The sequence below is a fragment of the Delphinapterus leucas genome, chromosome 7 (genome assembly GCF_059928025.1).
Source record: "Delphinapterus leucas isolate spDelLeu-1000000601 "Yukka" chromosome 7, BTC_Dleu_Yukka2, whole genome shotgun sequence".
Classification (NCBI taxonomy): Eukaryota; Metazoa; Chordata; class Mammalia; order Artiodactyla; family Monodontidae; genus Delphinapterus; species Delphinapterus leucas.
This window is the reverse complement of record NC_143135.1, coordinates 10182574-10323593: the sequence shown is the minus strand read 5'-3', so window position 1 is coordinate 10323593 and position 141020 is coordinate 10182574. Positions and strand designations below refer to the sequence as shown.

General features: G+C 50.8%; 5 protein-coding genes across 9 annotated transcripts; 4 read left to right on the top strand and 1 right to left on the bottom strand.

Annotated features, from left to right (window-relative positions):
• The first annotated feature begins 44006 nt into the window (after window positions 1-44006).
• CD5 (CD5 molecule) lies at window positions 44007-65164 on the top strand. Of its 2 annotated transcripts, none has more exons than XM_022591853.2 (11): window positions 44007-44127; window positions 55131-55178; window positions 56932-57243; window positions 57719-57781; window positions 58028-58360; window positions 60372-60665; window positions 61323-61448; window positions 62156-62209; window positions 63129-63248; window positions 63781-63872; window positions 64695-65164. In XM_022591853.2, the coding sequence occupies exons 1-10, from the start codon at window positions 44076-44078 to the stop codon at window positions 63867-63869; spliced, it is 1491 nt and encodes a 496-aa protein (XP_022447561.1). In that variant the 5' UTR covers window positions 44007-44075; the 3' UTR covers window positions 63870-63872; window positions 64695-65164. The 2 variants fall into 2 exon arrangements, with proteins under 2 accessions (XP_022447561.1, XP_022447560.1); XM_022591852.2 differs by having other exon boundaries at window positions 44008-44127; window positions 64538-65164.
• A 4701-nt stretch (window positions 65165-69865) lies between these two features.
• On the bottom strand, window positions 69866-98447 carry VPS37C (VPS37C subunit of ESCRT-I). 2 transcript variants are annotated; one of them, XM_022591848.3, is made up of 6 exons: window positions 98356-98443; window positions 96996-97089; window positions 76915-77013; window positions 73696-73867; window positions 72869-72951; window positions 69866-72063 (listed from the first exon to the last, which is right to left on the bottom strand). In XM_022591848.3, the coding sequence occupies exons 3-6, from the start codon at window positions 77005-77007 to the stop codon at window positions 71374-71376; spliced, it is 1038 nt and encodes a 345-aa protein (XP_022447556.2). In that variant the 5' UTR covers window positions 77008-77013; window positions 96996-97089; window positions 98356-98443; the 3' UTR covers window positions 69866-71373. The 2 variants fall into 2 exon arrangements, with proteins under 2 accessions (XP_022447556.2, XP_022447557.2); XM_022591849.3 differs by lacking the exon at window positions 96996-97089 and having other exon boundaries at window positions 98356-98447.
• Window positions 98448-116031: 17584 nt separating this feature from the next.
• LOC111184099 (pregnancy-associated glycoprotein 2-like) lies at window positions 116032-125258 on the top strand. Of its 3 annotated transcripts, XM_089914733.1 has the most exons (10): window positions 116032-116132; window positions 117246-117396; window positions 118364-118481; window positions 118576-118694; window positions 119910-120103; window positions 121247-121363; window positions 122857-122998; window positions 123086-123201; window positions 124085-124105; window positions 124685-125258. In XM_089914733.1, the coding sequence occupies exons 1-10, from the start codon at window positions 116032-116034 to the stop codon at window positions 124782-124784; spliced, it is 1179 nt and encodes a 392-aa protein (XP_089770859.1). In that variant the 3' UTR covers window positions 124785-125258. The 3 variants fall into 3 exon arrangements, with proteins under 3 accessions (XP_089770859.1, XP_022447991.2, XP_089770858.1); XM_022592283.2 differs by lacking the exon at window positions 124085-124105 and having other exon boundaries at window positions 123086-123184; window positions 124632-125258; XM_089914732.1 differs by lacking the exon at window positions 124085-124105 and having other exon boundaries at window positions 117246-117400; window positions 118368-118481; window positions 123086-123184; window positions 124632-125258.
• A 5988-nt stretch (window positions 125259-131246) lies between these two features.
• LOC149748687 (pregnancy-associated glycoprotein 2-like) lies at window positions 131247-136361 on the top strand. Its single transcript, XM_089914734.1, has 6 exons — window positions 131247-131445; window positions 132558-132708; window positions 133677-133794; window positions 133889-134007; window positions 135199-135392; window positions 136215-136361. The coding sequence occupies exons 1-6, from the start codon at window positions 131345-131347 to the stop codon at window positions 136333-136335; spliced, it is 804 nt and encodes a 267-aa protein (XP_089770860.1). The 5' UTR covers window positions 131247-131344; the 3' UTR covers window positions 136336-136361.
• Window positions 136362-137783: 1422 nt separating this feature from the next.
• Window positions 137784-140742, top strand: LOC149748686 (pregnancy-associated glycoprotein 2-like). Its single transcript, XM_089914224.1, has 4 exons — window positions 137784-137925; window positions 138026-138271; window positions 138537-138544; window positions 139555-140742. The coding sequence occupies exons 1-4, from the start codon at window positions 137791-137793 to the stop codon at window positions 139736-139738; spliced, it is 573 nt and encodes a 190-aa protein (XP_089770350.1). The 5' UTR covers window positions 137784-137790; the 3' UTR covers window positions 139739-140742.
• The last annotated feature ends 278 nt before the right edge of the window (window positions 140743-141020 follow it).

The following is a 141020-nucleotide window of genomic DNA, read 5'->3' as shown; positions in this document are numbered from 1 at the left end:
CCTTTAATCTCTAAGTTACAATACTTGGTCTTTCCCTCAGATACTTCGGGATACCTTTGCACGGGGATGAAAAGACATCCGGAAGTACTGGGATGCCTTTGTAAAGGAAGGGATGCAAGAGGTCGTGAAGCCAATTTTAGATGATGCCCACAGCATCACAGAGCTTTGCACCGGCCTCCTGATTTAGCCTGACAGACCTCTAATAGCTCAAAGATGATTAATTAGTTTAGTAAAGATTTTTAAAAGACAGATGCCACATAGATGAGATTGGGATCAAATAGGCACTCTCCCATATTTGAATTGAAATGTAAATGGATAAATTGTTTTTAAAGCAATTGGGAAATATGTACCGAGGCTGCACCAATGCCTGTACTTTTTTGATCAGAAGATCCACATTTAGGAACTGCTAAGAATACAGTGTGGATGAGCATATATGTGCAGGGTTGTCCTTTACCATATGTGTTATGAAGAAAAACCAGAACTAGATGTCCAACATCTGGGAAAACCAGTGAGTAAATTCTGGTACGTAGATCAGATCGACTTTTATGCAGTTTTCAGAAATGATTCTTTTTATAAATCCCCACAAGATACACAGCAAGCAAACAACTGCCCGTGATACTCTGGACGGTAGGAGTGGATGGGATTTTCTTTTTTCCAACCAGTTTTAAAAAACCCTTTTCCGGGCTTCCCTGGTTGCGCAGTGGCTGGGAGTCCGCCTGCCAATGCGGGGGACGCAGGTTCGTGCCCCAGTCTGGGAGGATCCCACGTGCCGCGGTAGCAGCTGGGCCCGTGGGCCATGGCCGCTGGGCTTGCGTGTCCGGAGCCTGTGCTCCGCGGCGGGAGAGGCCACGGCGGTGAGAGGCCCGCGTACCGCAAAAAAAAAAACAACAAAAAAACAGTTTTCCAAGTTTTCTACCATGAGCATGTATTTCTTTGATAACTTTTAAAACCTATTTTATTTTTGGCAGCCTCGTGCAGCTTGAGGGATCTCAGTTCCCCGACCATGGATTGAACCTGGGCCACGGCAGTGAAAGCACCAAGTCCTAACCACTAGACCACCAGGGAATTCCCTAAAACCTATTTTAAATGAGCAATTGGAGCAGTTTTCAAAATTAGCATATCTTTTCTTATTATAGCAAAGTCACACTCATTGCAAGAAAAATCTAAATGCTGCACAAAACTTATAAAAGAAAGTAAAAATAATCTAAGATCCTACCACCTGGAGATAATCGACTCTTATATTTTGTTGTACAATAACACACACACACAGAATGCTGTCTTGCAAACTGCTTCTTTCACTCATTAATATGCCATAGACATCCTTACACATCAATAAAAATCCATCTACCTCATTCTTTTTTAGTGGTCTGCATTAAAATATTTCCACCCATACATCTGGCTATAAGGACGTACCATTATTTATTTAACCAATCCCCTACTGATGCATATCGAAGTGGTTTGCAGTATTTCACTAGGCAATTAACATATCCATGAGTGGGCTGGACTGGGGAGTCAGCCTCCAGGCTAGTAATCATATCTATGGTTGATCCACTATGTCCATCAGGGCCTCAGCTTGCCCCTTTGTAAGATGAGGACATGGGGGATGTCAGGTGAATTCTGGGATGCCTCCAGCTGCAGCATTCCGTGATTTCTTGAGGTGGCAGACGATTTTTCAAGAATAGGAAGTGTCTGGTGTAATTTAGAATAAATGGCACAGCTAAGAATATTGTTCCTCTCTCAAAAGATATAGTGAAAGCCCTCAAATACCCAAGTATAGGCTTAAATGGTACCTATATCCTGATCTGCACAGTGACTAGAAGGTGACTTCCAGCTCCACCTTGGGCTGTACACACATAGGAATGCAGCTCTGTCTTCAGCCAGGCCAGCATCACTGGGAGAGGTACAGCAGGCACCTGCCTTTCGCCCAGTCATCTAGTTCTCTTTTTCTACACACGACTCTCAGAGTCCTGCCCTTTATTCTGTTTTTTCTTGAACCTCAAACATGTTAGGATGTCTTGGGTTCCATGTTTGCTCTGCAGCAAATCTCTCAATAATCCACCTGCTAGCAGCACCATCCCCCAACCCCACAAACGCTCCTAAAATGGGCCTCTTCTTAACAAGAGCTTTTGATGTTGTGTAGCAAGTGGGTTTCAACTGAGCACACTAGCTCCCATCCAAGAGCATCACAAACAAACTTAGCTGAACAAAAGTATAATCCAAAAAGATACACGCACCCCTATGTTCACAGCAGCACTATTCACAATAGCCAAGACATGGAAGCAACCTAAATGCCCATCGACAGATGAATGGATGAAGAAGGTGTGGTACATATGTACAATGGAATATTACTCAGCCATAAAAAAGAATGAAACAATGCTATTTGTAGCAACATGAATGGATTTAGAGATTATCATACTAAGTGAAGTAAGTCAGACAGAGAAAGACAAATACCATATGATATCACTTACAAGTGGAATCTAAAATACGACACAAATGAACATATATACGAAACAGAGAACAGACTTGTGGTTGCCAAGGGGAGGGGGGTGGGGGAGGGAGGGATTGGAGGTCTGGGATTAGCAGGTGCAAACTATTATATATAGAATAGATAAACAACAAGGTCCTACTGTATAGCACAGGGAACTATATTCGATATCCTGTGATAAACCTAATGGAAAAGAATATTTTTAAATGTATATATATATATATATATATATATATATATATGTGAATCACTTTGCTGTACACCTGAAACTAACACAACATTGTAAATCAACTATACTCCAATAAAAATGTTAAGCACCTGAAATAAAATAAAATAAAATTGCCCTTGAAGGGCCGTCTCCTAGGATGAGAGCTCTTAAATGAGCAGCCTACCAGGCCCCAAGGTGATGGAGAGAAAGTCTGAGTTAAAAAGCAAAACAAAAGAAACAAAAACCCTCCCCCGCCTACAGTTCCCATGCTCCTGCCCAGGCACGAGCCAGAAATTCACCCCAGGTGCACATGTGCACCAGACTGTATAAAACATCACTTTCCTTCTGGTCATTAAGCTTCTGTGCTTGCTGCCTGTCCAACTGGCACCCCCTCCCCCGGGTCCTACTCCCAGGTAAGGCTCCAGGGAGCCCCTCGTCCCCCAGTGACACCTTCGCGACCTAGCTAGGCCCTGGGGACCACTCTCTGGCAAGCTCAGCTCAGCTGGGCAGGTAAGTGCTTCCAGTCCCCACCCCCCCCACCCCTACCCCCCCACCCCCCCCACCCCCGCCGCAGGCCCGGCCTCAATAGGAGCTGAGCGAGCTGCCTGCTCTTGAATCACGAGCCTGGTTTCAACTGACTTCACGGAAAACTACCTGCTTGTCTGCACGCACCCTTTCCTCTTTAAGTTTCAGCCAAAGCTGTCATTAGACCTGGCCTTGGCAAAGTGTGTGATGGTAAATTCTCCACACTGAGTGTCCATGTGGTTCAAATTAAGAGGAACCCCAATGCCCAGCCAAGCAGCACAAACCAAGGCTTCTAAAGAAACGCTCCTAAATACCGCGTGTACCAGCAACGTGTTTATTTTCTCATTCCACTGACGTGTACTGAGCGTGTACCTCTGACCTTGAGTTAGTTACTTCACCTGCCTCAGCGGCTCACTTCTTAACTGGTGGACTGGAGATAACCCTGGTACCCTCCCCACACAACGGAGTAGCTGTTTATTTCCCTTCTCTGCGTCTGTTTCCTCATCTCCCGGGGCTGCTGTGATTCAAAGTGAGCAAAGGCATGAAACGGGCTTAGAACAGTGTTTGCGCACTACAAATGCCCGCCACCAATAATGATCCAGTTACCAGCATCGTCCCCAACAAGTTATTGTGACCACAGGGTGATCTCTCTGGTCACTCCCGGCTCAGTGCCCAGCATATAGTAAGTGTCAATGAATCCTAGCTGTTGATGCTCTGTGGTTATTACTGCTTCGAACTTTTCAAAGGCGTTGACATCTATTTTTCACACACTCTCACAGCACATTCAGCTGAATTCTGTTTTCTTTGTACAACCAACCACCGCAGTTTCATCACTGTGGGAAGAAGATCTTTTCTAGTCTGTTTTATTTTGTAATGACACAATGCTTTGTGATGGAAAAATCATTCGTTTAGTTTGATTTTCTGTGTTGTCCTTTTTTAAATGACTTGACTGACTTTTTTTTTTTTTCCTGGGTTCCTCCAAGTTTTAAAACAGCACAAATGAAACACCCAGTGCAGGGGTCCTAGGCAGAGAGAAGCAGCCCGCTGCCCCAGCCTGTGTCACCCACAGACCGCTGTGCCCTGAGCCTGGCCCGCTCTGGTCCTGCTCCTTGTGGCCTCACTGGTTTCTGTCACCCTCGTGTCACATCCCAGGACTTTCCTGAGCTGCTCTCCCACCTCCCGGCCTATCGACATTTTTTTTTTTGGCTGCTTTGGGTCTTCCTTGCTGAACGCAGGCTTTCTCTAGTTGCGGCGAGCGGGGGTTACTCTTCGTTGCGGTGCGCGGGCTTCTCACTGCGGTGGCTTCTCTTGTTGCGGAGCACGGGCTCTAGGCGCGCGGGCTTCAGTAGTTGTGGCTCACAGGCTCAGTAGTTGTGGTGCAAGGCCTTAGTTGCTCCACGGTATGTGGGATCTTCCTGGACCAGGCTTGAACCCGTGTCCCCTGCACTGGCAGGTGGATTCTTAACCACTGCGCCACCAGGGAAGCCCCAGCCTATCGACTTTAATGGTTGCTTCATCTGAGTGGCTTTGGGGTCCTTCCCTTAGTCACACCTTATGTGACACATCTGTTTCCTATCCAATAGAAGAGTCCACAGAGGACATTTCTTTTTTCTTTTCTTTTTTTTTTTTTTGTGATACGCGGGCCTCTCACTGCTGTGGCCTCTCCCGTTGCAGAGCACAGGCTCCGGACGTGCAGGCTCAGTGGCCACAGCTCACGGGCCCAGCCGCTCTGCGGCATGTGGGATCTTCCCGGACCGGGGCACAAGCCCACGTCCCCTGCATCGGCAGGCGGACTCTCAACCACTGCGCCACCAGGGAAGCCCTCTTTTTTCTATTTTTTTATTGGCATATAGTTGCTTTACAATATTGTGTAGTTTCTAGTGTACGGCAAAGTGAATCAGTTATACGTATATATATGTCCCTTCTTTTTTGGATTTCCTTCTCATTTAGGTCACCACAGAGCATTGAGTAGAGTTTCCTGTGCTATACAGTATGTTCTCATTAGTTATCAATTTTATACCTAGTATCAATAGTGTATATATGTCAATCCCATTCTCCCAATTCATCCCACCCTACCCCCTTTCCCCCTTGGTATCCGTATATTTGTTCTCTACGTCTGTGTCTCTATTTCTGCTTTGTAAATAAGATCGTCTATACCAATTGTTTCAGGTTCCACATACATGTGTTAACATACGATATTTGTTTTTCTCTTTCTGACTTACTTCACTCTGTATGACAGTCTCTAGGCACAGAGGACATTTAAAAGCACACCTTTTTCTCCTTTAAATCGTGTCCTCAAAGTTAGTACATTTAAAACAAGAAATATAATCACATTTTTCTTGAGTTAAATTAAATATACAGTTGAAGGAGATTGAAGTATGCCAGAGTAGGCCACTTTGGCGTAAGGATTGTTTTGAGCTGAAAGCAATTAGCACTCTGCCTTCCTCTTTTCTACCTAAAAGCAGGGCATTCATTTCCCTTTGTAAAGATAACATAAATTCCCATTTGTACAGGTGTCTCTCTTTCCCATCCCCGGAAGAAGAGGATGACCCTGGTCACTGGAGATGACTCTTATCAATGGAGAAGGCACCAACCTGAGTCTGCATAACAAACTTACTAAATAACCTTTATCTTCCATTAGTTTCCTCCATATATGTACCTTCCCACAATTTACCTCAGTGGCCTTAGAAGCTCAGCCCCCTCCCTTCCTTTGTCTGGTTAGATCTCCACAATTTATCACCTTTTGTTAAAACGGTATCTAAGTTCCCAAATCTAACCCCTTCCTTGGGTTTTCACTTCTTTCCTGTGAAGAAATACACATGAAATAAACCTTTTCTCCTGTTAATCTGTCTTTTATCAGTTTGATTTGCAGGCCCCAGGTCCTGAACCTACAAAGATAAAGTTTGGGGTTTTTTTTTTAACCTCCCCTACATAGTCATATGTTGGCATTTTAGAAAATGCACAAACGTTAAAAAAATTTTTTTAACTGCCTATAAGCAAGCTCTCCACCCTGAAATAATCAATGCCCCCATTTCTACATCATTTTTTCAAGTCTTCCCATCCTCCTTCTGCATCGACATATACGATGTGTGTGTCTATAGAATAGGGAAGTGTGTGTCAATAAGGTAACGTAAAGAGCAGAGGAGGGGCTTCCCTGGCAGTCCAGTGGTTAAGACTTCGCCTTCTACTGCAGGGGGTGCCGGTTTGATCCCTGGTCGGGGAGCTAAGAGCCCATATGCCTCGTAGCCAAAAAACCAAAACATAAAACAGAAGCAATATTGTAACAAATTCAATGAAGACGTAAGAATGGTCCACATCAAAAAAAATCTTAAAAAAAAAAAAAAAAGAAAGAGCAGGGGAGCCAGAGATGCAGAGTTGCTGGTACTGCTCTGGCCACTTCACCTCCTATCCATGCAACCTTGGACCTATCATCCAACCTTCCTCAGCCTCATTTCCTCGTCTGTGAAATGGGGAGAAGAGGATCTGCCTCACAACGTTGTTGAGAGGTTCTGTAAGATGAGACACAGCAAGGGTTGTTCACAGCACCTGGCACACAGTGAGTGCCCATGAAAGGGGAGATATTTAAGGATAAATATTCATTTTAGTAAATAGATATTAGTAACTAATACTTTTGAAATTAAAATTATATTTATACATTATATAGTTAGTATTTTTATAAGTTAAAAGTACAAAGTTATAAATTACCACTTAAAATATATGATGGAGCTGTGATTACACCATAAATCCACACATCTAGCTTGAGTGTCACTTCACACCATATCAATAATATTTCCTGTCATTACAAACTCTTATAAGAGTTTTAAAGGCTGCATAAGACTCATTCCACTGTGTCTTTGATTTTTGACAGAAATGCTCATTTCAATGCTATAAAGGCACAGCCAGGAGAGGAGAATCAATATGGTTCCCCCTTCCAGCCCCTGTAAAGTCCATTTTCCACCCCGGCTCCCTTTGGCTGCATTAAAATCTCTATGAAAGTGCTTTCTGTGCATTTGGACCCTTGATTTATAATCACCAGCTAAAATGAATAAATCATCTCTGGAGGAAACTAAATAGCAAGCATTTCAACTCCAAGGGCTTGGACAGAACTATTTCTCTTCTCTTCCAGGCCCTACAGGCACCCACAGTTGTCAATTCCCAGGACCTTGGAAGGAGTCCAGAAAAATGAGAGGCCTGAGCAGGCCACACTGCCACCATTGCACCTCTTAGGCACGAGGCACAGGGTGCTTTCTCTTCCCCTAAGGATGCTGGAAGCACACTCAGCGGGAGGTGGGGCAGGAGTCCAGCCCCCATTCCACAGGTGTGAACACTGAGGTTCAGAAAAGTGAAGAACCTGGGCCAGGGTCACATGGATGGTGACAGAGCCAGGATCCCACCAGGTCTGGCCAAGTCCCAAGTTCTCCACCGACCCATGTTGTCCCCCAGAAGAGATGGGTGTTCTCCCAAGAGAGCAGCTTTGAGACAGGAGTTCAGCACAGCTGAGGCATGGAGGTGAGGGGTATGGGAACCCGTATCACACCCACACTTCCATTCCTAGCCAGGGTCCCCCCATGACACTGAAAAGCCCACTCACATACGCCAACGTGAACCCCACACTGGACCACACGTCACCCTGGGATGGCTGTGGGCCAGCCCTTGTTCCCACCCAACCCTGCCTCCCTGGAGCAGACCTTCTAAACCTGGGGGGACAAGGTAAGCCCAGCTTTTGCCCCTCCTCCCACCCCATGACCACAGGGACCTATGGGTGGTGGACCCACAGATGGAGACCCCTGCCTTGTCCCCATCTCCCCAGCCATGGCCTGATCCCTGGACCTTAGAGGGCTCCTGCCCTGAGGCCAGAGACCAGCCTAGGTAGATGTCCCAGCGTGATGCTATGAGCAGTCGGTCCTCAGGACGGCCAGAACTGTCTCCCCTAACTCCATGGCAAGAGAAAAGAAGACCAGAAAATGCCCTCTGTGTGCCCCGGAGCGGCTTGTTTCTGGGTCTAGTTTCTCAGCACCTGAGAGCTTTTAAAATTAACATCAAAGACTCACGGGTGGTGTTTCAGTGAACTCCCAGCTCTCCTAGCCGGGAATGCTGGGTCAAGCCCAAACCACACATCACTGTCCTTCCCGCTGCAGGAAATTAGCCCGTCTCTTAGGAGAGAGTGAGCCACTACTCAATTGAAATTGATTTCCAGGCCTCAGCAGCCACTGGAAGTTCTTCCCGCCGGGCTGGAAGTGGCTGGCTGATGGGAGGTGGCTGCCCTTCCCCAGGAATCCTAGAGGAGCAGAAGAAGGAGGGACTTTCAAAAGCAAATGGGAAAGCGGCTGCCGGGGCTTGTAGCTGAAACCGGTGGCTTTAAGGGAACCATAAGTGCGTTTGGAATTGGGCTGACGGGGCTCGAGTCTGCCTCTGACACCTCCTAGCAGGTTAACTGTAAGACATTTCAGCCGTAAATGAAGATGGCGATAACTCAGCACTCAGTGTCTTGAGCTGTAAGATGTCACAAGAACCTGGTGGCAAGACTGAAAACAAGCCAAACACTCATCGACTGGAGAATGGATAAACCAAAAGTGATAACTGCGTACAATGGAATACACAGTAAAAAAAAAAAAAATGAGGTACTGACACCTGCGATGATATGGATGAACCTCAAAGACATTCTGCCCAGCGAAAGAAGCCAGGCACAAAAGACCACATGTTATATGATTCCATTTATATTAAATACCCACAGAAGGCAAATCCACAGAGACAGAAAGTAGATCGGTGGCTGCCGAGAGCTGGGGTAGGAGTGGTTAGTGACTGCAAGCGGGCACGAGGGATCTTTCGGATGAAGGGAAGGTCATAAAATCTGATTGTGGTGACACAAACTTTGTAAATTTACTAAAGAGGATTCGATTGTACAATGAAAGTAAGTGAATGCTAGACTATGTGAATAATACTCCACTAAAGGCTTTTTTTAAACAGTACCCAGTGAAGAGTGTTAGTTCTAAGAATCAACTCAGATACTTTGTATGCAAAGTGTTTCGAAAATTGTAATGTGCTATGAGCTGCCAGTCCTAATTCTGAATAAGGGGACTGCAGAAGTGGATGTAACCACAGCAACAGACCTGGAATCAACTCTAGCCCCTACTACGTGGGCCTCTGCTCCTTCATCTCTAGAATGGAGATAGCAACAGTCTCACGGTGTGCAGATTGAGTTAAAGACGCGAGTCGCTTAGTACTCGAAAATGGCCATGTGCTCGGTAAACATATCTCTTAGTATCATCCTCATGCTCTATATTACCATCCCAGCAGCTCCGAGTAGGGCCCCAAGACCAAGAACAGGGCTGGAGACACATCCTGTTCATCACAGTGTCCCTTCTGCCGCTCACGGCCATCTGTCAGAATCCCCTGTGTTTAGACTTAGACTTGGTCGTTCATCCTGAACTTCCTCTCGTCCTCCACACCAACCCACAGCCGGTTCTGCCCACCGTAGAGCTGCTCCCTTTTCCCCAAGTACCGGCCATGATGTAGGGTCAGCCTGAAAGCCCACGCAAGGATGGGGGGGTGTCTGAGACGGGGCGAGGGGCAGGGGCCGGGGGCCAGCGCTGGGATCAGGGGAAGCCGCGGGCTGTGCCTGCCCAGAACCCAGGCAGGCACAGAGAAATGTAACCCTGACTGACACATACGGAGCCATGCATTGTCTCCCCACTTTACAGTCAAGGACACTGAGGCTCAAAGGGACAGAACACCTTGTCCCGCGTCTCACAGCTGTAAGTGGCAGAGCAGAGGTCAAACCTGGTCATTTACCCCAAAGCCCAAGTACAGGTGCTCAGAGGTGACGTGTTAAGTGAGGGGGTCAGGATAAATGACAGGTGGAAGGAACAGAGCTCTGGGCTATGCAAACCATCCAGCTCACACTTCCCCAGATGACACTTGAGAAAATGCAGATTCCTAGGTTCCCCCAGACCTACTGAAACCAGGAAATTGCATTTTAAAAAGCGTAGCAGGTAATTCTTAAGAAGTTTGAGAACCATCAGGCCCCAGCAATGCAGGGAAATAGAAATGCAACTAGAGCAAGATCCGGATATCAGACTAGATCATCGGTTTGCTCTGTCAAAAGTAAAAATGAAGAGGCGCCCCCAGCCTGGCGAGAGGGCTTCAGAGGAGCGTGGCTCGGATGCTACAATGTGCGTGGTCGAGCAGAAGCCTTGCACTGACTTCTCACGGGGCCCCACGCCTGCAGGCACACAGAGCCCCAAGGACAAACTGAGGCCTGGACAGGGGAAGTCACATGGCCGGTGGTGACAGAGCTGTCCTGCCAACCCAGAGCCGGAGACCCACACAAAGCCCATCACCACACCACTGCCTGCCAGCTCTGGTCAGCGAAGACCCCAGGTCAGCATCCTGAAGACCCCAAGGGTGTTTCTCCTCGTCCTGCCCTTGCTCTGTTACTCCCATGTGTGACCAGACCTATCCAAGGAATAAATGCCAAGGCGGCACACCTGATGCGACTCACTTGTCGGCAGGATGCGGTACTGTTGGACGGATTGATGGTTATGACCTTACGCCTACATGGCCCCTGATGGCTCACAAAGTGCTTTTCCAGCAACATCTGCGTTTGCTCACAAGAAGAATTAGTGCTCATGGTCACAAATGGGTCTGATCACAATTTGCAGGATGAGGGCTGAGCTCAGAGTGTGCTGAGTCCTGACGTCTGCGGCCACCCCAGGAATCCTGACTTAATCGGTCTGGGGTACAGCCTGGACAGAGGATTCTTTTAAGCTCCCCAGGGGATTCTAACGTGTGGCCAAGGTGGAGAGCCACTGGGCCCTAAAGGGAGCCGGGCTAGATTTCAGGTCCTGGCGCCTCTAAACCACAGCGTGGCTGTGCTCTGGGTGCTCTCCCTGGGTGGCGTGGACAGTGCCCACAAACCTGCGTGTCCCATGGGCCCCGTGGCCCCGGTAAGCTCGCCTGCTTTGCGCTTTCCTCTCCTTGCCCCTAGGCCTCTCTATGCCCTGACAGCCATGCACTTCTGGGAAAACACATCTTAGCCAAATGCCAAAGTGCACCCCAGCCAACCCGCCACCTCCCACTCAACTCCAAACCCACCTCCTCAGTGAGACAAGTGCAGAGTCACGAAGATCGCAGAGGGCCCCTCCCCACCCCCACCCATCCCACTGAGCTCCCACGCAGCCCGGGCACATGGCACCAGCACTCCTGGGCGTGTGGCCAGTCCGGGGCTTCAGGCCTCCAAACAGGTCAGTCCATGTCTCATGACCACCGGCCAGTGATTTTGGCTTCGAACTGCCTCAAATGTCTTAGACTGTGACAGTTTCCCCACAGGGGCCAAGGTTAGCCAGTTCCAAACACTCCTCATCCACCCCGTGGTAACTACCAATGTCGATGCAAGCTGTGTTCTAAGTGGTTTTCCCGCATCCTCTCAGTTAATCCTCAAACGTAGGCTGTGAGGTCGCTGTTATGATTACCTCCATTTCACAGATATGGAAACTGAGGCTCAGAGAGGTGAAGTAGCTTATGTGGGTAAGTGGCAGGCTCTGCATTGGAACTGGGGTCAGACAGACACCAGAGCCTGTGCTCTCCTTAAAAGCCACATCGCCTCACCACTCCCACTTGAGTGCCCTCGTTGCTGTCCTTCCGAGGACAGAGGAGAGAGACCCAATCAGGAACCAGAGCTGCTCGGCCATGTGCGAGCTGTGATGCCTCAGAAGGTCAGGGAAAAGGGCCAAGTCCAGAGCCCCCAGGGACCTTTTGCTAGTGTGGCCAGTGATTTATCCCTTGAGCCAGGACACTCTGGGAAGCAAAAGGAGCTATTAATACTGATGGTGGGACAGTCAGTGTAAGTGGGGACTGTCCCAAATGAGCAGGATTTACAGTCACCCAACACGGAGTCGAAGTTGGCTAAGCTTTCTGAACCTCAACCTCCACATATTTAAAGTGTGGATGCCATACTTTGAGGACCCACTAGAATAGTTTGTGTGACCACACACTTCATAAACTCTGAAACCTTACATGCAAATGAAGGGCTTTTTGAAAAAATTTACAAGAACAGGGACTTCCCTGGCGGTGCAGTGGTTAGGACTCCGCACTTCCATCGCAGGGGGCTCGGGTTCGATCCCTGGCCGTTGGGGACCTACGATCCCGCGTGCCGCAAAGCAGGGCCAAAAAACAATTTACAAGGACAAACTCATGAATTAATTCATGGTCTAACTGGATGCTGGGAGGCCTCTGTCACCCAGAGCTTCAGCTCTCCTGCTGGTGCAATGAATTTCTGACCACATTTGAGGGGCAAACTGACAGCATGGAGCCAGATCTGCCCAGAATGGCAAATTTTGTTTTATCAGCACAGAGTTTTGAAGTTTCTGAATTTGAATGCCACAGCCCTGTCACTCCCTCTCGGCTTACCCCTGGCTTGATTCCCATGGCATAGCCACCTGCCTGGCTCCTTGGGCATCTGAGTTTGTAGCCCTAGGACTAGACACATTCAGAAGTCCCTTCTAGTCCTGCCATGTTCTAGGGTCTTCGTAGCCTGGCACTGCTGTATACCCGCACCGAAGCTAGACAGCTGGATTAGTTGTCCAGTATTAACCTGTTAGATAGGTAATGTTTATCAGTCAAAACACAAGACCATCTCCCCTCACACCACACCAAACGTTCAAGTCAATAGTCAACTGGGAAAAGCAGAGTCACAAACTCAAAGGGTCATCACATCTCAAGTGGGCATTTTGGTTTATCACCTGGTGAGCAGCAGCCAACCTCTTCAGGTTAACCTTGAACCTGACAATCAAGGAGGGGGGTGGGGGAGGGGGAGAGCGTCTACCTTCTGTGTGAGCCCCAGTCTCCTCTTCCGCAAACCCCAGAGAATAACATGCACTTGGCTGGACTGAGAGGCCTTGGTGACCCTGCTGGGCACAGAGCCCAGCACACTGACCCCTCCCAGTCACTTTCACTCTCACCGACACCCTCCTCTCCTGCTGCCGGCCCCAAGTAGAGTTCAAGTTCAGTCACTCTCCAGAAGGAGCAAATACTTGTCAGCAAATCTATCCTGGTCTTTCTTGCATGCAGCCTCTTGGAAAAGCAACATGATGGCAGTTAAAAGAGCACTGAATTTGGAGTTTCAGCAACTTGGATTTGAATCCTGGCTGTGCCTCTTAGTGCCATTGTGACCTTGAATGAGCTCCTTGACCTCTGGGTCTGTCTGTGCACCTGCTGAAAGGGATAATAATGACCCCTGTCCTGCCTGCCTCACAGGTGGTTGTCAGCTCCTTGAAACCCTACCTGTGAGATCTTGTAGAGGTCCGTGTATGTGTCAGCTGTCACTGTCAGCTGAGAAACTCCTTCACATTTACTACTCTCCCTGCCATCCAAGCTAATTCAAACGCACATCACATCGGACTACCCACAGTTTATTTTCTAGCAAGGACTACCCACAGTTATTATCTACACAGGTGTCATACCTTGGTCCCTAGGGTATGATTCTTTTTTTTTAATTAATTAATTAATTTATGGTTGCGTTGGGTCTTCATTGCTGCACACAGGCTTTCTCTAGTTGTCGCGAGCGGGGGCTACTCTTCATTGCAGTGCGAGGGCTTCTCATGGCGGTGGCTTCTCTTGTTGTGGAGCACAGGCTCTAGGCGCGCGGGCTTCAGTAGTTGTGGCACGTGGGCTCAGTAGTTGTGGCTCAAGGGCTCTAGAGCACAGGCTCAGTAGTTTCAGCGCATGGACTTACTTGCTCTGCGGCATGTGGGATCTTCCCGGACCAGGGCTCAAACTCCTGTCCCCTGCACTGGCAGGTGGATTCTTAACCACTGTGCCACCAGCGAAGTCCCCCTAGGATCTGATTCTTATCTGGGGTATTAAGTAAATAGTTTTCATAACAACTACAAACAAGATGAACAAGCCTGTCACTAGCTGGATCCCAGATGAAGCCAAGGTTCCAACTCTTAAGGCAATAGAGTCAGCTCTCGATTATTCATGATACATGGTCAGGGATGGATCTGGGTTTGGGGGCCTGAAGCTTATACAGTTTGGGGGCCCTCTTTAAAAATAATCTGACAGGGCTTCCCTGGTGGCGCAGTGGTTGAGAGTCTGCCTGCCGATGCAGGGGACACGGGTTCGTGCCCCCCGGTCCGGGAGGATCCCACATGCCGCGGAGCGGCTGGGCCCGTGAGCCACGGCCGCTGGGCCTGCGCATCCGGAGCCTGTGCTCCGCAACGGGAGAGGCCACAACAGTGAGAGGCCCGCGTACTGCAAAAAAAAAAAAAAAAAATGATGCGGGTAATTGATAACGATGAATGGAAAATAAATTTGAGGTGAGTTTCAGATTCACCCTATCCATGCCACACCTGACTCCCACCAGAACTCCTGAAAATCACAAACATTCAGCCAGGACCCCACACAAAAAGTCCCAGGTCATAACGCTATTCGAGTAATGGAAAATGAGAAAATGGAAAAAACCTCCATCATTCCCAGCAAACACTCGACTGTGCTCTCGCAAAGCTCCACCTTGCTCTCACTGAAGCAGCTTCCAGCAAGTGTCTGTTTGTACAACCAGCGAGAAACAGAACTCGTGAGCTGATCTGAATATCTTACCCACACTCGTTTGGTTCTCTTATGATGACAGGCAGCTCTGTTGAGTTTCACAGCATCCCCAAAACGTGCCAGAGTAGGTTGGTAAGACTCTCAGGGCTCAGAGTCTATCATCAATCACATCTTGGTTGTGACCACAGAGGGTTTTTGTGTTCTCTTTTTTTTTTAACACCAGCTCAAGGACAGAAGAATTAGTCACGTCTCAGAGGTTCAGGAACGCTACTGTATAGGACCCATAACATCACTATAAGGTCCCACAGCTCAGCCACCAACGTTGGGTGGAGCAAAAAAAAAAACTCCCAGGTACTTTACCAGACACAGACAGCAGCGTCCTGTTTGGGACACAGTCATTTGGTGTTCCAGTTTCTCAACCTGTAGTAAGAGTGTTTCATGCTTTTGAAACTGAAAGATGTATCCAAAAGATCTCTATGACACACCATGACTCACGCATCCCCCAACCCCCGCTCGGCTCTCGAGGGGCTCAGTTTCTTTCATTCACACCTGAAGTGAAAGGGGCTTGGTCAGTGTCTGTTAACTTCACTTCCTGTTTCCTTGCTTCCATCAGCCACCCAGAGGAGCTGCTGGGAGGGATGGATGCCACACTGAAGTGGGAGTCAGACAAGCCCACCTGCTGTGCCTCCAGAAGAAGCCAGCTTGAAATATCTAGTTGATCAGGCCTCCAGCCCCCCATTCATTCAAGGTCCATCTATTCAGCCAGATTCCATGGAGGCCTCTTCTGGGCCAGGTGCTGTTAGGAGTTGTGTCTGGAAAGAAAGACACAGCTCCTCCTCTCCAGGTGCTCAGTCAGTGGGAGACTGAGACGCTAACAGCCAATACAGTGAGTTGGGTGCTGGCATGGCGGGGGGAACGTGTGCTACAGGATCTGGCGGGGAGGGCGGATGGTCTGTCCTCGAGGAATATAGGAAGGCTTCTCAGAGGAGGTGACAACCAAGAGTAGAAGGATGATAATGATTATAAAGACGAAGTTAGCTAACACTGACTTAGCACCTATAATATGCCAAGCACTTTCTCACGCTTTACAACCATTCACCCATGTTACCTTCCCCATCACTCTTCAAGGTAGGTGACGTTATTATTTTCACCTTACGGAGGAGGGAACTGAGTCACTATGATGTTCCCTCGTCTGGCCCAAAGCCACACAGCTGGCATGATCACAGCATGAGGACAAGCTGATCTACGGAGACAACGTGTGGATCAGGACATGTGAAGCCACAGATACGAAAGACCGTGGCGTTTACGGAGAACTGCCAGTATCTCCTGAGCATAGAGCATAGGGCAAAGGTCACAACATGTGCGTATGTTTTGTTGTGGGAAAGGGTTTTTTTTTTTTTTTGTGGTACGTGGGCCTCTCACTGCTGTGGCCTCTCCCGCTGCGGAGCACAGGCTCCAGACGCGCAGGCTCAGCGGCCATGGCTCACGGGCCCAGCCGCTCCGCGGCATGTGGGATCCTCCCGGACCGGGGCACGAACCCGTGTCCCCTGCATCGGCAGGCGGACTCTCAACCACTGCGCCACCAGGGAAGCCCAGAAAGACTTTGTTAGTGGCCCACATGGTGCTTTTTAAAAAATATAAACCAACATTTGAAAATTGGGAGATTTCCTATTAAAACACAGATTAACCAGGTTGTGTTGGAAAATTAGGATCTGGGACCACAGAGCCGTGCTCTTCTATGGCAACAATCAGGGTTGCGATGGTTCTTTTTAGATGGGGAGTCGCCATGCCCCCCGTTTCCAGTTCACTGCAGCCCCCAGCACGCCAATGTCCCCCTAGTCTGGTCAGATTAGTTCACTGATAGCATCTGCCTGGTGTGTGTGAGGGGGAGTGTGTGGTGGGGGAGGGGCTAAAGAGCTTGGAGGAAAGGGCTTTAAGTGGGGGAGGGCAGTGGTGAAGGAAACGGATTTCTGTTTTACGGAGATCACTCTGGCAGCTGCCTGGAAGAAGGGTTGGATGGAGGTGGGAAGCTTATTAGGAAACACAGTACTGTCCAGGCAGGATCCAACTTGGGGGCTGGTTTTGCAGGGATTCTCTTCTCTGTTTTCTCCCTGGGGGATCAGAATATAAGTGTCACTTAGAAAGCAATAGGTTTTCATAGGGGGGCCCGAGGTCCACAGAGAAATTCCGAAGTAACTTAGAGACAAGTGGAAAAACCAGGAAGATGCTCTTGGGAGCTAACTTTCAGGCACTGCAGCTTTTAATAAGTTGATTCCATGTTGGGGCTGAAGCAAGCCAGTTGCAGAGGGCAGGTCCAGACCTAACTTCACTCCCAAGCCCCCAGACCTCCCCTGACTGCTATGTTGTCAGCTTGAAGCAGCACATAGGAAGGGTACTGTGAACAAGGCTGGGGGTGCCCAGAGGGAAGAACCCAAGTCATCTTCCACCAGGGAAGGAGATGGGACCGAGCCCCATGGAACTGCCGGGGAGAAAGTGGAGAAAAGCATCTCCACTTTACATGTGCCATGAATACATTCAACTCGGCGACAGTCAGTAGCCGGGGCAGCAGGCAAAGACATGCCGACAGAGCGGTCAGGTAAGAAGTAGAAAAGGTGCTTCTCTGGTGGCGCAGTGGTTGAGAGTCCACCTGCCGATGCAGGCGACGTGGGTTTGTGCTCCGGAGCGGCTGGGCCTGTGAGCCATGGCCGCTGAGCCTGCACGTCCGGAGCCTGTGCTCCACAACGGGAGAGGCCACAACAGTGAGAGGCCCGCGTACTGCAAAAAGAAAAGAAAAAAAGAAGTAGAAAAGGAATTCGAAAACTGGGGGATCAGTGAGGACACTTCACTTGGCCGTGGGAAAATCATGAGAGTTGGGGTCACACAGGACAATTCGAGCTATTCTTAGCTGTGTGTCACCGCATACATCGCTGAACTTCTCTGTATCTGTTTCCTCATCCTTAAAATGAGGATAATGACGCTTTTCAGGGTCTGGGAGAGCATGTGGTAAACTGTAATGTGACCTACAGACGTGAGGGATGTGTTGCTGTTGTGTTATTGTCATTGTTGTTACTTATTTTGAATCCAGGGCTGACCCCAACCCAAAAGGAGAAGTCAGCTCAAAGGGTCAAGCCTGCCATCTTTCTTTATCTCCCTTCCCGAAGTTCCCCAGCTCTGATGCTATCCCAAGGCCCTTTTTCGGGCTATAAAACCCACACTAAAGATTCAGAAAGATCCTTCTGCTTCCTTCTTTTAAAGGGTACCTCAAGGAATGACGCAGTAACAGTGGTTTTCAGGTCGCTCTTTCTAGAGCTCTCAAATTTTACCTAGTGAGCGTCTAGATTAAGTCAAGCCAAAGACCTGGACAAAGGAAAGAACAAAAAACAAACAAACAAACAAAACTCTCCAACATGCAAAAGTTTCCAAGTTTTCATACTGCTTGGTTATGTATAGACCAGAGTTAAACAGATTTCAATTCACACACCAGATCTAATGGTATGAAATGCTATTTATGCTAAGAATGAACCTAAGCTGCATTTGAACTAGGCAGAAACATATACTGTAATTGATTAGTGATGTCTGTTAGGGGCACAGGAATGGAATGGCTATATGTGTGTCACACATTTGCTACTAGTATAGGCAAAATATCTAGCTTCTTTTCATTTGGATTCACACAGATGTATAGGTGCAGCTTCTGTGTATGAAGGCAGAAGACCCAGGGCCTGTTGCAGGAGCCCTTCTCCTCACAAAGAGCCTGGTTTTAACATTCCCACCTAACGTGTACTCCATCCTCCCTCTCACTTTGTTCTCTATTGAAAGCACCCCGTCATTTTTATGTTTCCACTCAGGAAACAGCAAACACGGAACAGAAAAAAAATCAAGATCCCATTTGCCTTGATGGATTCATTTTGAGACTTCACTCAAGAGCTAGCTGCTTCCTGACTTCACATTTCACCATCAAAACGAGGGCCAGGGCAGGGCTGGGGGAGCAATCTTTCAGCAACATACCTGGCTGAGCAACAGCGTTCCACCTGGAGAAGCAATTCTGGGATGGCAGCTTTGAACCCCATCAGCCCATCCCAGCAGCCAACAGAGGAGGGAGATTCTGAAACATTCCCCCACCTGTCCCATCCTGTGGGCCGACACAGCCAGTTCTAACAGGGGACAGAAGCCCTAAGAGAACCAAAATGAGACAAAGCCTATCTGTACAGGTGAGGGAAGCAGGGCCCAGAGAGGGTAGTGATATGGCTGTGGCCACACACACAGAGTGTCCTCGCTCTGCCTTGGGCACTTCACCTCTGCACTGCTTCAGGCCACTTGATGTACAGATGTTTCTACTCATTTCCCCAAGGTGGGGGCCGAGGGGTCACATCAGGGGCTCAAGCAACCCCAGAACCAGATTGGAACAAGGTGGTGCTCTGCTATGGGCAGATGGGCCTGATGCAGGAGGGGACGCACCTCCACAGAGCAGGGAGGAGGGACAAGGACTGTGGACTCCAGGTCCTTGCCAGAGGTTTTCATGAATAACTACTTGGTCCCTGATAGACAATCCCAGCATGACTGAGATGCAGTCCACAAATGTGATGAGCACATCATGGCTCGAATCCAGCCCAGGGGAACTTGAACAATGGTTCATCCATTCATCGGACAAACTGTATGGCAAAGCTTATGCCAGGCTCTGTGGCTACAATGCTGGAAAAGACACGACATCTACATCTTCATGTTGCTTAGAGTAACATCATGAACACTGAAGAGATGCAGTATTCATACAATGGGATCCAACATAGCAATTAAAAAGTACAGACCAGGCTTCCCTGGTGGCGCAGTGGTTGAGAGTCCGCCTGCCGATGCAGGGGACGCAGGTTTGTGCCCCGGTCCGGGAGGATCCCACATGCCGCGGAGCGGCTGGGCCTGTGAGCCGTGGCCGCTGAGCCTGCGCGACCCGAGCCTGTGCTCCGCAGCGGAAGAGGCCACAGCAGTGAGAGGCCCGCATACCGCCAAAAAAAAAAAAAAAAAGCAGGGATGAATTTCACAGGTGTAACATTGAGTGAAAGAAGCCAGACACCAGAGAGCACATCCTCTGTGATTCCATTTATATGAAGCCCAAGAAGACGTAAAACTAATGGATCATGATAGAGTCAGAAAGGGGCTTAGCTCGTGGTGGGAGGAGGGGAGGTATGGATGGGTAGAGACACTAGGGAGCCTTCTGGGGGGAAGGAAATGTTCTATATCTTGAGGTGTTCTATATCTTGTGGTTTTGTGTGTGCGTGTGTGTGTTGCAACTCAAAAAAAGTTTGTGTGTGTGTTTTTTTGAAGTCATTAACACTGTCTATTTATACATGTTTCACAGCCAACCAAGGAAAAGGCTCAAAGACAGTTTTGCCTGAGCCTGAATCCTTCCTGTGAAGTGTGAGACTGGGGACTCTGCAAACCCATTTGTATTTCCTGCTAATCACAGCGGGCAGCCCTCCCGGCCAGCCTGGGCAACAGTGTCGGCAGAAATGCCCCTTCTCACCGCCCGTGCTTGGAGCCCGCAAAGGAATTGGCTGTTTCACATTCTGAGCTCGAACAGAGGACCAGCGGGGCGACCAGGGCCTTGGGGGGCCCAGATGGCACCCGCTGGGTGCAGAGACACACGAGTCTCGTATGGATGACAGGCCGGAGCCGGCCGTGGAGGCTCCAGGCTCCAGACTGACCTAGTTTCAAGCGAGCTGGGGTTGGCACCAAGCTTCCGAAGCTCTTTCCTCTGCTCAGTATGGGATGGAGGGAGCCCAAAATAGCAACCCCCTCTCACCACCCACACAGAGACAACAGGTGGCTGGAAAAGGAGGGGTGGGGGAGGGGAATGGCTGACAGGTGGAGAGGGGGGGACTCTGGATGGAACTGTCTGGCCCTTCTCTGGGGCACAACCAAGGGGCAGAGAAAGGCAGGGTAGTGACTTCACAGGACTCTGCTGCCACCGCCCACCATCACTCCCACGTCCACAGTGATGACTCCAGTATGTCCCCAGCCTGGACCTCTCTCCTGGGCCCAGACTCACATCTCCCACAGCCCATGGCCCCCTCGGCATCCCCACTGGAATATTCAATGGCATCTCAAGGGTGATACAGCCAAAAGCAAACAGCTGATTGGCTCCATCTCAGGACAAGGCCCCTCCACCCTTCCAAGTGCTCTGGCCAAAACCCCCCCGACCCCTCTTTCTTTCACGTCCCACCTGCAATCCATGCAATGCAAACCTTGCTGGTTCCACCTTCAACTTGTAGCCAGACTCTGACCACGAGCACCTCTGACCACTTCCACCACCTCCATAGCAGCCACGTGGTCTGAGCCACCATCATTTCTCACCTCCTGGCTGGTCTCCCTGCTTTCTGCCCTTGCTCCGTCCAGTGCATTCTCTGCACTGCACACAGAGCGAGAGCCTGTAAAAAGGACCTGGAGCCTCTCCAATTTCATATTTTACTGCTCTCCCCTGCTTGCCCTGCTTCTACCGCATTGGTCTTCCCGCCATCAAACACGCTGCACAGCTCCTGCCTCAGGGTCTTTGCACTGCCTGATCCACTGCCCGGAAAGCCCTTCTCCCAGATATCCACACGGCTCCTTCCTCACCTTAGGTGGAAACCTTACCTGACAACCCTATTTAAAATCGCCATTCCTAAGGACAGGGAACTCTCCTCAATATTCTGTAATAACCTATATGGGTAGAGAATCTGAAAAAGAATGAATATATGTATACGTGTAACTGAATCACTTTGCTGTACACCTGAAACTAACACAACATTGTAAGTCAACTCTACTCCAACAAAATTTTTTAAAATAAAAAGACAAAATCGCCATTCCTTATTCCCCTCCTTAGCATTTCTCACCATCTGACACACAATACGTTTTTACTTATTTATTTTGTTTGTTGTCTATCTCCCCAAATTAGAATGTTAGAAGCATGAGGGAAGGGGTGTTTTGGGTCTGTTTTGTTCACTGCTATATCCCCAACACCAAGAACAGTGTCTAGCTCATAGCAGGCATTTAATAAGTTGTTGAGGGCTTCCCTGGTGGCGCAGCGGTTGGGAGTCCGCCTGCCGATGCAGGGGACACGGGTTCGTGCCCCGGTCCGGGAGGATCCCACATGCCACGGAGCGGCTGGGCCCGTGAGCCATGGCCGCTGAGCCTGCGCGTCCGGAGCCTGTGCTCCGCAATGGGAGAGGCCACAACAGTGAGAGGCCCACGTACCGCAAAAAAAAAAAATAATAAGTTGTTGAATAAATGAATGGGTCCAGGCCCAGCAACCTCCCTCTGGGGCCACATCCTCGGCAGCAAAGCTCTTCCCCTGGCCCCTTAGTGCCCACACGCAGGGCAGGTGTGTCTCCAGCAGGTCCCTGTGTCGCCTCAGAGGTGGGGACAAGGAACCCCCTCCTTGGGTCACATGGCTTTCCCTTCCCCACCCCACCCCCGTTCAACCTCCACGACGCCCTTTGCCTCCTTGTGCCCCCTCATACCTATCCTGCCTTTTACAGTTTACAGAGTTTTGCCATCATGTCTCAGTTTAGCCTTCACACAAGCCCCGAGAAAGGTTTCAGCATCCTTGTCACCCAGTCTAAGGCCCAACGACACGTGTCAGAGAGGGAGGAGAACCCCCCCAACCTGACACCAGTCTTGGCCTATGCTGGGTTTTGCCATGTCTCTACCACCCGATCCCCCCAGAGCAGCACAGGGATGACATTGACCATGCTGGACAGAGGACAGGCAAACCAGCAAGGCTCTTGCCGCAGGGAAAGCGGGTCAACCAGAAACCAGCAGACTGGGGCTGGAAGGAGGATGAAGGGATTAGGGGCTCAAGTGAACCTGGGAAGACACCAGGGAATTGTTTTCCCCCTCAACCTAAAGCCGATACTGATCAAAACACAGGAAGCAACACCCTTGGTCGCTTAAATGTACATCCCTGTGACCACGTAATCCCCCGCCTAGAGATTCATTGCAAGGCAATCACAGAAGGCGTGCACCCGGTGACTGTCCAGAGATGTCCATCCCAGCAGTGCTGGCAATAGGAGAAAAATGGAAACCATCTGAGTGTCCACCAGCAGGGGAATGGGATGAGTAATCGTGACTTCCTCGAGAACAGTGAATGGGACCTACATCTCCTAACTCGGAGAGACAACCATGACGCTAAGCACAAAAGCATATGTTGCATGAGCCCATTCTTGTTTTTTTTAAAAGGTGTGTATATTTGCACAGGAAAGTGTCTAGAAAGATTCACATCAGGAACGTCAGCAGTGGTTGTCTCCAGTTAGAGAGCCTAGAGGTAAACTCTCTTTTTTATTCTTTTCTGTCTTCTACAAATAATTTGACAATTAGTATATATTGATATTCTTAGTTCATAAAACAGAAGGATTCACCCATTTTAGAAAAACGCATTAAAAACTCCAAAGGCTTCCCCAAGGGCCCAGCCCGCAGGCCCATCTCTGCAGCCAGACCTTGGCACCGCCCGAAGAGAGCCGTCTAAGCTGAGGCCCTGGCCCTCCGGCCCGGCCTCTCCTTTGTAGTGTCATCGGGTGTCTATGTGTGACCGAAGAGGGGGAAACAGAAAAGAACCACTTCCTGCAGAGCTGGTAGTGGTGGCTGCTCTGGGGGGGGGGGGAGGGTCGTCCACCCGAAGTGAGGACACTGAATGCAGCTCTGGGGGCCACCCTGATTCATGGGCCAGTGGGGCCATCAGTGACGCCCTCTGTGTGGCCTCGGTTGACCACAGGCAGACCAGGCCCTGTGTGGCCTCGGTTGACCACAGGCAGACCAGGCCCTAGGGGAGATACACCCAGCGGCACTCGGGGCCCTGCAGGGAGGCTCAGCCTCCCTCTGCACGGTCTGAGTATGGGAGTATGGTCTGAAGCAAGATTGAGCACAAGGCCACAGGAAATGGAACCCCCTGCTGGTCTCCATAGACACCCGCATGTCAGAGTATGTGATGGGACCCCTGTCCCTCTCCAAGGAACATGTGGGCTGGTCCCCAGCAGCCTGGGGGAAGCTTACCAAATCCCCCACTGCCCCCATTCGTGCAGGGAGGATTAGAATCACTGAAGTGACTGCCTTCTACCCATCTCTGTATGCAGGGTGCCCAGCACAGGCCCGGTGCTTCGTGCAGCCTCAATCAATGAAGGTATGAATGAATGAATGAACGATCCATCCACAAAGATGACCCACACCACTGCTTTGAAGATAAGCATCTCAGTTCATGAGTGTCTCAGGAGCTGGAAGTGCATCTATGACCTGAAGACAGAAGCTGTTTTTATTTTTATTTATTTATTTATGTATTTATTTATTGGCCACACCGTGCAGCATACGGGATCTTAGCTCCCAGACCAGGGATTGAACGTGCGCCCCCTGCCTTGGAAGCACGGAGTCTTAACCACAGGACGGCCAGGGAAGTCCCAGAAGCTGTTTTTAAAGAGAGAGAAGAAGGAAACAGCCAGACCTGGAGAGCACAGGCCCAGTTACAGGAACAGGCCAGAGGACCCCACCTACCCACACACAGTGGGAGGGGGAGTCGGCTTCTGGGAAGACGTGGGGCCTCACCTGGGGCAGTCCCAGAGGAGGGAGGTGATGGTGATGGGGCTAGGCCTCAGTTTCCTGCCTTCAGAGGGTGAGGGCCTGGCCACATGGGTTCGGGATAATTAGGCCCAAGTCTAATTCTCCTTAGGCGTCCACGTAACAGATGAAGACATGAGTAGGGGCTCCTCTGCTTAGACTGAGTGACCTGGGGGTGTTCAAGCTGTGGCCTTTGCCGCGGGCAGAAGGGGACACGGACTGACCACTGCTGGGTTTGCCCTGCACCGGGAATCAAAGAGGCAGATTCCAGAGGGCTTGGTGCTGGCAGGGAGATGGGCCACTTAGTGAACCAAAGCATTTTCCCAGTGTGAGCATGAGGCTGTTCCAACCTTCCCCAGCCTGACCTTCCACCGCCACACGGGGGCCTGATTGGGCCACTGCCCACTGTCACCCCTCAGCACACACACACCCTGACTGTGGTGACACTCAGGCCGGCAGGATGGACACACAAGAGCCATGTACCTGAACTACGGCCGAGATGCTAAGAACACAGACAAGCCAGTTCTGGCGGCTCCAGTCCCAGTGGGGGACTTAGATATCATTTGCTCGGCCCACCCTTTCTTCAGGCCCAGAGGGAGGAGACCTGCTCAAGTCAGAATCCGATCTGGGATCAGAAGCCAGGGCCTCAGACCCCCTGTGTACTGTACCATGGGGAGTTTTCTAGATAAAAGTCAGGGCTTCCCAAGAGGCCTGAATCAGCAGGATGTGGTATCGGCTCGCCCCATGGGGGCAATCCCCACGCCCCACTGCTCCATAGGCCCTCCAACCCCGCCTGGAGTTGGGGTGGGCAGGGTTGCAACTGACACCCCCGAGGAGAGTTTTCCCTCCAGAAACCCGAGGGAAATAGGATAAACCAAAAGGCACCCTCAGAGCCTTCTGAAGTTCTTCTGGCTCCAATTTACTGTGTGACTTCGGGCAAGTTCCTTTCCCTCTCTGGGGCTCATTTTCCTGGTCCACACGATAAAGAGTTTGGTCTCTGAGGTTCCATCTGACCCTAAGAGGCTGTGAATGTCCAAACCTGGACTCATTCTTACTGTGTCAGAGGGAATCACCTGTCACAAACTAGCTAGTTACTAAAAACAGGTACTCCAAAGGGTGGCGTGTTGTCTAAAAATTTAGATCCAGGTACCAATGGTCATTTTTTTCACCTGATATTTCACTGAAGAAAGTGAACAGTTGTGCCACCTGCAAAGCATTCCCAAACATGTTGTTGGCCGGGTGACAGCTGCAGCTCCCTCCATCTATTTATTTTTTTCTTATTCTTTTTTTTTTTCTTTTGCCATGTAGAGCGGCTTGCGGCATCTCAGCTACCCAGCCAGGGATTGAACCCAGGCCACGGTAGTGAAAGCCCAGAATCCTAACCACTAGACCACCAGGGAACTCCCTTTCTTTTTCTCTTTTATCTACTTTTGCCCGTGAAGTAGAAACACATTAATTGGACATTTGACCATAATGCCTTGCACATGCTGAATCTCCCCTTAGATGAGAAGCTCCTGGCAGATAGGGATTTTGCCTTCTATATTTTTGTGCCCTAGTGCCCAGCGTGGTGCTTTAGGCCCTATAATGACTATTACTGTTGCTGTTGTTGTAATTTTCAATTAGAGAGCCTGATAGGAATTTCACATCAAATCCAACCCCCTCTCTTTACAATTGGGGATACCGAGGCCCAAAGTAAATTTTATTTAGTCTAACACCAGATTGTAATCTTGTTAATTTTACTTCAAATCAATCCATATAAGTCATTGAAATTTAAATCTAATGGGATTTTTCAGGGGTGGGAGATTTGACAAATTTACTTGAACATGAGTGAGAATAACTAAGAAATGTTTGAGAAAGAAGGATAATGTCCTTCCACATATCGAGAATACAGTTAAGTCTACAGATTTACAGAAATTAAAACTGACTAGATTAACTAAGGGAAAAGAAGAGAGAATCCAGAGAAAGACCCAGATTTTTAACAAAATTCAATAATGTGGTGGTGTTTCTAATCCGTGGTGGGGACGTGGAGTTTTCAGATAATGGTGTTGAAGCAACTGCTCTCCTTTTGGAGAAAAAAGTTAAGAAATAAAAACTGTAAAGAAGATTTTAAATAACTGAAACAAGTCACATCTCACACCAGACTTAAAAACATACAGGTGGGTTAAAGAAGCCTGTTATAAAATAAAACAACAAAAATACTAGAAGAAACTATAGGGGAAAATTTCTGTAACCTCAATTTGGAAAAGGCCTAAGTATGATGTAAAACTAGTATCCATAAAAAGAAAGAAAAAGAATTTTGACTACCTAAAAATTTTAAACTTAAGAATAGTGAAAGATGCCATAAAAATAAATTGTTGCAAACAAAATGGCAGGCCGAGGCAAAACATTTGCAACACATGTAACAAACAAAGAATTAATATCCGTGATATATAAAGAGTTTCTATAAGTCAACCAGGAAGAGAAAGACAACCTAAAAGAAAAACCGGCAAAAAATATGAATAGATAATTAACCAATGAAGAAATACAAATATTCACAAAACATATGAAAAAAAATGTCAACTTCCCTGACAATTAAAGAAATAAAAATTTAAAACACAATTAGATATTTTATACCTATCATATTGGTAAAAGTTAAAACTATTGGTAACATCCAGCTTTGAGGAGGTGGGGGACAATCAAAGCATTCCTACCATGACAGTAATCACGTCCACTGGTTCAACTGTCTTAAAAGAACCACTTTGGCATCAGCAGTATCTTTCAAACTTTTAAATGTTCATACACGCAAAGCAACGCTACACCTGGAAAACCATCCTAAAAGACAGTAAACACACATGCCTAAAGACGTGTTTGCTGTGCTGTCCTTATTACAGAGGGAGCAGATTAAACATTGATGAAGAGAAGGATAAATCATGGCACACATATATTTTAGACAATTGGGCAGACATTAAAGACAATGACATAATCCACATATACTATCATGGAAAGTCACTCACAATTTATTGGGAGGTGAAAAAAGGGAAGCAATTATACGGTATATATGTATACAAGTATAATATCTCATTTTGTAAATAAATAAGTAAATACAGATTCAGACCAGCTCTGGAGAGGGACATCCAATGGGTGACCCACTGCAAGTCCCAGGGTGTCTTCCACCGGAGCAGCTCCAGAATAGCCCAGGTCAGAGGCAGTACCAGTCTCGACACCTAGGTATACGTCCTGGCTCTGCAACCTGATGGCCAAGAGACCTTAGTCAAGTCACTAATCTCTCTGTGCCTCGCATTTTGTGACCTGTAAAATACAGGCACTCGTAGTACCTATACTTCATATGACTGATACAAGCATTAAGTGAGTTAATACCTATAAATATTTAAAATTGTTCCTGGCACACAGCAAGCCCTCAATAAATGTTACCCTCCCTTAAAAAAAAAAAAAAAAAAAGATTAAGACCAAACTTTTAGCCACGATTACATCTGGTGGAGAATGATAGAGATGAAGGAATGTTGCTTTTTAAAAAGTTTATGTTGGTGCTCTTTGAATATGTTTCAATGTATAATATTGCACATATATACTGTGTTTGTGTGTGTAATTAACAACAAAACAATGTATCCCCACAGGCCTGCACACAAAGTCATTATTATTTTTATTTTAGAGATGAGAAAACTGCCCCAGGTTATATCACTTGAGACAGTCAAATGCTGTGAGCTGAGAAGGAAGTCTAGTCCCAGCTTGCCCGAACCGAAAGGCAGGTAGGACCCTTCCCCACCATGGTCCACCTGCCCTCAACCCAGAACTTGGCCATGTGAATTGCTGACTTGGCCAACGATGGCTTGGGAAGCTAGAAGTATCAAGTGATCATGCATTGTTCTTCAAGTGCTGTATTTAACATTTCTGATCATCAAAGTACTGTAGGCAACTGGGGAAGTATAGAAATGTTAAGAAGCAGGAAAAAAAAAAAGCCAACCACCAAGAGACAATTACTATTAATATTTTGGAATATTTCTTCCAACATTTTCACTGCATTTTTAAAACATAGTTGATATTACATTGTAAGTATGATTTTGTATCTTTCCTTGAAAATAACATTGTATCGGAGTCCTTTTCTTACGTTATTAAAATCTTTATAAACATCACAATTTAAAAATATATCAATGTTTTAAGTAGCGGCATTTTATGCTCTATTTAATTTCACCTGACTTACCCACTCTTCCCCACCCACCCACCTAATCTGCAGGTGTCCAACTGTCTCATCTGATAAAATGTATTGAGTACATATTCTACGCCAGGCACAGAGATGACTAAGACATGCTGCACCTCATACCACACAGCAAAATTAATTCTGGGTGGATTAAAGGGCTAAAGAAAAAAAAAAATCACAGAAAGACTTGAATAAAGTTGATAAGCATATTTATCAAACCTTGGTGAGGGGGAAGACTTTCTAAGCCTAAAGCTATGGGAGAAACCACAAAAGTAAAGATTATGAGATCTGGTGACCGAACATTTTGTTGCTCTGTAAACAATGAGAACAAAAAAATAAAGGTCAAATTGCAACCTGAGGAAAAGATCTGCAACAAATATGACAAAAGATTAATAGCCGTAATATATAAAGAGCTCATATAAATCAATACAAAACACCCACTGAGACTCCAATACATAATCAGGGAAACGCTTAGACTTGTGTTTTCCAATATGGGGGCCACCAGACACGTGTGGCTATTTAAATTTAGATTTGAATGAATTTAGATTTAAAGACAAATAAATAAATTCAATCTAAATTTAAATCAAGCCAAAAATTCTGTTTCTCACTCAAACTAGCCACATTTCAAGGGCTCAAGAGTCACATTTGGCTGATTGGAATCCCATTAAACAGTGTAGATACAGACCATTTCTATCATCACAAAAAGTTTGATTGGAGGGCTTCCCTGGTGGCGCAGTGGTTGAGAGTCCGCCTGCCGATGCAGTGGACACGGGTTCGTGCCCCGGTCCGGGAAGATCCCACATGCCACGGAGCGGTTGGGCCCGTGAGCCATGGCCGCTGAGCCTGCGCGTCCGGAGCCTGTGCTCCGCAACGGGAGAGGCCAGTTTGATTGGAAAGCGCTGAGACCCTCCACAAAAGAAGACATACAAGTGACTAACCAACACATTTTTAAATATTCAGCTTCATTAGGAATAAAGAGAATGCAGATTAAACCAGGGTAGCATTTTATATTCATCTAATTAGAAGGAAAGCAGAAGTTGCACATTGAAGAGTACAGAGTGACTGACCAATTGTAAAATAATTTGGCAACAGGAATTAAGAGCTGTAAAAACCCTTGGCCCAGTAATTCAGTTTTGGGAACAGACCCTAAAGAAATCATCAGAAATACAGAAAGAGTTTTACGCAGAAAGTTATCTATCCCTGAGTGATTTATATATTCAGAAAGAGAACCCAGCCTCCGGGAAGTGATTATACCCACTCTAACTGATAAACTATCAATAAAAATTATGTTTTTCCAAAAAGGTCTGCTTGGGAAATACCTATAAGATTAGATTTTTTTAAAAAATCTTTCAAAACTGACCGGTGAGGCTGACAGCAACTATAAAAATACAGGGCCTATACATGCACAGAGCGCGGTCAAATGTCTGAAATAAATATCACGGGAGTCTTCATATTTTTTATGCTGTTCGGCATTTCTGAATATTTAACAATGGTCGTTTGCTGTTTTTATACAGAGCTATAGAACTAGAAAAGTTATTAAAATTTCAGAGGAAGAGAGATAACCTAGTGATTAAGAGCACGGACCTTGGAGTCAAAGCGGGGCTATAGCTCTCTGACCGCAGACAAGGTCGTCTCAGTGTCCTCACATGTGAAGTTAACACCAGCCCTTCCTCATAAGGTGGTGAGAAAATTAAGCGAGATGTCGCCTGCAAAGAACTGGGCAAAGCCTGAGCACACGCAGACCATACACAAGAGCTACTGCTTTTATTAACATGGGAAATGCCTATTCACACTATCACGGGTCAGACCAAGACCTAGAGTCCTCTGTTTAATATGCTCTCAACTGTGGAAACATATGCTTTCAATATAGGCTTTTTTAGAAGTCCGAAAAGATAAAAAGAAGCTATTCCAAACTACAAGTGGTCACCTCGGGGAGATGGGATTACGAGTTTCCTTTCTTTGTTTAAAGAAGCAAGAAAATGACTTTCTGTGCTTTCCAAATTTTCTCCAGTGAGCACGCAGTCTTTACAATAATAAAAATGCTTTAAAAACAAAAAACAAAGCTGAAATAAATAAGCTTAACTGGGTGTGCTAAAGAGGTCAGGTTTAAGCCAGGCAGTCAGGGACACATAAGTGAAGCATTTAGCAGGGTGGCCAGAGCCAGATGGCACCACGGGGATCTCAGGGTGATGAGATTATGTGGTGATTTAAATTTTTTCTATATATTTTAGGTATCTTCCGATTTTTGTACAAAAGGTAGTAAACGAGTATTATTTTTTTCTAATCTAAAGGAGGGTAGTTAGGAAAAGAAAACTGAGCTCTCTGACCTTGGGTTGGGGAGGGAAACTGGGTCAGACAGAGACAAATACTAAGGGGTAGGGGCTGAGGGTTAGGAGGAGGGTGGCACAGCAACCACGGATGCCCAGAGAGGGGCACCGCACTGGGCCTGTGGCTGGGGGCTGGATGAAGAAGTCCTCCTTTCCCCTCACCCACCAGGGGACTCAGGCCAAGCACAGCTGCAAACACACCAGGGTAACAGCAGCAGGTTACCGGGACTGGAAAGCGGTCCCTTTTTGTTTTCTAAGTTTCCCATTAAATGCCTGTGAATTTTTTCACTATCACAGCAAATAGGAGAGGAGCTTGTGTTTCACAGTTCACGTAGCTGATAACCAATCTATCACATTTCTATCACTTAGAGATTTTTTTCCTCTGAAAACCTGGGAGTGGCCTTTCCCACCCTGTCCCCATGAGTCCCCCCAAAGTGGGGCCTCGTCATTCCAAGAGCTCCCAAACCCACAGGTCCCAGGCCACACACCTGGGGAACAAAAGAGAAACATTTAACATCGAAAAAGGGCCAGGATGTAAGGGGAAAAAAACACCTTCTCCTCACGTGAGGTTGGGCCATTCCTCTCTCCCAGGTCCAGCTCTGTTGTGTCTGATTCCCTCCCCTGATTTCCAAGCTCCCCGAATTCCCCAGGACCTCAGACAAAGCCTGAGAAGGCTCTTTGTCAACCAAAAGGAGGGGACCGCTGGGGCTCGGTGTCAGATCTGCTCAGGCCAGCACGTTTCTGAGGCTCTGAATTTAGAATTTTGCTTGAAATGAGTGGGCTGTCGACTAGAGTGTGAGAAGCCCGTGGTGATGCAGAGCGAAGCTGTGAAAATGCAGGGGCTCTGGGGTCTGCCAGCTTATCCGCCCCCGGGCAGCAGCCATAGAGTGGGGACAAGATCCTGGGCTTGCCATTTGTGGCAACATGGATGGACCTCAAGATGATCTCACACTAAGTGAAGTCAGACGGAGAAGGACCAATATCATATGATGCCCCTTACATGTGGACTCTAAAGTAGGACACAGGTGAACTTCTTTACAACACAGCAGCAGACTCAGACACAGAAAACACACTTACGGTTACCAAATGGGAAAGTGGGGGGAAGGAACACGTTAGGAGTTTGGGATTAGCAGATACACAGCACTATATATAAAATAGATAAACAACAAGGTCCTACTGTAGAGCACAGGGAGCTATATTCAATATCTCGTAATAAACTCTAATGAAAAAGAATATGAAGAACATATATATGTATGTTTGTATAACAGAATCTCTTTGCTGTACACCAGAAACTAACACAACCTTGCAAATTAACTGTACTTCAATTAAAAAAAAAAAAAAAAAAGATCCAGGGCTTGCAGGGTTGCAGAGCAGTCGATGGAATGGCTGATGACGCATGGAAAGTGCCAGTAAATAGGAACTCCCTCCAGCCCCGGTCTGTTGTTGCCATGGCAACAGGGAAGGCTGAGAGCTAGGGGAATAATGGGATGAAAAGGCCAGGGACCCGGAATGGAAGTCTCAGGCGCCTTTCCGCCCTGGCCTTGGGCCTGTTCCAGTCACTTGACCTGGGGGCCTCAGCCCACTTTTCTGTACAGTGGGGTCCGTGTCACCTCCAGCCCCAGCAGCCAGCACCATGCCAGGGGCTCCTCATGGAAGGAATCAGGAGCCCTGGGAAATGCAGGCAAGCTGTAATCTCTGGCAGAACAATTGATCACACACAGAGCCCAACAAAAAGCACAAAGCCCGGGTCCCCAGGCAGCGGTTTCCTGGTTTCCTCCGAGGGGAGAAGGTACATTCTCTGCAGCAAAGCCCAGCAAACCAACAAAACACGAGACCACGTTGCACGGCCTCGTCCTGCACCAGAGGTTCTGGGGCCTTCTGAGGTGCCGGTGAGGCACGGAGACTCAGACTAAAGGTATGTACCTTCTCCCCCAAAAAATGCACAAACGCGCACTCGTGACATCGGGCAGCTCGTGGAACCCTGAAGCGGAAACTGGACCCCAAGTTTGGACTGGGTCCCACCCCAGGCTCAGGGTGCACCTAGACAGCAGCCCTGGCCATGGGCAGCCCCTGGGGAAGCAGAAACCAGGCTGGAGGCCTAGCAGCCCCGGGGATTTGCCAGGCAGGTCCTCAGTTAGGCCCCAAAGGTGCCCCTTTCAGAATCTCTCACGACTGGGGCGTCAGTGGATAACAGGATCCCCCAAAAGCAGCTCTCTGAGTGCTGTGCAGCGTCCTCAGGCTGAAAGATCCCACCTCTGTGGGATGGCTCTGTGTCCTTATCATTCTGGACCTCAGATAGGCAGGGGAAGTCCCTCTGCTCCCTGACATCCCGGCCCCAGGATCAGTCCCCAGCCCCAGTACGCAGTCACCCTCTTCAGGGATCCAGGCACTGGAGGGACACCCCGTTGAGCAGAGGACCCCTCATGAGAAATCCTCATTCATGTTTTAAATCTCCTGTGCCCTCTCCAAATCTGTTACCAGGATTTGACCTGGAACCTCTCAGTTCAACCTGTGGCCATGGTAGCCATACCTTTAACAGAGCCTGCAGAGGAACGAGCTCTCAGGATTACCGAATTTTAGACTTTTAGCTTTTCTGTCCCACCTCCTTGTCAGAGAAGGAAAGTCGGAAGAGAGCTCAGAGGAGAAAAGAAGGTGGAGGGAGATGGGGCAGCTCACACCTCACTGCAGAGTGGAAACCAAGGAGGGCTTCCTGGGGGAGGAAGCCTTGGGCCAGGGCCTGGCTGAGGGTGAGAATGGGGGCAAGACCAGCTCCAGCTTCCTTCCGGTCCCCACACTCCTTCCCAAGCCCCACCCAGCCCTCACCCTGGGTGCATTGCCCCGGCATCACGTGGGCATCTGCCTCCCCAGTGTCTGTCTCATCAAGGGCCGGGGCCAGCCCTGCACACTGAGCAGACCAACCTCACAGGGACACCAAGGGCAGGCCCTGAGCGCAGTCCCCCTGAGGCAGGACCCGGCCCCCACAGACACACACAGCCCAGGCCAGCTGCTTCCCCACGGCCCCCTCCCTCTACCTGCACAAGTAGGGCATGGCTTACGGTCCTACTTTCCTGCTTGTAAAACCTGACAGAGCAGCCTTGTCGCAGACTCAATGGAACATCACAGTTTACATGCTGGTTCTGACAGTTGGATCCAGTGTCTCACAAACACCTTCCCTTCTGGAATGCTGGGGAGGGGAGTGTGTTGCTTGACCCTTCCCCAGGGCCACAGGCATCCTGTACCTCCCCTTCATCGGCAGAGTTGGGGGTAGGGGTCCTCCACGTCAGGCACTGTTCTCAGATCTGCCTGCTTTGCCTCATTTAATTCTCAGTCTAATGAGGCAGGAGCTGCTATCATTCCCATTGTACAGAGGTCACTCAGCTGGTGAGTGGCAGAATGGCTGAGCTTTCCAGATGATAAGAAGGGGCTCTAGAAGCCCCTCTCCCCACCATGTCCCCACCAGGGAGGCTGCCCTAGAATCAGTCTGTCTTGAGGTTCTCGGTGACCCTCATCCCCCAGCCTCCCCACCCAGACCTGTCCTGCAGACAGTGGATGCGGGGGCCATGGGCTCCCACCCGGCCTGACCTTTCTTGCTGTGGTTCCTGGCAAAGCCCCCTTACATCTCTGGGCTTTCATGTTCCTGTGTTTCAGGCCCCAAGGCCCCAGTGCACGCTCTAGGCCTACAAGCAGGCCTCCCCTGGTGGACAGGCCCAGTGTAGCAAGGAGGGGGCTATTCTCTTGGGCTGAGAGTCAAGAGCCCTGGGTCCCTGTTGGTTCCTTAATCTGCCAAGTGACTATGGGCGCGTCACTTCACCTCCCTGAAAAATGGGGCAAATGTCACCTGTGCTGCCTTGCTCCTTGGGCTGGTTATGAGATCGTCTGCAACAATGGATGTGAAAGTTCGACTCTGTGAGCAGTGACAGTCAGAAACCGTTATTGATCATCGCTCGGCGACCACAGTCCTCCCGTGGGGTGGGGCAGGGACCCTCCCCCTGTTTTTTCAAATGAAATAAAGTTGAGGCTCAAAGGAAGGCAGTTTCTCACTCCAAAAAGCCAGGGACTTGTTTTGGCTTTAACTCTTTCCCAGAAGGCAGCTGGAATCCCCAGGCTATCGAGGGTCTCCACGGCCTGGCTAGCTTCCTGGATTTACTAGGCAACTGGAAGGAGGTACAAATAGCCAAGGATTTAGTATCAGAAGAGCCGAGTTCAGATCCTGATTCTGTTTCTTTTTCACCCTGTGGTGTTGGAGTCACTTCCCTTAGCATTGGTTTCCTCATTTCTAGCATGGGGACAAGCCCCTGGCCACCCAATGGGGCTGTGAGATGCTGCAGGGAAAAGTGCTTTATAAAGTGCAATGCTGCAGGAGAAGCGGTAAGAGTGTCCAAACCACTGACCACCAGGCCACCTCAAGGCTGCTCTGCGATTAGGAAAGCACCTGCCTCTGTAATTGTGGGTTTGTGTGTTTCACACCCCTCCTCGGTCTCTAGCTCTTTAGAGAAAGTCCTGTCTACTCTTTTATGTGCAGGTATCTGTGGGTGGCAGCAGAGCTTCAGGGTAAAAAAAAGTGGACTTTGTACATTTTTTTCACAGTAGAATGGATGAATAGATTGCGTTATCATCACACAATGGAACCCTATACGGCAACAAAGAACAAACTCCTGCTGTACATGGTAACATGAATGGATCTCCCAAGCATAATGTTGAGTGAAAAAAGCCAGACACAGAAAAGTACAAACTGTGTGACACCGTTTAGATAAAGTTCAAGAACAGACAAAACCAATCTATGATGACAGCAGTCAGGATGGTGGATGCCTGGGTGGGGAGGGGTGGGTGACAACGGAAGCACAGGAGGGGGCCTTCTGGGTGCTGGTCAGGTTGTGTTTCTTGATCTGGGTGCTGGTGACATGGGTGTGTTCAGTTTGTGAAGTCGCTGAAGCTATGCATGTATATCTGCACTATTCTAGGCGTGTCCTATATTTAAATAGAACGTTTTGTAAATTAGGCATCTGAGTTCAAGTCCGAGCTCCACCACTTGTGTATCGTGATCTCAGGCTAATGAAACTCTCAGCTTCCGCTCTCTCCACTGAAAAATAGGGATTATAATGGTCTCTGTCTCTAATGGTCCCAAATGTCAACTATTTAAATTCCACCTTCTTGGGACTTCCCTGGCGATCCAGTGGTTAAGACTCCACGCTTCCACTGCAGGGGGCACGGGTTCGGTCCCTAGTTGGGGAACTAAGATCCCGCCTGCCTCATGGTGTGGCCAAAATAATAATAATAATAAATACATTAAATTCCACTTTCCTGATATTTACCTTATCGAAGGGCTAACTATTCATATTTTTCCCTGAAATCAACTCAGCAGTTTAAATAATCTAAAAATAACATTTGACATCACTCTCATAAGTCATGGGTTTGGTGTGCTAATTATTTGCTTTCTAGAATATTAAATTAATATAAATTAAAACAAACACATAGCTATTGAGATAAAGATGCTCATCGGTAAGCCACCTCAAATCATCCTCCATATCAGTGATGGTGGCATACTCAAGCTAAAAAAAAACAAGATAATGAGTACTCAGAACCCTTAGCACTGTGCAGGCCCTTGGTAAGTGGAAATCATTAACACCATTATCATCACCATCACCATTAGCACCACATACAGAGCCAATAAATACCTGCTTCCAGACCATCTCATAGGGTCAAACCAAGATGGCCCTGCCCTCAACAGAGCTTAAAGAATTAAGGACGTGGAACACATTCTGAAGTTTGGGGACTTGCTGGGATGCACATCCAGGTGAGGGCTCCATGTGGGTCTGGACCAGGTGGAGGCTCTGGGCTACACCTTCCTACCCTCCACCCCAGGCCAGAGCTGATCTCTCTCCAGATGCCTCTGCTAACCTGCCTCTTCCACCCTTCGGAGGCTAACTGCACCTGGGCCCATCCCCACATCTCTCAGGACTTGTTTCCTCATCTCTAAAACAGGACCAGTGGCCTCAGCTCTTCAGAACCTCCCACCAATGGGTCCAGATCACTAGACAAATGGAAGTCATCATTGGACAGCCCTGGACACTCAGTCAATCATCAAAAAGGGCATCTGCTGTCTTAGGGACTTCCCTGGTGGCGCAGTGGTTAAGAGTCCACCTGCCGATAAAGGGGACACGGGTTCGTGCCCCGGTCCGGGAAGATCCCACATGCCGCGGAGCGGCTGGGCCCGTGAGCCATGGCCGCTGAGCCTGCACGTCCGGACCCTGTGCTCCGCAGCGGAAGAGGCCACAACAGTGAGAGGCCCGCGTACCAAAAAAAAAAAAAAAAATGTGTCTTAGTATTATCTCGAATTTGCCCTCCGAGGTGTGCCTGGGCCCCTCCCTCACTGACCCGGAGTGCCCACTCACAGGATTAAAAAAACCCCGATCGTGAAAGTGGTTATAAACCATTTGGGTTGTGTTCCTTTTTAAGTAAATTCAGCCAGTCAGCACTCAGATTTACTAAAACTAGGCTGGGGTGGAGAGAACTAACTCCATGTTCTAAAAGGGCTTTTGGTATTTAGAATGGCCATAACCATTGATTCGAATAATTCTACTTAAAGGAAATAAAGACATGAAAAAAGGTGTGTGTGCAAAAATACTTATCACAGAGTTTTTTTGTTTGTTTTTTACGGTACGCGGGCCTCTCACTGTTGTGGCCTCTCCCGTTGCGGAGCACAGGCTCCGGACACGCAGGCTCGGCGGCCATGGCTCACGGGCCCAGCCGCTCCGCAGCATGTGGGATCTTCCCGGACCGGGGCACGAACCCGTGTCCCCTGCATCGGCAGGCGGACTCTCAACCACTGCACCACCAGGGAAGCCCCAGAGTTATTTTTAATAACAAAAAAAGGAGAGAGAAAGTAAACAACACAAATGTCCACTAATAGGAATTAGTTAAACAAACATCAGGACTTTTATATATTAGCTATGGCACAGCCATTTAAAAACCATGTTATATAAGTCTATGACCTGGGAAGACACCCAAGATATATTTTAAGAGAAAAAGCAGGTTACAAATATATGTATATATATATATATTTCTGTGTATATATGTATATGTATATATCTTTAGATATCTTATATATAGACATACATATCTTTAACATATATATAAAATATATATCATATATGATACTAATTTTGAAAGTATAATTATTATAATTATAAATAGAAAATGAATAAAAAAATATGCCCTAATATGTTAATGGTGGTCATGCTCTATGGTAAGATTGTGGGTGGTTTTACTTTTCTTTATACTCTATTATATTTGATTTTTCTCAATAAACATGCTTTTTTTATTATTAAGGAAAGTCATATAATAAAAATATGTCATATATAATTATACAAATAAATACATGGGACATTTTTCTTTAAAAGATCTTCTGCAGATCCCTTTTATGCTATTTTTAAATTTATCATAAATTCATGATATACATTCTTTGCGAAAATAAACTAAACAATACAGAGGTGCATAAAATAAAAACAGAAGCCCAACCCAACCTCACTCTTCCACCTCAACCAAAACTTGTCCCCCATAATTCATCTCTCTTATCATTATTTTGATGAATATTCAGCAAAACCTCCTTCTGTGAATGTAGAAACATTTTATCTGGCTATTCAATTCACTCATTTTTATTTTATGAAAAAAAGATTGCAATATACAAATTGTCCTGAAATGGTGTTTTTCACTAAGCGGAACAGGCATCTCTCCGAGCCGGTGCATTGTGATCTGTATCCTCTCTCTTGACTGTATCATATACCAGAGTAGAGTTGGGGTGAAACTGATCTGCCTTTTGCCCTGTCTTTCCATTTTTCATTATCCCTCAGTGGCCTAACACCCTTACATATATTGAATTGCACCCTGGGGAATATAGGAGAGCTCTCTAAAAGTAACACTGAGTAGGAGCTGTTTTTAAAAAAATGTGACTTTTGCCATTTTGTCCTAAACAAGGCTATGTCGATTTTTCAGGTTCTGGTGAATGGTATTCTTTAAGTAAGATCCTAAGCCAGAATGAGGAATCTCAGGGACCATCTCAGTGAGGAGACACTCAACCCCAGGCACAGAGCCAGTAAAGGGCTGAGACAGGACTGACACCCAGCTCCCCCAACTTCTAGACCCTTCTCACCTATAGTAACATGGTTATGGTGCAAACAGGACCCAGAAGCTTTTGCCCTCAGCCTGGAAAACCAATCCTATCACCAAAGCGGCAAACTCCTACTCATTCTTCAGGTCTCAACCTGTCACCCCCTCCAGGAAGACTTCCTTGACTTTCTCAGGGGTTGGATTGGACACATCTCCTCCTGCAAGCTTAGCCCTTCTTATGCACTGTCCAAGCTGCCTGTCGGGTGGCCTCCCCACTAGATTGGAAGCTCAGCTCTTGGAGGGGGATGGGGGGTGCTGGCCAGTCCATTTCATGTGCCCATGCTCAAAGCCTCCCTGTCATTCATTCATTCATTTGTTCAAGAAAGAGCTGTGTGCAGGTGCTGGGAGAGAAGGCTTGGGTTGGAGAACAAAGAAAAGAAACAGAAGCACTTCCAACAAGTGCTGGGACTTTAGAAATGCTGAATGTTGTCCTACCGGGCTGCAGACCCTGGCACCAGGAAGCTTACTACGCTGACAACCCACTATGTGCCTTTCCCACAGGGGTGCTCGGCCAGCAACACCCCTCCAGAGAGATTCTGCTCTGCCCATTTTACAGAAGGGATCTGAGGCTCTGAGGGAGGAGGCTGCGGCTGAGGGCACACAGCTGGGTCTATCCACCTCCTAGGCCCCCATCATCTCTATTATAACACAGCAAAACCCCTCAAAGGGTAGGGGAAGCACCAGCCTGATATAAGAGAGAGAGGCCATGCTGGGAAAGGGTCACCCACAGGCCAGGAGACCTGCGGGCTCAGTCCAAACCTCACTGTTGGTCAGCTGTGCACCTTGGGAAATTCACCTAACCTCTCTGATCCTCAGTTACTTCAACTGAAAAATGGGCTCGGTTAACACTTGTCCTACTCTGTCTACTAGGTGGCCTCATTTTCTCAATCAAAACTTATGCCCTGTGGTCGAACAAGTCCAATCTTACTTACAGGAGCAACAGAAGAGAAACTGTGAAGGCTGAGTCTTCGAGATGTGTGATTTGCACACGTGCCATGGGCTGTGGGATGTTTCTTGCACACCCACCATGGGGAGGCTAGCAGCAGGCCCAGTGGGGATGGGAGTGAAAAGGGCAGTTCAGTTCATTCAAGGGCATCTGCTGGGCCTCCAGGCACATGGTCCCCATGAGGAAATATGAATAGGCCCCGGGAGGCTTAAGTGAACGGGGCCTGAGCTAACCAGCCTCACACTTACCCAAGGGAGCAAGTGCACTAGGGTTTACAAGCCCTTCGTGTCATTATAATGGAACCTTCCAGAAGCCCTGCAATGCAGGGCTCATTCCCTACCCCCATCTTAGAGAAAGAAGATAATCAGTCAGAAAGGGGAAATGACTTGCCCAAGGTCACCCAACTAGTCAGAATGGAAAGTCGGCATCCGGGCCCCCAAACCCTATACTCTCCACCCTGAAATGATCATCATAACAACTCTGGTTCCCAGAGCCCTTACCAGGAGCCAGGACTGTGCTATGCTCTTTACACAGGTTAACATGCTTCACCTTCAAACTGTCCCATTTCACAAATGAGTTTAGGTAACTTGCTTGAGTCCTTGACTCAAGGTTTCACCACAGAGATGTGAGACCAGTGTCATCAGATAGCAAAACCCAGCTCCTGGGAGGGGCTGGGAAAGGTGGGGGGAGGGTGCCCGGACCTGTCCCTGCAGGCTGTACGGCCACCCTGGGTTCCAGGAAAGTGCACACACTGAGCCACCTTACAGAGCCAGCATGCCCCTACCCAGGGCAACCTCTGATTCTCTGCGCACGGCCCTTCCCCCAAAGCCCTGGCACTTGACATCTACTCACTCAAGAGAAAGAGTCAAACCCTCCAGGTCCCAGAACAGACAAATCCACCACCTCCAATTCAGATGGCGATGGCGCAGCCTCGGAAGGGGGTGTCCTAGAACAAGAGAACTGGTCTTGGGATCATCCAACCCCATGGTTTGCAGATAAGTCAGCTGAGGCTCTGAGCGGCCATATAAGGCAGAGGTGGGACCCCACCACCACATCTGCATGCCCCTCAGCTGCCCACCCAGATCCAGAATCAGATCTTACACCCCTTCCTTTTCCCCCCTCCCGGCCCCCCACTAATGATCTGATTGAGCTGGAGCAAAGCTGGGGGAGGGGTGCACCTCCTGAGGTGGGAGGTAGAGGAGAGCTGCTGCCAAGTCTGCTCCCCACCCGCGTGCCCCAGCCCCCTCCAGGCTTCCAAGTACAGGTTTGCTAGGATTTAGGTCACTGAGTCATTCAACAAACAAACATGTGCAGGGCTCTTCCCGCCCACTGCAGAGCAGAGACACCTCCTCTGGCCACCGGGCCATCCCGGGTCTTTGGGAACCACCCCACGGATTCATCCACTCATTCAACAAACACTGAGGACCTACTAGGCACCAGTCACATCTCACGACATCCTTCATCTCCTCCCGCTGCCCCTCCCTCCCCCCCAACTCTCAGCTCCTCCCCCTTCTCCACGTGTCCCCTGTGGCCCCTTTGCCCTGGCAGAGAGGGCAAATCCTGTGGGCGCTGGGGAGTCAGGGAGCCCAGAGGGGCCGAGGCAGCGCTGGACGACTGAGTGGCAGACACACGCAACCCCCGTGGTTACCTGGTGTGGGCCTGGGCAGCGCAGGCAGGCGCCTCTCCCGCGGAGGCCGACGAGGTACTGACACGGCCCTGGGTGGGGTGCTAACCCCCTCCCCACCCCCACCCTTGGCCTCCACCCCGGCCAGGCGGCCTGGAAAACCCAACCCCGGCTCAGCCGACTTCCTCTTGTGTCATGGAAAGTACAGGCGCTGGGGACAGGAAACTCCCGCCAGGGATCTGGGGTCTGAGTGGGAACAGTGGGCCTGGAGGCCTGGGAGGGGTGGAAGGAAGGCTCACCGGTGGTGGTGGTGGGGGCGGCAGGGGGCGGGGCTTGAGGAGGCAGAGGGGGGCGCCAACAGGACAGCGGCTGGGGAGGGAATGGACGCTTTAGGAGTGTCGGGATCCCTTCCACTGGGACGGGGGCAGGCAGCCACCCGAGGTCCTGAGCTGCTTTCAATTTTCCAAAAACTAACAGAAAAGAGTAAAAACCATACCCTTGTCTGTAACAAAGACCCTGAGATCAAATAAAAAGCCAGATTTTTTGTTCGCCTTCTTTGCTTTTAGTAAGTGAGGTTGGAGGGTAGTGGCAAGGGTTATGGAGCAAGAGACATGTGGGTTCAAATCTTAGTTTTAACCTCCTGAGGCCAAGTACCTTACTTTCTGAGCCTCAGTTTCCTCGTCTGTGAAATGGAAAACTCCACCCACTTCCCATGGTGGTTGGGAAGAGGCCACGCCCCCCAGCTTGGGTAGGTGCTCAATAAAAACCCCTTCTCCCTTCCCGGCTGCAGTTATGTAAACTGAGTGTGGTAACAGGGTCATGAAGGGCCATTTAATACACACCACTAGTGTGACCAATAAAAGCTTCCTAAACACAGGGTCTTTTTTTTTTTTTTTGGCTATGCCACGCGGTTTGCGGGATCTTAGTTCCCTGGCCAGGGATCGAACAGTGAAAGCACAGAGTCCTAACCACTGGACGGCCAGGGAATTCCCAACACCGAGTCTTTAAGAGAAAAATTATCCAGAGGGTCCTCGGAGTGTAAGCAGAGTGAGGACCACATGTCTCCATCTCTGCATCTCTGGTGCTTAGCATGGGGCAAAGGTTTGCTGGATGAACAACTGAAGGAAGGAATGAAAAGTCTGGGATTTCCAGTCACAGGATGGGAAGGATGGACGTGAGAGTGGGTGGGTTGGGAGGGTAAGGGGAGTGGGGGGAGTGGGAAGGCGTGGGGCCAGGAAGGGCTGGCTGAGGCCTCCATGTCACCTCTGGGGAGGGGAGGAAGCGCCTCCGAATCCTGTATGAGGTGGTGGGTGTGCCTCCCCAATCACACCTGTAACAGGGCTTGACCCCAGGCCTTGATCCTTTCCTTAGGGAATGGATTCAAGCACCCCAACACCCTCCCAGCCCCGTATTAGAGGAGACTGGGGAGTGTTGGATGCTGGGAGCTGAGTGGATGCTATTGGGTAGCTGCTGAGGCAACACGGGCCCAGGGAGGGAGACCCCCACCCCCCAGCCCTAGAGGGCCTCCAGCTGCTGGCGGAGGGGATGTGGAGATGGGGGGCGTGCAGCTGGGAGGCCTGGCTCAGACCCTTACCCCCCAACTCTTCATATTCGGCCACTGTCATGTCCCTGAGCCACTTCACCCCTGGCATGGCCCGGATTGCGAGAAGCCCCAAGGAGCCTGGGTCTGGGCTCCGTCTACCCTGGAGTGAGGGACCTGAGCCCAGGCCACAGAGAGGCTGAGCCTTTCCCTGGTCGGTCGCTGGCCTCCCCCATCTGCTTTGCAAAATGCCCAGCACCCCTCCTCTTCCTCAGCAGCCCGGGGTTTATTTCAGCAACATCGACACAGAGATCACGCCATCCACACTGAGCTCTCACATACACACCCTGATGCAAGCCCAGGGTCCATGGAGGAGCCCTCTCCTGTGTTTGCTCGTAAAATGCCACCTGCGGGGATTCACCTCCAACTCCTAGTTCATCCCGGTAGCAGAGATGGAGGGTTTGGTTTGGTTTTTCATCACTGAGTCTCTGCTGCAAGGACTGGGGCGGTGCCCGCCACCTCCCACCTCTCACTCATCACCTCAGCACAGCTCAGAGACTTCTCGGTGGGACGTGTCCCCCGTCTCTCCCAGCCCCCTCCCCCAGGCCTCCCTCCCCTTGGCCCGGCTCAGGGCTCCCCCAGGCCGCAGCCCTGTCCCAGCATGGCGGGGTCAGGGCACTGGCCCAGGCCTAGGCACCCCGGGCAGGAAGCTGGTAGAGATCAGGGCCGCCATTCGAACTGGGGCAGATGGTTTTACCCAGGAGGAAGTTGACAGTTTCAACTTCAAACACGATGACACAGGCCCCACACTGCCTGCTCCCCTGTCCCACCCCTGCATGAGCCTGCCCGCCCCTCCCCCTTCTCCCGGAGAGGCAGACACAGGGCCAGACACCCTCACCTACCGGGGCCGAGCTTGCTGAGGTTGAGGCAGAGGAGGCCGTGCCCATGGGGCCTCAACATCCACCGCTGGCCGCCCTGTACCTGCTAGGGCTGCTGGGTGAGTACCCCTTCTGGGGTGTCTTCTGGGGCACCTGGGCTCAGGGTACAGAGAAGAAGATGCCAGAGTCAGATCCCCTCAGTCTGACTCAGGCCCGCATGTCACCTCTCTGGAGCAGCATGGAGGGCTGGGGCCACCAGGATCCCTGTCTTCTCCCCCAGCCCCAGCTCGGCTCTTGGCCCTGCCTGTCCCACCCCCGGGGCCCCACCTCCGCTTCTCTCTTGCACTGTTGGGGACCTTACTGTCCCCTTCGAGGTGGAATCCATGCCAAGATCAGACCCTCAGCCTAGAAATCAAGTTGTCCAGCCCTCATTCAATGCCGGCTTCCCTCTGGTGCTACCCCACCCCCCACCCCATGAGTGTCCAGCCATTGCTTGGACGCCTCCAGGGACAGGAAACTGCCGTCTCCTGGGCAGTTCTGATGATGCTCTGGGCAGAGCGGGCCAGGGCAGGGTGGGAAGCGGATCACCGTCGAGCAGATGTCAAAGACGTACACCTTAGTCCTTAGTTACTGGTTTCATCCCAGAGGGGGTCTCAGCCAGGCCTACCAGCCAGGTGTGGGTCTACCGTCACCCCAGACCCAGAGGAGGGGCTTCGGAACACTTCCCCGGGGGCCACTGTAGAATTGACTTGGGGCCTCTGGAGAAGCTGTCTGGGGATAAGGTTAGGGGTGGGTGAGTCTGGGGCCTACTGTTTGCCGGAGGGGAGACGGTGGAAAGGGCAGTCCTCCATCCCTGAGGCCTTGGGACGCTAGTTCAGGACCGGAGCCCTGCTGCTGGGGTGTCACCGACACTGGCCAGTGGGGAGGGTCCTGAGCAAGCGGGAGGGGCAGGGGAGGGGAGGGTACTTCATGACCTGAGCCCTGGGGTCCAAGCCTGGCCGTGTATGACCTCAGATAGGTCCGAGCCTCTCGGGGCCTCCATCTCCTTATTTATAAAATGCAGGGGGGGGGGTGAACTGGGTAAGATCTGACCACTTCTCAAGGGTTTGGAAGGTGTGGCAGGGTGAGAGAGGTGACTGACTCGGGACGGGAACAGGTGAGAACAGGTGGCAGCTTGCGGCTTCCCAGTTTGGAGGGAAAGGACTTGGGGACATTGCCTGCCTAGTGGGGGGCCTCAGTCCCTCCTAGAAAACGGGTATGTAGGGGTGTGTGTGTGTGTGTGTGTGTGTGTATACGTGTGTGTGTTTTCATGGGTAAAAAATGTAGACTTGCCTTCTCCCGTGCATGTGGCGATGGCACATGTGCACACATGTTCTCATGGCTACTCTTCCATGGAGCTGCAGGAGGTACAAAGTACCTTCTGTCCCCAGGGCAGAGGCTGACGGATGGACCCCGCTGCTTACGGGACCCTCCTTGGCCCTGGAGACTCCAAGGACCAGGCCCCTAAGCTCCCCACCGACCCCTCACCTGTGGCCTCTGACCCCAGCAGGGCAGGAGTCTAGCCAAGCCCCCTGGGAGTGGGGGTGGAGTCCTGCTCTGCTGGCCTCCCTCGAACCCCATCAGGGGCGAGGCTCCTGGTAGGACTAGGCCTAATGGAGCCCAGAGTCAGGAAGCCGTAGAGGCAGTGCCTTCACCAGAGTGTGGGAACCATCTGGAAGCCCAGGAGCACAGGATTCCCAGTGTGTGTGTGTGTGTGTGTGTGTGTGTGTGTGTGTGTGTGTGTGTGTGTGTGTGTAACTGGTGGATAACAAACATTCCCATTGTTCAGCGGGTCACAGCTTAAGAAATACTTTTTTTTTTTTTTTTGTGGTACGCGGGCCTCTCACTGTTGTGGCCTCTCCTGTTGCGGAGCACAGGCTCCAGACGCGCAGGCTCAGCGGCCATGGCTCACGGGCCCAGCCGCTCCGCGGCATGTGGGATCCTCCTAGACCGGGGCATGAACCTGTGTCCCCTGCATCGGCAGGCAGACTGTCAACCACTGCGCCACCAGGGAAGCCCAAGAAATACTTTCAAAGCCATTTTCTTCTGAAAGCTTCACAACAACCTAGGAAGCAGGTGGGCCCATTGTCCCCATTTTACAGTGTGGAAAACTGAGGTCCAGGGGGAGCAGCTAGTGAGCTGCAGAACCCACCCCAGCGCAGTGCTTCTGCTCTCGCGGAGGCTCCTCTGTACCCCTAGCCAAGAGCAAAGACACACCAAAGCCACTCCCACGAGTAGGAAAATGGCTGCAGGACACAACCACCACCAGCAGACAGGCAGCCACCAAGGGCTGGGGACACCTAGGGTCAGGGCTGTGGCTGGGGGCAAACAGCACAGGCAGCCTTCAAGACATTCCAAGTAGAGATGCTTTATCGCCAGAGCCCTGGGAACACTGCGGCCTCTTGGCTGACCATCAAGTTTGTGCCCGTGGCTTGGGGACTTTTGGTACATGAAGATGCTCACAGCCTGCTTCCCTCTGCAGCTGCCCTGAGCTCCAACCTGCCCAGGGCTCACCTGCTGAAGGTGGGGCATGGAGGCAGCCCTGATCACTGCCCAGAGGCTCAGGCCCAGCCACCGGGACTCCAGAAGCTGGCACTAAGGCTTCAGAAAGTCACAGACTTGGCAGTTTGAATTCTGGTCCCCCCTTGCCAGCTGGGTGACCATGGACCCGTTCTGTAAGCTTCAGTTTCCTCTTCTGCAAAATTGGAATAATGATAGGACCTGCCTCATAGCGATTTATAAGGATTAAGTGAATCAATGAATACAGAGCTTTAATAGGAATGTCGGTTTGTGTAAGTGCTCAGTAAGCATTAATAATAATAATACATTCATTATATAAATTTATTTATTATATAATTTATCATATAAATTTATTTATTATATAAATTTATTATTATTATTATCAGAGTCAGCAAGAAACAAGGTGAGTCAGGACCTGGTGGGGAGGCCTCGAGCCTAGCCATCCGTCTTTCTCTCCCCCAGTCCTCCTGCACAGGCTAGTTATTCATTCATTTATTCATCCACATACATTTATTGAGCATCTACTAGGTGTCCAGCTCTGTGTAAAACTCTGGGGATACAGCCGTGATCCACACAGGGGTCCACCCTCGTGGAGGGAGCACCCGAAATATTTACAAATTTCTAAATATCGTGATCAGGGCAACAAAGGAAACCGCAATGGCTGAGACTCATTAACCAAGTTCACGTTCGAAGGGGCTCCCAGTCTGAGGGGCTCCTCTCTGAGGAGGTGATGTCTCGCCTGAGACCCGAATGATGGAAGGAACCAGCCAGGCAGAGAAAAGTGGGAGGAGTGTCCCAGGCAGAGGGGACATCAAGGGTGAAGGCAACGGGCAGGACAGGCTGAGGGGGGCTGGGCATCCACAGTAGAGGAGAGGAGAGGGGACGCCCAGTGTGAGCCCACCATCCGGCCCGCAGCCCCAGCTGCAGAGCTGAGGCTCTTGCTGGCTCTGGGTGCAAAGAATCAGGCCCCCAGCAACCCCGAGCTCCCCACCCCCAGCGGGTAGCAGAGGGACCTGGGGGCTCAGGGGCTGGCACTGTCCCCTCTGGTCACTCTGACCAGCACCTACAGTTCAGAGGGGTTTCCCTGCAGTGACCAGGGGACCAGGGAGGGACTTCAACTCCACTCAACAAAATTGATTGAACACCTGTTCTGTGTGCATGCATGTGGGTGCCTGTGGGTGCCTGGTGAGCATGTGTGTGTGTGCTGTGTGTGTACCTGCTATATGTGTGTCTGTGTTGCGTGCAGACATGTGTGAAGGCCTGTGGGGCTTTGGAGCAACGCAGATCTGGGTTCGATTTCTGCTTGGCCACTCACAGATGACAAGAACACCCCTCTGAGACTCAGCCTTCTCATCTATAAAATGGGGATAACCACTGTGCCCATCTCAAAGGATAATTGCTATCATTAAATCTGGTTCATTCATTCAGACAGCAAGTATTTATTGAGCACCTACTATGTGCCAGGTACTGTTCTAAGTGCTGGGGACACAGCAATGAACAATCAAAATTCCTGTCCAGGTGCATCCAACATCGTAGTTGGGGTGTGATGGGGAGACAGACAGAGAGAGGTTAAATCAATGATCACATGGATGTTAGGAGGTCACGAAGTGACCTGAGGTTGGGGATTGGGAGCTCGGGGGCCATGCTGTATCCCAGGAAGTTGCAGTGGGTCTCACGAGAAGATAATACTTGAGTAAATACGTGTAGGAAATGAGTGATTGCACCATGCTATGTGGACCCGGGGACGACGGCTGCAGGCAGACGGGCCGTCACACACAGGCTGGTGGCGAGGCAGCTGTGGAGGCCTCCATGAGCACAGAGCGTTTTCTCCAATGAACTCAAGGTACCCAGGGGCCAAGCAGAGGAGAAAGGGGGCAGAGTGCCCTGGAGAGAAACTAGAACTCTCGCCTCTCCAGGTCCACAAGCCGTTACCTGGAGCCTCCGGCCAGATGCATTTGGGAACCCAGAATTTTTCGAGACTGGGCAACATGCCATAATCAAACACATTCCCATTTCTGCAGTGAAACCGAATTCGCACACTGAAGGCACAAATGCCTTCCTGCCAAATGCATCAGAAAAGACTTTTGGTTTTAGACTTTGAATTGCAGATAGGGAATCGTGGCCCTGTATCACTTCCTCTATAACTACTACTGTCACCACCCCTGCCTTCATCATTGTTATGTACCCCTGGGGGGGGGCTTGACCCATACAGCTCCCACAGGGACCCTGATACTCCCTTCTCCCTGGGGCACAGCTGGGAAAGGTGTGGTAGAAACAGGATAGGAGATTGGTGGCAACTGGCAGAGGCAGCACGGGTCCGCTGTACTGCCACAGACTCCCCTCCGGAGTGAGCCCCTCCCTCTCCCCGGCCTCAGTTTCCCCCTTCTGTACCATGGGCGAGCGGGCTCTGGGGTCTCCAGTGGTAGAGTCCCATGGGGCCCTGTCAAGTGATGGTGACGGAGTTTCTGCACCGACCCTACCACCAGCGAGCTGTGTGACCTTGGGCAAGTCACTGAGCCTCTCTGAACCTCAGTTTCTTGATCTGAAAATAGGGGTGAGCTCGGTCCCTTCTTCACAGGGCTGTGCATGGAAAGGACGAGCCCCTGTGCGGGCTTTGGGATATGTGAAGCTCTGAACAGAAAGGAGGCCTTGTCCTTGTGACAGTGGAGTCACATATGGTGGCGTGAAACTCATGCAAATTCAATCAAACACACGAGGCCACCAGGGAGAGCGTGGAATTGCAATTCAGATACGAAGGCCACTCTGCCCACAAGCTGCGCACTGTCGCTCATCGGCGCAGACCCTGGGTGAGCGAGATTAGAGACCTGGATCCGCTGTTCCTTCTGCAGGCTCCAGCCCCCAGGCTCCTCCTGGCATAAGCCCAGTGTGATTTTCTACAAGTTTTGCACATAAAAAGGCTCCCGATCAAAAACCAACCACTTCGTCTGGTGCTCAACCCGAGAAACAGAATTTCGGCCCTTTGTGATCTTTGTTTCCCTGAAGCCCTGATACAGACTCAGGTTAACACAGCCCCACTGATGAGAGTCGTTTCAGAAAAGCGGAGTTCCTGGCCTTCCGAGCCAGCCTCTCAGCAGAGGAGGAGGGAAGGAAAATCCGGAATGCCCCCAAAAGGCAGTTGACATATTGTGTTTGCTGTAAATGGATGAGAATGTTAGGGACTATTAAAGGGAATCACCGTTAACGGAAAAAATGGCACATCAGACTTCCAAACCGCACTAAGTCAGTCTGTCAGTTTCCTTATCCGGAAGACAGAGTGATGATAGTCCCCCTGATTGAGGCAGTCAGGAAGAAATGGGGTCTCCCGTGAAAAACCCTTGGGGTCTGCACGGGGTCAGAGGTCGCTGTCACTATTATTATCATCAGTCAAGTCCCAGCTCCTCCCTGGGATCCCGGTGCCCCCGGGACCCTCGGCAGGCCACACTCTTGTCTCCATTTCTCAGTGTGTAGGGCTGCAAGCATAGGTGCTCACGGGTCCAGGCAGGCCCATGAGTGGGTCAGAGGTGGCATCAAGGGTACAAGCTCTGAAGCCAGCAGCCTGGGCCAAGTTCTGGCTCTGCTGTAAGATGGGACTGATAATACAGGTCCACCAACGTTCGTTTGCAATTCCAAACCCCCCCAAATTTGCAAATTTCTGGCAAACGTTTACAGTGCAAATCCTGACCTGAATGAATAGGAGACTATTTATAATCTTGACACATCCCACTTACTGCGAAAATTCATATGTTTTGCTGCAGAAGCCATCATGTGTTTGAAGCTGAGGCTCTCCAGATGCAGGGTGACAGTAGGGTGCCCCGAGGGTGCTGGCAAACCAGGACAGAACAGGCTGCCCTGGGGGCTCATGGGGATGCAGCCCCACGTGGCCAAAGCATATTGTTTTTCAAAAACATCTGGATCTTGGGATTTTTTTTTTACAAAAAAGAAAAGTAAGGGACTTCCCTGGAGGTCCCGTGGTTAAGACTCTGTGCTTCTACTGCAGGGAGGCTCAGGTTTAATCCCTGGTCGGGGAACTAAGATCGCCCACGCGGCACGGTACGGCCCAAAAAAGAAAAAGAGAAACAAAACAGAAAGAAATCTTTCAAAACAATGGGCTCCAGAAAAAAAATTATAACACTGTGCTGAGCAAATAAAACTCATCTGTGGCCTGACGTGGCCCAGAGTATTGCTGTACAGGGAACCAAAGAGAGAACCATCCGGAATGTGGGGGGATGCAAGAGGACAGGGGAGGGAGGGAGTGAGCTCGTAAATGTCTCAGAGCCTCTTTCAGGGATTCATTTACTCCTCACTGAGACCTCATCAGGGCAGGCAGAGTCAAAATGGTAAAATCTCTGCAAAGGCAGACATGAGAGGGGGGAGGGGAGAGTGAAAAAGCCTTCCTACTGTCTCTCTGGATTTTTGGCCCTGATCGTTGCCTGGCTTGGCCAGTCTAAGCCCTAAATAGTGGGGCCTCCAAGGAAAGGTTGGCAGGGGAGGGAAGGGGCCTGGCCCCAGCCGCTCGGGGTGTGGTGTTGGATGAGAGACTGGGGAATGGCAGGATGCTTCTGTGCCTCCTGTCCCTCTCGGTATCATGGGTCCCCAGGTTTCTGTTTGCGGTTCTGCAGCAGCAAAGCCGTGGGCCTCGGGCTGCACGCAGGGGCTGGGCTAAGCTGTAGCCAGGGAGGGGGTCAAAGGGACCCCGAGCACAGTCAGCAGGGTTCAGGGGAAGGAGGATGTTGGTCTGATCCCTGTGAGAAGCAGCTGAAAGAACGAAAATAAGTTGTGGACAATCAAAACCTGAACGGATCCCTGGACAGACAGGAAGAAGCAGCACCCAGGAAGGCTCCCAGTCAGTCACACATCTCACCTGCCCACGCCTGCCTGCCTGCCTGCCTGCCTGCCGCTGAGCTACATCAGGAGCTGAAGATTATAGATCATGGAAGTTTGAACCGAAAGGAAGGTGAGGGAGGGTGGACCCTAACTTCCTGACTTTACAGACGAGGAGACCAAGCCCAGAGAGGTTGAGTGACTTGCCAAGATCACACAGCAAGTTCATGGAAAGTCTTCCCACAGTATGTTTCACTGACTGAAGGGAATCACAAGTTCACTCTCTTTCATCAGGTTTGCACGCCGGGAACATGCAGGAATTGGTGAAACACAGAGCAGGCCGTGGCAGCCTTCCCTCTGAAGGGAAGGGAGGCAGCTAGCCCAGCGGTCAAAAGCACAGACTGTGCCAGACGGCCTGGCTTGGAGTCCTGGGCCCACTCTTCATCAGTTGCTTAGCAAGTTAGTTAATCTCTCTGTTCCCTCATCTATAAAATGGAGATCAAAACAATAGTGCCAACTTCACAGAGCTGGGGTGAGGTTTGAGAGAGTTAATGTATAAAAATGCCTAGGAGAAAGTACAACTAGTACTTTGTTGTGTTGAGGGCTTCCCTGGTGGCGCAGTGGTTGAGAGTCCGCCTGCCGATGCAGGGGACGCGGGTTCGTGCCCCGGTCCGGGAGGATCCCACATGCCGCGGAGCGGCTGGGCCCGTGAGCCATGGCCGCTGGGCCTGCGCGTCCGGAGCCTGTGCTCCGCAAGGGGAGAGGCCACAGCAGTGAGAGGCCCGCGTACCAAAAAAAAAAAAAAAAAAAGTGTTGAGGATGGTAGTGGTGGTGGTGGTGGTGGTGGTGACGGTGGTGATGGTGACGGCGACTGTGTTGATGATGGTGATGGCGATGGTGACAGTACCAGTGTTGGTGATGGTGTTGATGATGGTGACGGCGACTGTGTTGATGGTGATGCTGATGTGACAGTGATGGTGATGGTGATGATGGTGGTAGTGGTGATGGTGACAGTGACTGTGTTGATGGTTGTGATGGTGATGGTGGTGATGGTGATGGTGGTGGTGACAGTGACGGTGATGGAGGGACAAGACAAGAAATGCTGCTCACCTGAGGCCAGTCAGGCTCCCAGAGGGAGGCGAAGCCCTGGGATGCATAGATGCCTTTTCTCCACAGAGCATTTTCTTTTTTAGAATTTTTCTTGGTTCTCAGGTTGTTCAGTCTTTCCTGAGAATGTTCTCTGGCTGTTCTGTGTGAGATCCGCAGGGATGGTCAGGCCCAGTCCCTGTCCCCAGGGGCTTCAGGGTCTGGGGACTCCAGCACCAGGGTCAGGGTCAAGGTCATGTTCATTTCTGCTCATTTGTTCATTCCCTGAACTTGACACTTTGGAGGCCCAGCTGGATGGCAGAAAGCAGAGAGATGGGTTTGGAAGGCATACTCGTGATTCAAATCCAGGCCCTGCCTGTTGCTGGCAGTGTTACCCGGGACAGGGCACTTGCCTCTCCCGACAGCTATATTGTGAACATACTCAACTCAAATTGTGGGGCCGTGTGGAAGATGAACGATATCCGTAAGGACCCCTCGCCCAGGGCTGAGTATACAGTAGGTGTTCAATAATTGGTAGCTGCTGTTAACGGACGTTGACTGTGGTGACTTTGGGACTGCGAAGGTCCCAGGTGGGAAAGGGAGGTGGCGAGCCCTGTGATCTGGCTCTCCAAGTGTCCAGACAAGGACCCCTGCCCCCGGGAAAACTCCCCAGCAGGCCTGCAGTCCCGCCCACCCCTGCCCCGGGCCCAGCCAGCTCCACAACCAGTAACACAAGCTCTGAGCAATGAACGCCAGCCAGGAAGGCACTGGGCTGTCTTTTGCATAGATTATTTCATCTCATCCTCACAACGTTGCTATGAAGCTGGTCCCTTTCTTGCTCCCATACTGAGCCTCAGACCATGAAACTGAGGCTCACAGGGGCTAAGGAAGTGGCAGAGCTGGTACTCAGACCCAGAGAAAGGCATCAGTACCAGAAAACCTATCCTGCAACATTCAGCACCAAAGAATGGATCTTTGGGTCCCCTATCCCCATAAGTGCCCTCAGGGTTTAGCCAAAGAAATGAATCCCTAAAGGTGTACAGCCCCATTCATGGTGGGAACTGGGATGGAGGGAGGTAGGACTGGAAGGTCAGGGGTGAGAGGTGAGGGCTGGACAAAGGCCCCCTGCCTCCTCTCTCACCAAGCTAGCCGGGCATCTCCACCATGTCCTCCTGAGGCTGCCCTGCCCATTGCAGTAGATCAGATGATTGACAGCTGGCCAACCCCCTCCCAACCCAGGCCAGAGCTCTGGCCTCTGCTCTGGACCCGACATGCCCTCTGTGTGAGAAATACCTTCCCCTTCCAAGGCCCAGGACTCCCGGGGCAACCATGGCGGGCTCTTGCCAAGATGGAAGAAACTTACCTTAGGCCGCAACTTAATTACAAGGAGTCTTGGTTGGAGGGAGAGGGCAGGCTGGTGGGGCATGACTCCCCTTAAAATTCTACCACCAGCTTCAGAACACTCGGGCAAAAACGGGACTTTTTACACCCAGCAACAATTTCTCAAAAGAAACTTAAACACAGCCCTTTACTATATAAAGTACTCGCCCTGACTGATGCTGTGCCCAGCTCCCAACTGAGAAGCAAGCCTGGGGCAGACGGAAACCAAACACTTGCTCCACGACTGATAAAGCCCGGGCAGCCAAGGTGGAGGGTGGGCTCTGAGGCCGTACAGGCGTGCCACCCGACCCGTCCCCACCCAGATCAAGCCTCTGCCCCAGCCACACACGAGCCGGACACGTGGCCACGGACAACGAGCCACTTTGACACCCCTGCTCCACAGTCAGACGAGGCTCGAGGAGGAGGGACTGCCCAATGGCCCACATTCCTATTGAAGGGGCCCAGGCAGGAGCCAGGACAGAGGGGAGGCCAGTTCCCCCCAGACCCAAGTCCACTGGGCTCCTCCACCAACTGACCATGTGATCTTGGGCAAGCCCCTCTGCCTCTCTGAGCTCTGATTTCCTCCTCTAGAACTGGGAGCTGTTAAAGAGAAATTGCTATCATTCTTATCCTGCCTTGGGAATTCTAGAAAGTAACAAATGTCCTGGGTTCCCATTCTGGCTCAGTTCTCAGCTCTCTAGAACTATGACGTTCAAACTTTTTTTGACTGAAAGCAACACTCTGGATGTTTTTATATTGCCACCCAACACACACAAAGTGAGCTGTATCCTCACAAAACACGATGCATTCTGACATTTCTATTCTAGTCCGTTTCAGTTTTTTAAAAATCGATGGTTGTGTTACTACATGATTTTTTTAAAATTGATGGTTGCAATGCTGCATATTACTACAGAGAGACAGCATGAGGGAATTGTGGCGGGTGATGGAACTGTTGTGTGCCTTGATGGTTACGGTGATTATGCAGATCTGTGTATGTGTTCATATTCATAGAATTGTGCACTAAAAGAAAAGGGAATTTACTGCATGTTCATTTAAAAAGTAAAGTTTTAAAACAAGAAGGAAAATTGATGGTTGCAACCCACTAACCTGGTTTCACGACCCTCCTAAGGGTTGCCATCTGTAGTATGAAAATCCCTGCCCCTGAAGCCCACGACAGTGGCTGGAGGCAAAAATGCCATTGATCAGGCTGTGAGTAGAGGTGAGGCGAAGCAGGAGAGAGACTTCCCTTTCTGACCCTCTTCTCTCCTTTCTGCAGTCACTTCCTGCCTCAGAGGCCTCAGAGGGCTCAACTTAGAGGACCAAGGTAAGGAAGAGCCACGTGGAGAGGGGGGGCGTGGAATGATTCCACCAGGCTGTAGGGGGAACTGCCATCCCTCCATCGGAGCGAATTGCACCTTACAGAGAGAGAGAGAGAGAGAGAGAGAGAGAGAGCGTGCAGCCGACACCCCCTACACACGCACACATGCATGCACGCACACTTAAGAGGCCCATTTGCAGATAGATGCCCTAGATGGCTGTAAAGCACCCCACAAATGCTGGGTGTCATGCTAGTTATTATTATGACCCACTCACCAGGCACAGAAAAGATACCGGCCATAACTGCACCTTGCAAAGTCCTTTTCCTGCCCAGTCCTGCCAGATGCTCCCTGGCCAGAGACATTCGCAGCTGGGGCTGCAGAGAGAGGCTGCACCAGATTGTAAACTGTGTGAAATGTCTTGCCTTAGAGGTTGGACTTTAATCCTAGAGGCTAGTGTTTCCCAAACAGGGTTCCACGGAACTCGTTGGACGAAGGGTAGGCAACACTACATCACCCACTGCAGACTCCTGACATGGGACACTGGCCTAGTAAAGGCTCTGAGAAGTCCTGCAATGAGGAACTCAGTTAAGCATTTGCAGATTCAGCAGTTCCCAGACTCACTCCACCACAGACTCTCTTTTTCACATTTCCTGAGATAACATCATGCTGAATGTATCTGGTGACACATGCGGCGAGAGGATCTCATGAAGCTACCAGGCCACCAAAAGGGGCCACAGAGGGCTCGGTAGGCCCTGGGCCGGGACCTGGAAGCCTGCAATGGCATCCTAGCTCCAAACTCTAGCAAGATGGTTCCTGCTGTACCATCCCACTTATATAACGTTTGAGAACAGGCAGAGCACATCTCTAGTGACAGAAAGCAGATCACTGGCTGCCTGAGGCTGGATTCAGGGAAATCGACTGTGAAGAGGCATGAGGCAACTTCCAGGTGATGGGCGTGTTCTCTTCTAGAGCATGGCGGGGGCTATAGGTGTGCATACATTTGTCAAATTCCATTGAACAAGTGCCCTTAAAATGAGTGCATGTCCCTGTATGTAAAGCGTACCTCGATAAAACTGATTTTAAAAGTTAGAGACAAGGGGCAAAGGGGGAGGGAGAGGGATGGACAGGGAGTTTAGGGTTGGTAGCTACAAACTGTTAACATTTAGAATGAATAAAGAACAAGGTCCTACTGTATAGCACAGGGAACTGTATCCAATCTCCTGGGATAAACCATCATGGAAAAGAATATTAAATAAAGAATGTCTGTATGTGTATAACTGAGTCACTTTGCTGTACAGCTGAGATTGGCACAGCAATGGTAAGTCAACTAGACTTCAATTAAAAAAATGAACAGAAAAAAAATAGAATAAAAGTTAGAGAGAGAGAAAAAGATCAGGCTCCGGGCCCTATCTGGGGTCTATTGAAACAGAATTTCCAGGAAGGGGCGATTCTGCAGGACGGTGGGTGCTGAGAGCCCCTCGCTCACTGCCCCGAGTTCCCTGGGCTCTGAGGTCTCAAGCCCCGTCCTCCTGGCCTGGTTTCAAGGGGCTGCCCAGATCAGGGGCGGCATCAGCCTGAGTTTCTGGAAAGTCCCTGCAAGGTCCCAGAGGACGACACTCACGGGAGGAGCAAACCAGTCAGCCCGTGGGCAACGGGAGCCTTGCTAGGGGTGGGGTCCAGATGGGGAAGGTGCAGGGAGGGGCCCCCATGGAGGGCCCTTTCCAGCCCGACTGCCCTCTCCACCTCTTTGACCCCTAGGGTTCACAGTGAGACTAAGCGGCTCCGGCTCGCGGTGCCAGGGCCATCTGGAGGTCAACTACAAGGACAAGTGGTACACGGTGCACAGCCAGAGCTGGGGCCTGAGCCCGTTCCACCGGGAGGACCCCGGTCAGGCCTGGAAGCTCTGCCAGGAGCTGCGATGCAGGGAGCCCTTGCTCCTCTCCCACTTCCGTCACTTCAAAGGGAAGCGACCCCAGAGCCAGATCACCTGCCGCGGACAACTGGGGTCCTTCTCCAACTGCAGCGACAGCAAGGCAAATCAGGGGGACCCTCTGGCCCTGATCTGCTTAGGTGGGTAACTAGCTGGCCCCGTGGGTTCCCTGGGCCTGGGCACCAGCCCCGAGGAGGCTGCCCACGCCTGTGATCTGGGGCCTGAGCAGGCAGGTGGAAGGGGTCCCCGATTTACAACTACCCTCTCAGAAACATACACTGGTGGGGAACTGGAGGAGGAGTACTGAGGGCGTGCTGGCACCTGTCTGGGGATGGAAAAGGTCGAGAGCTGGTTCTGCCAACAGTTAACTTCATTGTCTCCTCTTAACCTCTGTTTTCCCAACTGTAAAATGGGCCGGTCCTGCCTGCCTCGCAGGAGGCTTAGACACAACGTGTGGGTCAAGTGGACTTAATGGGGCCATGGTACTTACATCATGAGTTCCAGGTCTTTCTCAACATGGCCGGTTGTTGACCCCAACTCTCCCCACACCCCCTACTCTTCCCTCCTCCCTCCCAGAGTCCCGGCCCCCTCCCTAACCAGAGCATCTGTTTTCAGAGCCACTGAGGACAACACCTCTTCCCACGAGCCCCCCGCCCATAACCACTCCGGAGCCCACAGGTAAAAGGATTCTGAGGGCCCTGGGGGTAGGGTGTCGGATTTAGCAAACAAGAACACAGGATATTCAGTTACATTTAAATTTCAGATAAGCATGAAAAGTTGTAGCGCATGTTCCATGCAATATTTGGGACCTCACCACCTCCCGGGGCCGTCGGCCAGTCATTCACCCATCTGTGTGTTAGAACCACAGAGCAAGAGAGGCCCTGCTGCTGGTCGTCAGCACTCAGGTCCCTCCCCACCTCCCAGCTCCTCCCAGGCTGCAGCTGGTGGCGCGACCCGGGGGCCTGCGGTGTGCAGGCCTGGTGGAGTTCTACAGCGGCAGCCTGGGTGGCACCGTCGGCATCGAGTCCCAGGACGGGATCCAGGACCTGGGGAACCTCATCTGTGCAGCCCTCCAGTGTGGCTCTTTCCTGAGGCCTCTGCCAGAGACCGAGGCAGCCAGGAAACTAGAGCCAGGAGAGAGCGGTCCCTTGCCAATCCGGTGGAGGATCCAGGACAGAAGATGTGCCACCCTAGAGCAGTGCTTCAGAAAAGTTCAGCCCCAGGCGGGAGGCCAAGCTCTTGGCCTCATCTGTTCTGGTGAGTGGGACCGGGCCGAGACTCACGGGCGCCCCCATGTGGTCAGTCACCACACGTTCCTGAAAGCCCTCCGTGCAGCCCAGGGCACCAGCGCTACGGAGAACACAAGGGACACGGGGGCTGATCGTTGGCCTCTAAGAGGCGGGGCGGCCATGGGGCGGGGAGGCCACACTCACACCCAACGCCCCGGGCATCTCTGCAAAGTAACGCAGAACAAGCCCAAATGTACCGCTGGCTCGGCTGCCACACGGGGAAGTGGCAGGACTTACAGGACGAGGCACGGTCCGCTGGTGAGCTTGGTGGACTGTGGCTTGTGTCAAGGGCCCAAGCAGGATGCAGCTCTTGGAGGGGACCAGCCTTGCAGGAGGGGAGTTTATAAATCCCGGGGACAGATGATGTTGGAGCGATGGTGAGACCTAGGAGGTCCCTGAGGCACAGTAGGTAGAGAAAAGCCAGAGCAGGGCCCCAGGGGACTTCCTGCGGAGGCTCCCGAGTCATAGGCCACCAACCAGAAGAGACTGGCGATGCCGGTGTGGTCGAGGCCAGGAGCCCAGAGGCTGGTCTGGGGGGATCCCAAAACGAGGATCAACGGGGAAACTGTGGGGAAAGGGACCACAGGTCAAAATAAGGATAATCACAGCATGCCTCGGGACGTAGTGGGCTCCTATGACCAGATGGTCTAGTGAAGTCCAGACTCTAAGAAGTCATACTTCCTGAGTGCTTACATCACGTTGGGGACTAGTCAGGGCATTCCTTCGTTTTCACAAGCAGCTTAGAAGGTGGGCGCTGTTATTATCCCCACCTTACAGATGAGGAAGCTGAGGCTCAGAGGGGTTAAATTTCTTACTCAGTATCCTGCAGCACTAGCTGGGGTCTCCCCTCAAGCAGCCTCACTCCAGAGCCTGCTGTGTAAGCCTTGGCTACTCCAGGTGTGGTCCCGGACCAGCAGCATTGGCTTCACCTGGCTGCTTCGAAATACAGATTCCCAGGCCCCACCCCCCACCTACTAATCAGGATCTGCCTTTCAGCAAAGTCTCCGGGACTCATGTGCACACATCTGGGAAGCATTTGCTCTGGACCACTGGGCTATCCTGCAGGCAGGGATGCCCCCAAACCACTGGACACATGGTGTGAATTAGTAAGATGCTGCCCCCTCCGGGCAGAAGCAGCCCCCAAGGATCTCTTGGCCGGATAGAAAAACCTGGCTGGCTCTCAGGCCCACCCACCCCTCTGCTAGGAGCCCTCCTGTAGGCTACAACTTGCAAAACCATACCCAGAAAGCCTGCCTTTGGATTTTTTTTTCTAAGTAGAAGGTTTACTGGAGCTTTGAAGATGGATGTTGCTATAGAAACCGGCCAAAGCTGCCGAGATCACAACTCACTGTAACTCGAGCACACGTGGGCCTCCAGGCCCAACCCTGACAAGCAGAAATGAATCCGTTTCTGTCGGACCAGGCCCTGTTATGAAAGCTGGTCCCTCCAGGCTTGAGGCCTGGGCAGCAGGATTCCTGGATTCAGTCCCACCTGCGAATCTCCAGGACTCAGAGCAGGGGGTATTTCCCATCCCCGGGCCTCAGTTTCCCCTCTCTGAAAAGCCCTCCCAGCTCTCAAGGAGCAGCAAGAGAATGAGAGGACGTTTCAAAGAGGGAAGTGGACCCAGGTGGGGCCTATTTCCCCACTTCTCTTACTGCCACCTGGGTGGGGGACGACTCCCTGCTGGTGGCTGCTGACGGGCACTGCCAGCCTCTTCACCGAACGTGCCCAAGCTGTTGCAGTGGCCCAGAGGCGCCAGGGACAGGGCTTGATGGGGAAAATGCCAGAGAGGATGCCAGAAGAAGGGAAAGGCAGAAAGGAAGGCAGTCCCATGTGGTACCCAGACCCCCGAGCGCCGGGCCCTGCCAGGGCCCCCACTTTGCTAGTGTCACGGGGTCCCAGTGACCAGGCATGCAAGCTCGGGGCCCAGGGAGCTCCCGCTGAGCCCGCCACCTCACCTCCCATTGCTCTCCCCCCAGATTTCCAGCCCAAGGTGCAGAGCCGCCTGGTGGGGGGCAGCGGCACGTGTGAAGGCTCCGTGGAGGTGCGCCAGGGCAAGCAGTGGGACGCCCTGTGCGACAGCTCCTCAGCCAAGGGCATGGCGAGGTGGGAGGATGTGTGCCGGGAGCAGCAGTGTGGCAACGTCAGCTCCTACCAGCTGCTGGACACCGGCGAGAAGACCTCCGGGGGGTTCTTCTGTCCCCCGGGGAAGCTGTCCCAGTGCCACCAGCTTCTGCAGAAAAAATCCCACTGCAAGAGAGTGTTTGTCACCTGTGAGTTGGGCCCAGCCCACGGTGGGTGGAGGGTAGTTCTGGATTCCTTCTAAGACTCAGTCGATGAGCACATTTCTGAAGAACAGGCCCCAGGAACTAAATAGAGAGCCCTGGGGAAGAATGGAGGGATAACAAATGAGGGGAGAGGGGACAAGAGTGCTCAGACAGCAGTGAGCACGAACCGTCAATAGGAGACTGGCCGCCATTGTCAGGCAGCTAATGAATGATAGAACTCTCCTTCCGTCTTCTGCTCTTCCAGATGGAAAGCAGAAAAGCAAGGGGTGGGGGGTACATATTTGCTACACTAATGGTAATTGACTCACACAGAAAAGAGAGCGATGAATGGATGGATGGCTATTTGTATATGATGGCAAGGTGATCACTCATAGTAACTGGAAAATGGTGGAAACTTAAAGAGTTGATCACAGGAGGGGCAAATGATAGCCGGATGATCAACTGTTACATAGTAAACGGTGGATAAATGAACGGGTAGCAGAGAATTTCAGAGACGGGTGGAGAGACAGCAGATAGAAAACTGCCTTCCGCACATGCTGGTGAGTTACTGGGGGAAGCCAGCCAGCCAGCCAGGAGCTTCCCTCTGAACGGACAGTTTTGATGCCTCCCAGGCTGGGGCTGACCTAACTCTGCCTCCTGCAGGCCAGAACACACGCCCAGCGGGCCTGGGTGCAGGCACAGTGGCAAGCGTCATCCTGGCCCTCGTGCTTGCGGTAATGCTGCTGGTGGTGTGTGGCCCTCTCGCCTACAAGAAGCTGGTGAAGAAATGTAGGTGTAGGTGCCCCGAACCTCCTCCCTTTCAAGCCCCTGCGTGGGGAGACTCGACGGGTTGCCCACGAGCCCCACAGAGGAGGGTTCCCGCCTCCAGAAAGCCGGCCGGGAGCACCTCTGCTTCACCACCCAGCCCTGCCCCTCTCCTGCCCATCGGCCTTTCTCCGCGCCAAGTAACAAACAGAAAGTCAGGAAAATCACTGATTCGCCCACATCCAGTGGCCCAGCTGGGACCCACTCCAGCCCAAAGGGAGGGTATGGGCATTCTTTAGACTGTGGTGGGTCCAGACGGTCTGACCCCAGAAGACACGTGCCCCAGGCCGGCTCCACCACTTAGCAGCTAATCGAACCACTTCCTCCCTGAGCTCTGGTTTCCTCATACAACAAATGGGCGACCCCAGACCTTGTGAAGGTAGGGGTATCATCCTGGCCTTGCAGAACTCGGGAGGAAATCATTCGGAGACAAGGGTGTGAGATCAGAGAGGCTGCCCACTGCCAGAGGTGGGCAGTGATGGCTGGGTCCCTGATGCCCTCCCAGGTCTTAATTCTGGTTCTAAGCACCCCGCGGTGGTTTCTCCTGGAGAACCGGCCCCTCAGCATGCACCTGCCGCCTCCTCCCTCCTTCCCTGGCTCCCGCCCCCCTTGCCCACGCCTGTCTCAACCCCCCTCCCCCCCACCATGTGCCTTTCCTGTCTGTCACCCAGTCCGCCAGAAGAAGCAGCGCCAGTGGATTGGCCCGACGGGACTGAACCAGAACAGTAAGTAGCCCCGGAGGCAGGATCCTCCCTCGGCCCAGGTCAGTAGCCACGAGACTCAGGAAGGAGGCCGTGAAGCAGGGTCACGGGTCACTGCCGACCATGGACAGAGCCAGTGGCTCCTTGAGGCCTCTGAGCGCCACTGTGCTCATCTAAGGTGTGACTGTAGCCACAGGTGTTAATGGGTGGTACTCAGAGAAGAGGGCCCCGTGATCAAAGAGACTCGGAAATCAGTGAGTTAAGCAAAGCTAGACACGGTTCTTTACTTCAGGACTTGTCAGAACCTTCATGGGCATTTTTGCGTGGTTCATCTCCAAAGCGGACATATGTTAAGAAGGGTTGTCCAAGCTAGATTTATCATGGAACGTCTTTATCGTGGAACAACTTTACAAGGCCAGTTTTAAGACATTTGGATGCAGCCGGCCCTGTCCCCACCCCTGGTCTCCATCCTCTCTCCTTCTGGCCACAGCCAGAGCCCCCTTTGTGGGTAGAAACACAGCCCTCATCCTGCCTCTACTCCACCTTCTCCCCCACTTTGTGTGTCAAGGGCCAATTCCTTCAAGAAGGCGCTGCGTTGTCAAGTCTTTCTTACAATATAAAGCCCCTCCGTTCCAGGAGGGCAGGGACCATATCTGCCCTATCACTCGTGTTCCAATTCCAGGCTTGATAAATGTTTAATAACTGACTGACTGCCCGCCCGTCAGCTTGCCAGCCGACCCAAAGCTGCTCTAAAAGCCTGAGCGCTGCTAGAATGAGCCTCCCGGGGAAGAAAGGGAAAAAGGGTTGCACTGAAGGAGCTCAGGGGGCCCTTGCACCACCACCCCCACGTTACACAGTGGGAACAGGAAATTCGAGTTGGGCCCCTGTTGGGGAGGAGGACAGAGCATCATGTCTAATGTTACTATCTCCCACATCCGCTCAGTGTCTTTCCATCGCAACCACACGGTGACTGTCCGGTCCCAGGCTGAGAACCCCACGGCCTCCCACCTGGAGAACGAATACAGTCAGCCTCCCAGGAACTCCCAAATCTCAGCTTTTCCAGGTAAGCACCAGCTTGCGCTCCTAGGAATGACGGCAGGGCCAAGCAGAGGGTCACATGATCGCCTGGAGAAAGAAGGGAGGCCGAGCAGGGGGCAGAAGGATCAAACGGCCCCCCTTTGACAGCCGGTCACGGCAGGGTATGGAAGGGATACAGCCTTAACGGGCCACTCAGCTAGAGAGAATGTGCCGGGATGTCATTAACCCCAGCACCGCTGTGACCTGAAGGACCTGTTTCTCAATAAATGAGGCCCCTCGGATCCCTTGGAGGCAGAACAGAGCATCCATCCGTGGCCCGCAGAGCCCTGTATCGAATGCTCCCTGACTGGCACTAACAATTAAGCCGCAGGGAGCCTGGCGTTCAGCATCATTAGAGGACACTAGCTGATTTGATCACAAGTTTCAGGGCTGTTGAGCCACCAGCTCAGAAAGTCTCTGTGATCTTCCAGCCCCAGCAGGGCTCTTGGCTCTGAAGGGCTCTCTCTGTGTAGCCTGGAGGGATAACCCTGCTCAAATGGCCTCCTTTCTTTCCACAGCTCTGGAAGGGGCCCTGCATCGTGTCTCCACCCAGCCCGATAACTCCTCTGACAGTGACTATGATCTGCACGGGGCTCAGAGGCTGTAAAAGGTGAGCCCGGCCCCCGGCAGAGCCCTGGGGATAAATAAGCACCAGCCACCTGGTTCCTCACCTCTGCTCACCCTGCCCGTCCATGACCTGGGTGGGGGGCTGAGGGACGAGCACCTAGACTCTTATAAAGGAAAAGAGTAAGCGTCAGCAATTTAGGTGACGGGAGCCGCTCTGGCCATTTGAGCAGAGGGGTCACGGACCTTAAACTCCATCTCAGGGCTTCCCTGGTGGCGCAGTGGTTGAGAGTCCGCCTGCCGATGCAGGGGACGTGGGTTCGTGCCCCGGTCCGGGAGGATCCCACATGCCGCGGAGCGGCTGAGTCCGTGAGCCATGGCCGCTGAGCCTGCGCGTCCGGAGCCCGTGCTCCGTGGCGGGAGAGGCCACAGCGGTGAGAGGCCCGTGTACCGCAAAAAAAAAAAAAAACCTCCATCTCAGAAGACTATATAAAAGAGCCCCTAAGGGTAGGGGAAGTTTAAGAGGTACAAACTACTATGTATAAAAGAAATAAGCTAGGAGAATGTATTGTACAGCACAGGGAATATAGCCAGTATTTTATAATAACTATAAATGGAGGATAATCTATAAACATTTTGAATCACTATGTTGTACACCTGAAACTAACATAATATTGTAAATCAACTATACCTCGATTTTTTTTTAAAAAGCACCCCTGAGAGTACCCTGATGGACTTACACCAGCAGGAAGGAGAAGCTGCTATCCCTGACATTGGGCTGGGGGCTTTGGGCCTGTCCCCCACCTCTCTGAACCATCTCCAGAGTATGAGGCTTCCTCCGCCGACACACTTCCTTCTCACCACACAGAACCGGGACCCAGGAACAAACATCAAGAGCCAGACCTTCTGTCCTGAGAATACTCTGCAGTCACTGCTTGGAAAACAGTGTCCATCCAGGTCCTTGCCTGGCAGGACCATGGACGTGACTTTCCAACATGTCCTACTGCCCCGCAGAGGCAGGCCAGCTCAGACATCTCTCCACATCCTCACCAGCCCAGGCGAAGACCCCAACGCAGCTCAGCTGGCCCCCCTCCAGGTGTGGAAGCTGCGAAAGGGCAGAGCCCGGAAGCAGGCATCCCTCCCAAGCAGAGACACACGGGGTCCAGACCCGGGCAGCTCCCTCCCCCGTCTGGGGGACTCAGCTCTCTTCTCCAACTCTGACTCATGAGGATCCACAAGGATGCTCACACCTTGCAGGTGGTGGGAGGCAAGGGCTGATTTCTCTCGTGCATTTTTAATATGTTCTTTGTAAATAATGATTTTTCTGCTTCCTGAGAACTAGAGTGCCCGGCCTCCTCAATCCAGGGTCCACCCCTGTGGATCCCTCTGGGGGTGCCAGGGGGAAGGGGCACCTACCAGGGGGCGAGGGCTCTGCAGCCTCATGGTCAGAGGGTGCAACACTGACACAGGACCGTACAGCACAGCAGCCACCAGCCAGCACGTGTGGCTGCCTGACCCAGAGCCTCATCACCAGCCCTCGGTCTGTGCCCCCTCTCCTCGCAGCCCCTCACTTGACCGAGAGCAGGGACCACTGGCTGTCAAGCCCAAAGGGCACCAGTGCCACCTCAGGGCCCTGCACAAAGTGGGTACCTAGTAAATCCTAGCCGATTTGGGATTTGGGTTCACACAGCTGTTAAAAGTCCAAAGCTCAAGTCGTTTCAGCCAATCAGTTAACCTTCTAACCTGAGAGTAAGAGGCCAGGACTGAACATTCCTGTGGGTTAAGTAATTCCCTTAACTGGAATAGTCCCCTCGACTCCCCAGCAAGCCTAGACACATACCTAATCCTGCAGTGCCTGCGTTTCCTTAACGACGAGCCAGAGGAGGACATCTGACTCGGAACTTAAGGGTCTAGTGAAGGGAGAGGACTGGCCGGGCCTCGCTGGGCCCTGAGAAGACATCTCGGGGCTGGGGCCTTTCTCCACTCGATTTGGCCCCATATCCACCAGGAGATATCAATGGTCCAAGCCACAGAAGCAACTCTGGAAGAGCAAAAGGAAGTTCCTAGAAGGATATGGTGGGGATGAAGGCGGGGTGCTCACAGAATCGGGGAGCTGGAGTGGCACAAGCATGCCAGAAGAGCCTGGCCAGCCCTCTGCCCCCACTGACACCCTCCAACCGACCTCTCACCCACCCCCTGCTCGGGACTCTGTCCCGAGGGAGCCCAGGGTGTGGCTCTGCCCCTGACCACGCAGGGAATCCGGAAACAGGGACACCTAGTCTCCTGGGTACCAGGAGTCACGTGGCAGAGATTCCTATACTGAAGGGGCTCCTCAAAAGGGAACTGGGAGGCGGCTCTCAGGGAGGGGCAAAGGGCCCGAGGCACCAAATGTCTCTCACCAGCCCCTTTCCGGATAAAAGCTCTTTAATCTCTAGTCTGGCCACCATTCAGTGGCCTCACAGCCACCATGACCTACTTAAAAACACACCACCCCAAAAAAAGAGCTGCGTTGAGTAGAAAGTCTCTCTGCAAAACTGTTTTGCAAGTGGTGGTGAGCTTGGGTGATGCATTTCCAAAGAGATGTTTGGTTAAGCAACTGAATAGGAACTACCTCAGCCTCGGAAGCACCTTTGTCAAGTTCCAGCCTCGGTGGGCTGACACAGCCCACAGGCCGCTGGTCGGCGCCGCTCCTCTGATGAGCAACTGCACGGTCTCCCTCAGCCACACAGGATGCCCTACTGTGACCTGGGCCCACCCCGGGGACCACGTTCCAGCCTGCGGCCCCCAAGCCCTCCACCCCCAGCCCAGAGCAGAGCAGAGGATACACCCTCTACCTCAGCCAGAGAGGGCAGCACTCATCTGCCCTGGCCCACTCCCCTAAATCGTTGCCTACCTGACCCTCACGGGCAACCTGATTCTAGCACGTTCTCCGCACGTTAAGGAAACTGGGGACCCCAAAAGGAAAGCTCACTCGCACTACCAAGGACCGGCTCTAGCTTCAAACCTGTCACGCCGCTAGGGTCTGGGAGTACCGAGTGGCACTGAAAGGGCATTTCAAACAGCCTCGCCGCAGCTAAGTGTCCTTCTCACCGTGCTAGGAATCTCTGTGAGGCTCTGAACTTGACACTTAGGGTCTGTCCCCGTGCAGCCCCCACGGCAGCAAGAAGCCCACCGCGGGGGCTTCTCTGGTGGCACAGTGGTTGAGAGTCCGCCTGCCGATGCAGGGGACACGGGTTCGTGCCCCGGCCTGGTAGGATCCCACGTGCCGCGGAGCAGCTGGGCCCGTGAGCCATGGCCGCTGAGCCTGCGCGTCCGGAGCCTGTGCTCCGCAACGGGAGAGGCCACGGCGGTGAGAGGCCCGCGTACCGCAAAAAAAAAATAAAAAAGAAGTAGCCCACTGTGATCTGGCAGAGGACGCCCAGTGATTTCATGTGGCGGGTGCAGGACAGGGAGGAAGGGGTGGGGAGGGCCTGGGGAGAGAGAGGCGAGAGCAGCAGGGGTGGCACGCCCTGAGTGACCAGCTAGAGCAGCTCTCCGCCGAGCTGCTTAGAAAGTGCTGCTTCCTCTCTTCGGCCCCTGGTACCCCCGACCGCCACTCTGGGACCAACGCAAAGCACCGACTTGATTGTGCCCCCTCCCCCAGCCCTGAGATTTTCAGCTTCTTCCTACAAAGCCCAGGGGTCTCCTAGCTCTCCCTGGTGTCCCGCGTTCTCAGTCCCTGATACGCTTGCAAGGCAAGGTCAGAGTTCAGGAGGGGGCAAAGGGCAGTAACCCTCTGACCGGAGTCCAGGGGGATTCGCAGCACAGAGGACCCAAGCTTTTCTCAGGACTGTGGCCTCCTGAAGCCTGACGATTTCTGGTACCACAGTGGCATCTCAGAGGATCCCCTGCAGCCAGATCACAGCAGGTGCAAGGGTTGTCCCCCCCTCCCCAGGTTGAGTGACCTGCTGAACTACCCACCTGCAGTCTCCTCCACTTGTTTAAACTTGGGGGTTGAAGGGCTGCTGAGAGGATGCACATCAAAGGTTAATACAAGGTGCAGCCCCGCTGAGTATTCAACGCTGGAGATTCTCAGCATCTCTGGGCATCATCCACAGGCAGCCTGCCCTCGTCACCTTGCTGGGAAGGAAACAGAAGGGCTGACTCAGGGGTCCATTAGAAACCTGGTCTCCTGACTCCCCTGAAGCTGCCCTTCCTGCTGAAAGAACAAGACGCCCTCCCAGGCCTCACGATGAGCAGCTGAGCTCAGGGGGAGCTGGAGAGGGAGGCAGGCTGGGTAAGGCAGAAAACCGCTTGGCTCCACAGCCAGTTTAGCAGCCTGCTGCCCCTCCATCCACCTTTAGAAACTGGATGCGAAGATTCGAACCCAAGCTGGGGGTCCTTCGTGGACAAGCTGACAGTCCCGGTCAGCCCAGCAGGTGGCAAGAATGGGGCCCTGTCTGTGCTCCACTGAGGCTCTCATGCCTGCTAGTGGGGCTCTGTGGCCTCGCACCGCCCAAGCTCTCCACCCAGGACAGGGCAAATGTGCAGGCTCCAGTGCGAAAATGCCTCAGATGGAAAAAAAACGGGGCAAAAGTGGAAAGGGAAATGCTGTAAGAGCCACGCCCCGGGGGTGAAGGGGCAGGGGAGGGCAGCAGCTCCAGAAACAATATTCAGAAAGATGGGGCTTTGTGAACATGAACCAAAGAGGCCTGAAGGCTACAGAAGAAATCGCAAAACAAAGAACGCTGCCCACCATCCAGTTCTACAAGGATTAAGTCATTAGCCAGTGCAGTCGCTGACCGACAGTGCACCCTGAAATGCAGTCAGGATGAAGAAACAAAAAAGCACTTGCGCTTTGGAAAAACAAGCTCCTGAGATAGAGATACCTCCGGAAAAAACTTTAATGCACCCAGATTCTTGCACCTTCCCATGCATACACAGAAAAGCACTAAAATCATTAACTGAGATGTCTGATCCTTGCGACTAGCAGAGTCATTTTTAACCAAGATGTGTGCCTGACTGCATACACTCCCTAGCCAAAATTGTATCTATGCTGGCTTCTCATAGCTACTGAGTGGCTGTTTCCTGGGCAATAGTCCATATATAGTAAGGTCCCTCAATAAAACTGAAACCCACAGCTCTTGCACTGTGTGTTTTTCTTTCAGTTGACGGTTTTGGTGACCACAGAGGGACCCAGAGCAGACTTCTCTCCACCTGAACTCTCCAATCATCTGGAGCCCTGGTACCAACGAAGGCCCCTTGTGCCTTCTGCCTCCTCAGTGAGTCCAGACGACTGGGTGAGTCTCTCCTGAGTCTCAGAGCTCCCATCTTGGTTGGCAATCCTGAGTTCCATTCGGTAGTAGATAAAAAAGGTACCTGACTTCTCAGTTGAAAGATACAGAGAAAGTGCTCGGTTGAAAGACACCGGGAAGGCTCTGACTGGGTGATTAGGTAGGAGGCCAGCCTGACGTCTTTCATCAAGTTGGCAATTTGACAGGGTTTGTCAGGACAAAAGCGAAGATACCAGATGAGGGCTTTCGGCTCCAAAAACGGACACGGCTCTTACCGGCCAGTTACGACTTTCTCAGGCAACTGAGAAATTTACGGAAGCGACGAAAGCGAATCCTCATACCGTGCAGCAGTCCCATAGGGAAACCCACGCATTAATTGTAAAAACTAGCTCATCCAGGGACCCACACATAGGGATTGGCCATCCAGGGCTCTCTCTGTGTGCCCACAGTGGTTTGAGACTGCCAGAGGGAGACACGGGGACACGCAGAAGAGCTGAAACGACTCTAGGGTGACACCTAGAGGTGCCTGATTGCACCTATTCCTTAGCCGAAATCGTGTCTTTACTGGCTTCTCCCCCTAACTCCTTGGAGCAGTTTCTCAGAGCTACTGAGAGGTTGTTCCCCAGGCGGTAGTCTGCAGTAAGGTCTCCAAATAAAACTGAAATCCACGAGTCTTACGTTGTGCATTTTTCTTTCAGTCGACAAAATCAATGCCCCCCGCTGGCAGCCACGTCTTCACTTCTCAAATTCACTGGAACCACAACACTTAACTCATCAAAGTTTATTATGGCAACTAATTATATAATACAAACATACCAGCGATCGTCCATCCAGTTCAGAAGCACTCGAACCAACAGAGTCCCTTAGTGATTTCTCTGTATAAATAACTTATGAGAAGCAAGCACAGCTGGTCAGGGACCGACAGGGCTAATCGAGCATCTCGTCGCACGCACCCACTGATGGCACGCAGGCCGGGGAGGGGGGCAGGCACCAGAAGGTCGAGTTTCCTCGTTGGCCCCCAGCACCCCAGGCCCACCAGATGCTGGGTACGTTAGTGGACAATTCAAGGCACATATGACTTCCTAACAGATAGCAGCTCCAGAGTCTGCCCTTGAGACCTGGTTCACATCTGCAGCAACCAAGGTAATGCTTTGCTCATCACACCCCCCTTTGGTCTATTGTCATTTTTATTACCGAATGTGCTGAAAATCCCCAACGTGCTGGAGGCTGCATGTGGCTCAGAGTCACAATCCCTGCCCTGTACGTTCTGAAGACGAGGGAGATGCAAAGAAACGACTCTGATGCAGTGATGGAGTTTTACAAAGCACCACGTGGGAAGAAACTGTTAGGGTATCTTTTGATGTCTCTCTCAGGAGGGCTTTTGGGGTTGGGGGAGAGTTACATCAGGCAGCCAAAGGAAGGGGATGAAGTGAGGGCTGCTGTGAACGAGACTCAAGGCACTAAGGGAGCAGATGGACGGGGTGGGCCTCAGAAGTCAACCGGAAGCAGGGGACGCCAGACAAGAGAGGTGGCCGGGGAGGTGACTCGGCCCTCCACTCCTCAATGAGCTCCCGAAGTGGCCGCAGTCTCCTGGGCCTCCTCCAGCCAGAGGGTCCGAGGCAGCCCCCGGATCCTCCAACCAGGGCGAGCAAGGGCTGGGGTCCGCCTCCACAATCCCCGGCCCGCTCACTGCATTGGCTCTGCTGCTGTCGTTCAAACCAGCACACAGGACAGGCTCAACTGACATCAGCCTGTCGGAGTTCAATTACGGTTTTGCGTGACTTAAAAATCATTAAGTGTTTTTCCTAACTCTGTTCTCTCTCCCTGATCCAACCCTGCCATGGTGCGTGGGGCAGGCCATCCTTGAATGGACCCAAGACGCTCAGAGAGCTGCATCCCTTAGCGTGGGTACCTCGGTCAAACGTACCAAATCCCAGAGGAGAGGGAGGGGGTGAGCAGCCCACAGAGAGGACCGAACGCCCTGCCTGGTGAGAACCAGGAAAGCCAAAGGCAGTCACCGAAAGCAGGCGCACCCTTCCCCCAGGAGGCCAGCAAGCACTGGGGCCGTCCGGCACAGCCAAGCCAGTCACACTGCCCGGGGCCTTGCCAGGCCTGTGTGCTCCCAGCCAGGTCCCTCCAGGCCCCCACGCATGACACAAGTCCACGGGGAGCCAACTCCACTTCCAGTTGACCCTCGAATCTCGGCGGGGGCGGGGGGGGGCAAAGGTTGTGGTACAGGTGGAAGTAGGGAAGGGCCAAGGGCCAGGACCGCGCCTAATACCCAGGCCAGGCAGGACCCTGAGGCAGTGGAAACCCATAGGGAGGGGCAGGCCCAGGGGGATAGGGCGACTGAAGGGGGCCTGAGGGCTGGGGCTGCGTGGGGTACGGAGGTTTTCCTCCTGTTGAGAGGTAGGGGGGCTGTTGAGGATAACCAGGACCGGGGACCCGGCCCCCCGCCACGGGGTACCCCGGGCCGGAGGCACAAGTCGGGGCCACGGGATAGGCCGGCCGGGGCGGCGTGCTCCTCTGTGGGGACCAGGAGTAGCCCGCGGCAGCCCTGGGTCCTGGCTGGGCTGACGGGTACGGGGGACCCAAAGGACCGCTGTAGGCAAAAGAGGGCTGGGACACCACAGGGAACGGGGCCGGCGGGAGCGCCCCTTGGGCGGTGGGGCCCACGGGCAAGCCTGGAGAGGGGCTGTAGGGCAACGGGTAGGGAGGGGCCTCCGGAGCCTGCTGATCTTCGGCGACAGGGGGCGTCGCCTGGGGGCCCGGGAGAGATGGGGGAGGCGGGCGGGGAGGAGGGGCGTCCCCAGCCAGCTCCAGGGAGGCCCTGGGCTTCCTCATCACATCCTGGAGCTTCTCCACGCGAACCCGGCGCAGATGGGACAGCATCCTCATGGAGGAGAAGTCCTCCAGAAACGTGTCCAAGGGCACCTCGCCCTCCAGGAACTTCTCAGCCATGGCCTGGAAGACATAAGCTCCAGTGGCAACAGGGGTCTGCCGGGATCGAGGCCACCTGAATACCCCTGGGTCAGAGGTCAGCTGCGGCCCTCCCACCCCAGCCAGGCTCAGGAGCTGCCTGTCTTGTCTGGCCCACCCCCCGCTCTGGGAATTTCTCTCTATGGCCCTTCTCACGGCTGATATATTATACAAGCGTGTGTTTACTTATTCTGACTCCCTCACCAGGACATCAGCCCCCAGCGGGCGGGGACCGCCTGTCATGGCCACCGCCGTCCCCAGCCCGGCATCGCGCCAGGCTCACAGCACCTGCTACACGGGGTGCCGACTGGCCACGCGGACGCTGGCCCCCTGGTCACCAGCCCAGCCCAGCCCAGCCCAGGCGCTGTGGGACCTGGGAGCATCTTCCACCCAGAGCGTGGACATGTGGAGAGAGCCAGTCTGCCCACAGAGCGTGAAGAGAGGCCCAGAGGGAAGCAGAAGAGAGAGACCCGGCAGCCCCAGGAGTGGGGAGGGGCTGGGGGCCTGGCTTCAGCCCTGGAGGGCTCCTACTGCACTGCCCTCCCACCCAGGCCTGCCAGCTGCCCCGCAGCTGTGCTGTCTGTCGCCCATTTCTGCTTCAGCCAGTGACGTTGGGTTCCTGTTCTCTGCACCCCAAAGGGCCTCCGCTGGGACTCCGGTGGAGGCGCCATTCACCGCTGCCGTGACTAAAGCCCTGGCCCCACGGCCTGCGGACACTGGTGCTCAGGACCGGGGCTCCTGCTGCAGGGGCAACTGTTCAAGGAACAGGGGGTGTCAACAGCCATCTCACCTCAGACTCTTCTTCAATCTTCATGCTTTCTACCTGCAGAAGGTCCAGCAAGGCCCCTAGCTGCAGTGCTGAAGAAAATTTCTCTGGAAGGAAGGGCAGAAAGGTTGACATTTCAAAAGTGCCTCTGGATTCCGTGGTGGCGGCCAAGGTTTCTGCAAGGCTCTCTGAGGGTCCTGTGTGCTGGGGGCCCAGCCAACGCCCTGGGGTCCGCGGCAGAGCCCCTTTCGGTCGGTTCCCTTCCTGAGCAGAGAGGAGCTCAGCTGAGCCCCTCCACGCCAGCCCAGAAAGCAAGAGACCTCAGGCTTTGGAGCCCACCCCCCCAACCCCCCAATCCTGTTCTTCCTCTCAGGGAGTTACTTCATCTGCCTGAGCGTGAAGTCCCCCACCTTCAGGACCAAGACAGCCCCTCACCTTCACAGACAGCAGGTTGGAACACAGAGAGCCCGGACCAGCTCCACAAATCACCAGAGCGGGGCTGGCTGAGTGGCCAGCAGCAGCCCAGGACACATGCTCTCTGGATTCAAATCCCAACTCCGCCTCTACGTAGCTGTGGAGCCCTAGCCACGTTCCTGCATCTCCGAGCCTCACTCCTCTCATCTATGACATGAGAATGACGACAGTACCTACCCTCAGATGGCTGTTAAAGCACTTAGCCAGGGCTGGGGACATGGTGACCCACAGTAACTGCTGGCCCCTTCCTGTCCTGGGGAGGGAGAGGGAATCTGCCCTTCCACGTGACTCCAGCAGCTCCCCCAGCCCCACCAGGAATGGGGACCCTGAGTGGACAGAGGCGCCCCCAGCGCACACTCCCGGGGCCGGTCGCTCACCCAGCTTTGCCTTCTGCTCCTGGCACCGCTCCACCAGCTTCCGGAGCTCCTGGTACTTGTCCGAGAGGTTCGAGCGGCTGATCTCCAGGGGACCCTGGAACTCCAGGTTCTGCTCGGCCAGGCTCCGGTTGGTGGCCAGTGCCATTTCCCGCTCCAGCTGCAGGTCCTGGACCTACAGAGCAGGACACTTAACCGTGAGACCCGCCACACCACCACTCAGCTCGCAGGGGGCTGGACCTGGGGTTTCCGGGACCCGTCACTCACCATGGCGGGGCCGGGCAACACTCAGCCCCCAGCTAGAGTCAGACGGACCCAGGTTCCAACTCTAAGCAAAGCACTCCAAACCAGACACCTCACCGAATCCTTAACCCCACAGCCTACATGGTGGATGCATGCGAAGGGCCACGAGACGAGCGGGAGGAGACCCCCCCCACCCCCGTAGGCTGTGCAGAGCTCCAGGGAAGGGGGGCAGAGAAAGTCAGAGCCTTCCTAGGAGGGAAGGGACCAAGTCCCAACCACCTGCCCCCGGGATTCAGAGTCAAAAGACCTCCTCTGAGGTGCACTGATGTGGCCCAGACCGGACCACAGGCCAGACACGCAACGAAGCCCCCAAATAAGGTTAGTGTGAGGAGTGAGGACGCCAGGGCCAGCCCGTGACACCGACTCCAGAGGGACCTGTCCCTGCCTCCTCCACAGGTGTGTCCTACAGAGAAGCTGCTCAGATGAGCTAACACAGAGGCCCCCAAGAACCTCAGGGGAGTCCCCGGGACCAGCTGAGGACTCCCACCAGCACAGGCAACCCATGGCCCCCGAGGCTCTGATGCCAACCTTTGCACCTGGATGTGCCCCACTGAAAGCACGCCCCCAAGCTGAGCAGCACTCTCCCCTCGTCCAGGTCCAGCCGGTGTCACCAGCCGGTGAGGCGGCAGCCTCGGGAACCCTTCCCAGACCTGCTCTCACCTGAAGCCCTGTCCATTTGTCAGGGAGTCCTCTTTACTGACAGGAGGGCAGAGAGTCAGACCCATACCCCTGAGGGAACGGGGACGCCAGCAGCACCAGTGGCACCAGCACCCACAGCAGGGCTCAGGGCACAGCTTGGCAAGACCAGCTTCCACGCGGGAGCCACTGGGCAGCTTCTCCACCACGGTCGGCACATGGCGAGCCAAGCCTGACTGGCTCGTCCCCAGTCAGATGCAGGAAGGCCATGGGCGTCCTGGAGGAGGGGGCTTCCGGGGGCTGCCATCCTGCCGGTCCCCAGCCACAGGGCCTCGAGCGCTGCGCTCTGTGGTGGGCCTGGAGCCTGCTCCCCCGCTCCAGACTGGAAAGAGAGACGCCACGGCTACCAGAAGTCATGGGGCCTGGCCACGGCCGCTCAGGTCTGCCCCCACTCCTGGGTTGTCTGCCTTGCTGTCACCAATACCCTCTGGAACCACTGAGCAAGCACCCTGACTCAGGGACGCCCGCACTGAGGAGTTCCAGTCTCACTTTCATCAGCCGGGAGAGATTTTCTTTTCTTATGTGTCTGACACAGAGCGGGGGGCCTGAAGCCCTCTGCTCAGCTGCCCCTGACGGGACCCCAGATCCTCAGTGGACATGTCCTCTGTACACCTCCACTGCCTTTTCCCTGGATCTTAACCAGTAAATCTATGCAGTGTCATCTTCCCCTAAACCTGGTCCTACCCGTTTCTGCCCCCTTTCCCCAGAGCCTCCCCCAAATCTTTCTCCATTAGGGGTTCACTAGGAAGCCCCTGATCAGTCAATAAGACAGTTCAAGCACCCCACCAGAAGACCCCAATATTCACACTCTTCCACATGGAGAGAGGTCCCCTACTCTTTTCTCTGAGCAAAGTCCACACCCCAAACTCAAAGAGCTGCCATCTCCCCTCACAATCCCATGGTGACTCAATTACCATCTTATAGCCCGTGCTAGGAACCTAGTCCAAGGGGTTTTGAAAGTCTAGGGAGCTTGCCCTCCTTCATTTTTCCGTTGTCATCAGCAAAAATGGAAACACATTCCAAAGGCCAACCAACGAGCTTGGCATTATTTGTGTCCGTGTCTCCCAAGCATCGGGGGCGGAGGCGGCAGCGTGCAGAGCCGCGGACAGGCTGGATCGTGGGCACGTCCAGCTCTGCGGCCACATCTGGTCACCTGGCCTTTCCGACCTCGCAGGGGAGTCACGGGGTCAAGGCGCCGGAAAGGGCAGGGAGAGCCCTTTATAAAGTGTAAAGCTCTGCACGTTCAGAAGGGTTGTTTTATTCCCGTGAGGACCACGATTAGGAACTGAGATGGTTCGGTGTCTGTTATGATAGGGAAGGGATTAAACAGGAGATGAGCCTAATCCCAGCCCCAGAACGGCTCCTCCTGCAGACGCAGGGCCAGACCAGGCGGTTGGGGAAAGGCGGTTACAAAACGGTACCAGTGCTTTTAGAAACCACCTCCAAATCCAGGCTGGAGCAACAGTGTGGGGGCTCCTGGGGCATGCGGGTCCCGGAAGGCACCAGGCGCCAGAGCTGGCGCGGGGGGACCCTGGACTTCCTGGCACTGCACACCCGGAACTCCCAGAGGGCCCAGGAACTAGACTGAGACCCAGGGGCTCCTCTGCCTGGCCAGGGTGAAGGCCACAGAACAGGCAGATAAACTCGGCCCAAACCCCCAACAAGCCAGTGTCCTTAAGAAGGGCCTCAGGGCTGGGACGAATTGGGAGACTGGGACTGACGTATACACACCACTATGTATAAAATAGATAACTAGGGGCTTTCCTGGTGGCGCAGTGGTTGAGAGTCCGCCTGCCGATGCAGGGGACACGGGTTCGTGCCCCGGTCCAGGAAGATCCCACATGTCCGCGGCTGGGCCCGTGAGCCATGGCCGCTGAGCCTGCGCGTCCGGAGCCTGTGCTCCGCAACGGGAGAGGCCGCAACGGTGAGAGGCCCGCGTACCGCAAAAAAAAAAAAAAAAAAAAAGATAACTAATGAGAACCTACTGTATATCACACGGAATTCTGCTCAATGCTTTGTGGTGACCTAAACGGGAAGGAAATCCAAAAAAGATGGGATATATGTGTATGTAGAGCTGACTCACTTTGCTGTATAGCAGAAACTAACACAACATTGTAAAGCATTGTAAAAACTATACTCCAATAAAAATTAATAAAATTAAATTAAAAAAGAAGGGCCTCAGTCCCATCTGCTATCCTTGGCCCCATGACAGCCCTCCTCTACCTCAGGGAAGTCTTGGGCCAGCCGCTCGATGGCCGCCGGGTCATTCTGCATCTCCTCCAGCTCCTCCAGGGTCTTGTCTTTCAGGGTCTCCATCTTTCCCTGGGAGCACAGAACGACACTGAAGTGAGGAACGGACTGCTCAGGGGGAAGGGACCCCCAAGCCCATATTCATCGTCTGTCAAAGGACCAACTGGAGTTTCCCAACGATGCCTCCAGTCCACGGGGAGGACCAAGGAGGGTCAGAGTCCAGCCCCCCCAACCACCCCCGTCCCCAGGGAGACCGAGAAGCTGCTCCTCCACCCAGACCATGAACAGCAGGCTACATGGAGGCACTGGGCAGTCAGAGGCAAAACCATGATTCCTGGCAGTGCCAGATGAAGCTCCCCAAGGAGCAGACAGGAGAGGCAGGAGGAGGGAGGCTGACAGCCAGGGACAGAGACTAAACTTGGCCCAAGGCCGCCTGTGAGCCCTGATGCCAGCACACACTCTGGGAGGTGTCCACTTCTGCCTGAACCCTAAATACACCCACCCCCCACATGGGGGCTTTGCTGGCTTTAACATCACAGGCTCAGGAGCCTCCCTGCCGGTTGTGTTTAGCGCCAACCACCTTGGGGTCCCCTCAAGCATTCTCTGCAACAGCATCCACTCCACGCGCCACAAAAACAGACCGTCAGGGCTCCCCTGGTGGCGCAGTGGCTAAGAATCCGCCTGCCAACGCGGGGGACGCGGGTTCGAGCCCTGGTCCGGGAAGATCCCACGTGCCGCGGAGCGACTAAGCCCGCGCGCCACAACCACTGAGCCTGCGCACCTAGAGCCCGTGCTCCGCGACAAGAGAAGCCACGGCAATGAGAAGCCCGCGCACCGCAACGAAGAGTAGCCCCCGCTCGCCACAACTAGAGAAAGGCCCACGCGCAGCAATGAAGACCCGATGCAGCCAAAAATAAATAAATAAATTTATTTTTAAAAAACCAGACTGTCACATGCGTGCCCTTGTCAGAGAAGGACAAAAGAATCACCACCAAGTTGGCCCTACAGCCACCAGAAGGAAAAGAAATCGACCGACCTGAATGGGACGCCTGCTTTGACAGAAGACCTGGTTTCAGCGGTCCTCTCCCTGTCGCTCTGCCCAGAGGAACATCAACTGATGTCTGTGTGACACAGGGGTCACAAGCAGGCCCCAGGATGGAGCCCCAGCGAGAAGAGGAAGCACCAGGACTCACTTCCCTTCTGCTGACAGGATCCTCCCCTTTCATCTGTTTTTATCTTTTCTAGATGTGCGCCTTATAGTCCTCATTTCTCATCACAGAGGCTCTGTCAATCTTCCGAAGATGCCAACACTACAGAAACCCAGAGCCCCCACCCCTGGCGCCAGGGCTCAGCGGGATTGACGACTGGGCCGAGGGGCCACCATGGAATCGAGGCCCAGGGTTATGACTGTGCAGCCAGAGGTGAGCTCCAGGCCTGCTTCCTCGTCTGGACTAGTAAGGGAAGGCATCTCCCAGGGTGGCAGAAAGATAAAGGAGAAACCAATAAACAGAGACCACACGACCCCATTTGTCAGGAAGGTCCGGGTTTACCCCTCATGTCCCGGTGTAGCTATAAAAGGTGCCCCTTTTCACGCTCAAAAGTGTCCCAGGACTTCCCTGGTGGTCCAGTGGTTAAGACTCCTCGCTTCCACTGCTGGGGGTGTGAGCTCAATCTCTGGTTGGGGAACTAAGATCCCACCTACCACACAGCATGGCCAAAAAATAAAAAGTGTCCTGGTTTAGACAACAAATTCCATGGTCACCCTACTGATAAAGAGCTACCCAAACAGGGCCACCCCCACTTTCTGTTACCTACTGAGGGCTGAATGTCGCCCCCCAACCTCCAAGACAAGGAATGCCAGGCTTCGATGGGCACCTAAACCTGGGGGGACACTCGCTGAGAATGCAGGCGCCCCGGCCCCACCCTCAGAGCCCTGTGTCGTAGGCCAGAGTCGGGCCCAGAAATCCAGAAGCTCTCCCAGAGACGCTGATGCAGCTGATCCGGGGCCAGATTCTGAGAAAGACGACAGCTCGTTGCTAGTCATGTGAAACGGAGGCCACTGGTTACGGAGCATCGGCAGCGTGAGTTTTACACGCGCTGTCTCTCCTACTTCTGCGAGGGGGCAGCACCGTCCCACTGGCAGGTGGGGATCAGAAAGGTTACAAATGGCAGAGTCAAAATTCTGCACTCTGTCTACACCTCACTCTGCTGCTCCCAAAATCCTTGGGCTAAAGGTTGGGTCAGAGGCACAGCAGACCGCAGGGGCCTGGGGAAGGAGCAGAAATGGGGAGGCCCACCCTATTACACTGCAAACCCAGCGAGTCCACCACGAGTTGGACACGCAGGAGGAACGGAGAAACATTCTGAAGATCTGGAACATCAGGGGCCTGGACTCGATCAGACTCACCTCATCTGAGTCCTGGGCCCTGCCACTTGCCATTGTGGGGCCCTGCACAGTGGACCCACCCTGAGCCTCAGCCTCCTCATCTGTAAAATGGGTTCGTGCCACGGTCGACACAGGCAAAGCTCTGGCCAGCGTGAGGCCTAGCCTAGAACAATGCTGGCAAAAGGCTCCAACACCACAGAAGTCACTGATTTGTTACTGAGGCCTCCAACACAGCCCAAACTTGCTGGGCCTCAACGGCACCCATCCTGGCTCCACCCAGAGCGGGATCTGCCACAGAAGGGTGTCTGCTCCTTCCCACAGTCAGGGCTGAGCACAGAGACACCCCTGGACTGAGGGTGGAAGCTCCAGGGTGGGCAGCTGGCTGGCCACACACAAACGGCACCGTCAACAGTGCCATCCGCGAGGGCCCCGGGAGGTCCAGACGTGCCCACCACACACCCAGTGGGAGAGCCCCACATAGAGCCGCAGTTCCCCAGAACGGGCCCCAACTCTCCCCAACCATTTACCACATCCATGCTCGATGAGACCACCTTTAAGGCGGCGCGGCCTCAAGAGCCAATGGCACACCTTTTGGTCTCAGGACACCTGTCACTCCTAACATTACGGAGGACCCCAAAGAGTTTTCATTTCTGTGGATTTTAGCTATTGATATATGTATCGAAATTCAAAGTGACAGATTTTTAAAACACAATATGAAAGCACACACACTAGCCATCAGAAGGATGTCGTGTCGTGAACCCTCTGAAAACTCCCCTTGTACTCATTTGAGAAAGAGAGTAAAAAGGAAAATAACGTCTTAGGTTGTGGAAACTGTTCTGACCTCATAGGTGGCCAGACAGGGTCTCAGAGATACACCCCCAGGGGTCCCTGGAACATGCTTTGAGAACCACTGGCCTAGATGTTAGGAGAATGGACTCTGGAGCCAGACTGCCTGGATTTGAAGCCTGGTTCTGCCACTTACTAGGTGTGTTATTTAATCTGTTTGTGCCTCAGTTTCTCCACCTGTAAAACGGCAGTACCTGGAACGCAGTGAGCACTACGTAGGTCTTTGCCATTACCAGGACCCTCAAACCCACGTTACACAGTGAGTCTCGCTATTATCCAACCTCACAGACGAGGCCCTGAGAGGTGCCCAAGGTCACCAGGCCAGGAATTGGCAGTGCCTTAACTAGTCCGGGAAGCTTCTCACCTTCCTTCCTTCCTTCCTTCCTTTCCAGTTTTATTGAGATATAATTGACACACAGCACTGTATAAGTTTAAGGTGTACAGCATAATGATTTGACTTACATACATCATGAAATGATGACCATCCATCACCTCCTACAGATATAAAATTTTAAAAATAGGAAAAAAATTTTTGTGTGTGATGAGAACTCTTAGGATTTTCTCTCAACAACTTTCATATATAACATAGAGTGCTAATTATGCTTATGTTGCCTCTATTATAAATTACATTTTTATAAGTAAAAATCTATAAAATTGTTATAAATTATATTTATCATGATCTATTTATCATCCCTAGTACTTACTTACCTTATAATGGGAGGTCTGTGCTTTGTGTCTGCCTTCATTCAATTCCCCCTCCCCCACCCCCTGCCTCTAGTAACCACGAATCTCTTTTTCTATGAGTTTATTTGTATGTTTGTTTGTTTTTGAATATAACTGACCTACAACACTGTTAGTCCTATTACACAACATAGTAATTCATTTCCGTGCATTTCAAAAAGATCAACAGGGTAAGTCTAGTTACACTCAGTCACCATACAAAGATATTACTTAGTTATTGACTATATTCCCCACACTGTACATCTGATACTCGTTGACTCATTTATTTTGCAACTGCAAGTCTGTACCTCTTAGTCTCCCTCACCTATTTCTCTCCTCCCCGCAACACACCCCCGCCTCTGGTAACCACCTGTTTGTTCTCCGTATCTATGTCTCTGTTTCTGTTTTGCTATGCCTGTTCATTTGTTTTTTAGATTCCACACATAAGTGAAATCATACAGTACTTGTCTTTCTCTGCCTGACTTATTTCACTCTGCATAATAATTTAACTAATTTAATTTTTAATGCAGTTTTCCTTTTTACTGAGCTACCTGTGTCCAGCTAGCTTAGCATCTGTCATCCTCTTGCCCCTTCCTCTCTGAGGGCACTCAGGCGGGTGTAGCCTCATCTGACAGAGGAAAAGCAGAGACCCCGGAGAGGAAGGGATTTGTCAACGAGTCCCTGCAGAGGCAGGATGAGAATCGGGGGCTCAATCCCCCTGCGCCGTTTCTACCAAGTCTCCGCCAGGACCCCACACGCACTACCCTTCAGGTGCCTACGGCCTGACATTGAGCGCCACCACGTGAGGCCACCACAGTGTCCAGACTGACCAGCAGAACGTGGGGGCTACAGTCTGGAGAGGACAGCCAAAGCTCTGCCACCTGCACAGGGAGATCCATACGATCAGCACACCCGCCATGTCAGGCTTCGAGCAGACCAGGAGAGCCACGCTGCACGCCGGCCGTGGCAGGGAGAGGCCGAGGCAGGGAGAGGCCAAGGGGGTCTACGCTGGGCCTCTCAGCCCAGAAGGCCCAGGGAGCTCATCTGACTGCACAGGAGGTGCTGATGTAGGACCCACCCTGCAGCCCCCTGAGGGGCCTGGCTTCCCAGACAGGCTTGCCTTCACAAGCCACTTCCCCCTTGCCCCCGCAAAAGGGAAATGTTTTGATGAAAGTCACCAAAAAAAAAATCTTTATAAAACTTTCAAGTATCTTACAACATACTGAACTGTTGTACTAATGGGGCTGACCAAAGGGTAGTACTGATGCCTCTGTGTGTCCCGTGTGCACGTTCATCCTTCTTGAACTTGTAGTGCATGTGGGTGTCCGCAGGTGAGTCTGTGAAGACAAAGTTGCCAAGCCTTCCCCCTGGGCCTGAGAGTCCCAGGTCACACAAAGTCCCTGATGTTGCTGAAACCTGTGTGAGGCTGCTGCTTCCACAAGGACAGGAGCAGAGGCAAGGATGTAACTCATCGAAGTCTGGTAATAAGTCACTGTAGATATTTAGCAAGAAAGGAGGTTTTCCTGTGTTCAATAAAGAACGGTGGCCAATCAAGAAATAAATAAGCAAGGGAGCACCCCAGGTGATTCCAGGGTGTCCTGAAGCGTGTGACCCCCTGTACCACTACACACGGCCCCCTGAGATGCCTTCCCCTCCAACCACCGGCCCAAATGATAGCATTCCTCTGCCAGCTGAAGCCCCACACCTGGCTCTGTTTGATGGCTTTAAACTTCTCGTGGTGGGACTTCCCTGGTGGTCCAGTGGTTAAGAATCGGTCTTGCAATGCAGGGGAGGACAGCTCGATCCCTGGTCCGGGAACTAAGATCCCACATGCTGCGGGGCAACTAAGCCCGTGCACCACAATGAAAGATCCCACGAGCCGCAACGAAGACCCGACACAGCCAAAAAATAAATAAATACATAAATATTTTTTTTAATAAAAAGAAGGAAGAAAAGAAACGAACTGTTGCTTAGAAAAAAATAAACTCCTCGCGGCAAAAATCCCTGAAACATCTATCTACCTGGTGATCTGGACAATCATGTGTCTTTTAGACAGCGAGAACTCACCCCAAAAGGGCAAGGAATGAAACCCACAGCTCCGCTAATTAGACCACGATCTCCCTGGATCAGGCCCCCTGGCCAGGGAAGAGGATTCCATTCTGCTGGTATGCGCCAAAGCCTTGAACCTGGCATTCCTCACCCTTCGGGGATGACTATCTCTGCCATTCCCTGATTGGGAAAGAGCGCTACTCTCAAATACAGAAAGAAGAAAGACCATCTCAGCCCTGTGGTCATAAAAAGCCTCTCCTGTGTCAATTCCCTTTCATTGCAGACTTCAAAGCAGGCCATGCATGTTTGAAATGCCTCAAGAACTTCAGGTATGAAATACCTTCATTTCATGCAGGTCATTAGAATGAACTCTCGAGGTCAGCCTGCATATTCCGAAGTCCTCGATACTACTGGAAGCGGACCTCTTTCCATATAGCGAGTTTTCAGGTGAAATGTACTCGGCCATAGTGGGATGTGGGCTGTAGTGCTTTTCTTCTTATTCCACCTTTTCTGGTTTCTAACTCAACATCCCTCTCAATTCTACGATGCCCATTTCACAGTTGGTGAAATTAAGGTAGAGTAGCATGTAACTTGCCTATGGAGACAAGTGAGGGGACACCAGAGCTAGGAGCCCTGACCCGGCCACTGCTCCTTCCACCAGGCTCTGCCCACCCAGCCGCCTCCACTCACACCGCTCCACGAGAGGCTGCTGGCATGTGGAAGAGCCACCCCGTCCCCATTTCTTCTGGAATAGGTGTGCTCAGGATCCCGCACCCAAATGTGCCCCACTCAATTTTCCTTACTTGTCAAATGGGACCCTGATGGTCCCACAGCTCAAAGCCCTCTTTGCAAACTCTCCCATTAATTTATATAATCAGCCTAGTAAGTAAAGTGAACACAGGGCATAATCACCCCTACTTCAGAGATGAAATGAAAGCCAGAGAGAAACAGTAAGGGTATTGCCCAAGGTCCTATAAACGGCTGTATTGCCCAAGGTCCTACAAACTGTTGGGGTCGAACGACCGGAGGCCAGTGTCCCTTCCCATCTCCGGTATTTTGATTTCACAAACGACACAGGGGAGCGATGAGGGTAGAGTTTAGTTATAAGGTCATCCAAGATGCAGAGATTACAAGCCCGTGCAAGTCACGGATCACCTGGGCCCTCCTCGGTGCCTGCCTCCCGGGTGGAGGAGGCTCACATCTGTGCCCGCTGACAACATCTCAGGCCCGAGGAGCGGGCAAGTTCCATCTTACAAGATTTATCACAGCACTGTCCACCCCTGGAAGTTACCGGTGCCTTTCTTTCAGAAGTTCACAGACATCACCTGATCCTGGGTCACCCAAGGATGAGGCCTGAGGCTGAGAGCAACAAGCACTTCTCATAATTTGAAAAACAGGTTGGGGGGCTGGGGGCGGTGAGAACAGGACAATATTCTGCCCAAGGCCCATAAAGCAGGTGCCCCCAAAGTCTGGGCATCTGTTGCCGTCAGTGTTCTGCTTCTGGATCATCCAAGGTGGCAGAAAAAAATCCAAACCAGAGCTTCTAAAAGTGGCCACGACCACCAGGGATGCCACCAAGTATAGAGAACTGGGGGGTTACTGCGAAGCTATTTAGGGATGCAGAGTCCATACACTTTTGTTTCTGGAGGCCTGACAAGTCCAACGACCTTAGCCCTGGGCACTCAGGCCCTGAGCTAGATCTCCTCCCAGTTACCACGGTGCCCAGGAGGATGATAGGTACTTCTCGGGTGGTACCCGAGGTCTGCCCCAGGGGAGAAGAGTTGAAGAGAGGAGAGGCAAGCCCCTTGAAGGCAAGGAGAATTCTCGTTCACCTTTGTATTTCCAGGGCCCGGCAGAGGCCGGCACACAGATAGCGCAGGGTAATGCTTGCAGAAAAACAGCCAGAGGCAGGGAGAGAACGAGGCAGTCAGCTGGTGGGCGAGACACAGGGACATGAGGATGGGGCTGCTTCTACTATTTCAGCCTTCATTCATTTCTTCCTGCTTCACTGAATAAACATTTAATGAGCAATTACTATATACCAAGAACAGGACAAGGCCCCAGATAAAGGGAGGAAGGATAAATAGGAGCAGAGGGATGGAAATAAATATTTACTGACTTCTGACTATGTGCCAGACACAGCCTTATGTAAAAACTGATGCTAGCTCTCTAGGAACTCAGTCTGGTTTCAAAAAATGAAACACTTCACAACAAATCATGGTGAATCCAGGTGAGAGTAGAGTGAGAAGTGGGGAGGGGGTCAGCTCTGAGGGCTGGGGGCGTGAGAAGCCCACAGGTCCTCATCGCTGGAGCCATTTGTGCTGGGACAGGAATCAGAAGGTCGGGGGCAGGTGACAGCCGGGCTGTCGTGGGAGCTACTGCAGATGCTCAAGGCCAGAGATGGGGTGAGGACAGCTGAGAAGGGGAGGCAGCTGCACGGCATGCACAGGTATAGAGACGACAGCTCCCACTCTAAGGAGATGAGACCGGGACGAGGTGGGAAACGAGCAGGTGTTAACCTGCGTTCCCTCCACCAAGAAGAGAAAATGCATCACCGTTTCCTCACCAACAACCCCTGGGAAAAAAACTTGCTTTTCTTTTTTTTTTTTTTTTATTAATTTTTACTGGCGTATAGTTGCTTTACAATGTTGTTAGTTTCTGCTGTACAGCAAAGCGAATCAGTTATACGTAGACACATATCCCCTCTTTTTGAGATTTCCCTCCCATTTCCTTTTCTTTTCCTTTCCTTCTTTCTCTTCTTCTTTCTTTTCTTTCTTCCTTCCTTCCTACCTTTCTTTTGTCTCCTCTGCAGCTTTCACCTCCACAGAGGTCACAAACCCAGATGCCTACACAGGCCAGGCAGGCATGTCAGACACCGTGTCTCCTGAAAGCACGGGCTCCAGCCCAGCTCAGGCACCTCCTGCAGGTAGGAGGGGGGGTCCAGCGTTGCCAGACCTGCCGGGTCTCCAAGGGAGGCTAGAAATCCAGATCCCTGCGACATCGCCCCACTTTTACATTTCAGTAACCAATTCAAAGTTGTAACAAACACAGGGTGGGCTGTGGTTTGTCACCTGAAATCAACACCATACCCTCCATGAGAGACACATGCGAGGAGGAGAGATTCTACAGGAGGGGTGGGGGGAGGGGGGAGGTGACAGACATTTCTCAGGTGTCCTGGAGCCCACCTTCTGTCACAGAGCACTGTGCGGGGCCTGACATAGCTAGAGCATCGCCAGCCAGAGCCAAGGAGGCAGTTTCCAGGTGCAGCCCCTGGGCCTCGGGAAGCCACACGCCGCTGGGAGGGGACGCGAAGTCTCCAGCCACCGGCCCCTGCTGCTTGCGTCTCTTGGCCTCGACTCCTTTCCACTACCCTATCTTGACGAAATCGAGCTCCACATACCTCGGACACGGTGAACACGATCTAGTGGAAGATAGGCCCAGAGGCGACTACTCTACCCCTAGTGGATCCAGGCCAGAGCCGTGCCATTCCTCACCACTCCCCGAGGGGGAGGCTGCAGAATGTCCCGGCGGGGAGAGGATGCTGGCGAGCGCTCACCTCAGGACAGCCCCCCAGATCTGACCTCAACAGGTGGAAAAGAAAGCAAGGTACTGACGGCTCTCGCTCAACAGGGATCTACCCCGGGACTGTTCAGCTCAACAACAAATAGTTTCAACTGATATCAGATCCTATGCAAGGATAAACTCAGAAAAAAAAAAAAGAAGAAGAAAGTAAAGACTGAAAGCAAAATGCAGCATTTTCTAAGTGTGAGGGTGCTCAGATCAGAGTTAAGGTGTGCCAGTCCTAGAGATGCCTTGCAGCGCCCCTTGTCCCTTGCTTCTGCCTAAACAATTAGCGCCAGCTCCCTCCTGGCTGGGTGCAGAGTAGAAACGCACAGAATTTGAGGACTGACGCCCTGGGTTTGTGTTTTGGCTCCTCAGCTTTTTAGCTGTGTGACCTTGATCAAGTCCCTTAACTTCAGTTTCCTCATCAGGAAAATGGGCACCATGATGATAATCCCACCTTGGGGATCGCATGTGTGCCTGGGACGAGCAAACGGCCCTGAGAGAGCTTTGCAAGCTCCTGCGCCCTAAACAAGTATTAATTATTCTGCCTCCTGGAGGGGGGGGCAATCCGATGATTAGAGGCGACTCCTGACACCCCCGGGGCTCAATATTGAGTCAAGCAAAATGACCGCTACCTCTGAACCATGACACAGAACTGTGACTGAGCCAGGCGCTTCCATTTTCCTGACTCCACCAGGAGCTAAAGCACTGGCTCCAGTTACTCCCCTCCTCTCGGTTACCAGCCAACCTTTCCTTGCCAGCTACTTCAAGCCTGAAATCACACTGCAAGGAGAGTTGCAAAGGTCTTTGGTTTCTTATAAGTTTCCCACGTCTCCCTACGGTAGCATAAGAAGCTGTTACCATAGCAACCTGCACAGTTCAATCTGCACATGTTATACGGAACTGGCCCCATCCCACCCCTCTTGTCAGAAACACCTGTGGTTGCCTCAGAAACCTTTCTAAGCCTGCTGCGTAATGAGGAAATACGTGTTGACCTGATCTATTTTTCTCTTCCCAGGGTGATTCCAGCCACACAATCAAGTAACCAGGCCTTCAGTCACCTAACTTCCCACAGGGGTTGATAAAAGCAAAGCAACCATCATGCGCTTCTCACCTGGCCCAAAACACCGTCGAATTAACCTGCCCCAACAATCTGAAAAGTCGGTGCGCATGCTCCAGAAGGGAGACTTCTTTAGTTTTCATTCTTTCTAAGGAATTTCTGGGGTTGGGAGTCGGAGCTCCCTCCATAGCCCCCAATGCTGAACAGTTAAGACAGTGTGAAAAGCAGTGGAAAGAGTTCAGGGCTTGAGAGTCCAATAGTCTGGATTCAAACCCCAGCTTGACCTTTTACTAGCTACATGACCTTGGGCAAGGTATTCAGCCTCCTAATTCTGCTTCTGATTGGTAGAATGGGACTATCTCTACCAACCTCATGGGCTGGTTATGAGGACTTAACAAGAAATAAACATGAAACCTTCTGGAGGTGCTAGGAAAACCACCAAGCAAGCGCTAGGTAGCATCAATTCATACATTCTCACACCTTTATAAAACTTACTGTTGTAAAATGCTGCCTGACAACCCTGCCAGGCACCCAGTTAGGCTCGTGGGGGAGGACTCTGAAAGAGCAGGTCCCAGAGGGAAGCAGAGGGTGTGGCTTTCTGAAACGGGCTCCAGACCAATCTGAACAAAGGTCCACAAATATAAAGGGGGCCCATCTACAGGAGGGATGTACAATCTCTCAGGACAAGGTTTTTGGAAGGAAAGTATCATCTTTACATTGATATTTACATGAGCGAATCCTCCTTGCGTTCACTGAATAACTCCGTCTGACACCTCTTTTCCCAGAGGCAGGCCCCCAGGTGAGAAGACCCAGGAATGATGAGCTGTTTACTGGGCCAAGTGCAGGGGGCACTCCCATCAAACTAGACTTTTTTCTCCTCAAACTAGACTCCCCTCCCAACCTCCACTTCCATCAGCATCCTCCAGCTTCTCACCCTAACTTCTAACTCTCCAGGCCATCTTCCTCACCTCTGATGTCCACCACCAGGTTTTATCTAGTCGTTGTTCCAATGTCTTTTAGATGCATTCATCCCGGCCCTTCCACAAACTCCAAATGGGTCTTCCCACCTCTAATATGCCAGGCACCTCTGGATTCATTTTCTTTAAAACACTGCTTCCAACTCCCTCCAACCTTCCCTGAAGCTAGCCATCTCTTCCCTCCCTCCCTCCCTCCCTCTTCTGCTTATCTCCCCCCACACTGACCCTCCAGCTGGGAGCCATCTAAGCACAGCCTGCCATGCTGTCAGGACGTGCCGCCGCCATCCTCTTTTCCCACTTGCCTGGTGTGCCCACTCCTGTTGTTTTCCGAAACTTTTTCAAACCCCCAGCGCACGGAACAGATCACAGAGGTCATGCTCTGGGCGAAGGGGTAGGGGAAGAGCCCTACTCTCCCTTGACCTCAGTCTTCCCCTTGACCTCAAGGAGGCCCCCGAGGCACCTTGCCAGAAGGCAGCTGGAAAATCACTGCCCTAACCCCTCACCCCTGCTAATCCCAACACTCCCGCCCCACCCCCTGCCCAAGCCCCCCTCCTCCAGCAGTGATGCCTCACCAGCAGGGCAAAGGGGGAGGGAAGGAGGGCTCTGCGTAGTAAATGCTACGTGTACTCACAGAGTACAGGGCAGGACGAGTCTTTGGGAGACGAAGCAAGAAAGGGCAGAGGCAGCTTAGTTAACCTCTCCATACGTCGGTCTCGTCACTAACAGAGGACTTTTATAAGGATGAAATGAGTTAGTGCCCAGGAAGTCTAATGCCCGGCTCTCAGGCTGGGCTCAATAAAGGGTCATGATTCTCATCACCATGGCTAAGCTCACACACTCAGCCCATTCCTACCTCTGTAACTCAAGCCCCTCCCACGTGGACACTAAGGAGAGAAAACTTAAGATTCCTCCAGAGAGCACATCAGTCAACAGAGCGACAGAACTCAGATGGCTGGATATAACTATGATCAACAGCATTCAGCTTCAATCAAGACGATGGCCAAGAAACAGGTCATCTAACAAGCAGCCTGTTCCTGAAACTTCCTGACAGTAAAGCACAACCCAGCCCCTTAGAGAAGCGTCCTCGTTGTCCGGTCCCTGGCTCTGACTTGAAAAGAAAACCATCCTCAGCTTCTTCCCACTGAACTTCCATCTGTTTCTCCTCCGTCCCAACTGTTGAGGTGACTCAGAAGGGATCTCACACTGCAGCTGTCAGTCCTCCACCCCACCCCACACTTTCTAATCCGCAGATCAAGCTGACCACATAGGTTCAACCATCCTTAAGGAAGGATCAAGATTAAGGTCAAGCCAAAGACACACGCAGGACAAATAACAGGAGTCTGTACGGGGTCACTCAAGCGTGTCTGTTCAAAGTCCGAGATGATGAGACACTATTTTCTAGCTGATCTGGGGCCATCCTAGGCTAGTATAAAGTGGGGCAGCTCCGGACCCTACCCCTGCCAGCGATGCCTGACCCTACGAACTTCTGGCTCCAGCAGAGGCAGGCAGGTGTGTTGGGGGCAACAGTGTAGCCACAGAAAAAGAGAAACCAGGCCTGAGCCTCCTCAGATCTACTCTGGATTCAGGCAGGAATCTATACAAAGGCTATCGTCAAACAGGCTAGAGGTGGCAATGCCGTACCAGCGGCCGCACTCAGCTCTGGACTCGTTTCCATCCTGGTGCAGAACGTCCACCACAAGCCGGCCTCCCCAGCAGCTGCCTGCCTGGTTCTAGCAGACTCAGCCCTCTCCAGCCCTCTTCCACATCCCCCAGTAATCTCCAGAGAACGCAGTCGATCAGAGCTCTTGCACCCTGCTGGAAACTTTTTTTAAAAAACCCCAGTGTTTGGGACTTCACTGGCGGTCCAGTGGTTAAGAATCCACCTTCAAATGCAGGGGACACGGGTCCAATTCCTGGTCGGGGAACTAAGATCCCACATGCCACCGGGCAACCAAGCCCACGCACCGCCACTGAGCTCACATGCCTCAACTACAGAGCCTATGTGCTCTGGAGCCCACGCACCACAACTAAAGAGGAGCCCGCGCGCCCCAACAAAGAGCCCATGCTGCAACGAAAGATCCCGCGTGCTGCAACTAAGACCTGGTGAAGCCAAAAAACAAAAACAAACAAACAAACAAAAAAAAACCAGTGTTTAGGATCATGTTCAAAATCTTGTCCTCCTTGGCCTGGCCTACAAGGCCCTGCACCAGCAGACCCCGAGCCTCTCCTTCCAGCTAGACCTCTCTCCTCTCCCCCATAGGCTGCAGACTTCATCCTGACTCTCTGTTCTACCTATTCCCAGAACAAACAACATGCTTCCAATCACCTGACAAGTATTCCACATCTATAAAGATCAATACAACAAGGATCCTGCCCTCTGGGAGTTCCCAGCTCTGCTGCCCTGCCTTTGCTCTTACAATTCCCTCTGCCTAAAATTTCTTTCCTACACCTTCTCTAATTTGAAAATGCCTGCTGATCCTTCACCGTCAGCTCTCTGGGAAGCACTCCTTGCTCCTTCTCCCAAAGACTTTGTCCTGCCCTCCCATTGTGCCCTGTAAGTACCACACAGCAATTACTACCTAGGAATCAGCATGTTTCTCCAGCAAGACTGGGAGCTCCCCAAGGGCCCAGTGCATGTCTCACTCATGTCTGCATCCCGAGGTCAATGCCTAGCACACACAAGGTGCTCAGCAAGTGCTGACTGCACGGGAACCTCCACTTTTTGGCAAACTTAGAGGAACAGGGACCAGATTTACTCTCCTGCCTCAAACAACTACAAACGAAAAAAGATAAACGAAACAACAGTTTTCAGACGCTGGATATCTGGCAGCAGAGGACGGGTTCCTGGGTGGCAGCGGGGGACGGGAGCAGGGAGCAAATGAGGTGAGCTCTACAATTGCCCCAACTTACTGTCTAGAGAGAGTTTTCAGGCCATGGCACAAGGAGGGGGTACCCAAGGCAGAGCCTGACAGTCTCCCCAAGTTGGGAAGAGAGAGTTGGGAATCTAGGGAGGCCAAGGTAGCCAGAGTTCACAGGGTCAAATACCAGAGAGGAGAGAGCTACACCGTGAACTCTGGAAATCTGCAGGGAGTCCCCCTCCAGTTTTCTTCTGAGTGTTTACAGTACTGGTCAGGATTACAGGGAACAATCCTTGGGCCTCAAACTGAGCCAAGACTAATCTGTGTCCCCACTCACCAGAGTGGAAATACCTCCTAACTCACAGGACATCAGTAGAGCACTGAAAAGGGTAGTGCCTTGGTGGTGGGTAAAATTAACCCTGGTCTAAAGGCTGGTCTGGTCCCAGCTAACAAAGCTTAACAGTGAGGCATCAAAGGATCAAACTGTTTCCAAGTAACTTAACAGTGTCCCAAAACAATGCCAAGAATATTTATAAAAATGTAAAAATATTCAGCACCCAACAGGGTAAAATTCACAACATCTGACATCCAATCAAAAATTACCAGACATACGAAGAAGCAAGAAAATATGATCCATAATGAGGAAAAAACTCAATCAGTAAAACAGACTCAAAAATACAGATAAGAAAATTAGCAGACAAGGACACTAAAATGGTTACTACAACCATATTCCATATATTCAAGATGCTAAAGAAGATTGAGAATGTTAAGTTGAGACATAGAAAATATAAAAAAGACCCAAATCAAACTTCTAGAAATGGAAACTACAAATGTCTGAGATAAAAAGTATACCAGATGGAAATAACCAGATTAGACACTAAAGAAGAAAAGATCAGTGAACTTAAATACAGAGCAATAGAAACTACGCAAAACAAACCACAAATTTAAAAAAAAAAAAAAAAAAAAGATGGGGGAAAAAATAAATTGAGAATCAGAGAGCTGTGGAGCAACTTTAGGCATCCTAAAATACATGTAACTGGAGTCCCCAAAGAAGAGAGAGAGAAGAGAATAGAGAAAATATCTGACAAATTACTAGCTGAAAAGTTTTCAAATTTGATGAAAGTTTTAAACCCACAGATCCAAAAACTCAATTAACCCAAGCACAAGAAATATGAAAACTACGCCAGGGCACATCATAATTAAATTGTTTAAAACCAGTAATAAAAGAAAAGTAGCCATAAGGAAAAAAGACACATAAGAATAGAAGAAGAAAAAAAATAAGAACAACAGCAGATTACTCATAGAACAATGTAAGACAGAAGACACTGGAACCACATCTTAGAATGCTGAAAGAAAAAGAACTGATTTAGAGTTCTATATTCAGGAAAAATATCTTTCAAAAACAAAGACAAAATAAAGACTTTCTCAGACATCCAAAAGCTAAAAGAATTCAGACCAGAAGAATAAGAAATGTTTTTTTAAAGTCCTCAATCCAGAAGGAATGTAAAACGAAGTGGAAATCTGGATCTACAGAGAGGAATAAAGAGCACTGGAAATGATAAACTGTAATATATATTAAAAAGTAAATATAAAAGAGCTTTTCCTTTCTTTTTAACCTCTTTACAAAATAATTCACTGTTTAAAGCAAAAACAGTAATAATGTATTGCAGGATTTATAACACACATAGAAGTGAAACGTGTGGCAACAACAGCATAAAGGCCAGGAGGGAGGAAATGAGAGTATACTATTGTTAGTGTAAAGTGCTGTACAAGATCACTTGATGATAGACTGTGACAGGTTAAAGATGCATACTATGTGGGAGGGAGATGCAAGAGGGAAGAGATATGGGGATATATATATATACATATAGCAGATTCACTTTGTTATACAGCAGAAACTAACACACCATTGTAAAGCAATTATACTCCAATAAAGACGTTAAAAGAAAAAGAATTCCTCTCCTGCCTGAAGTGATCAAGAATAGCAGCCGATATTATATAATAGATAATTTTAATTAAAAATGCTTTATTGCTAAAAAAATGCTAACCATCATCTGAGCCTTCAGTGAGTCATAATCTTTTGCAGTAGTAACATCAAAAATCACTGATCACAGATCACCATGACAAATATAATAAAAATGGAAAACTTTGAAATATTGCGAGAACTACTGAAATGTGACACAGAGACATGAAGTGAGTGAGCAAATGCTGTTGGAAAAGTGGTGCCAACAGATTTGTTTGATGTGGGATTGCCACAGACCTCTAATTTATTAAAAAAAAAAACACAGTATCTGCAAAGTGCAATAAAGTGAAGCGCAATAAAGTGAAGGAAAAAAAAAGATGTGCACTACAAATCTTAAAGCAACCACTCTTTTTCTTTTTCTTTTCTTTTTCTTTATTTATTTTTTTGGCTGCACACAGCTTGCCAGATCTTAGTTCCCCGTCCAGGGATTGAACCCAAGTCACAGCAGTGAAAGTGCCGAGTCCTAACCACTGGACCACCAGGGAATTCCCAAGCAACCACTTAAAAAAAAAAAAAAAAAACAGTTACAGTTACAGCTAATAAACTAACAAAGGAAATAAAATGGAATCATAAAAACAGCTCAGTCCCAGGGAGGTCAGGAAAAAAGGGACATGGGAAGAAAGAACATGGAACAGATTGAAAACAAGGAGCAAGATGATAAAGTTAAACCCAGCTAGAGTCGTTAACCCTTCAGATGCAAACCTGGGTAGGAGACGTAACCTGGGCCCCGGATGCAAGCAGATCCCCCATACACTGCGCTCTAGAGCAGAGATGGAGCCCACCAGGGCCCAGCGCCCAGCACCCCATGTGTCTCAGATTCAAGGCCTGCCCCTCAGGCACTGCACCCCACCGAGGAACCTCTGACAGGATGTCTACCCAACAAGTAGATTCAGAGCACATCTTGGACTCAGAGCACAGCTGTCAGAGGGAATTGCAAAGGAAACAGCCCAAGTGACACGCTCATGTTAAATTAAAACATATTACCTGGAGCAAGACGGTGGAGTAGAAGGACCTTGAGAGTTAAACCCAACTACACTAATAATCACATTAAATGTAAATGGTCTAAACATCCCAATTAAAAGGCAGAATTTTTAAGACTGGATTTCACAAAATGCAAAACTCATCTATATGCTGCCTACAAGAAACCCACCTTAAAAATAAAGACCAAATAGTCCAAAAGTAAATAGATGTAAAGAGATATACCGCACTAATGTTTTTAAATCCCTATCAATTTAATTGTGGTAAAACATACATAAAATTTACCATTTTAAACATTTTAAGTGTACAGTTTTGTGACATTAAACACTTTCACACTGTTGTACAACCATCACCACCATCTACCTCCAGAACTTTTTCATTATCCCAGACTGAAACTTTGTACCCATTAAACATTAACTTCCATTCCTCCCTTCCCCCAGCCTTGGGCAACCATCACTCTTCCTGTCTCTATAAATTTAACTACTCTAGGAACCTCATATAAGAGGAATCATGCAATGTTTATGCTTTTGTGACTGATTTGTTTCACTTAGCATTATTTCTTCAAGTTTCATCCATGTTGTTAAAAATTTCCTTCCTTTTTAAAGCTGAATAATATTCTATTGCATGCATGTATCACATTTTGTTTATCCATTCATCTGTCAGTGGACCCTTGGGTTGCTTCTACCTTTTGGTTATTGTGAATAATGCTGCCAGAAACATTGGTGTTCAAATATATGTTTGAGTCTCTGCTTATACTTCTTTAGGGTATATACCCAGAATTGGAATTGCTAGATCATACGGTAATTCTATCTTTAATTTTTTGAGGAATTGCCATACTGTTTTCCACAGCGGCTGCACACTTTACATTCCCACCAGTAATATAAATAAGGGTTCCAATTTCTCCACATCTTTGCCAATACCTCTGGTGTTCTTTGGTTTTTTTTTAACAAGAGTTATTCTAATGGGTGTGAAGTGGTATTTCATTGTCATTTGGGCTCACATTTCCCTAATGACTAGTGATGTTGAGTATCTTCTTGTGCTTACTGGCCATCTGTATACCTTCTTTGGAGAAATGTCTATTCAAGTCCTTTGCCCACTTTAATCAGGTTGTTTGTATTTTCACTGTTGTAGGAATTCTTCAAATATTCTGGATATCGATCCATTAGCACTAAATTTTTTTTAAGTTGGATTGGCTATATTAAAACAAGGCAAAGTAGATTTCAGAGCAAAGAACACTATCAGGGATTAAACGGGTCATTTCATGATAAAGGAGGTCAATTCATCAAAAGAACATAACACCCCAAAATGTTTATATATGGAACAGTAAATTAAAACGGTTCAAAGCATACAAAGTACATCCTCTGTTTACAAAGAAATTAAATTAGAAATCAATGTTCACTGGACAGAGGAAGAATAAAGTAACAGCATAATGCTGACTTTGCCTCTTTCACTACTTCTAATTCTGCCCAGGAGGGAGCAGATAAATTAGCAGTACTTAACATGTCTTCAAGGCTAGGCATAACTGACCTGGTTTATCTGTTTGGCTTCCATGGTTCAGTGTCCCCTCTCCTCCCCTGTCTGGCCCATCCTAAGCCCCAGGGACTCCACTTGTCAGCCCCAGCTAAATCACAATAAACAAAGCTGTTTGGTATTTGCTCAAGCCTTTGACATAAACCAGTGAAAGGGGAGAGAAATGCAGTGGAGGAAACACCTGCTAAATAAACATGCCTTTAAAGCTCCCAAAACCTCACAGACCTTTGCCTTTACAGAGATCTCTCTGTCAAGGGGCAACTATCCAGGAATGAACTGGAACCTTCTGAAAACTCCAGACTCTGAGGAGAAGCTAAAAGAATTTCCGAACAGAGATCCAATCGGATTAAAACAAGGTCTTTGCTGACCTGATTAGGTCAGTCTGGAAAAACCCTACTAGGACCGGCCAACAGTGTTCAAGAGATGATTCATACAGCTAGCTACCCCAATACCCTTTTAACGGCAGATTAGCAAATTACACAGCAATAAGCAAAAAAATAACAAGAAGCCTTAGAAATAATTTCACTTCCAAGCTCAGCAAATCTACAAACTCCTTAAGGCAGTGCTTCCCAAACTTGCCTTACAGTAAGAATCACCCAGTGCAAGTATTAAAAATACAAACTCCTGGGCTTCCCTGGTGGCGCAGTGGTTGGGAGCCCGCCTGCCGATGCAGGGGACGCGGGTTCGTGCCCCGGTCCAGCAAGATCCCACATGCCGCAGAGCAGCTGGGCCCGTGGGCCATGGCCGCTGGGCCTGTGCGTCCGGAGCCTGTGCTCCGCGGCGGGAGAGGCCACAGCGGTAAGAGGCCCGCGTACCGCAAAAAAAAAAAAAAAACACACAAACTCCTGGGTCTCTCTCCAGAATCTAAGCAAGAATATCCAGAGGTGAGGCTCTGTATCTCTAACTAGCATCACAGATGATTCTTAACATCCAGCAAATACATTAGCTTGGAAATAAGACTGATGGGTTAAAAATCCCAACTTGGCCATTTACTGGCTGTAGCACCCTACCTAACATCTCTACTATCCACTTACTTCATCTGCAAAATGGGCTCATTACCTACCTTGAGTGTTCCCAGAATCCAGTATGTTCACAAAGCCCCCAGAACACTGCCAATAGCACATGGCAGCCAAGCAAGAAATCAGACATTTTGCTACCTTAAAAACAAACAAACAAACAACAACAACAAAACACAGCCATCAGAAGCAGCCCAGATGAAATCTACAAAGAAAAATTTCTACCTAACAGAAACTACAAAGGCACCAAGCCAGATTTCTCAGATAATCTAGGAAAAAAGCTTTTCTGGACATTATGACTGCCAAGAACTCTCACTTCAGGGTCCAGTATTTCACTCCAAGTCCTCACTCCCATCCAGAACCAGAGTTCAGGCCTGTCCAGGGTCGCAGCTTTGGACAATAGCCAAAGAAAGTCTTTCCTTTCCAAATCCCTTGGTCACCACCACTTCCAGCTCTAGGGCTGACAGTCACAGCCTGACAGTCAGGTGGCAGCATCTTGGGTACAGCAGTAGGAAATGGGACTCCTGGGTAAGAGGCAGGGAGCCAATGAAGAGGGTGGAAAAGGCCTGAGTCAGCAACAGTACTACTGGGATATTGCTGAAGTGAAGGGAAGTGAGTTTTTGAAGTTTCCAGAGCTAAGAGTGGACGTTCCCAACGGTGAGTGAGCCCAGACATTGTGTGGCTGAGAAAGCACTGACTAGTCTCAGGGACTGAAACCCTGAGGTGTGTAGTCAACTCTGCCAGTAACACACACACACACACACACACACACCACACACACACACACACCACTGCTCTCTAAATTCAGGAGGAACCAGGCACACACTGGAGATTCACAAACACCAATGACCTTTGTACCCAGCAGGCCCATAAATAAGGAGTGGTCAGTGATGCTGGGCAGCCCAAGTCCGGGTCCAGAATAAAGGATAAGAACAGAATCAAGGCTGAAAAGCCACAACCTCACTGCCCTGGAGAAGGGGCATAGCCCTCAGAGTTAAAAGACCAGAGCGTCCCTCAGACCCCATTCTGCCGCTGGACTCCCTCTGGCAAGTCAAACCCCATTCTTAGGCTTCTTTCCCCGCCTATACAATGGGCAAACTGGCTCTAACGTCACCAAATGTGTGACCAGCAGGACGCTCAAGTAGGGGGTGGAGGGTGAAAGGTGGCGGTGAGGGGGTGGGGTGCTGGAGGCGCGACCTGCGCAGGGAGCTCGGGCAATGCCTCCCTCCTTCCCGCCCTCCCACTGCTAGGGGCAGGGGCGCCGGCCCTCCGCTGGAGTCACGCGCCCCTCGCGCCCAATCACCAGCCTCTGCCAAAGTGAGGCGGGCAGGCGGAGGCGCGCCGGGAGCAACTGCCAGCGCCGCCCCCATCCCCGTCCTTGCCCCTCCCCGGGCCCCTCTCACCTACCCCTGCCGCCGCAGTCGCCGCCACCGCCGTCGCGGGTTAAATCGGAGCCGGAGCCCACACTTCCGGGGTCCACGAGGCCCGCCCCCTCCCGCCGGATGTGACCCCCCCTCCAACGTCCGGGCGCTGGGAGGTGGGGCCCACGCCACTCGTCCCGCAGCACGTTGTGCGCGCCGGGGGCCTCTGATTCACCCCGACACCGTCCTCCCGTCCCCCCCCACACACTCTAGCTGCCACCCGGGACCACACCCACGGGAAGGCCCACGAAATCCCTCTAGCGCATGGTGGACGCCCGCCCCCGGCAGGCCATTGCCCCGCCCCCAGAAGGGACACCGCCCATTGGGCGGAACCCAAGCCTCCAGTGCGAGTGCGCCTGCGCAAGCGTCTGCTGCTTCTCTGGTAGGCGGGAGAGGGTCTCCTTTCTTAACAGAGCTCGGCCTTGGGGGGGTCTGCTCAAAGTGACCCAAAGGAGACCCGAAAGGAAACAAATGGAATCTCTGCACCGAGGGACTCCCTACATGGTCTGAGCTCAGACTGCGGAACCCCCACGCCGGGACTGGAGTGATCACAGTCCTAAGTGTCTCCTGGCAAACAGCAGTGGCTGTCAGTCTGGAACTGACTGGCGGGCTCCTCAAAACAACACTTGAGTAGCTTCCCGAAAAGTAGGCTGTTTCCCGAGCCCCTAGGTTACATTTAGTCCATTCTGTATGGGTAGTGCTTTAAAAATAACAGATGGCCTTAAACATCCTCACTTGCGCAGAATCATGAGGGTGGCGCCTTGAAGCAAGGCCCTGATGCTAGCGCTCTCTTCTCTAGGCAGTTTGTACTGGACAACCAGGCCTAGAGATGAAGCCCATTCCCTGTTTGCCTCTCAGCAGCGTCCATAAATTGCAGCTTTGTAAAAATGGGACCCCAGAACGAGAGCTTCTTAGACCAAGGAAACCGTGCCACCCAAATTCAAAACCTTATTTGGATGTTGAATTAAGACCATCGTCTCTAGTAACAGAAACCCAACTCAAACAGCTTCTGCAAAATGAAAATTATTGGGTCACATAACAATAAAATCCACGGGTGGTGATAGTACCAGGAACAGCAATATTCTAGGTCTCATTCTTCTTATTTGACTCTGTTCTTTATTCTTTGTGTTAACACTCTTTCAGTAGTCTCAAATTTCTATTTCAAATTCTAGAGAGAGTGGATCTGATTGGCTAAGATAATCACCGTTGCCCCTGTTGGGCAGAGTTTACTCTTTCTTGCCTCCTCATAGGCTGCCAGGCCTCCTAAGAATTAACAGCCATTGGGTCAGGTGATCACCCTTCTCCAACGAGAGGTCACCTGTTAGACCACGGAAGGGATCAGTGGGGAAAGCAGTCTCAAGGTACTAACCCTTCTGAGATACCAATAACTCTTTTGAAGGATGCCATGGCTGGTTTTATAAACATTTCACTTTGAACATAATGTCAGAGTGGCTCCCGTTGAGAGCAGCTGCCAGAAAGCTGGGCTGAAACTGTTTCTAGAGGATGGGGAGGGCCAGGGCAGATGACCTTAACCTTTTGTTATAAACCCTTTTGTGCTATATAATTTTTAATCCTGTATTTGTATTACTTTGTGGGTAAAAAATTAGAAGACCCTGCTGATGGATTAGCTTGAGTTTATATTCAGCAGTCCTTTCAATTACTGGTACTATGTTGGACCATGGAATGTGGGTGCAATGGCTGGAGCTAGAGTAGTCATCTTGAACCACGAGGCAACCATGAGACGAGAGGCCATACCTGACCACACAACAAAATAGAAGGAGCTTGAGTTCTGACACCATGGAACCCCATGCCCCATGACACTGCTGGATGCCCACCTCTGGATTTTTATAGGAAAGGGAAATAAACCACCTTTGTAAGCCACTGTTGTTTTAGGTTTCCTATCACTCACATCCTTTAGGTCTTAGACTCCACTTTTGGAAAGCCTCTCTTGTACCCCCGAGACTGGGTAAGTGTCCGCCCTTGTATGTTCTTCAAACACCCAACATTTTTTTCCTTCCTTAGTATTTACTACATTTTTCTGTAATTGAACATTCACTCCCTCTAGATAGCAACTTCTATAAGGACAGGCAAAGACTATTTTATACACCTCTTTATGCAGATCCTAGAAACTCCTAAAACAATGACAATAACAACTTGTGAATGTGATAGACACAGTGATTCCACTGAGGGTGTTGAGAGGAAATGACAAACTGCTCTCTGAATCAACTGGGTCACTGCCAAGTCATCTTAGGGTGGGGCAGGGGGAGGGTGATGCTGGCCCTTCTGAATAACTAAAGATAGAGAATTAGGGCAAAGGAGGGGGATGGGGGGAATGTGCCAGGAGATTCAAGTCATCTGAGGTAGGTGGCATTAGAAAAAGTTGCTTTTCCTACCTTGTTTCTTCCTATTTTCCACTTCTGGCTCTTTTCAGCTTCCCATGGCTCTAGCTCCACCCCCTTTGATCCTGGTCCCCTATCACTTGCACCTATGTCCCCATATACCATGCCTCGATTATACCCAATGTCATTCATAATTCAGAGTGGCCCTCACACATGCAATAAACGAGAGAGAGAGAAAGAGAAGGCAGCTCCTTACTCTCTTCTCTTGTTCATTCATTCCACATACATTCACTGAATACCTGTACTGCTAAGACCTGTGGATACAAAAGTAAACACACCATCTCCAGCATCAAGGAAGTTACATTCTTGGTTGGGATTTTAGAGGAAACAAGGGATCTCACTATTCCAAGACATCTCAGTCCTTCAGATGACCTTGATCAGGAACAAAAACTGTTAAAGTAGAAATGGTCATTGTGTTTCTACCCACTTCTAAAAAGTGTTTGTTTAGCTCCTCAGTACTGGATTTTGTTATGCTGGTGGACTGGATGGAGAAGTGATGTGAACAAAAGTAAGGATGGCAGACAGGTAGGTCAGAATGTGAGGTAACAAAAACAAGATATTTAAGAAGCTAAGATATTGAGAGAGATTTGGGAACTGAGTTAGAAAAGCAGTTTTCGAAAGAAGTTTGGCCATGTGGTATGTATAACCCCCAATTTAGTCTTCAGGAGATCTCCAGTGAAGACTTTCTTTTTTTTTTTTTTTTTTTTTTTGACTCACAAGTCAGATCCATCTGGCTGGTTTCTCACTCCTACTCCTTCCTCCTGGCTCCCACACTATGCCCAGTAGTTTGGCCTGATCAATCCAGGAAGGTTTTGTGTCTCTGAGGCAGAGGCTGGTAGCTGCTTACAGAATTAGCCATTTTTTGGTTTTCCTTAAGAGTCTAATGTATTTTGTTATATAGCAATGTGTCCAGTAGCTTAAAGACTGCACTTCCCAATCTCCTTTGCTGTTAGTCATGACTAGTGACTTTGTGATATTAGCAGATGTATAAGAGGGATTTCTTGGAAGGCTGCTTTAAAGGAGCTGATTCAGCTGGGAGATGAGTCTCTTTGACTTCCCCGCCTTCTTCTTTAACAGCTGTCTGGATTTCAGATGCGATGGCTGGAACCCCTGCAGTTATGTTGGACCATGAAGTGACCTTGGAGGTGGAAACCAGTCAAGTTCTGGATGGCCCACCTCCAGATTTGTTTAAGTTGGAGAAAAAAAAAATCAAGTTTTATCTTGTTAAAGTTATGGTTCTTTTAGGTTTTTTGTAATGTGCATCCAAACTTAAACCTGATACTACTATGTGGTTACTCTGGTACAGTTTTATTATTATTATTTTGTTGGGTTTGATAAATGAATTTATATTTTAAATTTTTCTTTCCTTTATTATTTTATTAAATTTATGCATAAACCACACATACACCTAATCTTGTATAAATGCAGAATTGTGATTACAAACATGCTTTCTTATAGTTTTTGGACTTTTTTTTTTCTTTCTTTCTTGGCTTGGTTTCCCCACTAATTAACAGCCTAGTATATGTCCCCTCATATAATCTCATCCAAATCCGTATCTACAGACCAAAAGAGGCTGAGGAGCAGGGTGGGGAGAAGCAAAGAAGAACAAAATATAGGCACAAGAATGAAGGGTGGTGGCCATTATTACTTATCATAAATATTCTGATCACACTGCCCCTGCCCTTCTATGTACCCACCACCCCCAGCTTTACCATGACCATGGAATTTACTTTGGCCAATGGAATGTGAGTAGAGGTGATATGTCACTTCCAAGTGGAAGCCTTTAAGAACCAGAGTCCAATTTGCCACACACTCACTTCCCCTGCATCCAGAGGGAGCCTCCATCTGCTTTCCTCCCCAAGAGACTGCGATGAGCAGGGTTCCCTGCCCACCCACCCGAGATGTGAGTGAGAAATAAACCTTAGTTATGTTGAGCCATTGAGATTTGTGGGTTTTATGTCTTCATAGTGTAACTCAGCTTATCTTCACTGAAACGGGAGGGTATAACAGGCACTCCTAATTGTCTCCTTCTTCATTTGGTAATTAAACCCCTAGTCTAGGGCCACCCAGCTAAAAAGTCCATTTACTAGCCTCTCTTTCACCTAAAAGTGCCACTGTGACTTCATTGTAGCCAATGACAAATGAGTGGAAGTAATTTTATAACCTCTGGTTATGCCGTTTAAGGAAAGGGGCACATCCTGCTTCCCCTTCTCTGTCCTGCTAGCTGGAATGCAGATGTAATGACAGGAGCCGGAGCAGCCATATTAGACCAGAGGTGAACATCACATGTTGAAGATGGCAAAGCAACAGGAAAGAACCGGGTCCCCATCACTGTGGAGCGACCTGTACTATTATTACATGAAGGAGAAATGAAATTATATTTAAGACAGTGTTATTTAGACTTTGATTACAGCAGTTGAACCTGTAACCTAATACCCATAACCTAATAACTAACCTGTGTGTTAGCCTTGTTTTGACAATTGGAGTCTGGTGGATAGAGACAAGATCTACTTACATGGACTTACAAGTGAGTCAAGTGAGATTCCTGCCCTCTGAAACACGTGGTCCAGTGTGGGTTTCAGAAAATCAAGCAAGGGCAAAGCCACACGGTAGGGACAGCTTCAAGATGCTCTAGGAACACTTGGGAGGGGAACCTGTATCAGCTGGGGTCTCAGTGGGCTGCCTGAAGAAGGGACCATCTTAGGTCAGCCTCCCCAGAAGTAGTGCATGATGCGAGGTTTCACGTACAAGTGATTTATTTCAAAGTTGCTCCCAGAGAAACCAGTGAGGGCACAGAGGAGGCAAGGATAGGAAAAGGGATGAAACCAAGTCTGGATGTGATTTCATGCAAGTCTTGGAGAGGGAAGCTCCAGCCTGCTCCCCCAGCAAACTCTGTAATGTAAGTTGTGCCTTCAAAATGCCCTAACCCCAGGCTCTCCCACTCCCACAGGCCCCTACCTCTCAGCCTTCAACTAACGGCCACGCAGTGTCTAGCGGCCCTTGTATTAGATCCTCCAAAGAGAAGTCAAAGGGGCCACTAGAAGCAAAAGCACACCAAAGCTGGGGAAAATGCAATCTCAGATAAGGTCAAGGTGTTCTGCACCCGCTCTGCCCTCTCCAGCATCACATCAGGAATCCCTCGAGGGGAAAGAGCCCCTTCTGGTCTCTAGAGGAAATCTTTACTTTTTTATTTTTTTAATTAATTAATTAATTTTATTTATTTTTGGCTGCGTTTGGTCTTCGTTGCTGCGCGCAGGCTTTCTCTAGTTGCAGTGAGCGGGGGCTACTCTTCGTTGCAGTGCGTGGGCTTCTCATTGCGGTGGCTTCTCTTGTTGTAGAGCACAGGCTCTAGGGCGCGCGGGCTTCAGTAGTTGTGGCACGTGGGCTCAGTAGTTGTGGCTCGTGGGCTCCAGAGCGCAGGCTCAGTAGTTGTGGCACACGGGGTTAGTTGCTCCGCAGCATGTGGGATCTTCCCGGACCAGGGCTTGAACCCGTGTGCCCTGCATTGGCAGGCGGATTCTTAGCCACTGCGCCACCAGGGAAGCCTTTTCTTTTTCTTAAATGAATTTTTATTTTATATTGGAGTATAGTTGAGTTACAATATTGTGTTAATTTCAGATGTACAGCAAAGTGATTCAGTTATACATATACATGTACCCATTCTTTTTTAGATTCTTTTCCTGTATAGGTTATTACAGAATATTGAGTAGAGTTCCCTGTGCTATACAGTAGGTCATTGTTGATTATCTATTTTATATATAGTAGTGTGTATATGTTAATCCCAAACTCTCAATTTATCCTCCCCCCGCCACCACCTTTCCTCTTTGGTAACCGTAAATTTGTTTTCAAAGACTGTGAATCTGTTTCTGTTTCGAGGAAACCATTTCTGATGAACCAGGGTGAGCCACCAGCTGGAGCAGTGGTGCATTTCACCCCAGTGGAGAGCATCTCACCATGGCATTTAAATCCCTGCCCACCCCACCCCATCCCAACACACACACACACGCACAAGGTTTTTAAGAGCAAGATGCAGGAACTGGTGTGATTGTTGATAAAGCGCTTAGTCAAGACAGGCCAGGCTCCATCTCTAGTTTGGGTCCCCTTTGGTGTCACACCACAGCTGCCCCCCACTTTCATCCCTATTGACCTTGGCATCAGCTGTGATAAGGCTCCAGGAGGTCAGACAAATCTCCCCAACCCCTCAGGCCAGCTAGATGTCAGAAGGAAAAGACGGCCTTTCCTCCAAGCAGCCTCCAGACCAGCTGGAGCTTAGCCTCCGCTGGCTCCCACTCAGGCCTGGAGGCCCACAAAGCAGCCCATCCATCCCATAGCTGGACAGCCCCGCACAGCGATCCCACAGCCGGCAAGAGGCTGACTCACGACTCCAACTTGCCTGAGCTCCAGTCCCTGTTTTGTCACTAAATTCCTTGGCCTAGAGTGACTTTGGCCAAGTTCCTTCTGCTCTCTAGGCCTCGATTCCTCACCTGCAAGGCCAGAGGTGGAACCAGATGTTCCCTCAAATCATCACAGGACACTGAGGCAGCTGCTAAATCCCGGACAAGCTCCCCACATAAAGCAGGTGTAACAGGTACAAATTTGAGTCCCAAATACATGCTTACCTTTGCCAGCTAAAAATTGTCACTCGCCATCTGGCACTACAAGGATGGCGTCACTAGCCACTGAAGTCGCTGACCTTCAACACACCCTGAAAGGAGTTCAGGGTGGAGCTCAGGAATGAGGCACTCTGTGCTCTGGGAAAACTGACAGAACAAGCCTTCAGATAAATACTTTTCGGAAAAGATTGTATGAGCCCTATTTCTTGCATCTTCTCATGTCTAGAAAAGCACTAAAATCATTCACGGAGACACCTGCTCCTCGTGACAAGCAGCAAGTCTCTGCCAAAATGTGTGCTTGACTGCATGTACCCCCTTCACCAAAATCACGTGTATGCTGACCTCCTCCCCCCACACGCATCTTCGGCAAAATTCCTCAGAGCTCTCTGAGAGGCTGTAGCCCTCACTTTGCCCCCAATAAAACTTAAGTCACAACTCTCACATCATGCTTTTTTTCTTCAGTCAACAACTTTATATAAAACTCATATAGCACTTACCATGAATCGAAGCACCCTACACATATTAACTCATTTGGTTCTGTTATTATCCCCTATTTAAATATGGGGAAAGTAAGGCACAGACAGAGTAAGTAACTTGTCAAGGTCACACAGCTAGTAGATGGCCAAGCTGGGGTTTAAACCCAGGCCATCGGGCTGCAGCACTGCATTCAGAGGTGCCCCTCCCAAGGCCTGGGCCGGAGCAAGGACCAGTCCTAGGGGATCACACCAGCTCCTCTGAAGGCCACATGCTCAGTGATCAGACTATAGTACCCACCGACCTCTGGTCGGAAGTTCTGCCCCATCCTGCAGATGTGACAGGAGGAGAACGAGCCTCAGTGTGGACCACCCCTCTTTCCCCAGAGAGAGCTTCCTCCTCCCTTCCATCCTGCTACTTACTCTTTCTGCCTATCTCCCCTTTTAACTTCATTTAACTTCACCTTCCAAACACCAGCAGGGGTGGGAGCTTCCTTCAGTGTAGTTCTAGAACACCACAAAGCTTTTAACTACCACCCTCCTCCTGGCCTAGAGTATTACCTTTCCATTCCTTCTTTCCTGCCCTGTGAGAACAGGAAGGAAATGAACATTTCCAAACATCACACACACACCCCTACCTCTGCAAGGTGCTTGGCAAACCGTTGGAATAACAATGGTAACTTAAAGACGGAGGTTGTTATCAAATTAAAGTTAAATCTGCCTTCTTCCCATTTAACCTTTGTCCTTGTTCTACTCTGAAAGTTCACCATAGAGTAAGTCTAGTCCTTTGTTTGCATGAAAAACTAAAGAGTCTTGAGGTCGTTCCTTATGCCCCCACCAAAGTCTTGACTCTCCAGCACAAACAACCCTCCAAAGTATCTGTCTACGCTCCTTCTTCCCACCAAAATGGAGGGTTGGAAGCTAGCAGCCATGACCTTCACTCAGTGTCCAAATGCTCTCCCTGCCCCATTTCTACAGCTTCTGGGTTTTTTTTTAATGTACTTCCTTCCTCTTAACGTCTTTCCTCTCTTGTATCCTTCTGATGTTTTAGTCTCTCTTTCCTTTTTTCTCCTCCATTCTCCGCAGTCTAACGTTTCACCCACCTACTCAAAGATCCCCATCGTCCACAGGATAAATCCCATGCTCTCGATGATGGTATTCAAGCCCCCACCCAACCCTGGGACCTGCTCTTTGTTCTCCTTTTCTGTGCATTATTAGTGCATTATTAGTGCCGTTGTCCAGATTTTCAAGTCTTTGTCCTAAACTCATGCTGGATTACACTTCCATACTCCCTCAGAATTCAGTGTGGCCACGTGGCTTGTTTACACCAGTGAAATGTAGGTAGCAGTGACACAGGTCACTCCTGGCAAATGCTTTGCTTGTGTCAACTGAAAAAAAAAAAAAAAAGCACAGCCTAAAAGTTGAGAATTCTGTTTTATTTGGCAGACTTTCTGAGGACTTCAAACCCAGGAGGCAGCCTCTCAGATGGCTCAGAGGGACCACTCTGGAGAGGTACAGGAGGAGCCAGGATATACAGAAGTTTTTGCAACAAAAGCCAGGTAGTTGGAACATCAAAGGATTACTGTTAATGAAAGGAAACCAAACATCTCAAGTTAAGGAATTTTGTGCTTTTTGATGTCCGGGAAGATGCAAGAGTCTGGACTCATTGAAATGATTCCTTTGATCTGCATCTTAGCTATCTAGGGCAGGTATGCTGTTTTTTTCACCTCCTGAGTCCCCTCTAGGTGCACCACTGGGGGCTGGCTGCAGTAGCTGAGGGCTCGATGGTGGCAACCTATTTCCATCCTGAGTTCCCTCAAGACTCACCACTGGGGGCAGCTGTAATGTGATGGCTTGATGGCTGCAGCATCCTTTGTTTACTGATATGACAGGCAACACTTTTCATTCACGATAGTCAGCACATGAATTGGCACACGCCCTTCCTCCTGCCACAGCAAACAGTGACATGGCAGACGGTGACGTCTCCATCAGTCTGTATCCCTGAGAGAAGATGTCTCCAATCAGAGCCCCAGACAACTTATGATGGACAGAGAGAGTAAGAGAAAAAAGTTATTATTTTTAAATTGGGCATTGCTTGTTACTGCCCATATTGCCCAGACTAATATAATATATCCCTTAGGGCTAAGCTTGCCAGGTGACTGACAATCCCTGGAGTCCAGTACAATGCCAGTGCCACCGTCTTTGATGGGCATTCCCTCCTCCCCACACCCACTCAGCAAAGTCCCTTTATCCATCGAGACACAGCTCAGTTGCCACCTCCACCAGGAAGCCTTCCTAACTTTCCACCCAAGGCAACATTAGGCATCCGCTTCCCAGGACGCCAGGAGCATGTCTCCGTTACAGCTTGGTCACATTTCTTTTCTGAAGTTTTGTTTCCTAAACTACAAGGTCCCTGCTAGCCCATTCAGAAAAAGCTGGCCCTCCAGATGGACAAGCTCCCAAGGGGACTGGCTCGTGGCAAAAGACCACGACCTAGGCTTCAGGCTACCTTCCCCCTGGGCCCAGCACCTGTGTTCTCGGCACAGTCCACACGCTGTCCCTGCCCTCCAGGTTCCACCTACGCAGCAAGGATTTTCTGGATTTGGCTTAGAGCACTGTGAAGAAGCGTTCACTGAAAGAATGAATATTTCCCAATAGATGAGATCCTTTCCCAGTTACCCCCTCCATCCCCAACACTCTCGTCTCCTCTGCATCAATTCCTGGTCCCCCAAGCCCAGGACTAAAGAGCGGCTGGAATTTGCAGTCAGACAGACCTGGATTCAAATCTTGGCTCTACCACTCACAGGCCCTGTGTGCCCCAGGGAGATGCTTGACCGCCTTCAACCTCAGTTTCCTCATCTGTAAATTGGGGTCACTATCAAGCTCTCAGGTGCCCACATAAAGCACACGGGAAATGCAATCAGTGTCTATGGGCTCCTCGAATGGATCAGGCTCTGTGCCTGGGAGAATGGAGTGGCCAGGGAAGGCCTCCCTGCGGGAGGGGGTGGGGGGGCATATGAAATGACACTAGGTGTTGAGAAGGAGCCAGCCATGAAAAGAGCTGAGAGAAGAACATTCCAGATGGGGGAAATAGCCATTGCAAAGGCCCAAGGTAACCAAGCTTAATTAATGGTTACTTTTCCACCTTCAATCTTCCTTCACGGTTGGACCTAGGCCACAGGTCACCAACCATGACCTCATCACACACTTCACTTGTGAGTTACCAGCAGTGAGCCTTCTCCCTCCTCTCCAGAAGGGAAACCCCAGAGCTGTCATGGGGCTGAGTCAGCTCTGGGCCCGGGGGCTGTGTAGACGAGACGGTTATCACCAGGGGCATCAGGTGCCAGGGGTGCCAGCAGTGACTCTGACCCCCTCCGTTTGCTCGTCCTCCTTGGTGGAACCCCCAGGGCACTGAGAGAGCCAAGAGGCAAGTTAACGCTCTTGTCTAACCTTCCCCTGTGTGATCACGGTGTCCCCAGACCACACTGCTCTCTGGGCAAAATCTGTTTCCTCCCTTCCTTCTTGAGAGGTGGCCACGGCGACCAGAATCAGCACCTGACCCTGAAGCCTGGTGGCTGGAACTCAACTCACAGTCAGTTGGTACCCAGGGATGCCTAGCCTTGCCCTGTGCACCTGTCCTTTTTCTCCAACCAGATCCATATAGCAAAGTCCCCATAGAACAGGAGTGGTTTCATCCCCTGTCAAGGCCTTCGAAGCTCCAAGGTCTTTCTGAGCATCAAAGAGGGAACAAATCCCTTGAATCCAAGCTTGCCTGAGCACGCCCAACCTCGCTCAGCCAGGTGTTCCCTGAAGAAAGAGTAAGACATTGCATCTAAGTTGCCAAAGGGCTGAGCAGAAAATGCTCCTCACTGTGAACGCAGTTCAATATTATCCAATCTCACGAGGGTCTGTGTTGTGTGAACAAGAAGCGGGAGCCCTAGGACCGCTGAGCTGGGCGTGAGTTGGGCGTTATTTGTACGATTGCCTGCCGGTGCCACTCCAGCTGGGGGTGCCCCCACTCTGCCTGGCACCCAGCAGAGCCAGCTCCCAGCATTGCTTTCCTCCTGCTACAGTGGCAGGTCTGGTGATAGAAGCGGAGCCAGACTTGAGGAAGCAGGGGAGAGGACTTCCTCTCTGGCACCTGCAAACTTCTGAGAGCTTCCCAGCAGTGGATTGCAACTGAGCTTTCTCTGATCTTTCCCTGCTTGGAGCTCTCCCAGCCTGAGAACCAGAGGCCCTGGGTCCCAACGATTCACTAACTTGCCTGCAGCCTTTGGGTAAGTCATACACCCCTGGCTTCAGTTTCCCCATCTCTGGGATTGAGGAGACTAGACTTGCTCCAGAGCAGTTGTTCCAGGCTGAAGGTCAGTGCCAATTAGTGGACGAGTGGCTGAGAGGTGCCCATTGCCAAGGATGCTGAGGCCACATCTGGTAGTCAGGGTGCCGTGATTGCCTGATGATGTCCGGCAATGCTGGACTCAGAATGGGGAGTGGCAGACCAGTTGGCACACAGCTGCTGTGAGCCGGAGGACCTTAGGGGCCATGCCCACTGGAACACTCTGCCACTCAGGTTCTGTGGGATGAGAAGGTTGTAGATTTCAGTAGAAACCCAAGTCAGGCTGATGAATTGCCTCTCCTAAAGGAACTCTGGGTACAAGACATGCCAGGAAGGTTAGATAAATTAGACATTATTTTAAATGCTTTGGATGAGCTTCCGTTTTGCTGTCCAGCTTGGGATGATGCCAACAGCTAGAGTGTAATCAAAGGGCCCCTGGGTGTGGCTGTCCCTCTTTCCGGGGCTCACCAGCAGGGAGTATGGCTCTATCACCTCCATGTCCACAGCAGGAATTCCAGCAGGAAGATCGTGACCTCCAACAAGTTTTACCGGAAGACCCAGGTGGATCTGGACCTCTGGTAGGTACCATTCTTTTCTCAGTGCTTCTTCCTTCCTGGGTCCTAAGCAAGCTGTCTTCCTCTTGGTTACTTGGTTGTGAATCCCTCCTTCCTTCCCTTCCAGATATCCCCACAGCCTCGCTCCTTGTCTCCCTCCTTACCTAAGCCCTATCCTTCACCTGCAGATGGCACCCCCAGCCCCAGGGAGGGAGATGACCAGTCCATTTTTTCTAAAAATGTCTTCATTCCTTCTACCTCCAGGTCCTGACCTGGCTCATCGAAGTGTCCAGCTGGATGACCAAGCAGCCCAGAGTGTGGGGTGGGGGGCTGGTGATGGTCAGATCACACAAGAAGAGCTGGAGTAATGAGCAGGTGGGACTCCCACCACTCAGCCAGTGGGGGCCTGTCCAAGTCTGCTTTTCTTGGGCCCCTCAGGGTATCACTAAAGACAGAAACTTCCAAATGGAAGTTTTTTAAACTTATTACAAAAAGATTTCAAACATAACAAAAATTAAAAAGACTAGTATCATGAACCCTGTGTTTCATCACTCGGCATCAAGAATTACATTACTGTCTTAGTCGGCCCAGGCTGTCATAGACTGGAGGCTAGAAGTCCAGATCAAGGTGCCAGCCAATTGGGTTCCTGGTGAGGATCCTCTTCTTGGCTAGCAGACAGCTCTCTTCTTGCTGTGTCCTCACATGTGGTAGGGGAGGGGGAGGAAGAATGAGAGAGAGAAAGAGAAAGCTCTTCTTTTTTTTTTTTTTTTTTTACATCTTTATTGGAGTATAATTGCTTTACAATGGTGTGTTAGTTTCTGTTTTATAACAAAGTGAATCAGTTATACATATACATATGTTCCCATATCTCTTCCCTCTTGCGTCTCCCCCCTTCCACCCTCCATATCCCACCCCTCCAGGCAGTCACAAAGCACCCAGGTGATCTCCCTGTGCTATGCGGCTGCTTCCCACTAGCTATCTACCTTACGTTCTTCTTATAAAGGCACTAATCCCATCACGAGGACCGAACCCTCAATACCCCATCTCAAACTAAGTACCTCCCAAAGGCCCTACCTTCTAATTCCATCACATTGGGAGTTAGGGATTCAACTTATGAATTTGGGGGTGGACACAATTCAATCCATAGCAACTACACAAATCTTTGTTTTTTATCTAAACCTTCACTTTAACATGTTTTTTTACTATTTATTCATTTTTGCTGAAGTATTTTAAGGAAGAGATTACCGTGTCACAAAATGTATATAACCACAACGCTATTTTGTTCCAAACAAAAGTAACGTCTAATAATCAGTCCATATTAAAATTTCCCCAATCCTCTCAAAAAAATGCCCTTTAACATTTTATTTATCAAATCAGGATCTAGAGAATGTACACACATGTTGCATTTGGTTGTTGTCTTTTAAGTCTTTTAATAAATAACAGTCTCTCCCCCCCATTTTTATGCCATTTATTTGTTTAAAAAGCAGGAGGATGTGGAGTTGTTGGTCCTATAGAATTCCCAAGTATTGGGTTTAGAGCATTGCTTCTCTGTTCCTTTATCTATGTATTTCCCTGAAAACTGGTAGTTAAATCTAGACTTGAGTTCAAAACTTTTTATTCGAATATTTCATATGTAACTCGATATATTTCTTATGGCATCACATCAAGAGGCTCATAATTTCTAGCTGCCTCACTTTGATAGACGTTGAGATTGATCAGTGGGTCCTGATGTTGCCAAACTCATCCATCCATTATAAACTTCCCCTTCGACCTTTCATCTTATGGTTTTAGCATCCATTGATGATCTTTGCCTAGATCCATTTTTTCATTAGGATGTTGCAAAACAGTGGTTTCCCGATTCTACCATTTCTTCTGAATTTAATTACTGGAATTCTTCGATTAAAATGAATAGTCCTTCATCGACTATTTGTAGTTACATGAAATATGCTTCATACAAAAATAGCATACATATTGATGATTATTTCCCTCCTTCAGTGTTCAGAATAGTGAGTTGGTGCATTGGCAATCTGTCACAGTGACAAATTAGGTGTTGTATATTACCACTTGGAACTCATGGCTATTTTTTTTTTTAATATTTATTATTTGTTTATTTGGTGGCACAGGGTCTTAGTTGTGGGAGGCAGGATCCTCAGTTGCGGCATGTGGGCTCCTTAGTTGTGACATGCATGTGGGCTCCAGTTCCCTGACCAGGAGTCGAACCCAGGCCCCCTGCATTGGGAGCACGGAGTCTTATCCACTGCGCCACTAGTCATGGCTTTTTATATATTTAATTTGTTTCAATCAATTTGATGTGATGTTAAAATTATCCCACTTTTGGCCTCTTCATATGGAATCCTAAACTTTTGCGCGGCCCCTGGTGGTCTTTGAAGGCCCTCACCTTTCTGGTCCTTCAAGATTCCCAGGCTTAATCTTGTGCATTTCTTGGCCCAGTCCAGAAATCAACCAACTCTTCAAGAATGTCTGTATCTTCTGGTGGGAAATGGTGTTTAGAGGCCACAGGCTAGGCTTCAGGATAGTCACTGGTATCAAGTTGCCATTGCTTCTAGGCTTTTCAGTGGTCAGACCCAGAAGGTAGAGATTTTCTTTAAAAAAAAAAAAGGAAAATAATTAATTGGTACAAACTTATACTTCCAATTCAAGTTTTCAGACCGCAAGGTTTTACTTAAGCTTTTGTTTTATACGTAAACATCTTTTCTCTCTTCCACTGGAAGTCGTGCTTCATGACAACATTAGCATCAGTCACTTACTTGCTTTAACCTGTAACATACATAAGATACTCTCGAAATAACTAGCAATATCACCAACAAGAAGGTGCTGGATATAGTTGCAGATTTCTTTGGTTTTTTTGTTTTGGGTTTGGTTTTGGAGGGAGGATGTGTTTGTGTGTTTGTCTTTGTTCTTAGAAGATATCCCACTCTGAATGTAGGTCAAAATTCTGCATTTTAAAGCCACTTAAGTAATGTTTTGTTGTGTGCGGCTGGGTCACCAACTTGATAGAATTAGGCTCATTTGCCTTAGTTCTCAATCTCGACAGGTGTGTTTATTTACATATTTTTAAATTCTGGAACACATTTACATGGTTGCAAAGTCAAATTATAAAACAAGAAAAATCTCACTTCCGTCCCTGCCCCTCCCCCATAAATTACAGGTTTTTTTAGTTTTATTGAAAATAGACATATATGTGTATGTAAAAGTAACAAACTATAAGCACTTTTTTGGTCCCTCTTTTTTAAAAACTAAACAGTGCACCCTGAAGATCTCACCCATTCCACGCCTCTCTCTAGTTGTTCAGATGCCCTATGCCTTATTGAACACTCCCTCGTGGATGGTCACTACAGGTAAGTTTCTAATCTTTTCATTTTACAAACAATGTTGCAGTGAATGGCTGGTACATATGTCTTTTTGCCAGTGTATCTTTTTTTTTTTTTTTTTTTTTTTTGCAGTTCGCGGGCCTCTCACTGCTGTGGCCTCTCCCATTGCGGAGCACAGGCTCCGGACGCGCAGGCTCAGCGGCCATGGCTCACGGGCCCAGCCGCTCTGTGGCATGTGGGATCTTCCTGGACCGGGGCAGAACCCGTGTCCCCTGAATCGGCAGGTGGACTCTCAACCGCTGCGCCACCAGGGAAGCCCACCAGTGTATCTTTGGGATAATTCCCTAGAAGTAGAATTGCTGAGCTAAATGGTATAGTGTGTGTCACTTGCTAGTTGCCGTCAGATCCCCTGCGTAGGGACTGAAACACCAAAACTGAATTTTAACAACATTCAAAAATGAGTAGGAAGACGCAGCACCCAATCTATCACCCACCTGGTGACCAGGCCAGCCTCCCGTTATTCTACCCAAGGGACAGGCCTGGATAGATCTCACGCAGGAACACCCACGTCCTGGGAATCCTGGAAGGAACCATAAAACTCCATCATCTTTACTTTGGCTGGAATAACAGTTTAACAGGTAGCCCTGTTCACCTCAGGCTGAGCAGGAGCTCTGAGTGATCTGTTTTGTCTTCTTTGACTGATAAGACACTTAGAAATTATTTCTTTGCATGCTTGGTTTGGTAGAGAAAATGTTTCAAGGCATGGATCCTAGTGGGGAATTATACCAGATGCTCAGCAAGGGGACATTATTAAATTCATTGGTTTATATGACCCTGGTAATCTTTCCTTACAAAAGGAAGGAAAATTAACATGGTTAAGATGCATTCGGTCTCTTACTCATTCGACCAACATGAATTGAACCCCCTCTCTGTCCCCTCTCTACTCCCACCTCTAGCCAGAATTAAAAACATGCACAGCCTGCAGGCTGAATCCAGCACACAGTTAGTTGTTTGAGGTTTGGCTCACACTATATTTTTTGAAAAAAACAAAAAAAATTAGTCGCTAACATTTAAAATCAGGGGATTTGACATAAATATCCAGACTTCTAACTTCTCTTGAAAATTTGCCAACCAGCCGCTGGTGGGAGCTGAGGAGCGACTGCCCCCAGTGGTAGGGCATGTGCCGCCCTGTGTCCCTGATGCCCGCCCAGCCCTTCCATTTATTTCTCTTGCCTCCTGGGTCGTGAGTTTGTGAGAACTGCCCTAGACTGCTAGCTCCCTGAAGATAAGGACCTCCTGTGTCTTACTTGACTTTGACTTTCCAGCATCTGACCTAGATCCCAGCACACAGGGTCCTCCGTGTATGTTTGTTGGACGATATAAAGTATCTTGTGGATGCATGCATCACATTTCTCCCAATAGTGAAACTGTGTAATTGTAATACTACTCTAGCCCAGACCTTTGATGAAGATTGACATCCTAGGTGCCCCTGATCTGTGCCATCTGTCCCACTACCTAAAACCACTCGCATGTCACTGGGCTGCCCCTAAAGTCTTCACGTTGCCATTTGAACTCTTTTCCTCCTAGCAATCTCTTCTCCAGCTGAGGACAACAAGGCACCCTTCATGACCACATTAGATCACGAATGTCAAGCATTCCTCTAGTAGTATTTACGTTTATCACGTTGTTAGCAGTGTTTCATCTCCAAGTTGGCAACAGTCTCCCCACTCGTAGTCCATGCGGTTCAGTTGGTTTTTCAGCCAAGCCCCAAAGAAGAGATTACAGTAGAAATCTCTGTATTCTGAGAATTTTCCAATTCCACTCCCCACAGACACTGATGGAGGTAAAGATTTTATCGAGAGCTTCATATTTCTGATCAGATCCATTAGTGGCCTAAAGGGGACAATTAGGGCATGTCAGAGCGTATATAACTAGGAGCCCCTGGCCACCGCTGCATGCTCAGAACTCACTCTTTCCTGAGTACTTGGACCCAGAAAAGAAGCATGAAGTGGCTTGGGATCCTTGGGCTGGTGGCCCTCTCAGAGTGCCTAGTCATGTAAGTGCAGGGACTGTAAGTGGCATCATCTCTCTTTCTGGGGTCTTCCTTGTCCTCTTATTCTTCCACCCATCAGGGTTACAAGGGAATGTAATCATTCCCTGACAGTCTTAAAGTTCAACTCTCACTTATTGATGAGTACCGTGCCATGGGCAACATGGGGCCCAAGCGTCTTGGGGTAGGCCTGCAGGGCTGCACAACTCTGGGGGTACCGTCACATCATGACCTATGTGAAAATGGCACTCCTTGGAATTGCTCAGTGCACAACTTGTGCAACTGTAAGTGTGTTCCTATGGAACAGCATTTCTCCTATATTGGTTTCTAGGACTTCTCTCTGCTCTCTCTCCATTTCTGTGCCTATGTGTCTGTATCTTCATCTCTGTATCTCCCTCCTTTATCTCTCCATCCCCTTTGGATGTCTCTGTGCATGCAGAACTCTCTGAGTTTTCGTTTTTGTTTTCGTTTTGTTTTTCTATTTTGACTCTTCCTTGCTTCTCTAGCTTCTTAATTTCCCTAATTTATTCCCCATCTCCTGGCTTCCTCTCTCACCCCTCTCTTCTGCTTGAGCCCTGGAGAAAGATCTGGAAGGCTACTTCTAGGCTGATTTACCTCTAACAAGCAGTGTGACCACAGCCAAGTCGCAAACTCCCTGCATTTCAAATTCCTCCCTGTAAAAAGAGGGTAATGATCCCGCTTCGGACTCCTTCCCAGAACTTCTTAGAAAAAGATACAGTGGGATGGCAAAAGCAATGGGAATGGCTGTCATTGCTGACACTTCTTACATATCAGGTACATTACATACATCATCTCACTTAATACCCAAAACATTCTATACGGACGATAGGAGTTATATTCTACCTCTTTACCTACCGAGGGGGAAACTGAGATTCCAAATGGTCATATGGCTTACCCAAGTTTACACAACAGTACATGTATTCAAACCTAGGTCTTTGTCATGGTCTTTTCATGGCATCCTGATAATGAGAGGACACTCACAAAAATGCTTGTAAAATACACAGTGCCATTACAATGCAAGGTATGACAGTCATACTATAACACAGACAGCTGATTGCTGACCCTTCTTTGTTTCCTTTTCCCAATGCTCGGTGAAAGAATCCCTCTAACAAAGATGAAGACCATGCGAGAAACCCTCAGGGAAAAAAGCTTGCTGACAAACTTCCTGGAGAAGAACACTGGTAACAGGTCCCAGAATCGCGCCTATTACCCAAAAATGACTCTTCATCCCCTGAGGAACTACCTGGATGTGAGTGTGTTGGGCGGATGGCACTCTACAGCGCCCCCTGGTGCTCTGGCCTGGCACTGGGGTTCATCTGGAGGCGCCAGGCGGTGTGGTGGGGCTAGGGCTCCTGCAGGAAGCAGAAACACTGGGGAATACGGACCCCATTCCCAGAGAAGAGGGCACTCTCATCCTCAACTCTTGGTCGGTGGTAACTGGGCTCAGCAATGACCAGGTGGCAGGTAAACGCCCATTTCTTGCCAAAGATATGTCATTAGTTTGAGGGAGATTGTTCCTCCTGAACTAAGTGAGCCACTGAGTTACAGATGAAAGGTGAGCCATGTCTGATCCAAAGATAAAGCCAACTGCAACTCAAGATTGAAACCCCAAGCAGACAAAGTTCAGCCTCCACAGATCCAAGAAGGACACCGGTAAAAAGTTACTGAGCCCCTATGGCCTGTGACGCCATAAAAATCTAACACTATGGTTATTGTTATTGATTTTAAAAAAAGGTCTCGTCTCTTCCTCAAGAATGCATAGGACAGCCTGAGTGATAGGCAAAGAGTAAATACATGTCAAATAAAAGGGCCAGCAGCGTGGTGGTGATAGGACGTGGTCTGAGTTTAGAGGAGGTGGCCTGGGGTGACCTAGGAGGGTCAACTGGAGAAAGAAACAGGCTGGGCCTTAAAGGGGAGACTGGAGAGCTTCTCAAATGAATGCACCAGGACTCGCCTGGAGGTCCAGTGCTTAAGACTCTGCGCTTCCACTGCAGGGGGACCGAGTTCGATCCCTGGTCAGGGAACTAAGAGCCCGCATGGAGGAAAAAAAGAAAAAAATCAAATGAAGGCACCGGTCTGAGCAGAGGCTGTGAGGTGGGGCGGTTGGAAAGTGATCTCAGGAGACACGGGACACCTCGAGGGAAGCAGTACTCCGGGAATCGAGGGCGGCCAGGGCAGCCAGGTCTGACCACACCACCCCTCCCCGGCCCCTGTAGCTAGCCTATGTCGGCAACATCAGCATTGGAACGCCCCCTCAGCAGTTCAAGGTCCTCTTTGACACCGGCTCAGGTGACCTGTGGGTGCCTTCCATCTACTGCTACAGTCGCCCCTGCCGTGAGTACCTGCCCCCCCGTCCATCTTCTACTCCCCTTCCCACCCCCTTCTCTGTCCTTGGCACCTGACGGACACACATCTCTTGTGTTCGCAGGTACACACAAGGTCTTCAACCCTCACACGTCCACCACCTTCCGGCTCTCGGGCCAGCCCATCGACCTCATCTACGGCTCCGGGAGGATCATTGGATTTCTTGGCTACGACACTGTTCGGGTAACTGGAAACCAGAAGCCGAGTCAGGGCTGGCCCTGGGATCAACTGCAGCTTACAAAACAGATGCAGGGCCAACTGGGAGGGCCCGTCTTTCCCAAAGTCCCCTAGTGGCTGGCTGCCCACCCCACAGTGTTGTGTCCCTGGGGAGACAGTGTCCCTGCTGACACACAAACTCCCAGAATGGCTGAGCCAGAGAGTGGCTTGGGGTGTGGATTTGCAGCTCCTTTGCCCATGAGCAGCTCAAGGTTCATTTTGCTGGGAGCAGGGAGAGAGGGGAAAAAAGCACCCACTCTTATATCCTCAGGCTGTGCCAGGTACTTTCACGGTAATAACTCGTTTACTCCTGCAGCAACCCCACATAGCAAATGCTATGATTAGCTCCACTATACAGATGAGGGAACTGAGGTGCAGAAAGCCAGGGCCTTGCCAAGGTCAGGCATCAGGTAAATGGTGGAGCTGGGCTGGCCAGTCAGGATTCATGCAGGTGTGCGGTATTTGGGGAGAGGATAAAACTGATCTTGGGCGGTTGCGGGGAACTGAGGGCTTCGGGAATCCAGACAGAGAAAGCAGGGGGCCACAGATGTGGGAGGGGCCTGATAAATGGGGGCCCCTAAGAGGGGGCCTTTGAGTGTCTTATAAAACGTATTGCCTGCATCCCCCAAAGGGCCTGAGTTCTCTCTCTCTCTCTCTCTCTCTCTCTCTCACACGCACACACACATGCACACACACATCCCCAAAGCGTGTTTCCCAGGCAGAATTTTCATTAAGTACCCTCGCAGCGACATTGTAAAATGGGCTTCTGTCTTCCTGGGCGGATGCAAATTCCACAATGCACTGCAATGAATTCAGTCCATTTCTGTCATCAGATCATAGTGATGCCAAAGAGAAGACTATCCTGCTCTCTACTCATTTTGTGCTCCAGTGGGAACCATTTGGTCCTGTTGAGTCCTTGTTTTTCCACCTGCACAGGAAGCATGTGGCCAATTTCACTCACTTCACATGGTGTTTGCAGGATGGGCAGGTGTTGGTTAAAAGCCACAGCCCAGCACAAATGGAACCCAAATTCCAGTCCCAGCTTGGTCTAACTACCTGAGGTCAACCCAGGGCACAGCCAGGCCGCAGTTCTTCTCTGCGGTGCTCATGGCGTCTCCAGCCCAGCCCAGTCCCAGCCCCACTTCCCAAACCTTTATGTGGGAACACTCTCCTCTCCCACAGATCGGGAAACTTATTGACATGGGCCAGCCATTTGGCCTGAGCAAGTCGCAGTATGGGATGGAGCATGCACCCTTTGATGGCATCCTGGGCTTGGGCTACCCCAGCCTCGCCACCCAAGGGACCACCCCCATCTTCGACACCCTGAAGAGACGAAGTCTCATTCCTCAGCCGGTCTTTGCCTTCTACTTGAGCAGGTAAGTCCGAACTGCACAAGCCCTCTCTCTAAGTCAGCTGTAAGATGCTTTCAGTTGCATGAAAAGTTGTAGCCCACCTGATCCAGAAGTTTCCTGAGAGACAGTCTAGCCCGGGATAACTATGGCCCCAGGGCCACATCTGGCCCTGCCACTGGTTTTGGTAAATAAAGTTTTATGGGAACACAAGCATGCTCATGGGCTCAGGGGCAGCAGCTTGGTCCAGGGGGGTGTGAAGGGAAGAGGGAGAGCCGTGGAAGGTGTCAGGATACAGGTTGGAGGAAAAGGCAACAACAGGATGTGCTGATGGATTTCATACGGGAGGAAGGAGAGGGAATGTTTCCTCCTCACTAACATTTTACCAGGAGCCCAGAAGCAGCTACACAATTCGCAGGCGCCAGCGCGAAATGAAAACGTGGGACGTCTTGTTCAAAAAGGATCAGGAGGGGCTTCCCTGGTGGCGCAGTTGTTGCGAGTCCGCCTGCCGATGCAGGGGACGCGGGTTCGTGCCCCGGTCCGGGAAGATCCCACATGCCACGGAGCGGCTGGGCCCGTGAGCCATGGCCGCTGAGCCTGTGCGTCCGGAGCCTGTGCTCCGCAACGGGAGAAGCCACAGCAGTGAGAGGCCCGCGTACCGCAAAAAAAAAAAAAAAAAAAAGTATTAGGAATTTCAAGAGAGGGATAGCAGAGGCTCAGGGCCCTGCTGAGTGTGAGGCCCCATGGATGGCACAGGTCACACACGCTGGTGAAGCCAACCCTGGGTGAGCCTGAACCCACACCCTTGGCACCCTCGGGCCTCGGCTTTTCTGAGCAATGACAGGCTAGGCGAGGGGGCAGCCAGACCCCTCCGGCACAGTGTCCTCTGAGGGTATCTATGAGCACTCTGGTTGCTGGAGGGGACTGGGCCCTCTTCAGATGGGTGGGTGGTCGGAGCCCAGCCAGGCTGCCCAGCTTCGAACCCCTTCTGTGCCACTCACTAGTCGGTGACCCACCTCGGACAGGTCCTCAATCCCTCCAGGCCTCAATTTCCGTCTCTGTAAAATGGGGACCCTAATAGTGCCTCGGATGGGTGGAGAAGCACAGCCCTCAGACAGTGTCTGCCGTTATTCTCCTACAACGAGCCCTCCCTCTTCCTTCTCTCCTCAGCCAGAAGGAGAATGGCAGCATGTTGATGTTGGGTGGGGTGGACCACAGATACCACAAAGGAAAGCTCCAGTGGATACCAGTGTCCCAACCCCACTACTGGCAGATAACCATGAACCGGTAAGCCTCTCCCTCTGAGGGCCACCCCAAGTGATGCTCCCACACGTGCACACGGACACATGCAGACACACAAATAAACGCACAGACACACAGTCACACACACAGATATACGCTCCACCCCCAAAGACACACGTATAAACACAGGCACAGGCACACAGATACACACAGAAACACACACAGATACACGTACAGACATACAGACACACAGATAGACACACCACCCATGGGTTCATAATCACCCCAGGCCCCTGAACAGGGCTCTGACCAGAGTCCTGAACAGGGTTCAGAGAGAAGTGTGCAGCCCAAGAGGGCTGCACCCACCATGCTGTAAGGCAGGGAGCACGGTTTGAAGACCCTAAAGTGCAGTGAAAAGAGGATCAGGGAGGATTTCACCAGCCTGAACAGGGTTGTGATAAGTTGACCAACTGTCTAGGGACCCAGGGAGCTCTCACTACACAAAACTAACAGTTTCAAAACAGGGAAAGTCCTGGACAAACCAGGAAAACTGGTTTCCTTAGGGAGAAACTCCCCAGCAGTGGAGAGAGGTTGGCTGCATTCTTGAGACCTGAAAGCAACTCATACAAAGAGACACTCCCCCCACCCATAGCCACCCCCCATCCCGGGCACACAGTGGGGCGGGGGCTGTGACAGAGAGAATCAGGAAGCCGGGATCCAGGAGTGGCCTGAGAACAAGGGGCTATAATTGACGGGATTCTGAGTGATACCCTCAGACAAAAGCTTACGTGTCCTTTGGAGGCCCCCTGGGCTAGCTCAGGCATCGCCTGGCCGGGGCCCTCAGTGTCTGAGCTGTGTGGGTGGGCCATGCTGGGAGACAACCTCTCCCAGGGCAGCCTGTGTCTCCGACACCCCTGCTCTCAGCAACTGCTGCCCCGGGGAACCCCCATCTTCACTGTGTGGGTTGACCCGTTATCGGTCACGCAGCACATACAGGGCTCTGGTTGTTCCTCATCCACTTTTTCATTCATTCATTCATTCAACAAACATACATTGTGCATCCGCTGTGTGCTAGGCACTTGAGAGAGGCACTGAGGCTACAACTTGCCCTTACATCTAGTAAGGCAGACGTACATGAAACGAGTCACACACATAATAATGAATTTCCACTTCGGTACATGCTAGAAATGAGGAGGAGTCTACAGAGAGTGACCAAGACAGGAGCCTGATCTAGTCTGGGGGGAAGATTTCCCTGAAAAAATGACAAGTAAGCTGGAACCTGGAAGATGAGGAGAAATTAGCTAGACAAAGGGGATGGGGGTCTTCTAGGAAGGGCGACCAGCACATGCCAAGGCCCTGAGGCACCAAAGAGCCTGATGCACTCCGGAACTGAAAGGAAGTCAGCGAAGGTTAGGTGACCAGAGCAAAGGAAAACAGAGTCAGGGCGTGAGCTGAAGGGAGACAGTCAGGGAGGGGGGCAGTCATGGGGGGAGACTTCACAGTGATCCTGGTGTCCACTCTGTCCCACTGTCTCCCAGCATCACCGTGAACGGTGTGGTTTTTGGTTGTTTCCGCGGCTGCCAGGCCATTGTGGATACCGGGACCTCGTTCCTAGTTGGCCCAAGTAGAGTGGTCACCGCCCTCCGAAGGCTCATCGGCGCCCGCCTTGTCGATAATGAGGTGAAGGGTCACGCCACAGGGTCACTCCGGGGCTCTCCACGCACCAGGGATCACCTGGGCCAACCTCTCTCCCTCTTCCTCTGACAGTATGCGGTTTCATGCAGCTACGTGGCTCGCCTGCCTACCATCGTCTTCAGCATCAACGGCAACAACTACCCGCTGCCCCCGCAAGCCTACATCAGAAAGGTGAAGGGCCAGCCCTGGTGCAATTGCAGGAACCCTTGGGCTCCTGCTTGTGGGAGGGCGCCCTCTGCAGGCCAAGCCACACCATTGCAGATGCCACGGAGCCCCTGTGGCTGGGCCAGTGCCTCCCACAAAACCAACCACTTGAGAGTAAGGGGCAGTCTGGAACTTCCATCATCCTGAAATAAATGGAACACTACCGCGTGCCGGCCTGGTGCGAGGCACAAGGAGAAGGGGACACTAAGGGCCTCTGCCCTCAAAGAGCTTCAGTTCAACCTGAGCCCTCAGATAGATGAACACGGAAAGTCAGCTCTAGCAATCCCTGCAATAGGCCAAGTGACAAGTGGGGTGGGTGGGCACAGTCTCAGTGTGTTGTCCCACCATAATGGTTAACGGTCTCCCTCCCACCTCGAAGGTGTCCTGGTTTGGATGACAAATTACATGGCGACCCTCGTCCTCACCTGCGACTTCCCCTTGCTAAGCCCCAGTTCCCACTCTGTGAGTTGGGGTACCAGAGCCCTCTGTGGGGAGGCTGCACGCTCCCGTGAATTAAGGGTGCACAGTGACCGCACGGCCCTTGCACAGGGTTGAGGCTCAATGTCAGCTCCCTATGGGAGTTCAGAGGAGGCTGATGGGCTCAAAGGCTTTGAGGAAGAAAGGGGATTTCAGTCATTCTAAACCCCCAGCCTCATGGAGGCTCGAGGAGGCCTGCATGGGTCCAGGCGAATCTACACTGGACCCCATGCAAATGGCACCTCTGGGGGCTGAGCCGAGGGGTGCCGGGCACAGATTAGACTGATGAGGGCTGTACACAAGGGAGCACCAGGGTGAGTCACCCAACCCGGCCTGGAGTGGCCAGGGAGGGCGAGCGTGGGGCCAGGAAGCCTTCCTAGAGGGGCTGAGCGCGGCCTCTAAGAACGGGTCGTGGGGAAGAGGGAGAAGCAAAGGCATTCCCTGCAGAGGAAACGGCGAGCAGGGTCAGAAGGAATGAGGGGAATTACAGGCCATCCTTGCTCTTGTTTAACATTTTATTCAAGTATAGTTGATATACAATGTTGTGTTAATTTCTGCTGTACAGCAAACTGACTCAGTTATACATGTATTTGTATCCTTTTTCTTATTCTTTTCCACTAGTTTATCACGGGATCTTGAATAGAGCTCCCTGGGCTCTACAGTAGGGCCTTGCTGTTTACCCATCCTCTCTATAGTGCTTTGCATCTGCTAATCCCAAACTCCCGTCCTCCCCTCCCCCAGCCCCTCTCCCTCATGGCAACCACATGCCTTGGCCGTTCTCGGTCTTGGATGGGCACCCCACTTCCACAGCTGCTGAGAGAGCCCCTTGGTTCTTACCAAAGGAGGGAAATAAAACGGAGAAGCTGCCGGCTCCGGGTGCCGAGACGGTGGCAGGTAAGGGCTCAGGCTGACTGGTGTGCATTTCCGTCTCCCCCAGAGCCTTCGGGGCAAATGTCTCAGCACCTTGGCAGGGGGCACAGAGAACATGAGCCACTCGGAGACCTGGATCCTGGGCGACGTCTTCCTGAGGCTGTATTTCTCGGTTTACGATCGGGGAAACAACAGGGTTGGCCTGGCTCCCGCAGTGTAAAGGCTGGGGCCGCTTCAGCAGTCAGGCCCCCTCCAAACACACACTCACTCGCACGTAGGGCACTCCCGCCCAGGGATGGCGGTGGGCTGTGGTGCTCTGCAAAGCCCCGTTCTCAGCAAAGAATAAAAGTTTCCGTTCTCAGCGGTGCTAATACAAATGAGTGCCTCTCTTTGGGTCGGGGAGGTGCATCATGATCGGGCAGGATCTGAACCACAAGTGAGAGGAGCCCAACTGCAACTGGCTTCAAGGAAAGGGGAGACTTACTGGAAGGACACTGGGGATCTGGGACACAGGAACCACAGCAGATGCGAAGATCTCAGTGACTGGACCCAAGAAATCAGCTCCCTCTTTCTCTCCCTCACTCTTTCCCGTCTCTCATCTTTGATTCTCTTAGCCTGACAACTTTCTTCCCTCACACTTCTACACATATATCCCTAACGCGTCTAATCCCTAAGGAAAGAAGCTCCGAAAAACCTCAGGATACCAAGGAGGGCTCTGATTGGGCCACTTCAGATCACGTGTCCAGCCCTGGAGCAACAATCCTGGCGGGGGGGCTTGGGGGTACTATGATTGGCTTTACTTGATCACGTGGCCCTGCCCAACGTGATTGACAGTCTCCTCCAGCACCACGTGACTGCAGCTGGGGCGAGGCAGCCCCCAAGGAAGTGGCCGTGAGTGTTCTAGACAGTGGAAGAGTTTGTGATGGCCCCCACCAACTCCACCCCCTCCTCTTTCAGAGGGATGGTAACGGGTAATAAAAATACCTTCTACCCTTCCCATCTCACAGGACCTTTGGCAGTGGCCTGCTCCAGGGGGGTTCTGGGTGAGGCCCTTCAAGCTGAGATGGTTCCCCTTTGTCCCCCCCACCCCAGTCACCAGCTCTCTGCCACCCACACCTGCAGTGTCCTTTCTAGTCCCACTTCCCAAGTGATGGGCCGTGTGGATCCCTGAGCCATGCCCACCCCTCCAGGGCCCAGCATGCTCCTTCCCTTGGCCTCCAAGGCTGCTGGCGAGGATGCCACGCATGTAAAGGGGCCCCAGGGTGCACTAAGCCTTCAGCGTTTCTGAGCTTCCTCCAGGGGCAGAGCTACAAACCACTGGTTCGAGCTGCCATGGTTTGGCACATTTGGAGTGGAAGCATCACTTCTTCCCACCTGGAAGCAGAGGCCCAGGCTGGGGACAGCAGGGGTCAGAGGTGGAGGGAGACCCACATGAGAGAAGGAGCAGGGAAGAATAAACAAGGTGGAAAACACACCCGACGCAATGCACGGTATGGGCCTTTACTCAGGCAAGACAAATCAGCGAAAGGGACGACGCCCTTCCTTCCTCATCTCTCCATTCAGGACAAATTTACTGAGCACCTACTATGTGCCAGGTGCTGTGGTGGACCCCAGGGATAGAGGGCTGGGTTAGGAACCCACCACCGATTCATGGAGACAGATAAAGAGACAACCCCCAATGGGGAGGGCCAGATGGAGAAAGCAACACAGGTGTGGGTAGGGGGCCAGAGGAGTGAGGGGCTTCCTCTTCAGGGACCAGGGAAAGGCTGCAGTCGGGCGAGAGGAGGGCATTAACTTCAGTCTTGTCACCCCACCCTGAAACACACCCCTAAGCCTTGCAGTTACCTTCTCTGTGCACACCTGCCGTATGTCCACGGTTACGTGGGCCTGGTCCCCCTGGGGTGCCACTGGATTATGATCGGCTTGAGGGGGGTGAAAGAGGACTGGTTGCAGAGCTGATAAAGGGGGAAAAGGTGAGAGCAGAAATGGCATTTTTTTTTAAACAGCAAATATCATGCACTGGGCTTAATGGAGACTCAAGTGAACAGTTTGTCAAACTCATTTTCCAAGTGGTCTTCATGGAACCATAAGCAATGTCTGTGTGGGGGAGAAACTACCAATAAGAGTAAGAATAGTAGCTCTGGTTAATTACATATGCATTTCACTGTCTCCCCATGAGCCCCTGCGGGGCATGACCCCCATTGTACAGATGAAGGAAGTCTCCTCCAATCTTCTGGCTCCAGTAGTGGTTACAGGCACATCGTAGGGCCTCAATAAATACATGTTGAATAAATGAATGGATGAATTAGGAGATGCTTCCACTAGAACGCACTGCTGCATCCATGTCGGGAGACATATGGTGTCAGCGTGGCTTACTGCCGTAATATCAAGCAGAAAAAGTCAGGCTTTGCCTCCCTAGATGAGCCTAAGGCCAGGGCTGGAGCTGTGTCGGTTAATGGGCCCACTGTTCCTGAGGCTCTATATTTGTAGCCTGTGCTACCAACATGAGGAGAAATTCTGATCTTCATCAACTTTTTAATTTTATTTCTATTTTTTTGTCTGCGCTGCATAGCATGTGGGATCTTAATTCCCCAACCAGGGTCAAACCCATGTCCTCTGCATTGGCAGTGTGGAATCTTAACCACTGGACCGCCAGGTAAGTCCCAAAGTCTTATCTTCGAAGCAACAATCTTCCCCCACCTTCCACTTTTATCCTTTACCCAATGCAGACCAAAGAGACTTATAGCCACCGGTGAGAGCAAAGGTAGAAAAAACAGGGAAAGATAGATCTTGAACCTTCTTGAAAGACTGTAAATTGGTACAATCTTTTTGGAATGACTTGTTCTTAAAATATGTATAGTCTTGTCCCAGTAATTTTGCTTCTAAGGTTTATGCTAAAGCGATGATCAGAAGCACCCGCAAACATAAATAAGCAGGATGTAGTCCTCAGAGTCTCCTGCAAAAGGGAAAATCTGGGACGTCCCAGGCCCAGTAAACATAAAGTGTCCACAGCATAGATAGGCCATCATGCAACCAACCGCCTTAAAATTGTGTTTCAGCAGAACATTTAATGTTATGAGAAATCATTCCAATATGACATTGAGAGAAAAGAACAGAATACAAAACAGCATGATCCCAGGTTTGCTAAGCACATGGAAGACAGTGCAGCGTACTCGCCAGGCACGTACATCCTGGAGCTTTTCTGCCTGGGTTCAAATCCCACCTCTGACCCTTACCAGTCATGTGACCTTGGTAAGTTCATCTCTGGACATCAGTTTCCTATTCTGTAAATTTGGGATAAGCTCAGTTCCTCCCTCACTAATCATCAAGAAAATGCAAATCAAATGACAATGAGATACCATCTCCCATCAGTTAGGATGGTCATTATCAAAAAACAAAAGATAACAAGTGTTGACGAGGATGTGGAACCCTGTACACTGTTGGTGGGGATGTAAAATGATGTAACCGCTGGAAAACAGAATGGAGGCTCCTCAAAAACTTAAAAAGAGAATTACTATTTGATCCAGCAATCCCACTTCTGGGTATGTATTCCAAAAAATTAACACCATGATCTCAAAGGGATATTTGTCCTGTCATGTACGTTGCAACATCATTCACAATAGCCAAGATGCAGAAACAACTTAGCTCCATCAAGAGTTGAATGGATAAAGAAAATGTGGAAGAGACATAGAATGGAATATTATTCGGCCTTTAAAAAAATATATTTATAATTTATTTGGCTGTGCCGGGTCTTCGTTGCGGCACTCGGGATTCTCACTTGCGGCATGCAGGATCTTTAGCTGCATCATACAAACTCTTAGTTGTGGCATGTGGGACCTAGTTCCCTGACCAGGGATCAAACCCAGGCCCCCTGCACTGGGAGCCCAGAGTCTTATACACTGCGCCACCAGGGAAGTCCCGGTCATGGTTTTTTATATATTTAATTTTGTTTCAGTCGTTTTGATGTGATGCTAAAACTGTCCCACTTTGGCCTTTTTATATGGATTCCTAAACTTTTTGTCCAGCCCCCGGTGATCTTTGAAGGCCCTCACCTTTCTGGTCCTTCAAGATTCCCAGGCTTAATCTTGTGCATTTCTTGGCCCAGCCCTGAAATCAACCAACTCTTCAAGAATGTCTGTATCTTCTGGTGGGAAATGGTGTTTAGAGGCCACAGGCTAGGCTTCAGGATAATCACTGGTATCAAGTTGCCATTGCTTCTAGGCTTTTCAGTGGTCAGACCCAGAAGGTAGAGATTTTCTTTAAAAAAAAAAAAGGAAAATAATTAATTGGTACAAACTTATACTTCCAATTCAAGTTTTCAGACCGCAAGGTTTTACTTAAGCTTTTGTTTTATACGTAAACATCTTTTCTCTCTTCCACTGGAAGTCGTGCTTCATGACAACATTAGCATCAGTCACTTACTTGCTTTAACCTGTAACATACATAAGATACTCTCGAAATAACTAGCAATATCACCAACAAGAAGGTGCTGGATATAGTTGCAGATTTCTTTGGTTTTTTGTTTTGGGTTTGGTTTTGGAGGGAGGATGTGTTTGTGTGTTTGTCTTTGTTCTTAGAAGATATCCCACTCTGAATGTAGGTCAAAATTCTGCATTTTAAAGCCACTTAAGTAATGTTTTGTTGTGTGCGGCTGGGTCACCAACTTGATAGAATTAGGCTCATTTGTCTTAGTTCTCAATTTCGACAGATGTGTTTATTTATGTATTTTTAAATTCTGGAACACATTTACATGGTTGCAAAGTCAAACTATAAGACGAAAAATCACACTTCTGTCCCTGCCCCTCCCCCATAAATTACCATTTTTCTCCTTTAGTTTTTGGCTTATTCTTCCACTCTTTCTTATTGAAAATAGACATATACACGTATGTAAAAGTAACAAACTATAAGCACTTTTCCGGTTCCCCTTTTTGAAAAACTAAACAGTGCACCCCGAAGATCTCACCCATTCCATGCCTCCCTCCATCTGCATTATGCCCAGTTGTTTGGATGCCCTATGCCTTATTCAACACTCCCCCACGGATGGTCACTACAGGTAAGTTTCTAATCTTCTGCTTTTACAAACAGTGTTGCAGTGAATGGCTTGTACATATGTCTTTTTGTATTTTTGCCACTGTATCTTTGGGATAGATCCCTAGAAGTAGAATTGCTGAGCTAAATGGTATAGTGTGTGTCACTTGCTAGTTGCCGTCAGATCCCCTGCGTAGGGACTGAAACACCAAAACTGAATTTTAACAACATTCAAAAATGAGTAGGAAGACGCAGCACCCAATCTATCACCCACCTGGTGACCAGGCCAGCCTCCCGTTGTTCTACCCAAGGGACAGGCCTGGATAGATCTCACGCAGGATCACCCACATCCTGGGAATCCTGGAAGGAACCATAAAACTCCATCATCTTTACTTTGGCTGGAATAACAGTTTAACAGGTAGCCCTGTTCACCTCAGGCTGAGCAGGAGCTCTGAGTGATCTGTTTTGTTTTCTTTGACTGATAAGACACTTAGAAGTTATTTCTTTGCATGCTTGGTTTGGTAGAGAAAATGTTTCAAGGCATGGATCCTAGTGGGGAATTATACCAGATGCTCAGCAAGGGGAGATTATTAAATTCATTGGTTTATATGACCCTGGTAATCTTTCTTTACAAAAGGAAGGAAAATTAACATGGTTAAGATGCATTCGGTCTCTTACTCATTCGACCAACATGAATTGAACCCCCTCTCTGTCCCCTCTCTACTCCCACCTCTAGCCAGAATTAAAAACATGCACAGCCTGCAGGCTGAATCCAGCACACAGTTAGTTGTTTGAGGTTTGGCTCACACTATGTTTTTTGAAAAAAACAAAAAAAATTAGTCGCTAACATTTAAAATCAGGGGATTTGACATAAATATCCAGACTTCTAACTTCTCTTGAAAATTTGCCAACCAGCCGCTGGTGGGAGCTGAGGAGCGACTGCCCCCAGTGGTAGGGCATGTGCCGCCCTGTGTCCCTGATGCCCGCCCAGCCCTTCCATTTATTTCTCTTGCCTCCTGGGTCGTGAGTTTGTGAGAACTGCCCTAGACTGCTAGCTCCCTGAAGATAAGGACCTCCTGTGTCTTACTTGACTTTGACTTTCCAGCATCTGACCTAGATCCCAGCACACAGGGTCCTCCGTGTATGTTTGTTGGACGATATAAAGTATCTTGTGGATGCATGTATCACATTTCTCCCAATAGTGAAACTGTGCAATTGTAATACTACTCTAGCCCAGACCTTTGATGCAGATTGACATCCTAGGTGCCCCTGATCTGTGCCATCTGTCCCACTACGTAAAGCCACTCATATGTCACTGGGCTGCCCCTAAAGTCTTCACTTTGCCATTTGAACTCTTTTCCTCCTAGCGATCTCTTCGCCAGCTGAGGACAGCAACGCACGCCTCATGAAGTTGCTCGGAAGACCACATGAGATCACGAATGTCAAGCATGGCCCCTAGCATTGACTTTTATCACGTTGTTAGCAGTGTTTTATCTCCAAGTTGGCAACAGTCTGCCCACTCTTAGTTAGTCCGTGCAGCTTAGTTTGGTTTTTCAGCCAAGCCCCAAGGAAGAGATTACAGTAGAAATCTCTGTATTCTGAGAATTTTCCAAGTCCACTCCCCACAGACACTGATGGAGGTAAAGATTTTATCGAGAGGTTCGTATTTCTAATCAGATCCATTAGTGGCCTAAGGGGGACAATTAGGGCATGTCAGAGCGTATATAACTAGGAACTCTTGGCCACCACTGCATGCTCAGAACTCACTCTTTCCTGAGTACTTGGACCCAGAAAAGAAGCATGAAGTGGCTTGGGATCCTTGGGCTGGTGGCCCTCTCAGAGTGCCTAGTCATGTAAGTGCGGGGACTGTAAGTGGCATCATCTCTCTTTCTGGGGTCTTCCTTGTCCTCTTATTCTTCCACCCATCAGCGTTACAAGGGAATGTAATCATTCCCTGACAGTCTTAAAGTTCAACTCTCACTTATTGATGAGTACCGTGCCATGGGCAACATGGGGCCCAAGGGTCTTGGGGTAGGCCTGCAGGGCTGCACAACTCTGGGGGTGCCAGTCACATCATGACTTATGTGAAAATGGCACTCCTTGGGATTGCTCAGTGCACAACCTGTGCAACTGTAAATGTGGTCCTATGAACAGCATTTCTCCTGTGATTGCTTCTAGGTATTCTCTCTGCTCTCTCTGCATTTCTGTGTATGTGTCTGTGTCTTCATCTCTGTATCTCTCTCCTTTATCTCTCCATCCCCTTTGGATGTCTCTGTGCATGCAGAACTCTCTGAGTTTTCGTTTTTGTTTTCGTTTTGTTTTTCTATTTTGACTCTTCCTTGTTTCTCTAGCTTCTTAATTTCCCTAATATATTCCCCATCTCCTGGCTTCCTCTCTCACCCCTCTCTTCTGCTTGAGCCCTGGAGAAAGATCTGGAAGGCTACTTCTAGGCTGATTTACCTCTAACAAGCAGTGTGACCACAGCCAAGTCGCAAACTCCCTGCATTTCAAATTCCTCCCTGTAAAAAGAGGGTAATGATCCCGCTTCGAACTCCTTCCCAGAACTTCTTAGAAAAAGATACAGTGGGATGGCAATAGCAATGGGAATGGCTGTCATTGCTGACACTTCTTACATATCAGGTACATTACATACATCATCTCACTTAATACCCAAAACATTCTATATGGGCGATGGGGGTTATTATATTCCATGTTTTTACCTACCCATGGGGAAACTGACTCCAAATGGTCATATGGCTTACCCAAGATTACACAACAGAACCTGTAGTCAAACCTAGGCATTAGCCATCGCCTTTGCATAGCGTCCTGATATGAGAGGACACTCATAAAAAATGCTTGGAATATACACAGTGCCATTACAATGCAAGGTATGACAGTCATACTATAACACAGACAGCTGATTGCTGACCCTTCTTTGTTTCCTTTCCCCAATGCTCGGTGAAAGAATCCCTCTAACAAAGATGAAGACCATGCGAGAAACCCTCAGGGAAAAAAACTTGCTGACAAACTTCCTGTTGAATAACAATGACGACAGGTCCCAGAATGTCGCTCATGACCCAAAATTGTCTCTTCATCCCCTGAGGAACTACCTGGATGTGAGTGTGTTGGGCGGATGGCACTCTACAGCGCCCCCTGGTGCTCTGGCCTGGCACTGGGGTTCATCTGGAGGCGCCAGGCGGTGTGGTGGGGCTAGGGCTCCTGCAGGAAGCAGAAACACTGGGGAATACGGACCCCATTCCCAGAGAAGAGGGCACTCTCATCCTCAACTCTTGGTCGGTGGTAACTGGGCTCAGCAATGACCAGGTGGCAGGTAAACGCCTACTTCTTGCCAAAGATATGTCATTAGTTTGAGGGAGATTGTTCCTCCTGAACTAAGTGAGCCACTGAGTTACAGATGAAAGGTGAGCCATGTCTGATCCAAAGATAAAGCCAACTGCAACTCAAGATTGAAACCCCAGGCAGACAAAGTTCAGCCTCCGCAGATCCAAGAAGGACACCGGTAAAAAGTTACTGAGCCCCTATGGCCTGTGACGCCATAAAAATCTAACACTATGGTTATTGTTATTGATTTTAAAAAAAGGTCTCGTCTCTTCCTCAAGAATGCATAGGACAGCCTGAGTGATAGGCAAAGAGTAAATACATGTCAAATAAAAGGGCCAGCAGCGTGGTGGTGATAGGACGTGGTCTGAGTTTAGAGGAGGTGGCCTGGGGTGACCTAGGAGGGCCAACTGGAGAAAGAAACAGGCTGGGCCTTAAAGGGGAGACTGGAGAGCTTCTCAAATGAACGCATCAGGACTCGCCTGGAGGTCCAGTGCTTAAGACTCTGCGCTTCCACTGCAGGGGGACCGGGTTCGATCCCTGGTCAGGGAACTAAGAGCCCGCATGGAGGAAAAAAAAGAAAAAAATCAAATGAAGGCACTGGTCTGAGCAGAGGCTGTGAGGTGGGGCGGTTGGAAAGTGATCTCAGGAGACACGGGACACCTCGAGGGAAGCAGTACTCTGGGAATCGAGGGCGGCCAGGGCAGCCAGGTCTGACCACACCACCCCTCCCCGGCCCCTGTAGCTAGCCTATGTCGGCAACATCAGCATTGGAACGCCCCCTCAGCAGTTCAAGGTCGTCTTTGACACCGGCTCAGCTGACTTGTGGGTGCCTTCCACCTACTGCGACAGTGTACCCTGCTGTGAGTACCTGCCCCCCCGCCCATCTTGTACTCCCCCTCCCACCCCCTTCTCCGTCCTTGGCACCTGACGGACACACATCTCTTGTGTCCGCAGATACACACAATGTCTTCAACCCTCACGTGTCCACCACCTTCCGGCTCTCGGGCATGCCCGTCGACCTCACCTACGGCTCCGGGAGGATGGTTGGATTTCTTGGCTACGACACTGTTCGGGTAACTGGAAACCAGAAGCCGAGTCAGGGCTGGCCCTGGGATCAACTGCAGCTTACAAAACAGATGCAGGGCCAACTGGGAGGGCCCGTCTTTCCCAAAGTCCCCTAGTGGCTGGCTGCCCACCCCACAGTGTTGTGTCCCTGGGGAGACAGTGTCCCTGCTGACACACAAACTCCCAGAATGGCTGAGCCAGAGAGTGGCTTGGGGTGTGGATTTGCAGCTCCTTTGCCCATGAGCAGCTCAAGGTTCATTTTGCTGGGAGCAGGGAGAGAGGGGAAAAAAGCACCCACTCTTATATCCTCAGGCTGTGCCAGGTACTTTCACGGTAATAACTCGTTTACTCCTGCAACAACCCCACATAGCAAGTGCTATGATTAGCTCCACTATACAGATGAGGGAACTGAGGTGCAGAAAGCCAGGGCCTTGCCAAGGTCAGGCATCAGGTAAGCAGTGGAACTGGGCTGGCCAGTCAGGATTCATGCAGGTGTGCGGTATTTGGGGAGAGGATAAAACTGATCTTGGGCGGTTGCGGGGAACTGAGGGCTTCGGAAATCCAGACAGGGAAAGCAGGGGGCCACAGATGTGGGAAGGGCCTGATAAATGGGGGTCCACGAGAGGGGGCCTTTGAGAGCCTAGTGAAAACTATAGCCTGCATCCCCCAAAGGGCCTGAGTATTCTCTCTCTCTCTCACACATGCAGATGCACATCTCCAAAAGCATGTTTCCCAGGCAGAATTTTCATAAGTACCCTGGCAGCGACATTGTAAAATGGGCTTCTGTCTTCCTAGGCAGATGCAGAATCCACAATGCATTGCGATGAATTCAGTCCATTTCTGTCATCAGATCATAGTGATGCCAAAGAGAAGACTATCCTGCTCTCTACTCATTTTGTCCTCCAGTGGGAACCATTTGGTCCTGTTGAGTCCCTGTTTTTCCACCTGCACAGGAAGCATGTGGCCAGTTTCACTCACTTCACATGGTGTTTGCAGGATGGGCAGATGTTGGTTAAAAGCCACAGCCCAGCACAAATGGAACCCAAATTCCAGTCCCAGCTTGGTCTAACTACCTGAGGTCAACCCAGGGCACAGCCAGGCCGCAGTTCTTCTCTGCAGTGCTCATGGCGTCTCCAGCCCAGCCCAGTCCCAGCCCCACTTCCCAAACCTTTATGTGGGAACACTCTCCTCTCCCACAGATCGGGAAACTTGTCGATGTGGTCCAGCCGTTTGCCCTGAGCAAGTCACAGTTTGGGATGGAGGATGCACCCTTTGATGGCATCCTGGGCTTGGGCTACCGCAGCCTCGCCATCCAAGGGACCACCCCTGTCTTCGACAACCTGAAGAGACGAGGCGTCATTTCTCAGCCTGTCTTTGCCTTCTACTTGAGCACGTAAGTCTGAACTGCACAAGCCCTCTCTCTAAGTCAGCTGTAAGATGCTTTCAGTTGCATGAAAAGTTGTAGCTCACCTGATCCAGAAGTTTCCTGAGAGACAGTCTAGCCCGGGATAACTATGGCCCCAGGGCCACATCTAGCCCTGCCACTGGTTTTTGTAAATAAAGTTTTATGGGAACACAAGCATGCTCATGGGCTCAGGGGCAGCAGCTTGGTCCAGGGGGTGTGAGCCATGGCCGCTGAGCCTGCGCGTCCGGAGCCTGTGCTCCGCAACGGGAGAGGCCACAACAGTGAGAGGCCCGCATACCGAAAAAATAAAAAAATAAAAAAAGTATTAGGAATTTCAAGACAGGGATAGCAGAGGCTCAGGGCCCTGCTGAGTGTGAGGCCCCATGGATGGCACAGGTCACACACGCTGGTGAAGCCAACCCTGGGTGAGCCTGAACCCACACCCTTGGCACCCTCGGGCCTCGGCTTTTCTGAACAATGACAAGCTAGGCGAGGGGGCAGCCAGACCCCTCCGGCACGGTGTCCTCTGAGGGTATCTCTGAGCACTCTGGTTGCTGGAGGGGACCGGGCCCTCTTCAGATGGGTGGGTGGTCGGAGCCCAGCCAGGCTGCCCAGCTTCGAACCCCTTCTGTGCCACTCACTAATCGGTGACCCACCTCGGACAGGTCCTCAATCCCTCCGGGCCTCAATTTCCGTCTCTGTAAAATGGGGACCCTAATAGTGCCTCGGATGGGTGGAGAAGCACAGCCCTCAGACAGTGTCTGCCGTTATTCTCCTACAACGAGCCCTCCCTCTTCCTTCTCTCCTCAGCCAGAAGGAGAATGGCAGCATTGTGATGTTGGGTGGGGTGGACAACAGATACCACAAAGGAAAGCTCCAGTGGATACCAGTGTCCCAACCCCACTACTGGCAGATAACCATGAACCGGTAAGCCTCTCCCTCTGAGGGCCACCCCAAGTGATGCTCCCACACGTGCACACGGACACATGCAGACACACAAATAAACGCACAGACACACAGTCACACACACAGATATACGCTCCACCCCCAAAGTCACACGTATAAACACAGGCACAGGCACACAGATACACACACCACCCATGGGTTCATAATCACCCCAGACCCCTGACCAGGGCTCTGACCAGGGTCCTGAACAGGGTTCAGAGAGACGTGTGCAGCCCAAGAGGGCTGCACCCACTACGCTGTAAGGCAGGGAGCACGGTTTGAAGACCCTAAAGTGCAGTGAAAAGAGGATCAGGGAGGATTTCACCAGCCTGAACAGGGTTGTGATAAGTTGACCAACTGTCTAGGGCTACCCGGGACCCAGGGAGCTCTCACTACACAAAACTAACAGTTTCAAAACAGGGAAAGTCCTGGACAAACCAGGAAAACTGGTTTCCTTAGGGAGAAACTCCCCAGCAGTGGAGAGAGGTTGGCTGCATTCTTGAGACCTGAAAGCAACTCATACAAAGAGACACTCCCCCCACCCATAGCCACCCCCCATCCCGGGCACACAGTGGGGCGGGGGCTGTGACAGAGAGAATCAGGAAGCCGGGATCCAGGAGTGGCCTGAGAACAAGGGGCTATAATTGACGGGATTCTGAGTGATACCCTCAGACAAAAGCTTACGTGTCCTTTGGAGGCCCCCTGGGCTAGCTCAGGCATCGCCTGGCCGGGGCCCTCAGTGTCTGAGCTGTGTGGGTGGGCCATGCTGGGAGACAGCCTCTCCCAGGGCAGCCTGTGCCTCCGACACCCCTGCTCTCAGCAACTGCTGCCCCGGGGAACCCCCATCTTCACTGTGTGGGTTGACCCGTTATCGGTCACGCAGCACATACAGGGCTCTGGTTGTTCCTCATCCACTTTTTCATTCATTCATTCATTCAACAAACATACATTGTGCATCCGCTGTGTGCTAGGCACTTGAGAGAGGCACTGAGGCTACAACTTGCCCTTACATCTAGTAAGGCAGACGTACATGAAACGAGTCACACACATAATAATGAATTTCCACTTCGGTACATGCTAGAAATGAGGAGGAGTCTACAGAGAGTGACCAAGACAGGAGCCTGATCTAGTCTGGGGGGAAGATTTCCCTGAAAAAATGACAAGTAAGCTGGAACCTGGAAGATGAGGAGAAATTAGCTAGACAAAGGGGATGGGGGTCTTCTAGGAAGGGCGACCAGCACATGCCAAGGCCCTGAGGCACCAAAGAGCCTGATGCACTCCGGAACTGAAAGGAAGTCAGCGAAGGTTAGGTGACCAGAGCAAAGGAAAACAGAGTCAGGGCGTGAGCTGAAGGGAGACAGTCAGGGAGGGGAGCGGTCATGGGTTGAGACTTCACAGTGATCCTGGTGTCCACTCTGTCCCACTGTCTCCCAGCATCACCATGAACGGTGTGGTTTTTGGTTGTTTCCGCGGCTGCCAGGCCATTTTGGATACCGGGACCTCGCTGGTGCTCGGCCCGAGCCGACTGGTCACCGCCATCCAGATGCTCATCAGCGCCAGCCCTGTCGGTCACGAGGTGACAGGTCACGCCACGGGGTCACGAGGTGAAGGGTCACGCCACAGGGTCACACACCAGGGATCACCTGGGCCAACCTCTCTCCCTCTTCCTCTGACAGTATGCGGTTTCATGCAGCTACGTGGCTCGCCTACCTACCATCATCTTCAGCATCAACGGCAACGACTACCCGCTGCCTCCACAAGCCTACATCAGAAAGGTGAAGGGCCAGCCCTGGTGCAATTGCAGGAACCCTTGGGCTCCTGCTTGCGGGAGGGCGTCCTCTGCAGGCCAAGCCACACCATTGCAGATGCCATGGAGCCCCTGTGGCTGGGCCAGTGCCTCCCACAAAACCAACCACTTGAGAGTAAGGGGCAGTCTGGGACTTCCATCATCCTGAAATAAATGGAACACTACCGCGTGCCGGCCTGGTGCGAGGCACAAGGAGAAGGGGACACTAAGGGCCTCTGCCCTCAAAGAGCTTCAGTTCAACCTGAGCCCTCAGATAGATGAACACGGAAAGTCAGCTCTAGCAATCCCTGCAATAGGCCAAGTGACAAGTGGGGTGGGTGGGCACAGTCTCAGTGTGTTGTCCCACCATAATGGTTAACGGTCTCCCTCCCACCTCGAAGGTGTCCTGGTTTGGATGACAAATTACATGGCGACCCTCGTCCTCGCCTGCGACTTCCCCTTGCTAAGCCCCAGTTCCCACTCTGTGAGTTGGGGTACCAGAGCCCTCTGTGGGGAGGCTGCACGCTCCCGTGAATTAAGGGTGCACAGTGACCGCACGGCCCTTGCACAGGGTTGAGGCTCAATGTCAGCTCCCTATGGGAGTTCAGAGGAGGCTGATGGGCTCAAAGGCTTTGAGGAAGAAAGGGGATTTCAGTCATTCTAAACCCCCAGCCTCATGGAGGCTCGAGGAGGCCTACATGGGTCCAGGCGAATCTATACTGGACCCCATGCAAATGGCACCTCTGGGGGCTGAGCCGAGGGGTGCCGGGCACAGATTAGACTGATGAGGGCTGTACACAAGGGAGCACCAGGGTGAGTCACCCAACCCGGCCTGGAGTGGCCAGGGAGGGCGAGCGTGGGGCCAGGAAGCCTTCCTAGAGGGGCTGAGCGCGGCCTCTAAGAACGGGTCGTGGAGAAGAGGGAGAAGCAAAGGCATTCCCTGCAGAGGAAATGGCGAGCAGGGTCAGAAGGAAAGAAACAGCACAAGATGAGGGGATTTACAGGCCATTCTTGCTCTTTTTAACATTTTATTCAAGTATAGTTGATATACAATGTTGTGTTAATTTCTGCTGTACAGCCAACTGACTCAGTTATACATGTATTTGTATCCTTTTTCTTATTCTTTTCCACTAGTTTATCACGGGATCTTGAATAGAGCTCCCTGGGCTCTACAGTAGGGCCTTGCTGTTTACCCATCCTCTCTATAGTGCTTTGCATCTGCTAATCCCAAACTCCCGTCCTCCCCTCCCCCAGCCCCTCTCCCTCATGGCAACCACATGCCTTGGCCGTTCTCGGTCTTGGATGGGCACCCCACTTCCGCAGCTGCTGAGAGAGCCCCTTGGTTCTTACCAAAGGAGGGAAATAAAACGGAGAAGCTGCCGGCTCCGGGTGCCGAGACGGTGGCAGGTAAGGGCTCAGGCTGACTGGTGTGCATTTCCGTCTCCCCCAGAACCTTCGGGGCCAATGCTTCAGCAACTTTGGAGGGGGCACAGAGAACATGAGCCACTCGGAGACCTGGATCCTGGGCGACGTCTTCCTGAGGCTGTATTTCTCGGTTTACGATCGGGGAAACAACAGGGTCGGCCTGGCTCCCGCAGTGTAAAGGCTGGGGCCGCTTCAGCAGTCAGGCCCCCTCCAAACACACACTCACTCGCACGTAGGGCACTCCCGCCCAGGGATGGCGGTGGGCTGTGGTGCTCTGCAAAGCCCCGTTCTCAGCAAAGAATAAAAGTTTCCGTTCTCAGCGGTGCTAATACAAATGAGTGCCTCTCTTTGGGTCGGGGAGGTGCATCATGATCGGGCAGGATCTGAACCACAAGTGAGAGGAGCCCAACTGCAACTGGCTTCAAGGAAAGGGGAGACTTACTGGAAGGACACTGGGGATCTGGGACACAGGAACCACAGCAGATGCGAAGATCTCAGTGACTGGACCCAAGAAATCAGCTCCCTCTTTCTCTCCCTCACTCTTTCCCGTCTCTCATCTTTGATTCTCTTAGCCTGACAACTTTCTTCCCTCACACTTCTACACATATATCCCTAACGCGTCTAATCCCTAAGGAAAGAAGCTCCGAAAAACCTCAGGATACCAAGGAGGGCTCTGACTGGGCCACTTCAGATCACGTGTCCAGCCCTGGAGCAACAATCCTGGCGGGGGGGCTTGGGGGTACTATGATTGGCTTTACTTGATCACGTGGCCCTGCCCAACGTGATTGACAGTCTCCTCCAGCACCACGTGACTGCAGCTGGGGCGAGGCAGCCCCCAAGGAAGTGGCCGGGGATGTTCTAGACAGTGGAAGAGTTTGTGATGGCCCCCACCAACTCCGCCCCCTCCTCTTTCAGAGGGATGGTAACGGGTAATAAAAATACCTTCTACCCTTCCCATCTCACAGGACCTTTGGCAGTGGCCTGCTCCAGGGGGGTTCTGGGTGAGGCCCTTCAAGCTGAGATGGTTCCCCTTTGTCCCCCCCACCCCAGTCACCAGCTCTCTGCCACCCACACCTGCAGTGTCCTTTCTAGTCCCACTTCCCAAGTGATGGGCCGTGTGGATCCCTGAGCCATGCCCACCCCTCCAGGGCCCAGCATGCTCCTTCCCTTGGCCTCCAAGGCTGCTGGCGAGGATGCCACGCATGTAAAGGGGCCCCAGGGTGCACTAAGCCTTCAGCCTTTCTGAGCTTCCTCCAGGGGCAGAGCTGCAAACCACTGGTTCGAGCTGCCATGGTTTGGCACATTTGGAGTGGAAGCATCACTTCTTCCCACCTGGAAGCAGAGGCCCAGGCTGGGGACAGCAGGGGTCAGAGGTGGAGGGAGACCCACATGAGAGAAGGAGCAGGGAAGAATAAACAAGGTGGAAAACACACCCGACGCAATGCACGGTATGGGCCTTT

Coding starts and splice junctions, on each gene's coding strand:
- LOC149748686 (XM_089914224.1), top strand. CDS start 137,791: ATGAACGGTGTGGTTTTTGGTTGTTTCCGCGGCTGCCAGGCCATTTTG. Junction 137,926..138,025: donor CCAGCCCTGTCGGTCACGAG/GTGACAGGTCAC, acceptor TTCCTCTGACAG/TATGCGGTTTCATGCAGCTA.
- LOC149748687 (XM_089914734.1), top strand. CDS start 131,345: ATGCTCAGAACTCACTCTTTCCTGAGTACTTGGACCCAGAAAAGAAGC. Junction 131,446..132,557: donor CTCTCAGAGTGCCTAGTCAT/GTAAGTGCGGGG, acceptor GCTCGGTGAAAG/AATCCCTCTAACAAAGATGA. Junction 133,795..133,888: donor CTGCGACAGTGTACCCTGCT/GTGAGTACCTGC, acceptor TTGTGTCCGCAG/ATACACACAATGTCTTCAAC.
- VPS37C (XM_022591849.3), bottom strand. CDS start 77,007: ATGGAGACCCTGAAAGACAAGACCCTGGAGGAGCTGGAGGAGATGCAG. Junction 72,952..73,695: donor GGAGCAGAAGGCAAAGCTGG/GTGAGCGACCGG, acceptor CCTTCCTTCCAG/AGAAATTTTCTTCAGCACTG. Junction 72,064..72,868: donor AGATTGAAGAAGAGTCTGAG/GTGAGATGGCTG, acceptor TATGTCTTCCAG/GCCATGGCTGAGAAGTTCCT.
- CD5 (XM_022591853.2), top strand. CDS start 44,076: ATGGGGCCTCAACATCCACCGCTGGCCGCCCTGTACCTGCTAGGGCTG. Junction 55,179..56,931: donor GCTCAACTTAGAGGACCAAG/GTAAGGAAGAGC, acceptor TTTGACCCCTAG/GGTTCACAGTGAGACTAAGC. Junction 61,449..62,155: donor CAAGAAGCTGGTGAAGAAAT/GTAGGTGTAGGT, acceptor TCTGTCACCCAG/TCCGCCAGAAGAAGCAGCGC.
- LOC111184099 (XM_022592283.2), top strand. CDS start 116,032: ATGCTCAGAACTCACTCTTTCCTGAGTACTTGGACCCAGAAAAGAAGC. Junction 117,397..118,363: donor CCCTGAGGAACTACCTGGAT/GTGAGTGTGTTG, acceptor CGGCCCCTGTAG/CTAGCCTATGTCGGCAACAT. Junction 122,999..123,085: donor CCCGCCTTGTCGATAATGAG/GTGAAGGGTCAC, acceptor TTCCTCTGACAG/TATGCGGTTTCATGCAGCTA.